The 142271-nt window shown below is 46.7% G+C and overlaps 3 protein-coding genes across 3 annotated transcripts in view; 1 reads left to right on the forward strand and 2 right to left on the reverse strand.

The window, feature by feature from the left end:
- Nucleotides 1–3403: 3403 nt before the first annotated feature.
- On the reverse strand, nt 3404–87594 carry SMARCC1 (SWI/SNF related BAF chromatin remodeling complex subunit C1). The gene is made up of 28 exons (XM_074156881.1): nt 87310–87594; nt 79767–79886; nt 73747–73832; nt 69972–70053; nt 68995–69087; nt 65281–65350; nt 63243–63312; nt 61468–61543; nt 59765–59890; nt 58962–59080; nt 57891–58015; nt 57056–57115; nt 56364–56401; nt 54613–54734; nt 51930–52001; nt 48434–48547; nt 47819–47972; nt 47408–47521; nt 45808–45867; nt 41871–42129; nt 40755–40916; nt 30693–30748; nt 30292–30406; nt 28707–28861; nt 23529–23663; nt 18621–18879; nt 6029–6205; nt 3404–4344 (listed from the first exon to the last, which is right to left on the reverse strand). Exons 1-28 carry the CDS (start codon nt 87592–87594, stop codon nt 4259–4261), a joined length of 3390 nt encoding a protein of 1129 aa, XP_074012982.1. The 3' UTR covers nt 3404–4258.
- A 25337-nt stretch (nt 87595–112931) lies between these two features.
- Nucleotides 112932–139505, forward strand: DHX30 (DExH-box helicase 30). Its single transcript, XM_074157296.1, has 19 exons — nt 112932–113142; nt 120665–120795; nt 123077–123187; nt 125236–125591; nt 126300–126426; nt 127057–127206; nt 128609–128761; nt 130001–130822; nt 131972–132050; nt 132848–132952; nt 134085–134260; nt 135173–135379; nt 135763–135844; nt 136295–136488; nt 136571–136730; nt 136997–137154; nt 137626–137729; nt 137844–137983; nt 139173–139505. Exons 1-19 carry the CDS (start codon nt 112932–112934, stop codon nt 139406–139408), a joined length of 3702 nt encoding a protein of 1233 aa, XP_074013397.1. The 3' UTR covers nt 139409–139505.
- Nucleotides 139506–139566: 61 nt separating this feature from the next.
- The window catches only part of MAP4 (microtubule associated protein 4), a 157172-nt gene continuing 154467 nt past the window's right edge, over nt 139567–142271 (reverse strand). Inside the window, exons 23-24 of the mRNA XM_074157655.1 lie at nt 140125–140204; nt 139567–139863 (exon numbers count right to left, since the gene is read on the reverse strand). Of these exons, the coding sequence (XP_074013756.1) occupies nt 139567–139863; nt 140125–140204 (377 nt within the window). The remainder of the gene's footprint in view (nt 139864–140124; nt 140205–142271) is intronic.

Below are 142271 nucleotides of genomic sequence, written 5' to 3' on the forward strand. Positions count from 1 at the left end.
CAAGGAGGAACCTGCACAGCCCAACTCCCACCTCTGGCAGCCCAAAATTCTTCAGATAAAGCTGAAACTCCCCCAGCAGCGGGCATTAGCAGGAGGGGCAGCAAATTTTTCGGGTGAGGAAGAAGAGTCCAGCACCGAGCGGGTAAAGTTCTGCTTCCCCTAATAGGGGCTGGGTGGAGAACGGATGGAGAGCAGCCCTGAGGAGTAGGACTTGGGGGTGCTGGGGGGGAGGAAAAAGCTGGCCATGAGCCGGCAACGTGCGCTGGCAGCAAAGAAAGCCCCCCCGCACCCCGGGCTGCATCCCCAGCAGAGCGAGGTGGGGGGGATTCTGCCCCTCTGCTCTGGGGAGACACCCCCCCCCAGTGCTGCCTCCAGCTCCGGGGCCACCAACAGCAGAAGGACATGGACCTGTTGGAGCAGGGCCAGAGGAGGCCACGGAGATGCTGGGAGGGCTGGAGCCCCTCTGCTGGGAGGACAGGCTGAGAGAGTTGGGGGGGTTCAGCCTGGAGAAGAGAAGGCTCCGGGGAGAGCTTGGAGCCCCTTCCAGTCCCTCAAGGGGCTCCAGGAAAGCTGGGGAGGGACTCTGGATCAGGGAGGGGAGCCAGAGGAGGAGGGGGAAGGGTTTGACACTGAAAGAGGGGAGATGGAGATGAGATGTGGGGAAGAACTTCTTTGCTGTGAGGGTGGTGAGAGCCTGGCCCAGGTTGCCCAGAGAATCCAACTACATCAGGTCAATCCAGATCATCTTCTGTGACTGCAAAGGCTTAAAGCCCCATAAATAAAATAAAATAAAATAAAATAAACCTGTTCAAGAATTGACACTATGATCTACCCCTTTCTTTGCCTTCCTTGGGCAAAGGGTCTTCAAGATGAGAGGAGGAAAAGTGACCATCGCTGATCGTGCCACAGGATGAGAAGGGCACAATCACACGGGACAAGCCTCGCTGAAGACATCTGGAGGGCAAAGGCACAAAGAGCTCCTCACCCTTCCCTCCTGGCCCTAAGCAGTAGGAACATTATGGAGCCCACCAAGGGAGCATCCACCAGAAGACCCCAGCCCGAGGGACCTCCCACCGCAGCGAAGGAGGAATCCCCAACTGGGAATGGGGCTTCAGTGGGGTGTCCTGGACCTGGGAGGCACATCTCCACTCCTGTGCTTCTCCACCTTCAGGGAACAAGGCTCTTACTTGGTGAAGTATCAGGAGTGTTTAGAATACAATCATAGAATCATCCAGGTTGGAAGAGACCCTTGGGATCATCGAGTCCAACCATCTACCCTACACTACAAAGTTCTCCCCTATACCATAACCCCCAACACCACATCTAAACGGCTCTTAAACACATCCAGGGATGGTGACTCAACCCCCTCCCTGGGCAGCCTGTTCCAATGCCCGACCACTCCTTCTGGGAAAAATTCTTTCCTAATGTTCAGTCTAAACCTACCCTGTTGGAGCTTGAAGCCGTTCCCTCTCGTTCTGTCATTAGTTACCTGTGCGAAGAGACCAGCACCAGCCTCTCTACAGTGTCCTTTCAAGTAGCTGTAGAGAGTGATGAGGTCTCCCCTCAGCCTCCTCTTCCTCATACTAAACAGTCCCAGCTCCTTCAACCGCTCTTCATCGGATTTGTTTTCCAGGCCCTTCACCAGCTTCGTTGCCCCCCTCCGCACTCGCTCCAGCACCTCGACATCTCTCTTGGATTGAGGTGCCAAAAACTGGACACCTAGAATCCAGATTGGATTCCCAGGTTCAGTTTAATCAAAAAGGCCAACTATCCCGGCAGCCTCTGGAGCCCCGCAGGAGAGGACAAAAGATGTGAAGAGTCATCTGCATGAAACAATTAACGGCGAAGCCGGTGCGGGGGTAAAGAGAGGAACGGTGGGACCCTGCCAGGTCAGCGCACCCTCAGTCCTCCTCCCTTCAAATCTGCCACTCCAGAGCACTTCTTTCAAGCGTGTGATCCACGGGGGAACACGAGCCCGAGCCAGGGGGGAAGCAGGAATCAAACAGAAATAATCCTATCAGGCCTCAAATGCTCCTTTTTTTTTTTTTTTACTTTGTTCACGTTCATTAAGCTTTTAAAAATCTGAAATAACCATTTTCCAAAGCGCTTACCTGCGTGGCTTCGGTGTCTCCCCCTTCGCCGGGCAACGAGGCTTTGGATTAACTCCGTTGTGGTTAAAGAGGCAGCCCCCAAAACCAGCCAATATGAACAGTTCTCAGCTCATCCACGACGCGCAGGGAGGGAAAAGGAGACTCCAGACAAAGCGGCACAAAGCTTTGTACAAAAAAACCCACTTTTTTGTTGTTTTATTTCACAAAATCGGGTGGCTGCGTCGCAGGAATAAAACCGGCCCTATACATAGGATCAGATGAAAAAGTCAGCACGTGGATTATTTTTATACAGAAACACAACAGTGTCAAGAATTCAGGTACTCCGTAGGATCGTCACTAAGTACAGTAAAAAATAGTCTCCATCTGGATCCTTTAATATTTGAAGTTGGATCCCGCTAAAAACAACCTGAGGTTATTATTCTAAACTGGACTACGGTCTGAACCAGAAAAATCCCACGCTCGCCCCAAAAAGACCCCGGAGGAGGGAAACAGGGAGCAGCGGGGGGATGAATTTCCTTTGTGGGAGGCGGAAGGCAGGCAGGCCCTGACCCTTCTCTGCGAGGCACCGTGGGGGTCTCGGGGCCGGGCGGTGGGAAAAGCATCGCTCCTACGCGCGGGGGGCGAGGAGGCTGCCGAGGCCGGGCAGCCCAGGAACGGTCACTCCTCGCGCGCTTCTCAGGAGCTGGGAAGTTCAACCGTTAACGTCGCTGAGTCAATCCCCTGAGTGCTCTTCAAAGCAAATCCTGGGGTATTTTTTTTTTTTTTTTTTTTTTTTTTATGATTCTGCGGGTTTTCAGAGTGTTTGGGAGATCTCTCTCCGGCCAAGCCTTAGGCCACCACCTTGCACTCGGTCACCGAAAGCCACCCTTTAGAAAGGGTGAACCGAGCAGTTTTCAGGCCTTTGGCAAGGAATCCTGCAAATCCCTCTTAGGCCTGGGAGAAGGCAGAGAACCCCAACCCCAACCAGCAAAGGTTTTGTTTTTTTTTTTTTTTACAGTCACTAACAACAAGCAAACCAGCAGTTTTGGAGGTCTGGAGGTCTCAACTCAAGGAGATTTGCCGGCTGAAGCCGTTTCCCTTCCCTGCCACCCCGCAAAGACCACAGAAGGTGACATGCGTGTTGTCCCCGAGAGGTGTCCCGCGGTCGCCGGCTCTGCCCACCTCGGCTCTCCGCAGGAGGTAGTTCTGGCATTCGCCCCCCCAGCCATCCCAACCCCATCCCGAACGCTAGCACTTCTTCCCTATCTACTCTTTTTTTTTGTTTTGTTTTGTTTTTTTGTTTTGTTCATTTTAAAAAGTAAAAAGTATAATGCTCCAAAAAGAGGGACTAAAAATCATGGTTTTATTCCTCAGTTGGCTACTGCACCAAACTACTCAGAGGGGAAGGTCCAACTACCACCTTCAAAGGCAAAAGAAAGGTAAAAAAACTGGAGCAAGAAAACTCCTACCATTGAGTGGTTTTATTCCAATTGATTCACTCCTGGCTTCGTTTGCACTGGATCAATATTTTCTTTAATAAGTTAGCGAGGCAGCCCCAGGACTCAGCTACTGTCCTTAACCATCAGCTACGGGTTGGCATCCCTGCACCTTCTGGGGTACAGCACGCCCTCAATTTTTCCGTCTCTGCTCAAAACACTGGTCTGACATCCCATCTTGCTGCTTCGATCTACCCGGGAGAACCCGAAACATTAAATCACAGGTGGAGAGGGCATGTGCTACATCCTAAAACCTCACTTAATGCCTCCACATTAAAAACTTGATTTTTTTTTTTTTTTTTTTTTTTTTTTTTTTTACCTTCCCCAGGAGAACCCAAAGCTCAAAACACCAAGATGAAAGAAACCAGAGCGGAGCACACTCCGAAAGGCAAGCAGACCAAAGAGCAAAGGACTTCCCAGCAGCAACACGGAGGCACTACCGGCATCTTTGATTTAAAGCTTTCCCAAAGGAATGCCGAGTACTGCCAGGTTCCGAGCGGTGAGGAGAGGGGGGGTGTGTGTGTGTAAAAAAGACGCTGTGTGTATGTGCTTGACCAGGGCAGGCCAAGGGGAGGTGAAAACCTCCCAAGGGAAGAGAAAAGTAACTGAGGAATTCGGGTTTTTTTTTGGTCACCACTACGTTGCTGTAGAAGTTCCTTCTTCCTTGGCTGCTTAAGGAGCGGCTGAGGCCGGGGGGGCTCCTGCCGGAGGTGGGGTCACCCCTTCTGCTGGCGGAGGCGGCTGCGCAGGAGGAGGATCTGCAAAAAAAAAAAAAAACCAGTAGAGAAATGGTGAGGAAGACACCAGGAGAGGCTGAAGGTGGAAAAGGAACCCAAGGCAAACGCCCAGATGTCTATATGCTACAGGAGACGGGGTTGTCCGAGGGAAAAGGACCGAGGACTGGCCCCAGGAACGGCCACGGCTGCGGCTTCTCCATCCCTGAAGCTTCACGTGAAGCTCCGCCGCACGTTTTATCGTGCTTTTCAACCACTAAGCACCGCGTGGACTCTGTGAAAGAGGGAAAAAAAAAAAAAAATCCCCTGTTTTTACAGCAAAGATGCCAGACGTGCAGCTCGGGAGCTGGCAAAGTTCAGGTGGAGCAACTTCCAGAGCCGGAATTAGCATTTCTCATCTCCCAGCTCTGCGCTCCAGCCTTTCGATGACGGCTCTTTTCTATTTAAAATAGATGGAACAATACACTTCTATATAAACAGAGCCTGCACTTAAGCTCGGAAGAGCATATGTAGGTTAAAGTAGAGGAATCCACAGATGCAGCAAGTAGGAGGGAAGAAAGGGAGGATACAAAAGGCCAGCTTTCGTGCACCGGGATGAGACATTAATGGAACATGACTGACTTGTTTAGTAGGGGAGAGAAAAAAAAGAAAAAAAGAAATGAAGATAAGGCAAGAGAGCAAGAAGGAATCCAACCTGACATAAGATATTCCCAGTGGCAGAGGCTCAGAAAAAAAGGGGAGGAAAATGAAGGAAAGCTGGAACACGAGAAGAATAAGGAGCGAGTGTCTGAGCAGAAATAGCATCAGAAGGGAGTATTTCACGCTCGTGACACCGATGAGTCAGGGCTCCTCAGCAACCCCCTCCAGCTCCAGCCAAAACGGGATGGCTTTTCCCAGTTATTTCCTGGGAGAGGTACTACAAGGGATGGGGATTCGCGCCCGTGTGAGGACAGTTACGCTGAATAACCTTTATGGGGATTAATATCTTTGGGCTGCGCCGAAGCAGACCAGCAGCTTGTCCCAGGCTGAACTAATATAGATAAATTCCAAATTTATTGAGGAATTCGTGACGGAGCACCCTGCACCAGCCACCCCAGCTTCTCTTTTTGCTTTCTGGGTTTGGCCACGTTCTCACTCTCATTCAAATAACACCCACTTGGTGGCTACTGACTTCAGCTGCTTTTTTGGGGGAGGCTGGCATAAATCAGCTCCATTTTCAGAGGTGTATTTATATCACGCAAGGAACATTCCCAATATACCTTTTGCTTCTTCCTAATTAGGACTTCCTCTTTTTAATTTCACGCCGCTAAATTTCCAGTAACGTTATTGTTGAGCTGAATTATACTCCGAGCTCCACCATTTAAAGATTTAGCTGTAAGGTGAATTCCTGAACCTCTGCTGTGCATTCTTCCAGACTGAAACCGAGAGAGGTTTTTGATGATGCCCACAGAGCCTTAGCGTCATTATAAATAAAATAAGGGAGGTTATAAATAAAATAAAGGACAATGGAGTATGCTTGGATGCCCGGAGGGGAGACAAGCACTTAAAGCTTCAAGCACACCTCTGGCACCAGTCTTTGGTGGTCACCGAGCACAGATCCTATTATTCCCACAGCAGATAAAGGGGTTTCGACTACAATGACTCTTCCAGCGACAGAAAAGCCACACGAGGTGTATTCAGAACCGTTTTCTGCTGGAGATGCACTTACACATGCCGTTTGGAGCTGCCAGAGGAACACGAGGTCCCATGAGGTTTCCTGACATGGGTGACATGCCAGGCGGAGGGGGACCGGCACCGGCTGGATGGATGTTGGCCGACACGCTTGGCATCATCCGGCCTGGCATAGGCTGTCCAGGTATCATGGATCCGGGTCCCGGCATCTGACCTGCAAGAACAGCGAAGGGACACCACGGTCAGACTCATGTGGAATACAAAAGCCATCAAAAGAGGCAAAAATAAGAGTTTAGCTGTTCTCCAAGCAATGAGAAAGGACTTGTGGATGAGATCCAGCTCCGTACACGCTCCAAAAACCAAAGGAAACCCTTTTCATCCCTCCCACATCAACATGCTCCCTCCAGGAGGGAGGGACACTTGTCATCCCTCAAAAACACCGGGAAGCAGAAGGCAACACTCGCAGTCAAACCCCAACGTTTTAAGTGAACCCGTAATAAAAAAGGCACTTGACAGCAATCTCAAGGAAGGCGCAGGAAACAACTTGCACTGGAATAACAAGGCATCAAAGGAAGAGCACCTGGTGGAACAGAGCAGCCACAAAGCTGCCTAATGGATTAATTTAATGGAAGAACTGAAATCCTACAGCTAAAAATTTGGACTGTAGAGAAATTTCCACTATAAACCCCCCCTGTTCTGGTGTGAGGGAGGGTTCCAATAAATCTTCCTCACGTGAGAACTTCAGGTTTCAGCCGCAGAAAGGAACCATTAGAATCGCCCAGCTTCAGACACCTACAGCTTGCTGACTGATGCTTTAAAACCTCATTCGAGGAGATTATTTTGCATAATCCACTTACATTTCCTTTAACACACTTACCTAAAGGTACAGTATTTCAGTTAGAAAAGCAGCTATTAGGCAGGGATTGTAAAGGCTTCCTTCAGAATAGCTCATTCCACCACAAAACCCAGGTAATTATATGAAATAAAGTGTGATGACAGAACCCTCCAACACCAAAAAAGGCTCTGAACGTACATTGGTTAAAGCCAAGCAAGTGGGAGCTCTGGATTTGGGACCAAGTCAATACTTCAGCACCAACACTATTAAACTCTTACTTAAGCTCAGCTTCGGAACAAGAGCTTTGTGTAATATTTTCTTGATATTTGTTGTTACTTCCATTTTCCAGGATGTCAGGAAATCGCACCGGCTCCCATGGGGGACCACTGAAGAGAGCTCCAAGCGTGAAGGAATAACTACTGAATAATAGTTAAAGAAAAAACACAACACAAATAGATGAACTCGCTCCACTTCCCTGATGTTTGGTGCCTTCACTTCAGCCACGTCCCCCCAGAAGATGCTCGTCTTCAGTATCTAAAGCACTTGGTGGCTTCTCCAGCCCTTGGTTGAGGGTCTCTGCCTGTAGTTCCATGATACTTTAAACCAATAATCTGCTTTCTGAGAAAAAGAGGCTATTCTCGCAAAAAGGCAAGGTGGGATGATGGTATAAGGGAGGATTTGCTTCTGAAACCAGAGCCATCACCAGTCCCAGTGCAAAGTCCTACACACCACAACCCACTGGCTTCATCCAGCCCTGGAGATCTGTGGGAAAGGTGCGGAACCACCTTAGATCCACAGGGATCTGAAGCATCAAACCATGAAAACAGAATATCGGAGCCAAGAGGTCGACGTCCCAACCTGACGCTGCTCAATGACGGGAGCAAGACCATCAAACCTGCAAGCGGCAGATAGGAAGCTCTACAGAAACCATCAGATTTCTCAAATATTTACAAAGGGAAAGACCTCTGAAAACACGTGCCTGGACACGCTCCATCGCCGATCTGGGGCCTGCAGCGCACATCATGGCAGTTCTGTCACTATATATTAAAGAACAGCAGCAGCAGCCAACCAGAAAAGCCGTGTACATTGAGCCTTTAATCCCCTCTTTCGGCCCCAGCATTAACAAACATTTTCTGCTTTGGCTGATGGGGTTTTGAAGAAGCCCTTTGGAATCCTCCACAGCCTAAAGGAGGGAGGAAACATAGGACATTTTCCTAAAGTTACGTGACATTCTTTTGTGGGTAACTCAAGGTGACCAAGTCCCATAAACAACAAGATCTCCAGTGCCTGGTTGCCCTTTTGAAGGCAAGTTGAGCTGGACGTTCCTCAGTGTGGTCCATTTGCCCTCCCCTCCTCGGGCTGCAAGAGGACTGAAGCGTTCCCTCCATCACAGAGTAACTCGGGTTGGAAGGGAACTCAGGAGGTCTCTGGTCCAAGCTCCTCTCAAAGCAGGGTCAGCTCTGGGGTCAGACCAGGTTGCTCAGGGCTTTGTCAAGACCTGACCAGTCTCTGAAATCAACAGAAATGGAGAGAGCATCACCTCTCCATACAACCTGCTTGACCTCCTTATACCCAGTCGAAACCTCTCCTGTTCCAGCTTGTGTCTCTCTTAATCCCATTGTGCATCACTGAAGAGCCTGGCTCTGTCTTCTTGATGACCTCATAGATGTCACAGGATCATGGAATGGTTTGGGTTGAGAGGGACCTTAAAGATCATCCATGGGCAGGGACACCTCCCACCAGAACAGGTTGCTCCAAGCCCCCTCCAACCTGGCCTTGAACCCCCTCCAGGGATGGGGCAGCCACAGCTTCTCTGGGCAACCCGGGCCAGGGTCTCACCACCCTCACAGCAAAGAATTTCTGCCCCAGATCTCAGCTCAATCTCCCCTCTTTCAGGTTAAAACCATCCCCCCTCGTCCTGTCCTATTGTAGGGCTGCTGGTAGGTGCCTCCAAAGCCTTCTCCTCTCCAGGCTGAACAAGCCCACTTCCTTCTGCCTCTCCATGGGGTAAGTGCTCAAGCCCTTGGACCATTTTTGGTGGCCTCCTGATGAACTCACTGCAGTTTATCCATGCCTTTCTTGTACTGGGGGACCCCAGTCCTCCAGACGTGGTCTAACAGCTGCTGAGCAGAGGAGGAGATAATCACATCCCTCAATCTGCTCTCTGGGATTCTGCTGGTCTCCACCATCTCACGCTCAACTTGCTGCCCACCAGGACCCAGAAGGTCTTTTCTGCAGAGCTGCTGCTCGGGGTTAGTCCTCCCAGGTACAAGACTTGGCATTTGTCCTTGTTGAAGGCTTCTGCCAGCCCGTTCCTCCAGCTTCAGCTCTGCCCTCGAGCATATCAACAGATAAAACGCAGAGAACCCAAGATTGAAGCGGACACGGCATGAATTCTACTGCTCCTGGGCATCTGGGCATCTCTTTTGGTCCAGCTCACTCCGAGATGAGGCGTGGGCAGAGACGGCACGGCAGACAACACGAGAACCCTACCACTGAAATATCCAGGCACGGGCTGAGACTTACAAGACGTGGTAATCTATGGGTATGAGAAGGGGCTCGAGAAACACCACACTTGGGTTTGTGAACAGCCCAAAACTGATTTGTAGACTCCCTGTAATCGATTCTGAGCTAATGCTGAGCTTTTAGGAAACAGTTTGGAACTTCAAACATGAGGACAGAAGGTAGACAAGAAGCAAGCAGTTCTTCTCCATCCTTCAGGGCAGGAACCAGCCCAGGGGTAGGTATGAAGTCGGCACGGACGGCTCAGCTCCGAAGCACGGGGGCAGCCAGGCAAGCTCCAGGAGTTGGGATTATCCCCAGTTTGCAAGAGAGAGACATGGGAACTTCTGACATGCCCCATGTTACCTGTGGGACAGTCACAGCTTGAATTTCAGTTGCTGGAAGTTTGAGGTGAAATATTGAGAAAAACCAAAGATTAAAAGAAATCCTGTATCACCAGCGATCTCAGTCTACACAGAAAAGGGATTTATCCGGCTTCTGGTGACCTCAAAATACTACTGAGTGGAGAGGTGGACTCAGTGTAGAGATGTAGGCTTACAACAAATGGCCATCAGGGAGAAAGTCTGGGAGAAAAAGTTTCTGGGAGAAAGTCTTGTCTGGTGGAAGGGATGAAAGCTTATTACATGTTTAAGATCGTAAGAGGTACAGGAAAGGCAAACAGGTAGCCTTTATTTTCTTGAATACAGAATTAAAGGTGGCCATCGAAATTCTTGGCGGAGAGGAACCTGATGAAATTCAACAAGGGCAAGTGTAGGGTCCTGCCCCTGGGGAGGAATAACCCCCTGCACCAGGACAGGTTGGGGCTGACCTGCTGGAGAGCAGCTCTGAGGAGAAAGACCTGGGAGTCCTGGGGGACAACAGGATGCCCATGAGACAGCAATGTGCCCTGGTGGCCAAGAAGGCCAAGGGCATCCTGGGGGGCATCAAGAAGAACATGGCCAGCAGGTGGAGGGAGGTCGTCCTCCCCCTCTGCTCTGCCCTGGGGAGGCCCCATCTGGAGCACTGGGACCAGTTCTGGGCTCCCCAGTTCCAGAAGGACAGGGAACTGCTGGAGAGGGTCCAGCAAAGGGCCACAAAGATGCTGAGGGGCCTGGAGCATCTCTCTGCTGAGGAAAGGCTGAGGGACTTGGGGCTGTTCAGCTGGAGAAGAGCAGACTGAGAGGGGATCTCATCGACGCTGAGCAGTATCTAAAGGGTGGGTGTCAGGAGGATGGGGCCAGACTCTTCTCAGTGGAGCCCAGTGACAGGACAAGAGGGAATGGGCACAAACTGGACCATAAGTTCCATCTCAACATGAGGAGGAACTTCTTTCCTGTGGGGGTGGCAGAGCCCTGGGAGAGGCTGCCCAGAGAGGTGGTAGAGTCTCCTTCTCTGGAGACATTCCAAACCTGCCTGGACACGTTTCTATGGGACCTGCTCTGGGTGGACCTGCTCTGGCAGGGGGTTGGAGGAGATGATCTCCAGAGGTCCCTTCCAACCCCCACCATTCTGGGATTCTTACGCTACCAGCTGAAAAACCTGCTTTGACAGAACTCTGTTACTCTGTTGAACTCACTAATAAATCTGCAGAGGGCAGGGCTACTGGTGGCTATGGACACACCAGTCCAAAGCAGCTGAGCATCAAAATGCTCGAGAAAACGACCATGGAAGGTTTGGATCTGCATTTAACCTGTTTCTTAAGAGTCTTCATGAAGCATTTGCTCAGATCAAAGACAGCGATGGGAACTCCGGGCTGACCCAGAACACACACACTCACAACCTGCTCCTGAAAAGTCAAATTTGCTGGAGAACAGAGCAAAAGATCTCCTAATATCTTCAACACACACAAAAAAAGGAAACAATTGGAGCTACAAGCGTGGAGAAGCAAAGTCAGACCAGCAGAAGCAATGGTGACTCAAACTGCTGGGGCAGATGGGTGGAAGGGCTGAACCTTCCCAAAACTGGAGATAAAACACGGCCCAAAGACCTAGAGAGCTTTGAAGCAGAAGAAAATATTCACAGCTACGAGGGATGCCATCCACTTGCAAAAATTAGGGGTGATCAAGGAATAAATATGTAAAAATTGGACCATCCCAGCTGTTTCAGGAGACCAGGAAAGCTGGGAACGGAGAATTCCCCAGCCTAGGAGCTTCCGCACAAAGGAGCCGCAACCTCTCCAGGCGTAATTTGGCCACTTTCCTTTTCACACCACGTGCCTACAACATTCTCTCAGCGCTAACGAAGTGATTAATATTAAAAAACCCACCCCTCTTCTGAAACACCTGAAGCTGGATGGGACTCGCTGCACGGCAAGTGGCTTCACGTGGGGTCTTAAGCTCCAAAACTGGGAGAAAAAGGCTGTTAAACCTGCAAAAAGGCAAAGATTCAAAGAGTGCGTTTTATATTCACATCAAGGGAGGCAAAAAAAAAAAAAAGGGCAGCCAACCCTGCACTTGGACACACTATGCAACAATTTTATCTTAAAATTAGCTTAGAGGAACAATCCTATCACATACCACGACTCCAAAATGCAGAAGTTGAGCGGTAATCAAGCGATACCCGACTAAATTGGGAGTAAGCAAGAGGAAATTGCTACTACGGCAAAAACGAAGTCCTATTTCTAGAGAGATCTTTTTTTTTTTATTATTATTTATTTTACAAGGGATAACGCTTCAAGACAGCGGCTCAAGCGTAAAACGTGGAAGTGTGACCTACATAAGGGGGAGAGCTGAAAACCAGCAGACGCAGGAAGAGATAAAGCCAAAAGGTTCAATAAAACGAAATTTAGCAGAGTGGAAAAAAAATAATAAAAATCCTTTACATGTTAGAGATTGTAGACGTTTCCTAATGCGTGCTCTGAAGCGTCCCCACTATTAGCAGATCCACATTACAGTGAAACGGATGAGGAACAACTTTTAAAGGATCTCCAAGGTATTTATCTCTATTAAATAAGCCTCCACCTCTATTAAATCAGCTGCTTGAGGGGCACTGGAGTGGGAAACAGGTTTAGTATATTTTGTTTCGCTGCAGCAGCCAACGGGGCACGATGCACAAAGCTTGGAGTCGATTCAAATCCTCCCTATTTACCATTCCAAAGGGAAAAAAAAAAAAATCTGCAAACGCAGCCCGTGCTACGGGAAGGGAGTCCCTCCTTCAGATTTCGGAGAGGGAAAAAGCAGAGTGTGGGAGGCGCAGCCCTCTGATCTCCGGAGGGGACGTGCCTCGCTGAAACCTCCCTTTCCTTCTACTGAATGAATTGTTTCCCAGTCCCAAAATGGGAAGCAGCAGAGAATTGCTCCGGGGAACGCCTGTCACAGCTTCACTGCAGCACCGAGATGTGCTCCTTCCCACCGGGAACGGTTTTCAGAAGATCGGGAAAATCTCTACTTCAACCTCCTGACCACGTCCCTTCCCTTGGGCACGTCCTCTCCCCAACAGGCACCGCAGCAGGACAATCCCACGGCCAAGAACTGTGAATAATTAACCACAATAACTCATTTAGCATCACCTCTCGGGGGAGAGGCGGAATTTCCACTTCACTTGCCTATTTGCATTTCTGTCACTCCCCTCCGGCACGATTCAGCTGGCGCTGACGATGGTGGCATCGGCGCGATGGGGTCAGACGCCTCCCAACGCCAAGGTAGCATCAGGCCGGGCTCATGGGACCCCAACACCCCCCAGCTGAGGGCTCACCATGATTTTTACCCTGGAAGATACTTTGCCAAGAAGCGGCTGAGCGTGTCCCACCGGCAAGGACAACCCTTCTGCAGAGCAGCACCTTCAAATATTAATGCATCTTCAATAATACATTCTTCTAAGGAGTGAGGAGCTGCTCCAACTTCCTGGAGAAGCTCTACAGATGTTCAGATGACTCTAAAATATCATCCAGCATCCTCAAAGGAATCCCTGGTCGACTTTTTTTACTATTCCAGCCCATAATGCCCCTTCCCCGGCCAGGTTTTCATACAGTCAAGAACATACCCTGAGAGCACCCAACGTGGCTTTAATGTTTCTCTATTATCAACCACCGAAATACCGTGAAAACCCACAATTTTGTGTGTGTTACTTATAAACCTCCTTATCTCTTCCTCTTCTCTCTTTGGGGGGCAGGGGGGAAGGGCCATCTGTCACCTGGATTGGCCAGTTTGGCCCAAACCACGACAACGGTACTGGATGGACGCTGCAAACCACCCCTATGGCGTTGCTCGTTCCGCACCACGGATACACGGAAAGCACTGACAGCTCTTCCGGAATTGCAATCAGTCCAATAGGAAAGTAAATATTATCCAGTAGCTCAGTTTAAAACCTCAAGTTTTAAATAATGAAATGCCCAACGCTTACTTGAAAACCCACAAGCCCCAAATTACTTACTCAGCTATTTTTTCTTTTGAATATTTCAACCATCAACAGAAAATTACGCAAAATACACTTGGAGGGGGAAAAGTCATTAAAGTTACTCATCCAGCTGTAGTGGGAAGTGTATCCCGACCCCCTTATCCCGTTTCTGCTTTGGGTCAGAAATTATTTACTGGCTGAAAATCCTCCTTGAAGGGAAGAGTCAATGACAGCCGTCAATACATCTCTCTCAAAGAATTTCAAGAAGTTTCTCGCATTACACACCGCAAGTATCGCTTGCAGAGGGCATTTAGCATTCCACAGATAACCAGAATAGTGCAGAGAGAAATCAATAACGGGCTTCAAATGATGCAACCAGCAGCCAGGCTGGTAACACGGGAAGAAACTGGGAATTTTATTTTCCGTTCTAAGTACGAGGTACAGCTTTTCACAATGAAATTGGAATGCGATTTGATTTTTCTCATTTTAAAAGTCTTCATTCCAAGGGAAAAGAGAACAAAGGAAGCTCAGCAAAAAATAAAGTTAAAATAAAAAAAATCTGGGAAAGGAACGAGTCGTGGGACTTCTCTGAAATCAGTGCCCGAGAACGTCGAGTTGAGCAGAATCTCATCACACCCAGGCACTGAAGGACCAACCGAAGGCAGCCAAACTCCAAACACCCGGGAGAAGCAGGCGTCAAAAGGCAAACCGTACGTCACAAGTTTTATTTCAAATTTCTAAACTCAAAGCTTTTTAACCATTGAGCCAAAAAGACAGTTAACCCCAGGGACAAAAGCCACGGGAGAAGCAGCAAAAGCCCCTCAGAAGCTCCTCCGGCTGCACATTCTACACTGTCCACCATATAATTTTTGCTTTATGTGGAATCCACCAACAGCTCTTCTCTCTGGAGGGGCTCTCCGGGCTCTGCTTGGTTTCTCTCTCACCCAACCTGCCTTTGGGTGCCGGTCTTGGACCGATTTCAGCTCTTCGACAGGTCCCAGTGAATTCCACGGTCCAGCAGAATCAGACGTGGTCCCAGTACAAAGAGTGACCCTCGACTGGAGATGTTCACCAGCCGTGTCCAGACCGGCCCTTGACTGGAGATGTGCACCAGTTGTGTCCAGAGACCAGCCCTCAACTGGAGACGTTCACCAGTTGTGTCCAGAGTCTAACATCTAAGCTAAAGACCGTTCTTCTGGAAAGAGCTTCACCATTAAGTTTTAGTTGTGAGATTTAGCTTAGCTGCTTCTGCCTCTGAATCCAGAGCAGCCATAAGCAGGAGAGTTTGGGGTTTTTTTCCTTCCATTTATGAATGCCTTTTCAGATCTTTTCATCACTTTGTTTCCTACCATCCCTTCAGCTTTCGTCAATCACTCTAAAAGACATGCGACTTCGCCTTTCATTCACGGTCTGCTGAACCAACAGTTACACTTTTACTCACTATTAAGGTCAGAAACCTGTTTGAAAACATCAGCAAGAACCAAGGTAAAGTCTGGAGTTAAATCCACGCAGCTGAACAGGAAATTGCGCCGGGTATTTCCACCTCCGGCTTCCCCTCGGGGCTCTTTTGGAAGGTCGCCCACTGGTGCTTCTCAGTCTCTCCTAAATCGTTTTGGAGATTTTTTTTCCCCTAAAGCAAACTGAATGGGTCTGTTCTTCCCGCAGAGCTGTTAGAGCAGCAGGTGGAGACTTCTCCAAGTCTCCAATAACATCTTTATACCTGAACGAAGAATTACGCCACGTCATTCATCACCGAGGTTTCCTGAAAGTGGCCACCTTGGGGACAACGGGTTGTTATTGGAAAGAAGCGGAGAACTCAGGAAAGTGCTCCTCCTCCTTGCAGAACCACATCAAGCCCTGCACTGGGAAGCTGGTTGGACTCGATGATCTGAAAGGTCCCTTCCAACCTAGAAAATTCTACGATTCTAAGTTGTACGTCCACAGCTCTGAAGCCAAAGCTTCATCTACAGGACTCAGAGCAGCAAAAAAGAAAAGAAATTTAGAACTTTTTTCTAAAAGTGTATCTCTGCCCTCTCTAACAGGGTGAAATTCATCTACTCAACACCCTCCAAATTGGGGCATCTCCACCACAACTGCCGGAGGCTCACGGGCAGCGAGGGAACTTACACATGGATGGTCATTAAGGTGAAGTTCACCCGTTTGTTTCAAAGGATCCCTAATTAGCAACCGAACAGTGAAAATTGCTACTGATCTACATGTGTACAGGTCTGCCATGAAAGTATTGGACTGTTAACGCTCCAAGATTTACAACTCCAATAAACACACCATAATTGCTCTAAAAATGTGAAAGCAAGGAAAATATACAGGGTACAATAGATAGAAGTTCTGTAGCATTTATCACAGATTCAACATGACCAACGTGATGCGAGAAGGGATTATTTTTTAATGTATATAATACATGGGGGGTGTGAACACAAACTGCAACTTCAGCACCTCAGAAAGGTTCCCGGGCTGCTGCACACAACGGAGAATTCCAGCAGAGATTCACCCTGGGATGGACTGATTTGTCAAGGAAAGTCAAACTCTGGGCATCTTAAACTACCTGAACAGAAAATTGTGTCAGTTTGTGAGTCGCTGGGGACCGAAGGATCCAGAAGTCACTGCTTGCACCCCCCCAGGACTGGCTCGGAGTTTAAGTGTTGAACTTACTCGAGGAAACACCGAACCTTTCCATTTTCTCTCCTTGCCCTCAAGCCGTACAAAACTCCGCTGTGAAGCCGAAGAGCTTGGGCGCTTGTGGATTTCCCAAGCACTTCTAACAAACTTCCACTGAAGAGCCTGAGGAAAAGTCACTATTGCCCTTTCCAAGCAAAACCAGTTGGGATATGGTAGAAGCAAAAGAGGACTTTGCCCTTAAATTCTCCAAGGGCCTCCGAATTCTCACCTTCACAAAAATATCAAACCAGCAAAGCGTCGGAGAAGGTAAAAGGCGAGATCCCGGTCCTGTACCTGGATGACACGAGACAGCACCAGATGTTTCACTGTCGCGGGAGCCAGAAGCGCTGTGCCTCATCCATCTCTGCCACCCGCTAACGGGAGGGGGTAGGGAGGTGGTGGAAAAGTCAATCTATCGACTAACTTTAATCAAATCTGAAAGGGAGACGTTACTGACTAATTAACACACCACCCCGCTCCCCACAACACACGCTGAAAGGGATCGCTGGGGACAGAGAGGGTCTGAATGACTACGACGGGGCTGAAGTAATAAGGTATTATGTGAACCGAGGACGTGAATATATTAGAAATCAAGTTTTATTAGTCCCCTGGTGAATACAACAATGCGTTTAATCTTGTTACGTTTTCAGTCTCAATCGCAGCGCGTAAGTAAGAGCCAGGCTAATGATATGCAACGATTCCCCCCTTTAATCCGTTCCCAATTTGCCATTTTTCCATTTCACAGAACGACCCTCCATTCTACCGCTCAGTGTTGTCAATACAGCACACAACAGATAAATTGAGCTATAATATTATTTAAATCTAAAAAAAACCAGACCATATTTTATCACGCTCCCGATTCCGTTTCAGCAAACCCCAAAACAGTGTTTTCTGTCCACGAGAGCCCAGCGAAGGCAGGAATTCCCTGACTCTCATCCCTTAAAAAGACAGCTCAAGCCTCTAGATCACAAGACAACTCTTCCCTTCCTCTCCAACGAGCATTACTCTGCCTCTGTTGATTAAATCAAGTTTTATTACCGCGGAGATTCACGCAGTTGGATTAGACGCCTCCCGTTTTCACGGTCACCTGCAAATCCTGCTGGGTCTCTACGTCCCTCCGCTCTTTTCCAAACCCCACACTTAACACAGGTCTTTTCCCCAAGATGAAAACTCCAAACTCTGTTGCCACGTCCTATTTTTGATCACGATACCCCAAACATTTCAGCTTCTTCAGCCTGTGCAAGATCTTCCGAAACACTTCCAGCTAATACCCAATCAGCTGTTCTTTTAGAATGGTTTTTGGTCAAGCCGTTGAAAATTGACAAAAACTATTCTCCTTCACTGTTGTCTAGTCAGAAAATCGGGTTTTATTCTATTCTATGAATTTATTCTACTTTAAATCGTGTCAACAACATTGAACAACTACAGTAATGCTGTCAATTCTACCTCCCATAAACGTCTTCACAGCAAAAGCACAATATTTGATAGTCCCAATCCTTTTTAACCGTAAAATCGCCACCTAGTTTCTCCATCCTTGGGTACTAGAAATACCTCCACCCTTGGGGATACCCAAACATTAAGAGGACAAGTCCCCTGCACTCCGATCCTGTTGGCTGTGCTCTGGGCTGGACTGGAGATGTTCAAGAGACCTTTCTGAGCAACATGGTTCTGCCACTCTCCTCCAGCATCGAGCACAACCGAAGGGCAGCGGCCAGAAAGCAAAGCCCTGAGTAGTTCCCCCTCCTCCTATGGCTCCCCTCCCTCATCAAGAGTCCCTCCCCAGCTTTCCTGGAGCCCCTTGAGGGACTGGAAGGGGCTCCAAGATCTCCCCGGAGCCTTCTCTTCTCCAGGCTGAACCCCCCCAACTCTCTCAGCCTGTCCTCACAGCAGAGGGGCTCCAGCCCTCCCAGCATCTCCGTGGCCTCCTCTGGCCCCGCTCCAACAGTTCCATGTCCTTCTGCTGTTGGTGGCCCCGGAGCTGGAGGCAGCACTGTGGGGGGGTGTCTCCTCAGAGCAGAGGGGCAGAATCCCCCCCACCTCGCCCTGCTGGCCACGCTGCCGGGGATGCAGCCCAGGGTGTGGGGGGCTTTCTGGGCTGCATCCCCAGCGCACATTGCTGGCCCATGTTGAGCTCCTCATCCACCAACACCCCCAAGTCCTTCTCCTCACTATAAACCACTCCGTAACAGACCATCCATTAAACCACCCGCAATTTTACCTCTTCCTCTGAATATTATGAATGGTGATTAACGTATGGGGATTTTCTCCTCCCGCCTCTTACCTGGCTGCGGGGGGTGAGGTGGTGGCATCTGGTGGTGCATCATGGGGTACGGCGGGGGCTGCTGGTGAGGCAATAAGCCTGGATGTGCCGGTGCCCCCAGGGGGTTCATGCCAGGCCCACTGGAGTGCTGGTGAGGCTGCTGGGGGTTCTGACTGTGCTGCTGCTCCATTTGCTGACGAGCCCTTAATTCGGCGTATTTCAGCTGCTCCATGTGGAAATTCTGCCGTTCCGTCAGCAACTGCTGTCTCTGCTGCTCTAACTACGTCAAAAATAGGGGGGGAGAAAAGGCAAAGTTAAGAACTAGACATTTAAAACATATTTCTGCAAATGAAATGCCTATTCCCACCGACACACCCGTCTGTCTGATTTGCAGGAGGCTTTGGAAAAGGGTCCAGGCCATTTTCCAGCTGGAAAAGATGAATTCACCTTGTTTTGTCCTCGAGAGTCTCTCAGTAACACAACTAACACATTACTCAATGATCACTGTGCAGAACATCCAGCCATAAATCAATTTTAGAAGAAACCAGACGTTTTTCTCTCAATTTTCTGCACGTTGGAACGAGGGGAACGGGAAACTAAAGGGATTTTCTAGGGAAAGCTCAAAGCAGAACGTGTGCGACGGCTCGAGCTCAGTGATTACAGCAGGATCCCACTCCATACCTTTATTTTAAGTGCAGGACTTGGACATCATGACGCCACACAGCAATGGTTCGTACTATTAAGAAGTGTATTATTTAAAAAACCTCGTTTTATTTAGGCCAATTAAAAAATAAAATAGGTGCTTTGTTTAATTATGAAGGCATATTGAGAGCAAGCAAGCCCAAAATGAAAAGAAAAGCCATGGAAAATATTTCTTCCTATTTATACGACTGATCGTTGTCACAGTTAAGGAAGTGTATGTTGTTTTGACTTATTTAAGAAAATCATAACCCGTTTCTACATCTATTAATCTGAGACGCGGATTTGTGTGACTAGTTTACAAATATTTAAAGAGTATTTTAAGATATCCTCCATTAATTTATCTGAAAAGCGGGTTGCCAAGGAGAGTTCCACCTGGCAGAAGTTCTCCCCCAAAAAGTCCCAAAGCTCCGTCGATGCTTCGCGTGAACGGTTCGACCGGTGACAAAAGCCCGGATGAAACCGGAATAACCACGGAGGGCGCATTCACCCCCAGAACCAGATGGAGAGGGAGCCTCATGAATAATCCATACTCCTTGTTGGGGGCTGGTTTTTTCCGCGTGCAGGGACGACAATGTGATTACTCACGCTGCCACGACTCCTTTTTCCTTGACCAATCTGATAGGGTAGCGGGAAGAACTTGAGAAAAAGAAGAGCCACGTTACACCGATGGTGTAATTGTGCGTGTGTGGAAACAGATTCCGGAGGTGGCAGGGAGTTCAGAGAGAATAATTACTGCAAATGACCCGAAACAAAGACTTAGGCAAGAAGTGCGGCTACACCGGACCTTTTATAGCCTTTTTATACTCTCTTGTATTCCTGCTTTGCTCTCTTTATGGTACCCCATCTTGATAAATTTAAAAAAAAAACCCAAAACAACCCAAAAGTCTTTACAAGCATCCCCAAAAGGAATCCGGTGTCTAAAAAACACACCTTGTACTTCAGAAAACCAGTGAAAAACTTCTCCCCATTCCCTCCCTCGCCTCAGGATGAGATAAGGCAGTTGGAGAGAGGAAAAAAAAAAGGCAAACAAACACAAGTTATTAACACCAAAACACCTGGTTCTTGCCTTTGTGGTAACCATTTCAGAAGCAGGTTTAAGGACACAACCCACCGTCGTAGCCCCAGATGATCAAGACAAGTGATGGTTACACATTTTCTGGTGGGCAATAGACCCGGAATTTGTATTTACTCTCCCAAAACTCCGTTTATACCCACAGCGGAGGTTGGGCACCTTAATGAAGATCAGCGTCCCTCAGTCTGCCAGACAGTCTCCCTACACAACCCGACACGTGACATCAGCCAGGGTTTTGGGTATGTAATCACAAATACAGTGCTGATGATACAGAACTGGGAGGGGTGGCTGTCACCCCAGAAGGCTGTGCCACCACACAGCGAGACCTGGACAGGCTGGAGAGTTGGGCAGAGGAACCTGATGAAATTCAACAAGGGCAAGTGCAGGGTGCTGCACCTGGGGAGGAATAACCCCCTGCACCAGGACAGGTTGGGGCTGACCTGCTGGAGAGCAGCTCTGAGGAGAAAGACCTGGGAGTCCTGGGGGACAACAGGATGCCCATGAGACAGCAACGTGCCCTGGTGGCCAAAAAGGCCAAGGGCATCCTGGGGGGCATCAAGAAGAGTGTGGCCAGCAGGTGGAGGGAGGTCATCCTGCCCCTCTGCTCTGCCCTGGGGAGGCCACAGCTGGAGCACTGGGACAAGTTCTGGGCTCCCCAGTTGCAGAAGGACAGGGAACTGCTGGAGAGGGTCCAGCAAAGGGCTACAAAGATGATGAGGGGCCTGGAGCATCTCTCTGATGAGGAAAGGCTGAGGGACTTGGGTCTCTTTAGTCTGGAGAAGAGAAGACTGAGGGGGGATCTGATCAACGCCTAGAAATACTCAAAGGGTGGGTGTCAGGAGGATGGGGCCAGTCTTTTTTCAGTGGTGCCCAGGGACAGGACAAGAGGGAACGGGCACAAACTGGAACATGGGACGTTCCATCTCAACATGAGGAGGAACTTCTTTCCTGTGAGGGTGGCAGAGCCCTGGAAGAGGCTGCCCAGAGAGGTGGTGGAGTCTCCTTCTCTGGAGACATTCCAAACCCACCTGGACACATTCCTGTGGGACCTGCTCTGGGTGGACCTGCTCTGGCAGGGGGTTGGAGGAGATGATCTCCAGAGGTCCCTTCCAACCCCATATCATTCTGGGACTCTGTGATTCAACACTCTCGACGATCTTCACATTTGCAAGGGCGTGTTTTGGCATTGTTGCGAAGCGATTCACAATTAGAAGGGACTATTACAAGCACTTAACATTTACTCGATAGAATAACCATCATTGTACTACGATTTCATCCTCAGCAAGTAACTCCTCCCTAAACAGAAAGGGGTGAAGAACCTATTCATCTGTTGTTATAAATTCCGGGTCATCAATGCTCCTACTGACAGGATCCCTGGTCAGACAGAGTTGGCAGCACTAAAATTACTTGAGCTTGAACACTGAAGTCAATGTGTTTTGTCTAAAAACCTCACACCCTCCAGTGTGAAACACAGATTTCTTTCAACACTCGGAATCCCCTTACCTTAAGAAAAAGCCAGTGCACAAAGAAGGACATGCAGAGTGTGAAATGGCACCGAAGGAATTTTTTTGGGCTTTAATTATTCCACTAAATATCCACAATGACAGGTGAAGAGACCGACTTTAAGCACCAGAAAGCCAAGGGAAAAAAAATAATAAAAAAATCTATATGCACATTTTTAAAAAGGAAAATGTCTTACGCCTCAAAACGGACACCCCCCACCCCCCCTCACTGTCACTAATCGAATATATCCCCCAAAGAAAGAAATCCACAGAGAACCTTTTCTAAATAGTTAGGTCCATTTCTGGAGCTGCCAATCAGTGTCAGAGGCAAACACCCCGCTGAAAGGGTTGCGGACGCTGAGCGATCTAGAAATTCTCCCTGACATCCTGCTTCCAACAAAAGCCCGCAGTTTGTCAAACTCTATCAGTGTGATTAATGCCAACGCGAGGAGGTAAATTCCATTCAATTCACAGCGTAGGGCAAACGTGAAAAGCCCTAGAATTACGAGTCAATGTTTTCAACACATGTAGAGCAATCGCCTGTTGATAAAAAATAAGCAAGCTACACAACAGAAAAATAAAACAAACTGATAAAAATGAAGTTTTGGGTGATCTTTACAGCAGCTGGAGAGAAATTGCTTCTCTGAAGGTCTGCTGTGCTATATATGTAAATACAGTCAGCAATTGATGTGTAATCCAGCCTCTGACAGCAGAGGCAGCATCTCTTCCACGTTACACCTGACTTTAGGGGTACACAAGGCTCCGGTAAGAGTGTCACTAATGGTGATATATAAATATAAACACAGCCCTGCTTGGGACGCATCGGATTTGCTCTCTTAGTGTCACCACCTTCTTCAGGTGCCCAGATCTCAACCGAGACGTCCCCTAATTGCCTCACCGAGGACAGAAACCAGCCACCTCTTGCTCGGCTTACCCAGCTCCTCCTCCTCCGTCGCACTTCACCCCTAGATCTGTCAGCTCAGCTTTGTTTTATTTTGTTACTCTTCTGGTGCCTGTGAAAACGGCCTTTTCCCATCTCCTGACATCTCTTCGGCACGGCGGTTTCCCCTCTCCAGCTCAGGCAAAGCCCTCACCATCACAAAACGAGAAGCTGTTACTCCCCAGCACGTTTCCTTCTGCTGCCGCGTCTCACTTGGAGGACCTTCCCAAGAGCTACTGGGAATGCCCTCCAAAAAAAAACCAAACCCTGAATGACACGCTTAAACCCAACTCTCCAGTCTAAACTGGGTCAGGAAGGAAAGGCAGACGGCGCTGGTTCCCTCCCCTCAGGGAATTAAGGTTTCCATCCATTTTCCTCTCTTCACACTGAAAAGCCGTTCGTACCTCAGGTATCATTCATGTGATAAGGCCTATGTAAAGCTCAGGAACAATTCCACATTCACGTTCAGGTGACAGGAGTAAGGATTGTAGGAAGCAAATCGAGGATGCTACCAGTTTGCTGCTTGTGGGAACAGGAAGATCTGGAGAGAGGAGAGAGCTCAAACTCTACTGCAGGGGGTAATTATGAATTGCAGCTGAGGCAAAAAGACCCACATAAAGGTGAGAAACTGCTGAAGTTGCCGGTTTTCCAGCTGTTAGCATAAATAGCGACTGATTTAACGCACAATTTCAGATTAGTGCCCTCCTACTTACTGCCTCTTTCTCTCTGTCCATGATGGTTTCCAGCTCCTCGAAATGGCGAAGTTTTATCTCCAGCTTCTTCATCTGCGTTTCCACCAGGAGGGCGACCAGGGACTTGATCTTTCTTTCTTCCACTGCTGCTAGGTGCTGAGGAGAAAACACAGGGTTTTTTATTTTACAGGCATTTCACAAAATAAAGTGCTCTAAGGGAAGAAATAAGCCAACTACGCCTGCATCTAGCTTCAGCCATCCTAGTCCACTTCTGGAATCAATCTAATGCCGGGAACCAGAAGCCCTTAGAAGATTATTAAGGTTTTAATCAAATAAATAAATGGCAATTTTTAATACAAGAGGTATTGTGGATGCTTGGTCCTCAGAGAAATCCAGCTTTGCCTCCAAGGCTGGGCAACGGGGAGCACTTTCACGGAGATGCAAATAAGGGAGCAAGGGGATGTTCTCAGGAGTCAGCCGTAGGTCATCCAAAAAGCTCCCACCAAAACAGACACAGGAGGCTTTCACCCGGAACGACCCACAAAACCAGTGAGATGACTCTTGCATTCTTTGCCATTAAAGAGTTTTTTGCTCCAGTAAATGAGAAGTTATGTATTTAGGCAAGCATATTCCCATCACGTGCAGCATCACACCACTCAACCATATGCCTTCTCAGTTCCACCTCGGGCTGGGGAGAGCTCGCAGAGACATCTCTACACAGATATTAGAAGAAACTGTTAGAAAAAAAAATAAATCTCCAGTTTCCTTTTATAACCAAGTTGCACAGTATTCCTATTGCAGAAGAAAGCTGAAGGCAAAGCTGTATTTAAACCGCAAAAGGGAACTGCAGAAAAAGGCAAATAAGATTCTTTACCAGGCTTCATTTACATATACACACATACATAAATGATACAGGAGATATATATGTCTATATATATGTGATATATGAGACAGCCTATAAAAGTTTCATGTTCTCCAAGTGTGAAAGGCACGTTAATGATGGTTTCTACCAGCTTTTGCTAAAAGCCTGCTGTTCAAACGAAAATAAACTCAAAATAAAACACCCGTCGCAGGCGCTGCTTGAAGTTTCTGTATGAATGGTGAAAGGATGTTTCCCAACCACAGCGTCCAAGCAAATCCAAGGGGAAAGGGGGAAGGAGGAGTGGCTTTGGGGAAGGGAAAGAAGGAAAAAAGGAAAAAGCTGGACCTCACCCAGCTCGAGCCACACACAGAGACTCGGATTTAGCAAGCTGTGCCCCAAACCTGGGCTCGGAAGCAGGAGAAATACCGAGGGGGAGAAAAGCAGCCTCCTGAAACTCCCTGGTAATCCTAATTATAAACAGGATTTCTCCAAAAGATGTGATACTGTTTCCATCGCTAATATGTTGTGTCATTTGACAGCATCCACCTCCAGCAGCCCACCAGGAATAAAGCAAGTCTTCAGTAAATCTAGACAATGAGAGTCCTGAATATTCGTTAAGTTTAATTTTAATTCAGGTACAGTTTGAGAACCAAAGTGATCCCCCAAGTTCATCTGTCAGCACCTCCCTGGGAAATTCAAGCGGGCCATTCAGTGAAATACTGACCAAACAGCGATGCAGATATCTGAAATAAAAGTGACCGAATGGCTGACAACTAGAAAATTTAACGTCAATTAATGCTGTTTAGTAAAACAGACTAATTTGTATGAAAAGCCAGAGTGAGAGAAGTACCTTTGTTGACACGTGCAGCCCCCTGACAGTCATTTCTCCTTGCCTGATGTGGGCAGTTTTAATAATGAAGCCAGATTAACATAAAATCAGCAAGGCACGCCGTTAGGTAAAAGGCAGGTCTCAAAATACACATTAGAAAGGAAACCATCATTGAAGTGTTTCCTGAAGAGACCACTCCTCAGCCTGGCATTGCCCAGGGCTGTCTCGTGGATAAAGAACAAGTCATTACTGACTCTGTGGTTAATAAAAAAAAAAAAATAGTAAGGCAAAATTAATAGTGATATAAATTGCCTGTAAAAACATTCCTGCATCCACCTTAAGTCATAAATAAGTGAAAAAGAAGATTGCGAGCAGAGAGCAGATGCTTCACCTGGCTTTTGTCTGCGAGGCCAAGAGAGGCTGAGACTGTCCTTCACGAATGAAACAGAAGCAATAACGGTGGCAGAAAACACAGAACCGTCTCGGTTCAGGCACACAATGGGAAAAACCAAGTCCCACCAGGCACACGGTCAAGCGCGAGATGAAAAAGGTCCTACAGTGAGTTTCTAGAGCAGCAGCAAGGAGAAACCAATTAAAGACACAGTTTGATTTCTCTGTGAAGAGAAGACGGGATGTAGCTGCCTGCAAAAAGAAGACACATCATTTTAGCAACAAGGGTCCCTTCTCTTCCGGAATTTTACATTTCTAAATACCCACACATGAAAAAAGAGGTTGATAATTGAAGGCTTTATCATTCAGTGGGCAGAGAAAAGTGCTGCTGCAGCACGACAGCTCGTGGTCGAAGCACATCAGACCAGGAATAAATCCTAACAGCAGAGTTTACCACCCAGGGGAAAAAATTAAGGACAATTATTGGAGGTTTGGCATCATTGGCAGTTTTGATATCAATGTCTTCTAGAAAAGACGTGTTCGGTCACAACTACCTCAAATGAGAAATTCAGAGAAGTCATGGGATCAGAGTGCCTTTAACCCCTGTTTCTCCTTCAAAGTCAACTGCAATATTCTTCTGATAGAAAAATTTTAAGAAAAACAACTTTGTAACAGCTCTTCTCACCACCAGGTCTTGAGTTTATCAAGAACTGATTTTCTCTCTCAGACAAGACACAGCTCACTGAAAGCCTTAATACTGTCTGGGTTTTTAAGTGCAAGTGGAAAAAGAAATCCCTGTTGAACTTGAATTCTACTCCGAAGTGTGAACATCCTAATTATAATATATTATTTCCTGTAATATAAAGCTAAAATTCTTCTAGAATATTGTTATTACCATAATGTAAACTGCCATTAGCCAAGTCCCTTCTCCCTCCAGCGCTCGTTATCGGCAAAGAAAGGAAAGTAGAGCATCTTTATTTGGATAAAGTAGCCTTCCGTAAAATAGAGATTAAATTTTGTGCCTCCTTTTATTTATTTTTATATATATATATATGCGCAGGGTTTTTTTTTCAACTTGGCTGAAAATATCTGTAATCACAGATACCGATGCAGAGAGAAGTGATGTATGAGGGAGCCCGTTAGGACTCTGCATGTCACCGAAATAATGAAGCTGAAGGTTGCCTGCGAAGTGGGATCCCTGCAAAGGGAGCCTGAATTCACACAACTTGTGATTTTAGAACCTGTCTTGAAAAGTAATAACTAAAAAGACATCCTGAAATCTCATGGGTTCCTAAAGGAGGCTGGAGAGTTGGGCAGAGGAACCTGATGAAATTCAACAAGGGCAAGTGCAGGGTGCTGCACCTGGGGAGAAATAACCCCCTGCACCAGGACAGGTTGGGGCTGACCTGCTGGAGAGCAGCTCTGAGGAGAAGGACCTGGGAGTCCTGGGGGACAACAGGATGCCCATGAGCCAGCAACGTGCCCTGGTGGCCAAGAAGGCCAAGGGCATCCTGGGAGGCATCAGGAAGAGTGTGGCCAGCAGGTGGAGGGAGGTCATCCTGCCCCTCTGCTCTGCCCTGGGGGGGCCCCATCTGGAGCACTGGGACCAGTGCTGGGCTCCCCAGTTGCAGAAGGACAGGGAACTGCTGGAGAGGGTCCAGCAAAGGGCTACAAAGATGATGAGGGGCCTGGAGCATCTCTCTTATGAGGAAAGGCTGAGGGACTTGGGTCTCCTTAGTCTGGAGAAGGGAAGACTGAGGGGGGATCTCATCAACGCCTATGAATACTCAAAGGGTGGGTGTCAGGAGGATGGGGCCAGTCTTTTTTCAGTGGTGCCCAGGGACAGGACAAGAGGGAACGGGCACAAACTGGGACATAAGAAGCTCCATCTCAACATGAGGAGGAACTTCTTTGCTGTGAGGGTGGCAGAGCCCTGGAAGAGGCTGCCCAGAGAGGTGGTGGAGTCTCCTTCTCTGGAGACATTCCAAACCCTCCTGGACACGTTCCTGTGGGACCTGATCTGGGTGGACCTGCTTTGGGAGGATGTTGGAGGAGATGATCTCCAGAGGTCCCTTCCAACCCTCACCATTCTGTGATTCTGTCATTCATTGTATCATTGTGACACCATACCACCCTCAACATATATGATGCATCTGGGGAAAAAAAAAGGAGTCTAAAGTTAAAGTTAAGCGTCAAAGGTCAGACTGGAAAAGTCAGCATGACACATGCAACACCTCGTGATGTCCACTGTTATGTCCTGGAAACCCACTGGGAGTTAAACACCATCCACGCTTTGCTTTTGGTATTTATATATTTATATATATGCAATTTAGGATTGAATCCAAGAGGAATTAAGGAAACCCAAAGTACAACTTGAATCCAAAGGACAAAAAAAAAATACATGAAGAGAAAAGGGATTTTGAGAAAGATGTGCTGAACGATGTGTGAAGAAGAAGGAAGCGCAGGAAGAAGCGCAGGCGATCTGGTCCCTGCAAAAAAGAAAATGACAGACAACGTGCAATTAGTAATTAGAGGGGAAAGAAAAGCTATTAGATAGGACAGTGATTCAAACCACAGCTCGTTAAGAGACTACGGACAAACACACACAAGTTTAACGATAGGAAAACAAAAACATGCTTTGAACAGACACATGGCACCTCTTAACAAAAAAAAAAAAAAAAAAATCATTAAGTTGTCTATAAAAACTGTAATTCTTGAATTGAACATTATGGTGTTTCTACAAAGAGTCCAAGCACCGAAGGCTTGTGTGAAGTCCACAGAACGGCACAGCCAAAAAGGCAGCCTGAGGCTTTTGCCACCCAAACCTATGCCCTCGGCATCACAGCCAGGCCTAGCCTGCAGATCAAAGTCCCAAAAATGACCAACACATTTTGGGGCTATTTCTTAGGGATGTTCATAAAAGTAGCGTGTAATTTTAATATAGGCAGCTATTTCACTTAGGAGCTCAAGTAGAAGAAACTGAAGATGGCACTTGTGCTCCTTCAAGGTATTAGGGATGAGAACACCAACACGCATGGACCTGGAACAAAGGACCATTTGAAGGCGAGTTGTGATGTGACCGGGAAGCCAAGCCAAGGGGCATTTGCATAAAACAAACCTTTGCTTTGGTGGCAGCTGAGGCCAGGGCAGCAGCTGCAGCTGTAGCTACATTTCCTTCCGAGATTTCATGTTCCACTTTCTTCTTCCCGGCCTCGTTCTCTTTGTCTTTGCCGGCATCAACGTTCTCCTTGTTCTCTTCTGCCTCCTTTTCCTCTGGAAGAGATTTACCGCCAAGCCCGTTACGTGCATTCTCCCCTCGTTAACGGTATCGTGTCGGGACAGGAATCGCCCTACGCACGCTGTCAGTCGTCAAACAAATTAATTCATCCACACACTGTGACATTTCTACGTTATAGCCCCGCTACTCGTCCAAAGGCTGACACGGGAGCAATTCTAATCTAAGAGGATCTGATCCAACAAAATAGGGCAAATTTAACTACTTTTAGTTCCCATCCTGTCAATTCACCTTCTGCAATGGGTTTACTCTCATCAGAACAATTTCAGCTGTGTTTCCAAATCAACTCCACTATTACAACAACTCCAAATGCTTCTTGTTCTTATTCTGGAGCACTGGGACCAGTTCTGGGCTCCCCAGTTCCAAGAAGGACAGGGAACTGCTGGAGAAGGTCCAGCAAAGGGCTACAAAGATGATGAGGGGCCTGGAGCATCTCTCTTATGAGGAAAGGCTGAGGGACTTGGGGCTTTTTAGTCTGGAGAAGAGAAGGCTGAGGGGGGATCTGATCAACGCCTAGAAATACTCAAAGGGTGGGTGTCAGGAGGATGGGGCCAGTCTTTTTTCAGAGGTGCCCGGTGACAGGACAAGAGGGAACGGGCACAAACTTGAACGTAAGGAGTTCCACCTAACATGAGGAGGAACTTCTTCACTTTGAGGGTGGCAGAGCCCTGGAAGAGGCTGCCCAGAGAGGTGGTGGAGTCTCCTTCGCTGGAGACATTCCAAACCCGCCTGGACACGTTCCTGTGGGACCTGCTCTGGGTGGACCTGCTCTGGCAGGGGGTTGGAGGAGATGATGATCTCCAGAGGTCCCTTCCAACCCCATATCATTCTGGGGTTCTGTGATTCATTCTGTGATACCAGGTGCTAAAATACTGAATGTAAGTTGCCAGGAAAAAACCCCAATATATCCAGGTGGTAACAAGGGGACCATGTTAAAAATAGATAAGAATAATGTTTTACGTAGGAAAACCAAGACAGTACTCCTCAGCCTGCTGAAATAAAGGCTCTGCATCACTTCACAGGGAAATGGAGCTACCAAATTAACTTCTAGGGGTAGAAGTGAGCAGTCCCATTTCTTTCCATCAAGAGTGATCAAATAATGTGCGATACAGGCAAAAGAAAATAATTTCTATGACCCACGCACATCTTGCTACCTCAATTTCTTCCCCCAGTCACTACACACAGTGACACTAAGCTCAGCCGAGGTCCGAAATGAGTTCAAGGAAGAATTTATAGTGCCTGAGCTTTGCAGTGAAATTAAACCAGAATATTTACTACTGAAGCATGAAGCAGGCTGATGTGCAAGAGGAAATATTTCTGCCGCAGCTGAGTTTATGGTCTGTTCCAACCACTTTAGGAGAAGGCTATTAAAGCCCCCACAGCTTGAGGAGCAGCTGGGAACCATTACCTGGCTTGGGCTCCGCCATCGCTTCGCTGTCTTGCTCTTTTTCTGGATTTCTCTCATTTTCTCCTTCTTGTACTTTATCGCCTTCCTCAATTTCACTCTCCGCTTTGTTTTCAGCCTAAATGGGATGAGAGATTGTTTGAAGAATGAGAGCTGTACAAGACATTCGCTGCTAACTTGGTTTATAGCTCTCAAATTAATTCACTATCATAAAGGAAGAGATCAAATTTTAAAGGTTCATTGCTACTACAGCCCGTTTTGACAATCGTAACTGAAATCTCAATAAATAAAGTGCTAGACTGGATGGAGGTCCATCAGAACCAGTAAGCCTGGATCCAGCTGAAGGTACGAGAAGCCCTGAGCTGAGAGGACAGGTAAGACCCAGGGCGCTGAGCCAAGCTCACCTTCTCAGATTGTTGCCCGTCTGGCTCCGTCTCCATCTTTTCTTCTTCAGCTCCATCTGAGAAAACAAATAAAAGTTTTTAGAATCGCCCTAACACCCATTTATCCTACTCAACATTTATTTCAGGGTTAACGAAGGTTTTCTGTTCTCTGCTGACAGTGATTTAAAGAAAGCCACAACTCTAAACTCCTGTAGACTAAAAGCTTATTACGCTGATTTTACTTTAAAAATCAAGTTTACTTGCAAATTTAAATTAAACTGGTTTTTCTTTTCAGTCCGACGAACAGGGCAAAGCATGAAGTTATCTAACCTCTGCTGAAACACCCAGTTCACCCTGTAGAGAGAAACTATCAAATCTATCAATTTTAGCCACAGAAAGGACAGTTCAAGGCAGAGTTCTGCACTATTCAAGTCATTCCCCTTGGCAAATCACCGTATTATGAAATGTTTTTCCCGATGCAGCCAATTTGATTCTGTAGATGGTTCTCAGTTACGTGATTAACCTCAATTACGGTGCTGCCAGACTTGTAATTCCTCCTTAGCACGAGATCCCCTGAGCTGCTTTCCATGAAAGGTCTACCCAGAGGCATCCTCACGTGTCGCAGGGCGACCGAAGACTTAAATTCCGTTTTGCAGGTGGTGGAAATACCAGAGTTCTCCAAAGCAGACTTCAAAATAATTGAAGTTCAAGATCCTCCGCACTGGTTTGATGTGAAACCTCCTGTTGTACCTGCTGCTCTGCATAAACACGACCAACTGGTTCTCCAGTCCCGTACGGCTCTTTGTGCTCTTCCTCCAAACACATCTGTCCCCAAACCACTCTGAAATCATTCCTGAGCCCTCAGAAACACATTCAAAGCACATGTTGGGAGTCTGAACTGAACAAAGAAGCTGAAATCAAAGAAATTGGCCCAAAAGGTGTAGTGTTATGGTAGATGTTCCTGGACAACGCTCTCACTAAGACCTTGGTGGGTCAATGTATTGCTTCTTGAGGAAGCTCAGCTGTAATGATACCAATACTCATGGGTTTGTACTGAAAAGTGGATCAATGAAATGATCCGAGTTAAACCCTAACACTTTCTTTGCCTTCTCAATGAAAAAAGCTGTTTTGCAGCTCCTCAAGAACCCAACTGCAGCCATGAATCATGTCTGAGCAGAAGAGCTGGTTGTCGGTTCGATATAAAGCAAGAAAAGACCATAAATTACAAGCTAAAAGCTCTGAGTTTCCTCTGTGTCCAAAATAAAGCCAATTAAACGACTAAAACGGAGCTGAGGCTGAATGAACACACCTCCTGACCATGTTGTCCCAGGACAGCCTGCTCATGTCCCAGCTTCCCAAGATGCTCTGAAAAACCAGAGCCGAGTTGCACCTTCAGTGCTAACACTGCAGAAGACAATAGTGTTGGGTGAGCTCTTCTCCCCCGTGGCTTCAGGTGTTTCTGACAGATGCTGTAAGATGTGCAGGGCTCTCCACAAAACCACCGGTTGGGTTCTCTGGCCAATAACAACTTCCTGGACTTCTCCAGGAGATGGAGCTTCAGCTTTACACCGTGCCCTGAATCCTCAGAGGATACACGCAACGGCCTCTGCCAAGACTGGGTCCAAGCCAAGGCTTCCATTCTGGAGTCATGAAGTACTTCCTTATGAAAAGAGAAGCCCATGCTCAGGAGAAGACTTCTACAGGGACTGGAGGCAGCTCCCCTGCATCACTGCAGCCTCTGGTTCTCAACTGGTCATCAAAAATCTCCATCTACTGTCTGACCAAAGAAGTCTTCCTTCTCCTCAGAGGTCAAAACAGAAGAGCAGAATCATAGAACGGTTTGGGTTGGAAGCGACCATAAAAATCATTTGGGAAATGTTCAGAAGAAACTACAGGTATGTAATACAAACTATTTTGATACGTGGAGGGTTCTCTCACTGCCATGGATGTGTGGGTCCGGAGAGCACCCGCTGCCTCTTACATCTTCACATCTGGAACCCAGAACAAGTCTGCCAGACACCCATAAAAACCTGACCTTGGCCACAAGTAACCTCAGTGTTCTACCACCAGCCCTGAAAAACCCTTCGCTTCAACAGTCAACAATGTGCTTCCTGCCATTGCTCAATTTTGTTTGGTTTTCTGGCTGACCAGACTGAGCCCTTCAAGCTCGTAACCTCTTATTTATTGTCTGCTTGGTATTCAAATAGCTGTTTCAGAGATATCTGAGGAGTTCTGCCAGAGCACAGCCAGGTTCCCTGGCCTTTACAGATGGCTTTCTGAGGAGCAGACGATCAGCTATGGTCCCATCTAACCTCGTGTCTACAGCAGAAGACTAGGTAACAGCCCAACTGGTACACAACTGAGACCAAAATGAGGAAGGAAAAACAAAATAAAAATCAGAACTCATGCATTACCATGTGCTGGATAACAGAATTGTGTGTTTTAACAGCAATTAGTATCTTCTTGGGCTTAGTACACACCTTGTGGTGCTAACCCTTGGCTCATTCATTAAGTTATTCCTTCACAGAACCCTTACGGTGCTGCTGTGCAAGAACAGAAAGTCTAGTTTAATGCACAATTTAATGTACAGGGGCATTAAAGAAGGAGCTTATTCAGATCGTGGAGTCCACCACATGCTGCCACAGTGATATAAAACTGCTGCTGAAAAGCCCTGATCCATCCTAAGCTTCCGAGGGCATTATCCAGTGTTGGGTTCTCATTTTCGGTAATCCTTATTTTACTGGTAATTCCCGTGCGCTACACCGGAGAAAAACAGGTGACCAAAGCGTTTCGCTTTAACAGCAACAGTTCTTTAGAGAAGTTTTTACAGAAGTCCCTTCCATATATAAGAAAATCATACTAAAGTGTCCCACTGAAAGATAATGGTTTTCCTCATGGCTTTTTTTAAGATGATAAACCTACTTATCTGAAGTATCTGCCACCATAATTCAATTTATGGAGACTGGGGATATACCTCCTCGCAAGTTCTCTCTCCAAGTTAAGATTTAGTGACCTAATAATGTCACAGGGAAAAAAAAAAATCTAGATGAGATTTTGTCAGACAGCTGTTTCAAGCCTAGAAGCAGAGCTCCAAACTGGGCTTAAAAGTGTCATCCCTCCTCCTGGTAAATGAAAGAGAAAGTTTTATTCTCTCCTTCAGCAAAAAACCAAACAAAGAGAGAGAGAGAAAAAGCGGAGAACACTCAAGTGCGGTTGGGTTGGTGGAAAGGAAGACCATGAGCTCAAACTAGGAAGATACTGCTCAGGAATACACAAATTTTCCTTCTGGTGTGACACAACCCAAACACCGAGACCTTCCAAGATTCCTCGTATTGGGATACAATGGAATTGCAAGAAAAAGGTCTATAATTTTGTATGAACAACGCAAAACTTAACCACAGGGAGAGGCGGAGCAATACTGAAGATCTGCTTCAAACCAAAACTCCGAGTCAGAGAAGCTCTAGTCTGTGGATGATTTTAAGTCAAAACAGGGAGGTTTCTGTCTCTTAAAAGCTAACGACTTGGTAATTCCACTCTTCTGGAAGGTGAGAGCCTGGAGCTCAGGTTCTCCAGCCTAGAACCAGGCTGAGCAGTGACTCAAGTCTCAGCATCTCATACCAGCAGTGAACACCTTGACCATGGGGCTGAAGGCACCTGCTCCAAAGGAGCTCCCACAGAAACCAGCAGCCTCACATATTTATACTCCGAGGAAGGGGGAAAAAAAAAATCCCTGGAAGGTTCTTGTCACTTAATTGCACGTGATTCGCTTGGGAACCCAAACTTCGAATATGACAATGCTCCTTGCCAGATTCTGAACCGCATTTGAGACAAAGCTGTAAGGCAATAATCGCATCAGCTGCTCCTAAAAATGCCACAAAATCAAGTTTTCTCAAAGAAAAAAGGTCATAGAGCATCTCACAAGAAGAAAAACTGTCCTTGGACTCTCCCCTCGCATCATAATCCATTTGATGGACACTTCCCAAAACAAGATGCTCTTTTATATTACACAGGGACACATTCAGCACCGAAGAGAGTCAGAGGTATGTATGTGTGACACTAAGATTACCGCGAAAAATCCTGACTTTACTCAGCTTTTCTAGTCCTGGCTGTAATAATAGATGTTATTTTAAAATTAGGATGACAACTTTAGGCAGGTTGTAGTCAATGGGTTTTGAAAACTGTTTTCTCGTGTCAGCTGCAAAGCCCTTATTTGCAGCGACAGCGCTCGGGCTCTGCCGTTCCCACCGGCACAAGCCTCTCCGCGCACGGAGGGACTGCGCCAAATACCACATGGACAAGGAAAAAGAAAACCAAAGCTATCCATTATTAATTTGGGGGTTAAGTAAGTTTACCTGGGTTGAAACGGGTTTTTGCTTCTGAATTACAGGCTACTTAAAGTACCTCAGACCCTCTAAAAATTAATTTCTAATTCAAATACAAAAGGATCAGGAAAATCCCCAAACGCTTCTGACTCTCTGCACGAGAACGACACAAATGACTCTTGCCTTTCAGCCGGATGCAAACACAACGGTTACTGATTTTCCTCTATGATCTAACGAGGTTAATGAATATACATCATGGCCAGCGCAAAGAGAAATCGATTAGTTGGAGACACACGACCCGGTTAGAAAAGGGGAAGGCTTTAATGAGAAAGAGCCTGTAAATCCCTCCTTCGTGGCACCGATGATGCTCTTTAACCCTCCCCAGCAGGTCTGGTATTTACCTTCCAGGCTGCAGGGAAGCAAATGTGGGTATTTATTAAATCAGCAGGAGGCAGATGGTTGTGAGACACCAAGGGACACCTTTCGAGAGGGAGGAACCACTTGCAGAAACGTCCCCTCTCCGCACCCCTCTTCAAACCCCAAGCGGGGAATACTTTCTGTCTCTATGGAAGCTGGTTGCATTTTGCAGCTCCGAGATCACGGAGCCTCATTGTCTGCCACATGAAGAATTTATAACTGACTTCTCACGAAGCCCAGCGACTTTACAGAGAAGTAAAACTGACTTTAGGTCAACAAGTAAACTGATAACAATAGATCCACAGAGAATTTACTGCGTTACCAGCAAACAGACACTTGCAGCGTAAGCAGATCCGGAACCTCTGTGTCATCGGAAGAACAATAAGCAAAACCCACCTCTAAACACACGGAATCACCAACGCGAGCTTCAGCTCGGCAAAGAGTTTAAAGATGCCCTCAAGACATCCCAGTCTCCTTTGTTTTTACTCAGGCAACACACCCAACCTGTCAAAAGTCAGGCTTGAATATTAGTATTTAATTGAGAGGAATTATACTACAGCTCCGGAAAAATCCTGGGTCTGAATATGATAATTCTGCTATTATCGAAACCAGAATTTACATTTTCCACAGCAAGTCGGGACTCCACAGCCTCCAGAGCTCCCTCTGCCTCTGCTTCCCGCAGCTCGTGGGCTCAGCACAATGACCCGGTGGCTTCCACGGAGAAGGTTTTGGAGAGTTGACAGGAGCTGCAGCTCTTGTGCGAGGAGGGATCAACGGACTCGACCCTCCAGCGGCACAGAACCAGCTGAGGGGCACCTGCACACACACAGAGCGCTCCGAGGCCGCTCATTTTACAACGGTTGTGATATTTCTGAGTTAAAGCACATCCTGGAGACCACGAGAGAAACCATCCTGCCAAAAACGAAGTCAAATAACTTCTCCTGCGTAGGTATCCTTGTGCGTGGTTTTCTAGTATGTGTATTTGAGAACGATATCAAATAATCCATAAAATGTTAATTTTAATCATCCACTTAAACGGCTTACAGTTGTAGGGGAGACAGTCAATCAGAGCCCTGTTCCCTCAGTGCTCGCTGTCACAGATGAGCTACAGCTTGACGCACCCATACTGGGGGTCCTGGGCTCCCCAGTTGCAGAAGGACAGGGAACTGCTGGAGAGGGTCCAGCAAAGGGCTACAAAGATGATGAGGGGCCTGGAGCATCTCTCTGATGAGGAAAGGCTGAGGGACTTGGGTCTCTTTAGTCTGGAGAAGAGAAGACTGAGGGGGGATCTATCAACACCTAGAAATACTCAAAGGGTGGGTGTCAGGAGGATGGGGCCAGTCTTTTCTCAGTGGTGCCCAGGGACAGGACAAGAGGGAACGGGCACAAACTGGAACATAAGAAGTTCCATGTAAACGTGAGGAGGAACTTCTTTGCTGTGAGGGTGGCAGAGCCCTGGAAGAGGCTGCCCAGAGAGGTGGTGGAGTCTCCTTCTCTGGAGACATTCCAAACCCGCCTGGACACGCTTCTGTGGGACCTGCTCTGGCAGGGGGTTGGAGGAGATGATCTCCAGAGGTCCCTTCCAACCCCATATCATTCTGGGATTCCATGATACATTGTGCCAAAGGAAACACTTGCAGTGAAATACTTGTTAGAATAAGTCCTAAAACGCACAAGTAACTGCCTCCAGAAGGGGCACTTCAGAGACTCCTTGTGCAGCACACACATATGCACTCACTGTAGTTAATCACCTTGGAAAGCCATTAAGAAAGCACACAGACTCAGTGAAGGCTTAATTGAAGCTACTAAGTACCCCAGGATCTCCCTTCTCTGCAGCTTAAGCACCAGCCAGAAGAGCTGGGATCCCTCAGTTCCTCTCCTCAATTCATTTTTAGTAAAACAGACACAGAGCATCTTCACCCATCCTCCTCTTCAACCTTCAGTCACTCTTTGGAAAGCCAAAGCCGATCTCTACCACGCTGACCACGCCATCTGAACCACCTGAGTCTCTGCTTAACTCTACTGAAGCCCTACATTGACTGCAACCTCAGCCAGTTTGCTGTCAACACCAAGCTTTGTGGCACGGTCAACACACTGGAGGGAAACGATGCCATGCAGAGGGACCTGGACAGGCTGGAGAGGTGGCCCTGTGGAAACCTCATGAAGTTCAACCAAGCCAAGTGCACAGTCCTGCACCTGGGTCACGGCAACCCCAGGCACAAATACAGGTTGGGTGGAGAATGGATGGAGAGCAGCCCTGAGGAGAAGGACTTGGCAGTTTTGGTGGATGAGAAGCTCGACATGAGTTGGCAACTGTTGGTGTAAATCTCCCCTTGGAAGAGAGGAGATTTAGACTAGATATTAGGAGGAAATTCTTTACTGTAAGGGTAGTGAAGCACTGGAACAGGTTGCCCAGGGAAGCTGTGGATGCCCCATCCCTGAAAGTGTTTAAGGCCAGGCTGGATGGGGCTTTGAGCAACCTGCTCTAGTGGAGGTGTCCCTGCCCATGGCAGGGGGTTGGAACTCGATGATCTTTAAGGTCCCTTCCAACTCTAACCATTCTATGATTCTAACAGGCACTGGCAGCCCAGAAAGCCAACCCCATCCTGGGCTGCATCCCCAGCAGCATGGGCAGCAGGGTGAGGGGGGGATTCAGCCCCTCTGCTCCGCTCTGGGGAGACCCCCCCACAGTGCAGCCTCCAGCTCCAGGACCACCAACAAAGACCTTAGAGCCCCTTCCAGTCCCTCAAGGGGCTCCAGGAAAGCTGGGGAGGGACTCTGCATCAGGAAAGGGAGCCAGAGGACGAGGGGGAAGGGTTTGACACTGAAAGAGGGGAGATTGAGCTGAGATCTGGGGAAGAACTTCTTTGCTGTGAGGGTGGTGAGAGCCTGGCCCAGGTTGCCCAGAGAAGCTGTGGCTGCCCCATCCCTGGAGGGGTTCAAGGCCAGGTTGGACAGGGCTTGGAGCAACCTGGTCTGGTGGGAGGTGTCCCTGCCCAGGGCAGGGGGTGGCACTGGATGGTTACTAAGGTCTCCTTCCAACCTGAACCATTCTATGATTCTATAGCAATTTAAAAGGAACCATCATCAGGTTTTAGAAAAAACTAACAACGAAGACTTAAAAGAGGAGATTCTTGGATATTAAGGTAAGATGGGACAGATTGCAGGAGCTTATTTCCCCATTTTGCGTTCCCTGTTGCTTATAATTCACCAGTATTAAGAGTTTTTAAATTATTGTGGAGTGAGGCTATAATTTTATTTCTGAAATATAACAACCGATGAACTTTAATTATTGTAAGGAACCTTAAGTAGATATTTTTTTAGTTCTCTGTAGCAACATTTAGATATAAAACTCCAGGTCCATGTGAAAGCACACCTCCTTTCAGCAGTAGCCCCCCCCCCGACGCTGTACTTCCCACGTACTGAGCACACCTCTGCCCGCGTGAGCTCCGGGTTCCCCCGTGCCCCCCAGCGCAAAGCCGTTTTGGAGGTGGAAGGCACCACAGATTGCGGAGTGACCCAGTTCACTCTTGCTGAGCGGCTCCCCCAGGGGGAACCATCTGCTGTTGTCCTAATTTACACCATTAGTCACAGCCCGATACAAATCGCATTAACTCTAACAGGACAGTATTACTTCCAGAACTTACCACGCAGCTCGTTGAGAAATAATCACATTACGGTCATCGGCTCTCCCCATATTGAGGGACGAGCACTTAAAAAAAATATCTGTTTGTAACTTGTGTGCAAATTCTCCCAGAGAAAGCGCTAACCTACGGACGAGCGATATCACCAAGGACATAGCGATGGGCGACTTCCACCGGTGTAGGACTGAAAACTAAGACTCAAAGCAGCAGATGTGTTAGAGGTCCTTCAAGTACTACAGCAGAGACTGCACTTGGAGAATGCAGAAAAAGGAAGCAAAGACCCAGAAAGTTCTGGAGCACTGTGTCCAGTTCTGGGCCCCCCGGTTGCAGAAGGACAGGGAACTGCTGGAGAGGGTCCAGCAAAGGGCTACAAAGATGATGAGGGGCCTGGAGCATCTCTCTGATGAGGAAAGGCTGAGGGACCTGGGTCTCTTTAGTCTGGAGAAGAGAAGACTGAGGGGGGATCTGGTCAACGCCTAGAAATACTCAAAGGGTGGGTGTCAGGAGGATGGGGCCAGTCTTTTTTCAGTGGTGCCCAGGGACAGGACAAGAGGGAATGGGCACAAACTGGGACATAAGAAGTTCCATCTAAACATGAGGAGGAACTTCTTTGCTGTGAGGGTGGCAGAGCCCTGGAAGAGGCTGCCCAGAGAGGTGGTGGAGTCTCCTTCTCTGGAGACATTCCAAACCCGCCTGGACACGTTCCTGTGGGACCTGCTCTGGGTGGACCTGCTTTGGGAGGATGTTGGAGGAGATGATCTCCAGAGGTCCCTTCCAACCCCATAGCATTCTGGGGTTCTGTAAAATGATTTGTGATAAGCTGACCAACACAGCAGCCAACACCACCACAGAGAAAAATAAAAGATTTACAGAAAAGCTGGTCGATCTGTGCCAGGCTCAAGAGGTGAAAGGGTAAGTCAGCGGGTACGTAGCAAAAGGTGTGTCTGCTCGTTTTACTGTCCAAGGAGAGCTAAATTAGTGTTAAAAACACAAAGGGGTTACAGAGTGATTTCTCTTTACAGGGAGTTATCACTCCCTGTAAGTTTTACTTTCCAGAGTAATTCATAAACATTTTGCAACTGCCATAGTTCCAGAAAACGGACTTTGCACAAGTATCTGCTGAATGTGCCTGGAAACAGCTCAGTTGAAACTACACTCTAAAACAAGGGCTTCGTAGTGTAACGTACAACAACCGGAGGCAGGAACTGTGGCGTTACTGTGTACCAGTTCACCATTCACTAAGTTCCTCGCTTGCCACCAAGACTTACAGGAAAACTGGTCACCAAAAGGCGTGATGTAACTTTATAAAACTCAACTGGAGCACCAAGAGCTGATAAAACACAGTGTGCTTTATCCTAACCCCAGCGCTAAAAGGCAGCATCCTTCAACTACTCTCATACCCACACAACTGGAGCGAAATGTTCCACCCTGGCATTTTTTGCCACCTCAACCCTACGGCTCCCGAGTAACAGCATTTCCCTTTAGTCCGAGAAAGAAAAATTGCTAAAACTAAAGCCAGTCCTAAGTTCGTTAACTCAGTACCAAGCATTAATGACCCTGCAGCAAGCAGAAACGGAATGCTCTGTCACGCTCTCCTTACCTGCGATTCCCGTCTCGAACTCATGGTTTATTATGAGGCAGAAGAAAAGGCCCAAGAAACCTCCTCTGCAGAAATTCCTGCCTTTTGATGGACAACCTACCGATTTTCTCCGGCTCGTCTGGGCCCGTCCCGGCAATGCAGCTGCTCTCCAGCCCATACGTAGGATCCACCTTCCCAGAGGCTCTCGCTGCTTCCTGTACTTTCTTTACGTGAGCTTCAACCAGCTCCAGCGGAACCTCTTCTCTGACGCGAGAAAACTCCTCTGTTAAAAAAAAGAAAAAAAATCACATGGAAAATGTTCTATTGTGAGGTTTTTTTATGGCAAATTAAAAGTGATTATTTTCTCTGATCAATGTGTAGGTACATCTCATGATAAAATGAATGCTCAAATATTTAAGTTCCTTCTTTTCACATTAGGTAGTGAATTTTCTCTCTCAGGAAAGAGAGAGGTAGGAAAGAGTCTCTTCCCAATTATATAAATTGTCTTTCATGTGCAAAAATAGGGAAAAAAGCAAAAGGAACTATTTCACCAAGTTTTTTACAGGACACATAATGTGGTAGAGAATTTCACACACAAGTAAAACAGGAAAAATACAAGTTTATCACTGTGCATCTACCCATGTAGTGACAGGGTGAGGGGTAATGGCTTTAAACTGAAAGAGGGGAGATTGAGCTGAGATGTGGGGAAGAACTTCTTTGCTGTGAGGGTGGTGAGAGCCTGGCCCAGGTTGCCCAGAGAAGCTGTGGCTGCCCCATCCCTGGAGGGGTTCAAGGCCAGGTTGGAGGGGGCCTGGAGCAACCTGCTCTGGTGGGAGGTGTCCCTGCCCAGGGCAGGGGGTGGCACTGGGGGGGCTTTAAGGTCCCTTCCAACCCGAACCACTCTACGATTCTATGATTTACTAATGTCAGTGGCCACAGTGACACCAACTACGAGGTGGTGCCCACAAACGCTATCACTAGTCGGTGAGCACAAGAGAGGAAGACAAGCCATTTTTAGACATTCAGTGGCCTTCAAGAACTATTCTAACCCGCTTGTAAATTGGTAGTTTCAGCAACAACAGAGCACCAAACTGGGTATCAGTAGATCTCCTTTCTATATACATGTAAAATTGTTATTACAACAACTCATCCTTAAGAAACTCTAGAAACGGTCAATTTTTAGAGCAGAATAAGTTGTGGAGACAAAGTGAAAGCCCTTGCTGGGGCCAACCCGTACCTAAGGCAGCCTTGGCCGCAGCGGATGCCACCCGGGGGTCCACCACGGAGGCCAGGAAGGCGACGGTGCTCATGACGGGGTTGCCGGACTGGCTGAAAGGGACGGGCTGATACGCCAACGGGCCCAGGGACGCGTCCGAGTTCTCCAGGTAGGGATCTTCGATGGGGAGCCTCAGGAAATGGAGAATGCACTCATCCTGTGTACGACTCCCGACATGCTCCGAGACCTTGTTCCAGTCATCTTTGTACATCTCCAGAGCCTACAAAAAACAGAAAGCATCGTATTCACATTGCCTGCTCTGGGGAAAAAACAAAACCACCTTACTTTAGGCAAAAAAAGGGTTTCAGTGCTAGTTATTTTTGGTGATGGAACAATAAATCGGGATCAGGCAACTATTTAACATCGTATTTTCTCTGGTAGCAAAATTACTCTGCAGAAGAAATATGAACATCTCACTGGGGCATCAGTTAAATTTAAACTGCGGGGATCGTCACGTGAGTTTTATGCTGTTACTGTATCAAAAAACTGTCAGAAGATTTGGGATTTACGAGTAATATTTGCATAGTTAGTGTTTCCCCATTTCGTTTTCCCATGAACAGCTTTACAGAGAAATAAGTTTGTTTATTCTACCAAGTCTCACCAATTCTTTGAATTCCCACAACTACTCCCCCTGAGGGCAACTCTCGTGTTCTCTCATTTATGTCTTAACACACTAAGCTCTTTGGGGCAGAAACAGTCTTTATTTCACACACTTTTATTTATACTACCCACGATAGTAGAAGTCCAGTCTGTAGATCCAACAGATGTTACGAAAACAAGGAGCAACAAAACAAGGGAAAAAAAAAAAAAAAAAGAAGGAAAATATTCTCTATCATGAAGCCAGAAGAGATCAGATCTCCAGCAGCCGTTAATCAGTCAGATTTTAATTAAGCATTCGGGTTAATTATCTACATTATGATGTAGATGAACCACCAGACAAACTAAGAACTTCCAGATTAAATCAAAGATTATTTAATTCTAAATTTCGGTCACTTTTAAAGTTACTTAGGAAAAGTCTGAACAAAATGATGGAATGACAATGAGCTACTGAAGCCACAGAAGAGAATCACAGAATCCTTTAGGTGGGAAAAGACCTTTAAGACCATTGAGTCCAACAGTCTCTGATCTAGTTGTTTTTTGTTTTTTATTTTTTATTTTTTTTTTTTTAAAAACTACCAAATTAGTAAAAGAATCAAAGTGGGAGCCTAATAGAATATCATCCCTTAACAAGCATGCATTTATTTTTTTTCTGGAAAGAAAATGCTTAGCTGGGAAAGCACCAGGCTACGGGAACGCCGAGCTCCAGCAGAGCTTCACTGGATGGGAAGAACATTCCAGGAACTGTTCAAGACCAGGAGCTGGACAACACAAAGGGCTTTGAAAGCTTGATAGAAAGAGCAAGTCAGTTTGGGAATGAATAAAGATGGGACTACACTGGCCAGCCTGGTCCATACCAAAGGAATCAACGGTCTCCAACTCCTTATGAACCCCTCTCCTGTCTCACCCGAGTGTCTACAGCAACGAGGAACCGCTCCGTTCACTAGGTCATACTCATGGGGAAGGATTTATTCAACATTCAACCTTCACTTCCCTTTCCCTAACGCCATCTCGGTGCTGTAATGTGTCACCCTACATCCATTTTTAATCACCCTATCACATTAGATCAGCTTTGCTTCTTCGTGGGCACAGAGAGGCATTTTTTTCTTTTATTTTTTTTGCTCATTCTCCTTCATTGCTCTTTATTTTTCTGCCAGACAAACTAGCTCTCACAATAGCCGTCCTTACTATAAATAGCTGAAAATGCACTTAACTATGCAAGAATAGTGCTCCGTGGAGACAGGGAGAAGCAGTGTGGCAGGGAAAGATGATTCTGGGAGGGAAACGCTATTTCCTCCCCCCAATTCATTCAGTCAACAAGCGGAAGGACAATAATTATTTTAGATAAGATTTATTCTTTGGAACTTCACTGCATATATATTTGCCCAAAGCTACCCTGAGGATTTAATTGGACTGAGCTGGCTCGTTATAGCTGAATTACTTATGCTTGAACTGATATACTCTTTACTGATTTATTCATAGCTTAAATCCATGAAGAATGAAGAACAAAAACATTATTAATTTAAACTCGCATTAAATAAAACTGCAATCTCAAGACTTAGGGGGGTTTGGGGTTTGTTTTTTAAAAACGAAGAAGAACGTGTCATCTGGATTATTTTGTTAGGCTACTACTTGCTGTGTGTGACCACAAGCTACAAACGTACAAAAGAATGAATTTTAAATATTAAAACTAGTAAGAAAAAAAGCCAGAGTATCAAGATATTAGTCTTGGTTTTCCATACAGGAATGGTGTGAAAGACATCTTTGCTGTTTTCACCCCATAAGCAAATTTTTCCATGTGCCAATATAAAAATAGAGGCTAAACAGCGTGTACCAACCTAATATTAAAAAAAATATATATATCTATTTTGGTTATTTGATGAACACCCTTCCATATCCGTGAAGGCTGAATCAAAGTGTGCTGCTGCTGAGGCGCTTTGGGCAGCTCAGAAGAGAAGCCACACACAGAAGCTGAGTGTTGATCAGCCCCATCAAGCCCCGCCAGGCCCCATTGTCCGCGCTTTTCCTTATGAAATTCACTTTTCAATGGGTTTACTGACACATGGAAAGACAAAAAAAGGCAGAACAATAATGGAATTGCAGCCTGGTTTAAGCTCTCCGCAAGTAAAAACAAACACACACCCTTCCAAGCTTGAATTCTTAGACCAGAACCTTGAATTATACAAAAGAAAAAAAATGCATATATGAAAAAAGCCAACCACCCAACCTCTACATCAAGAAAATGCTCCTGGAGAAGAAAACTAAGTAGATGATAATTTCTTTATAGGAAGTGGCAGCACATTAATTATTTCAGGCCACCAAGATTCTTCTTCCGAAAAACAACGCTGCCCCTATGCGAGCGTGGAAGACTGGAACATCCTTCTGCAGGGCACCTCCTGCCATGGTTTCCATCCCAGACCGGAACTCCGAGAGACCTGACAATCCCCTGTGCTTCAAGAGCATCAGACTGAGCAATCTGGGGACAAAGACTGGATTCTAGCATGCCAACAGTTCCCTGACCTCATTTTTTCACAGCACCGATGTGATTTGAGTCATCTTGTATATATTTCTCGTAGACTTCGGGACAAAGCTTAAGGAACACATCAAGTGCAGCTACGTGGCAACAGGAATGAGATGTATGGGATTAAAGAGCTATTAAATAAAGAGCTTCCCTTCTGGGTGGCAGGAGACAGGAAGCAGACCCCTCCGTTTCTTAACTAATTCAACTTCAAAAATTAGCTGTTTCCCTTAACGTGCTGTGGCAGAGCCAGGAACCTTTAAATTTATCAGAATTTCAAAATATTCATACTTGAAGGGCATTTATTTCATACTGTTATTATGAAAATATCTCTCTGTGCTGCAAGATCTGTTCTTGAGTTTATGGAAATGTTCTTAAAACGCTTAATTTCTGGTTTGCAGACACAAGTCAGAACTGAACCTTGAAGTAGATGAAGCCCCTCGAGTACCCAGATGTCACCACCATCTCTTTTTAGTACTAACGTTCTCGTAGCCATGATGGTCAAATAAAAAGATATGGTTTGGAGGGAGACCTGTGAATTTTAACCAGTTGAAAAGCTGTGGACACACCGATACTCAACCACTCCCTCCTCCAGCTTCACCAGTTGGCTCTCAAGGGATCGCTTCCCACCACAAACTCTGCTTTGCTCTCCCAGTTTCTGTAAAATCATGCACTTGTCAACTTGTCAACTCCACCTCGAAGTAATTATTAACCTATACATTTTTAAAGCAGGTGATATCCTACATATTTTAGTTTCCTGGCCCCCACCCTCCATGGACTTACTTCTAATAGCAGCAACGTCTCTTGTTCCGTCCATTCTCTTCCAGCACTTGCACCTTTACTCTGCAAAAGATGGGGGGGAAAATACTGAAATACAGGTCTTTTTGCACAGAACATCTTAGAAGAAAACATTAAGAAGGAAAATGTTACTTAATCCACTCAAACAAGGGAACAGGACTTATGTCAATGTAACTTTAGCCCCCATTAAAGCTCTGCTTCCGAGGCAGAAGGGCTGGACTGCGGAAGGTGCAGGCTGGGCCAAAAATCAGTTCCTCTGTCTAAAAGTTCATCAGTAACTTGGTAAAATAATAAATTTTTACGAGTGTGATGAGTTATCTGAAAAGACAGAGTAATTACAGCAAGATAATCTGCATATTTAGCCATCACTTGGCTCCAGGGGTTGCTGCTCCTAAATCTACAGCCGGTGGGTAACTCCTGAAATTTCCTAAAAGTTACAAAACTTTGGGTGAAAGCTTCCCCTTCTGTGACTGCAGACACCCATATCCATCACACGTCAAATAAAGCCAAAAGCCGCTTGTCACCTGCTCATGAAAGAACCTTCTCTCGATGGGATGTCTCTGTACAAGACCACACCAAAAGGAAAAGGGTGTTTAGGAGAAGGAAATCATCTCAAGATGCATTTCAAGCAGATCATTAACCCACAGAGAACGTTAACCAAAGTGAGTCATCCAGCAGCTGGTCAGTTCTCAAACAGCCAAAAGAGCTATTGCCACACATAAAACAAAAAGGGAAATCAACTCCTGCAAACAAATCTGCTCAAGTTCATCGCTACAGATGCTCGTGAACAGAAGCAGAGTCCAGAACCAGTAAAAGATTCACGAATTTGGTGAATATTTACACCTCCCTAAACTAAGTGGAAAAGTCACCCCATGATATGCGATAAGGAATCAGGCTTCAAATCCTGATCTCTTGTGGTTTGATTTTCTCGGGTTTTTTTTGAATAGTTACGATCTCTTGGGCCAATAAACACTGTAGTTCAGAAACCAGTTACACAGAACTAATAACATGATATTCCTGCAACAGCTCCCAGCACCATCAGGAACACACATAGGTATCAGGCAGCAGGAGTTAAAGGCAAGAAGTTATGAAATTATCAACATTATTACAATGATATCCTAAAATTTTAACCATCCAATACAATATATTGCAGTGAAAGGGCTAAAACATCCCCTGCAAAGGTTTGGTGAGACCTTTTGCAATCAAGCCCCTTTCTAGTTCTCTCAGTCTGGAAAACCCTGCTCAGACTTGGAAAACAGGACAGTTAAAGACCCTGCTGAAAGATCTCCGTTTCCCTGTTGAATTATCGGAGGGTGTGTTGATTTTGAACCGTTTGTGTGAAATACATATTTCCGTGTTTGAAGACTGAGAGTTATTGACTATTTTGGGACAAGTACATGCCTTTACTTCTACAAACTCAAAACATCCAACACAACCACGTATCTCAGTGTCCTACACCGCGACAGAAGGATCTAAACCAGGAATTTAAGAGTAACATAAATCGTCTCGATGTCACCTAGTGGAGGACACTTGAGGAATAAACCCTTAATACAAGGCCCAGGGGACAAAATGCCAACACACTTGCCTTTGCTAACGTCTTCTTTGAGTAAATGTCTGTGCGAAGCCCAAAGTTCTGCAGATCAGTTGGTTTCTCTTTGTTTTTCTCAGGAAAACTCAGCATCTGCTGAGCAGCTGGAACCTGTGAAGAAACATGACAAGAGAAAGGTGAGAGGGGCAGGAATTAAGAGTTATTTAAGGTTTTCAGACTAATTTTAAACAGAACACGGACTGGAAAAAAGTAACTTGAACATGAGTCTAGAGAGAAGACTTTACATAACATTAAAATACTAAAAGATTTGTTTTGGAGAGTCCAACTCCCTGGAATTCTCGACCCAGATGGACACAAAAGTGAACATTTCAGCAAATCACACACAAATTATTTGTACACTGGCTGGAGCGAAGGCAAAAACCCCTTGGAGCGACTCACGGGGCTCACCTGCGGAGTGCGGATGTGGAGAGGCATAAGTCCGGAGGGGGTGTCAGCCAACACATTGAAGTGGGGAGTAGGAGGAGGCCCCATGGCCATGGGGCGGCTTTCTGGGTCCACTTGGTAGTTAATGAGACCCCACTGCTCCAGGAAAGCATGTACTCTAGGAAACAAATTAAAAATCTTAAGAACTAAAGCCTTGCTGGTGCTTGCCATGGCAGAGAGGAGACAGCAAAGGAAGAAGTTTGTGTTTCTGGATCAAACCAAGATCCAGAATCTTCTATAATCCTTCAATAATCACAAATAGTGATACAAATCACACAGCACGAGCTTTGTGCAGCCTTTTATGCAACACGCCGAAGTGCAGTCAACAAAAACATGATATTTTTCCTTACAGATAACAGAAAATGACTTAATTAAGGACAACGGCAAAGCAAAGCTAGAGCTGCATCCGTGGAACCATCTGCAAGCAGTGTCCAGACCGTGAGGGCCGCACGATCATAAAACTGACGTAAATGAGTTGCAAAAACTGGAATTCCTGAAAAAACTCCACATACTTATGGAAAAAGCGGGGAAACTGTCTGCTAATCAACATCTTAAAAAAGAAAGATCCGCAGCTTTTACCTCATGACAGCGCAGACATCCCCGGTCAGATTCCTCCTGCAGGCGGTGCTGGTCAAGTACTCTTGAGGGTTTAAGCGATAGGTGTCAATCATGAAGTTGCGATAAGCCAGGTATCTGGAAGACAATTAATAAATAGTTCACATACACCGATGTCTAACAAAGTTTAGAACACGTATTTTAGTATTCCGCCTTCTCCAAACTCTTGTCTTAACTGACGAGCAAGCACCAACGGATATCTTTAGTTGATGAAGTTTAAGACTCAGTATCAAAAGCAATAGGTAAGCAGAATTTATTTTTATATACTGAATATGACCAATATTCAGTATATTCAGGATATTTTTATATACTGAATATGAGGGCAGGGGGATTGGAACTTGATGACCTTTAAGATCCTTCCAACTCTAACTGTTCTATGATTCCTTATACAAATTGTTTGAAATAAACTACTGTAAAATTCTTGCTAGGCCTGTTCTTTGGATGGACTAAAAACGTAACATCCTCCGCAAGGATGGCTTCACAATAACGTATTATAAGCAGATTTCTGCCTTTAGAAAATCGAAGATGCGGATGGAGTGTGCAAAACAGCAAGTAACCAAAAATATAAACCATACAGAGATGGAACACCACTGCCTTTCACAGGCAAGACATAAGCGCACACATTCCTGCCCAAAGCCCACATCTTCATTTTGACCAAATTATATATGAAACTTGCTGGAAAAAAAGGGTTTTTTTGAATGCTCCTGGAGAGAACTGGGTTATCGCCTGCTCAGGGATAGGAACTTTGAAGCAGTCTTGGCTGTAGAAACTGGTTTAATATTTCTTAGTTAAGGTCACGTCACTAGGTGAAGAGAGAGGCCCAAGACAGAAACATCCCTAAAGTTTATCCCAAAGGGAGTCTGTTTTCCAGGATGACATGACCCATCAGCTAAAACTTGTCAACACCGAGAAAGAGAAGTCAACTAGTATTTGGTTAAAATTCCCTTTAAGACAGAAACCGCCCCCCGGGCAGCACTGTCACGAGAATGAACCTGTGTGAGCTTCTGGAACACGGTATTTTGTTTGGCCCAAAAACTGAGCTGGAGGCGAGACATTTCCATTCAGAAGGATGTTTTTATTTTATTTAAAAAGAAAACACAGGGCCAACACCACACGCTATTCCTACAATCTCTAAATGGTAACAAAAACACACTTCTAGGATAACATCAGGACTGGGAGGAGTCTCTAATTTACTCCACTCATCAGCAATAACCAGCAGCGGCTCATGGATGAGTATCAGGAGACCTTCGAGCCCCTTCCAGTCCCCTCAAGGGGCTCCAGGAAAGCTGGGGAAGGACTCTGGATCAGGGACAGGAGCCATAGGAGGAGGGGGAAGGGTTTGACACTGAAAGAGGAGAGATTCAGATCAGATATTAGTAAGAAAATTTTCACTGTGAGGGTGGTGAGAGCCTGGCCCAGGTTGCCCAGAGAAGCTGTGGCTGCCCCATCCCTGGAGGGGTTCAAGGCCAGATTGGACGGGGCTTTGAGCAACCTGGTCTGGTGGGAGGTGTCCCTGCCCAGGGCAGGGGGTGGCACTGGGGGGGCTTTGAGGTCCCTTCCCCCCCAACCATTCTATGTTTCTATGATAGTCACCTCTGCAAGTCAGACTTGTAGAGAAGTTGTGTGTAAAGACTAGAGACTGAAGATCACTCAGGGTTCCAGAGACCTCAAGAAGTCTCTAAGTCCATCTCCTACTCAAAACCACTGAATTTTGACCAAGTTGCTTCGGGCTTTCTCCAGCAAGGCCTGAAAGACTCCAAGGAAGAACCTTCCCAGGGCTCAATCCCAGTGCTTTATCTTGTTCAGATTTCAAAATTTCTCTTCTATCAAGACAGAACTTGCTGTGCTTCAGTTTGACTGATTTCTGCTACCACAAACCTCCATGAGCCTGGCTCATCTTCTCAGTATTGGGCAACTGCTACGAGGTCTCCCGATCCTTCTCTTCTCCAGGCTGAAAACCCCTAGTTTCTAATTTCTACCTCAATATTACATCAGAAGCCTCAGAAAATATCAGTTGTGCCTGAGAAACTGAGGGGAAAAAAGTCAGTTTGAAGAAATGTTGTGTATGAAAAATGTGTGGCTTTGCTGATGTTAAGACAATGTAATGAGAAGACACCTCAAATGCTTCATTTAGTAGTTAATTAAAAAAAAAAAGTCTAAGATCCCCAGAAGCTCTGCAACTAGACCAAGAATTGACATCAAGATAAACGGAACACAACAGGCCTAGTTCCACCGTCGGAGTCGACAAGCAGATAATGGTGTTCAAATTTAGGGGTTTTTATGGTGAACTCTCAGGTTTTAGGGTTGTAACTTCATATAGAAACACGCACGTTGTTCAATAGCCTGATGTCGATCACTTTCCTCTGATCAACCACCTTTCAAGATTGCTCTAAATAACTAGATTTACTGTTATAACAAAAAATTCTCTTTTAGTAACGCACGTAAAAGCCTTGTGGTAGATTCTCAAGAAGAATTTGATGCAAAATCAGCAGCTTCTCCTGTTACGTTGCTAAGTCAGATCAGAAGTTAAATCATTTCATGTATGAAAAAACCTACAATACCTCAAGACTATAATCAGCTTTTTTTTTTCCCCCCATTTTAAACAGCTTGAGGGAAGCTGTTCAAGCTGTTTAAACAACTGAGTGTGTATAATTCTGAATTAAGAACAATTAAGTTCCGCAGCAGACACCAGACCCCACAAGGAGATGAGACTGGTACAAACTGGATCTGAAAACTCCTCCTAGATTTAATAGCCACGTCCAGAATTCAAATGTCATCAGAGGGTTTGGAACAACTATATTAGAAAAAAAATACTCTTCTTCCTGCAATACACAACTCCAGCTCTGCGATTTAAATCAGAGTATCTAGCATTTGAAGACACGGTTACATCTCAGGCCTGTGACGATTTGTTTTCCGACCCTCACCTGCACTTTCAAAATTACCCATCAGCTGCTCAGGGAGCCGTGAAATCACCACAGATAACTGCAAAATCCATTCCACGCTCTGACAAAGCATCCTACAAACAAACTCACTCATCAGGGCTTACACACGGAACTCCCCAGTCTCAAAAATACAGCGTGGCATGAGAGGAGAGAGAAAAATAAGGAGGATTATCAAGTTTCTACAGTATCATGAATATTTTTTCAGGTTTCTCGGGAAGATGATCACGTCTTGTACCACACTAGGAAAGTCAAGAATTTGTTCCAGTATTACTTGGGAGAAACCAGTTTTATTTTTCCAGGATAACCACTATTAACTATTACTTTGATATTTAAACTTTTAACTCTACTGCAATAATGCAGAGATATCATCAAACTACAGGAAGTGGTCGTACGAGCGCTCTTTGCTCCTTTCATGCCCCCAGAGACAACATCCATTTAACACGTGACCACAGGATTCAGGAAACCAGAACTTTATCCTGCCACGCTCTTATACGTCTGTATTCACACGTTTTACTTACATTTCTGGAGTCTTGGACTTGTTTTTTCCATTGAAGAATTCAGGAAGAGCACGACGTTCAATCACATGAATACTGTAATGAGAAAATACAATTCAGATGCCAAATATTAAATAATATTGGAGTATTCTGCACATCTTTTGAGGGAGAACATTTATAGCATGGAATATATTTTATTTTTATTCTTTTTTAGAAACCTGAGCATTCCAGCATGACCCTTTAAAATTTGCTTATTCCATCAAATAAGCAAAGCTGCATTAGAAAAGCATCACGAAACTCAGTCGTTGATCTCAGCACAACTTATGCACCCGACGCTGCCCTGATCAAACTCAGAGAAGCGCGGAGCAGCCGCCCATTTTCCACTCCACCTTCATGAGTTCTGACAGAAACACCTTTATTCTCCAACCTACTTAGTGTGAATATTCAGCAAAGTACCAATAGCTCAAAGAAACCAGCTTTATGGTGTATATAGATAGATATATACACACACACACACTTAGAAGACGCGTGTGCGAGTGCCTTGATTCCAACTCCAAAAGCTGGCTCTACAGAAATTCCAAGAGCTCACAAATCAGGCAGGAGACTGGCTTCAAGAACGTAGCTCGTACCTCCCTGGTCAATTGGGAAAATAAGTATCCAGAGTATGGATATTTGGAGCGACTTAAACACCGTCTGATAAAGAATTCTTCCCCTTTGCACTCCAAGGAAGAAATATGGAACAAAACCTGACCCCCTCTGGAAGAGCAGAACTAACGACCCGTGAGATGCTGTGCATTATATAAAATAAACTATGGTAAAGATCACAGAAAATTCAGCTTTAGTTATTTGACAGATACTCATTTTTTCCCCTTCCATAGCTGTTCCAGGTGAAGTACCCACGGCACATGATGTGATATATAAGAGGGTTTTGACTGCAAAGCAGAATTATAATGCAGGGAAACAGCCAGAGTTAATGGAACTTAGTCAACTTATTTCCTCTTTCCTAAGACCTTAATATGCAAATTGAGGGACCCAAGATTTAACCCACCTACTACTGAGCGATGAAATAGGTTCAAGATTAAAAACCCTTCCATTTTAGAAGAACGTGCCAGAAATGCAGGGTTCGTTAGAGTAACTTCAGACAGAAACTCATAGAACAGCACGTACTTTACGCAAGTTAAAATCTGGAGAACCACAACAGTCCTTTAAGAATTGTTATTTTTAGAGGAAACACAGAAAAATATATTCTTTACAAATCTTCCTTCCTCCTATACCTTCAGCTTTTAACCTAACGTCCAGTTGCCCTTTTACTCTTGTCATTCATGGGAAAACACTCTGACTCGAGGATGAAGATTAACCCATAAACTGTTTGGATTTTAGTAACAAACAAATGATCTATTTCTTGCCCTGAAGTTGCCCAAAGCATAAGAGATTCCACTGAAACTGAATTCAGTATTAAAGAAAATATATCTTTTTACTAGAAAATTAATTTTAGGGAGGACTATTCTAAAAAGGCAGTTTAAAAAACATTTTGAGAGAAGTAGATTAGAATGATTCTTCGGTTTACGTGAAATCAGTTGTGACAGGACAGGCTAAAGGAGTATTTGCAGTCTGGGAGGGCTGCAGACAGCGGTTTGTTTAAATATTGATACAGCCCAAGAAGGATTCGCTGGCACAGCAGCAGGAACACCCGCAGCCCGAGGTGGGACAGTGCGACCGACAGGCTCTCAGCTTCTCCAGAATCTTAAAAACCCACCTCAGAATGAAAAAAAAGTGCTCAGAGACAGAAAAAACCCATGTCCCTCTCGCAGCTGTGCTGTTATTTCAGCCCTAAATCCAAATCAGCTTAACGTGCTGTTTCTGGAACACCAGAATCCAAATAAAATAAAAAAAAAAATAAAATCAAAGCTTCTTTTCACATCACCCTGCTCCTCATGGACATCCGCTGGTCCCATCAGAGATGTTTCAAAGTTTGCCTTTTGCAAGGTCAGAACAAGGACCTTGTTCTTGCAAGTTTATTCTGTTTCTTCGAAAATACGGGATTAACTGCATTTCCCAGTGATTTACCTCCCGGGAACGCCGTTAGAACCGGCGCTGCTGCTGCAAATGCTCTGCTCAAGAGTTTTTAACCAACTGTTTAGCTACTACCTAAGAGGGGCTTTCACTCCCAATCACTCGCCTCTCTTCCCACACCACAAAAACCTGAGTATGCAGAGAACATCAGGGTCTCTATAGCGAGTTACGGGGTCATAGCGCACCACAAACCTCCGGCTCCCGGGAGGATTCTAAAACGAAATAAGTTTTCTCCCTGTATAATCAGTGACTTATCCTCAAGGTCAAGATCTGAAGCAAAACAAAAAGCCACCAGTGTTCAGAAGTAGATACAAACAGAGAAAGATCATACAAGGACTCGAGAAGGAGGGAAGAGAAAATGAATTGTTTTCCCATGGGAGGAAAAAAAAGTAATAAAATCAATGTAAAGCAAAAACTGCTGAGGAGGCAGATCTACACTGTTTGAAATTCTCTTCCTCATTCCCAGCCCCTGAAAACTGCCAGGTGTCAGCTCAGGAAGGTTTTGAAATGGAAAAGATGTACTTATATGTGGGAACCAGCCCAAAACAGAAATAATTTCTTCCAGCTCTCAGCTTGATTTATGAGAAAGAACCACTAAACTAAGTCCTCCCCCAGTTCCCAGTGACTCTCTTACCAGTTATAGTCAAACCAGGAGGCGTAGCTTGGAATGATGATGTGGTTGGTTTGTTCGGTGACGTTGTCTTCACCTGGATCAATCGACCGACTCTGATCGCCTTTGTTCGGATCCTCATCTTCCTGTATCACGGGGCGAACGCAATGGTTAACAGGTTGCGAGAGCCGTATCTAACAGCTCTCAGGTGCTGTTTGAAGAGCCCGCAGGCAACTCAACATTAAATGGTTGTCTTTACCTGAATTACTCATCCAGGCTTAAAAATAACAAAGTCCCTAAAGCAAGATCTTAAAGAGTCCTTGGCATCAATGATCTATCTTCTCCTGGAACTGAATTGCCCTCAAGACAACAAGGTATCGCTCTAAATATATTTAGTGAGGTGGCAATAGCTACTCGGAAGAGAAGTCCTTCCTCCCATCATCCCCTCAGCTTCCAACGCCCTTCTCCTCTCAAAAGGCATTTGCTACCCAGAGAAACAGACCACGGCCCCTCAAAAAACCATCGTTCAAAACAAGGCATAAAAAGCAAACCTCTTCCAGTTACACACGGAACAAATGCTACTGCACGAGTCCCGCAGTTCCAGGTCACTCTACACCCAGGGATGGAGAAGTTACACCAGCAAGAAAAAAGAGTATTTCCCACACTGGAAAAACCCGATGGCACGTTCCTTCTGAGCTGGTGTCCCTCACCGGGAAAACAGAACTTGCTAAGAATTTTGGCAATCTCTGTTCGCATGTTTGTATCTAGAAACTTAAATCCTCTGCTCCTTAGAGCGATACCTGCACCTAAAATCTAAAAAAAAGGTTGGTGGCAGCGGTTTGCATACCTAGAGTTGTCATCTTTCCCCTTTTAAAATATGATAAAGGATTTTTTGAGGACTTTTTTTTTCCTGAACACACATATGCAGATTGGATGTATCAACTGAGATACGGTAAAACCAGAAATACATCAGTATGGAAAATCAGATTTTCTTAATTACGTGTATAACTAAGGACACATCCAAACATCTGTGCGTGCAGACCTGCAGCTGCATGAACCTAACACAGACGTGAGCTCTCCTCACCTGCAGGATCAGGCAGCCTTCTTACTCTAGGCAAGCTGTTAAAAATAGCGCCTGCCATACCAACAAAGCAATTAAGTACAGAAACTACCCTGGCAACTCTATTACAACGATCAGGAAGCCTACCCTGGGTTTAGTTTTAGTCCTGAAACCTAAAGAAAAAGCATAACCTTTGAAAAATCTTGCATCTGAAAAATGCTTCTTTGAAAATACTTTGCATCTGGCTCCTCATTCTCATTTTTAATACACTAGATTTAAAAATACAAAATAAACTCAGTGTTTTTAGAATTTTGGTAATAGAAAAATACCATTCCTATCAGTAACTAATTTGATCTTATATATCATTTGAAAAACATGACAGGCTGTTACTGAAGATGAGACGAAGATATTGACAGGACAAGGGGCAATGGCTTTGAACCTGAAAGAGGGGAGACTGAGCTGAGATGTGGGGCAGAACTTCTTTGCTGTGAGGGTGGTGAGAGCCTGGCCCAGGTTGCCCAGAGAAGCTGTGGCTGCCCCATCCCTGGAGGGGTTCAAGGCCAGGTTGGAGGGGGCTTGGAGCAACCTGCTCTGGTGGGAGGTGTCCCTGCCCAGGGCAGGGGGTGGCACTGGATGGGCTTTAAGGTCCCTTCCCACCCAAACCATTCTATGGTCTCAGTTTCTACCAAACTTAGTAAGAAATGGTTGCAGTTACCTTTCCTCCGGTCGCCACCGTCTCCTCATCCTGTTCATCTGAAAGGAAAAAGTGTCGAGAATTACACTAATTAAAAGCATCTGATCGCTCCTAAGCCTTTCTAGCAACGCATTCGCTTAATGGGAAAGAATATTTCATTTGTTTTGGAAGGGAAGGGAGGAGGAAAACAAAGTGGACCAGACATCATTAAGGCAATCTCATCCTTACGCAGACACTCAACTATCCCAGACAAGGGAAAGGATAATAATACAGAGGAAGGATAATTAGAATTTTTCCACACTTAGGAATCCAGACCTAATTACCGCCTTTCCCAGTGCCCTAGATATAACCTCGTATAACAGAATAGGGGACACTAGTTTATCTCTCTCTCGTCAAAGGCTTAGCAGAGCTCAGGGAAGCTGTGATTCACCTTGATTCCCAGTAAGAAAAAACATCAGCCAGGAAAGAGCTTGTATCTCATTAAAAAATAAATAAATAATGCCTATAAGGGAACAGTCTTACAAGTGAATAAAAGTCAATATGTTTCAACTGGAATATATATGGAAATTGAATTAATTCAATAAAATAGAAGAATTAGAGATTCCTTTTAAAATGGAGGGATTTAAAACTATTTACTCCGTCAGCCTGCAAGCGAGACTTTATTATAAAATTTAGGGGATGGGGTGCTGGAGGGTGTTGTGTGTTTGTTTTACCGAGGTCTGCCACTGTTCCTCCTTTCACAGGCGTGTTTTCACTGTCTTTCTTTGGGTTCACTACAAAAGGAAGGAAAATTGAAACTCCGATGAGTGACCATCAGGCGAGACACAATTACCAAAGCCTAGATCCCTTGTACCATCTTATCAATAAACAGTTTTGTTGGTTGTGTCTCTGCAGTTCAAAAGAGTTCATCTGTGCAGTTTGAGGACAAGAGACCACTTGTTTGATTTCGCTGCGATTTCACATCTGAACACAAAGCAGCTTCTATTCACGCAGCGAACGGTCTGAACACGGTACTTTCTCCACCTGTACAACATGTAACAATTCTTACAGGCGAGTTCAAACCAGGTAAAAACCAAACGGAGTCAGACCCAAAAAGGTTCGGTGTCAAGGACTCGATAGAAAGAATTATTTTTCTGACTTCTCTTTACTGAACACTTTTCAGAAAAGGATTAAGAACCGGCTGCGTTTGGCATTCTGCTGGTTTCCACCCATTTGAGGTGCTTATCTTGGGTACTTGGCCAATTCTTTCCTTCCAGAAAACTCAATACCCCAAACCATGAACTCTATATAATGGGCGAGAACAAGACTAAAACAGGTGAAATTCAACTTTTAAGTGGATTTTCATAAACACACTTCAAAAAGCCAAAAGGTGGTGAATCTGCTGCCCCATTCAAATCCCTGACTAGATAAATCCAGATGGGCACAGATCACCTGGCCCCATGGCCACAAAGTATTTCAGAGATTTAACAAAATACATGTGTGCATTTTTTCAATGCAGTTTAAGCAATTGTTTTAACATTCAGAGAATCCAGCGTATGCATATTTTACCATTTTTGGGAAGCACCACTTCTTCTATATTAGGTACCGGCGTGGGATCTTCCATGTCCTTTGTAAGATCTTCTTGCTCATCCTCTTCTTTCTGCCCTCTCCTTTTCCCGTATAAGGCTGCTTGTCTAAAACAGATCACACACAGATTCTCTGCCAATTGCAACCCCCAGATGTTCTCATCTTGCCGTTATTCTTCAGATATCGGGATTAAAGGACTAGGTTAAAGCACTTATGAAAATATGAATGCCGTAGGAAGCGGTGCTGGTGGAGTTCATGAAAAAATATCCTCTAGATATTACTAAAATAAAGTAAGTTTGAATAAAAAAAAGTCTTTTCCACTGTTTCAAGACCAGAGACAACTACCGTAAAGAAATCTTGAATCCAACCCAAAACTGTTGGAAAGGAAAAGAGGAAGGAAAAGGCAAAAGGCTGGCTTGTACCATCGATTCTGTGTAGAGAGGAAGCCAAAGGCAGAATCACCCACCCCTCTGCTTACAGAGCCTAACCCAGACTGTACACCTGGGCCAAAATCAGATTATCAGCTAATTCCTTTTCATCTCACACGATGTATTTTCAGTTTTGTCTTATTAGAGCCCAAAAGGTCTACTAAACAAGAGCTGAATTTTTATTTCAAAAGTGCTCCCTTCCATATCCAAACTCCCACAAATAACCTTTTATTTGGATATAATTTCAAATATATAATATATATTTGGATATAATACTTCAAGAAGTGTAGATGCACACGACTGCACCAACAGAACTAGCTGGGAGTTATTTTAGAAGCAGCTGAGTAACTTCTCATTTATGAAGTTCTCTTGATGCAGCAGCAAACCCCATCAGTGACACGGATAACACGACAACTTGCACTAGATTCTCCCCCACCTGCGGGCAGTACATTTCTACAGAAAAGTAAAGAAATTCCATATATTGCACAAGAAAAACCACTCAGGTCTGTTGTAGAAATAATTACTTGCTGTAACCCAAGGTGAGACGAGCGCAAGGTGACAGACACCTCCCCAGAAGCATTTCTTCAAGAAAATTTGCCTCAAATTCCAGGACTGGGACACTCACCCTTTCTTCCCCGTCTTTTTCCTCGACTCCACGGGAGTGGGGGGTGGAGAAGGAGAATGCTTCCTCTTCCTTGTACTGGCTGCTGCTTTCCTGTCTCTCCTCTCCGGGCTCCGCACAGGCTGTTGGAGAAGTGAAGTAATTAACTCATCCCAAATACTACAGGTATTGAAATGCTGTGGGCTACGCTCTCCCTGAATACACCCTACAACAGAGAAGCTAAAAGCAATAATATCACAACACACGCCACATCCAGCTCCAGAAAACTTCCATTTGTCACTAGGAAAAGCCCTGAATTTTCTACAGGCATCCCCCAGATGCTCCATACTTAAGAACCGTGCTTTTAAAACACAATAGGATTCTAATGTGTGACTTGTTCAATATACTCTGTCCATCAGGAGATGTTTCCAGGCATGGCCTCAAGGTTGAATGAACGTGTTTTCAGAGTCCTCACTAACTTTTCGCATCGGGAGGCACACAAATATTAATTAACAAGTCTTTTGGTACAGAGAATTTGGACATCAAATATTAACTGATGCTCTATCCACGGCTTCAGTTACAAGAAAGCAGAGCGGGTCCTACCTCTTACCACCCTCTGGGAGAGGGAAAAAATCAAAATCAAAGGGCCCACTTACACTTCTGGATAAAGGACATACAAGAGGAAAAAAGTTAAACTAGACTTTGTTACCTCTAAATGTTTAACTGGCTTAATTTTAGTAAATCTAAGTGCGAAAAAATGTGACTTACGCAGAGATAGAGTGTATTAATGTATCAACAGGTCACTCGCTAAGCGGAGAACCACCTACCTCTTCGTTTTTCATGGAGATTCTCTGCCGAAAACTCACTGTTTTCCTGTTCTCATCCACCTCATAATCCTCCTCATTCATCCATTCATTGAATACGTCCGTGTCCAAAATCCACTTGGCGTGAACCTAGAGAACAGAAGAACATAGAGATGTGATGTTTTTTGAAAAAATACCTCATAGGATGAAAGAAGGAATTTGTTATCAGGGTCTGAACATCCAAGTATCTCTTAATGGTTCCATGAGGCAATACAATAGAGGATGAACATGCCCACAGGGCTACTGGACGCCACCTCTGTTCCTCAGCCATTTTTAAGCCTTCTGAAGCGTGAGGTCAGTTCTCAAAGCTGGGACAATGGCTCTGTATTAAAAAGGTACTTTGGATGCTGAAAATTACCATCAAAACCTTCTAAATATACAGATCACCTCAGCAGACGTGCCACAAAAGACCAAAAAAAAATTAAAAATTGGCCATACCTTGGAAAGAAAACATCGAGTATCTTGACTTACAATATCCATCTTCAAGTAAAGTCCTAGTTTACACAGCTGGAAATAAACTCTTGAGCTTTGGTATGATTTATACCAAAGTTAGTTACAGGTAACTGCTTGGAATAAGTAGTGTTTGAACAGACACCAAGCTATTTTCTGGCCTCAGCTGCTCTAACTCCGCTGTTCAGACCAACAGCATCCGCACAGAACACCACTGCGTGTTATGTATAAAAGAGTGAGTCCAATAAAAGGACAATAAAGTAGATTTATTACTGTCTGATTACAGCCGCTCTGTACTGTTCACTCCCAACGAGCTAAATCAGAAAGACAAATCGTTTCTGTAGAAAGAAAACTAATTAAGAACTTAAATAAGGCTGCTGCTGTTGGCCTGAATGCTCACCACGCTCAACAATTGAGAAGCACTGACTTTTTGCATCGTTAGGACATCAGGTAAGAGGCGAGTTCCCATTAAACAGACCCTTTCCATAAAAAAGGGTGAGGTAACGACCCTCAGGGACCTTTTAAACACCTACTGGTTTTCTCATTCACGGCCACAGCTCTATTTTGCTCCCAACACCTGAAACCGCCAGAAATCAAGTTGCCCTTACAATAACTCAAAGAGAAGGGACAAGATTTCGATGGTACCACAGACTTTGAAAATTCAGATTTGTTCTCCTAGAGAAGCTTCTTAATTTCTGTATTATCCAACTCCTACTATTTTTGGCCATTTCTATACCCTAGAAACTGAGGAACTTTCTGCACACACAAAAAAAAACCCCAAACTTTTTAAGCCCTGTAATACAGGTGTGGAAGCCTCAGGTTTTTAACCCGATGGTCCTTTTCTCTAATAATATTTTTCCAAAAACATAATGAAGATATGGTATTTTCCCCACTTTCTCTCCTTAAACGCTGCACAGTGCCATTACACCTTCAAAGAGTTGCCGAGTTTCATCCCAGAGACGGCTGCACTTCAGCAGCACTGGAAGCACTTACCTTTAACACAAAATAAAGTATTTTTTTCAAACAGCTTTCCCGTCCCAGACCAAAGAAATGTTTTTGCTATTTTCATTACGGCTCTAGAAATATCACTCTGCTTTTCCATAGATATGGAAATACAGCTATTGTTACTCAGCACCTCGTTAAAACATCTATTTAGTAGCACCCAAACAAACTCTACCAACACAGTAACTTTGGGAAACTGTTTGAGAGAGACTCACCTTCCACGGCTTTTCGGGAATGGGAGGATCCTCAATTTCAGCATCTATTTCGTTGGCGTGAACCCAAGTGTCGTAACTAAGGAGAGGAGTCAAGAGAAAACAGAATTGGTTCCCCCTGGGCTGTTCATCCCCCAAAGATCACCAGCAGGAATGTTTAATTCAGCAATTCCGACACGTGCAAATCGTATCACTGGGATAGAACAGCAAAATATTTTCCACACAATGCAAAATTAAAGGAATAATCACTGTTTTCTGCTACAGGAACAGGGCATGCTGAAAAGGGAGGGCTCCAAGGCATCTTCGTAGACATTTTTCACTTTCTGAATTTAAAAGCCATCTCGGGGAAGGCAGCTCCAGCTTAAAATTGCAAATCTGCTCTCTCGATTCAGGGGTATAAATGCAGTTTCTGAGTCACCTGTTCAAACCCTGGCATTAACTTAATTAACTTGTTTCTGTTCCTATGAGTTTAAAGCAAGAGATACCAGATTCCTAGAAGAAAAGAGTGCACATCCTCTCCTCCAATCCCTACTGCTGTAGAATCCAGCTGTTGCTCACATCCACTTTTCCACGTGCTATTCCCTCAAAAGCCTATTTATAAAAATACTAAGAAACTGCACTCAGAAACCGCAAAAGCCAAAATACTTTGTAATCGACACCAGGCACATACTGAGCAACTGGGATAAATCATATGCAAGAAAAGATGTGTCTATAGCATTCCTCAGCTTTATACTGATATTTATAAATACATTTACGCACACCCAGAGTCAACACGATATAAATATAAAAATATTTCAAGGTTCTTCATCTGTGTGAAGAAACAAACTCAGGTAGGATGTTGTTTGCTCTCTTCCACTGAAATACAAATACAATTCCTGAGAATTCTGTGGGTGCACAGCAGAGCAGATCTGAGTACCCTGAGAAAGTTACTTCTCAGAAGTCAACGCTGGGTCATCAATCTTTTGAGTTTTCCATAACCTGGACTCAGAAACCCGTTATTACAAATGCATTTCAGTTCCTAACAGTACGTACGCTGCCTTTTAACATCTAACAACCCAGGGCAGCTTTCTCAAAACGACGCTTTCAACAGTTGACTAAAGGCAGCCCACGGAGTGAAATCTCTCTTCGTGGAAGAAAGGCCAAGTAGGTGATGCGAAGTTCTCCCTTTTGGCTCCAACTAAAATATTCTGACTTTCTGGACAGGCTCACTCCGCTCTTTGAAAATCTGCTTCGATTCACAACCTTACTAGTGGCTCTGCAGAAAAATAGACTCTCCTTTTCTACCCTTGCCACTTGCCGCTATGACAAACGGGGACACATATTTCTGTTTTAAACCATTGATTAAATCTTTTCAGGCCTTGGACGCCGATGGAAACGGCAGCGACGCTAAATTACTGGGTGGTTATACTCCATAAGACAAGCACTGCTTGTCTCAGTATGAATAACGGTGTGGAATCATTCAGAACCACAACAACAGGGATGCAGGACTGTGCACTTGGGTTAAATTTTTACAACAGCCAGCGTGAGATAATCCTGAGCAGGTCCTACTCTGCAGAACAGGAGCAGAGCATGGTTGTAGCCCACACACTTGGGATGTTCCTCATGCAGGTTCCCTACTGATAACCACGGAGCAGTGGAGAGGGAAGACTCAGTGAGCTGAAGGAACAGCTTGTTTGAGGACACGGATTTTCCTGTTTGCAAGTTTTAATCGTCACTTTTCCTTCAATAAAGTTTCAATAAAGGTTTGGGCTGTGCTTTCTTCCCTCACCCTTTCTTACCTGTCTGGAAAATAGCCCCAGTGCACCAGCACCTGCTTGTCTTTTTTCATCACAGGTCTCAACCATTCATCTGCAAAGGTGAAAGAGTCATTTTAATGATAAGAATTATTACATTTCCTTCCCTGACATTCATACCCTCATACAAGATTAAGATCCAGTGAGGTTTGAAACAATCATCTGTGTCTTGAGAGAAGCAAGAGGCGTTTCTGCCTGATGGGTGGGAGCTCTTCCTCCACCAGCTCCTCTCATCCCATCTCATCTCCCAAACTCCGTGGCCAGTTGGGCCGGGAACTCAGAATGGGGTTGAGCAAACCCCCCGAGAGCACACTCAGTAAAGCCAGCAGAAATAACATGGAGACAGACACACTCCAATCTGTCATTTTTTAATCTCTCTGTAAATAAAAGACTAAACTTCTTCCAAAATGCTCTCTTGTCAAATGGTAAATATTTCCCTTCTGTCTTTTTGTATCCTTCTTAGGCATCTGAATCCTCTCATTAACTTCTATTGATTTATATTCCTTTCAAAAGACCTTATTTCCCAGTATTAGATTCTACTCTCAACAGGTATTTAAAAAAACAATAGAGTTTTGGAGGAAGAATGTCAGGGCAGGGGGTGAAATAGATTTTAATAAGAAACTTCCAAGAGTTGAAATGTTTTTTTAATTTCTTCTTTCACAACAGCGCTAATAAGGACTTCAAGTTAGTACAGACTTACTCAGCAACACTAATACTTTGCTGGGTTTGCAATATAAATTGGTTTTTCTTTTAAACTGCACATCTGACACAACATAATAACCTCCCCGCTGCAACCCAAATATTGAGGATATGGCGCAGAGCAGGATGAAAAGAGAAACCCTGAGGATGTGAGCCTGTATGAAGTTACAGTGCTTGAATCCGTGGCTGTTTCCCCCATCTCAGTACAACCAGGGGCCGAGAGAGCTCTGTCTGGCACATCTGCACCTTCACTGACCACAAGACAGATGGGACCTACAAAGCTCAACCCTTTCCTGAGAATCTGAAGGGGTTAAAAATAAATATTAACCCGTGGCCAGGCATGATATTACCAGAAGCACAGACACGGGCAAGGACCAGAGGCCAAATGAGCCAGAATTGTTGCTATGCAGGAGTGAACACTTCCATCTAGCGGCCAGCAGATGCCAGGGAGCATCAGAAAAACTTAACGTCAGTGAAGCTCAGACTCAACAACAATGATGCACGAGACAATTACATATATAATAAAATTAAAAGCTTGCTTTTTTTTTTTTTTTTTTTTTTTGTTCTTTGCTGAAGAATTGCTTTTGTGGAGCCTGTGTACTTCATATGGAGGCAGACCGCATTATAATAAAGCCAATAATCTCTATTTATCAGGTCTCTTTATTACTGTATTCACCTCACCAAACCACACACCCTGATATCTATCAGCATTCCCAACCTGTCACCTGGAAAGAGGAGAACACAGCAAAAAGCTTTTCGATCCTCATCTACTTCATCATCTCTGCTACCCTTCCTACATCTAGTTGATTCCTAGTAACGTTTCACTCGGCGTTTTGACCTACACTCACAAACTGGGGGTCACCAAGGAAGCAACAAAATAAAAAGAAACCTAATGGAAGCTTTAGTTTTAAGCCCCCTACTTTCGCTATCCTTCCTTTTAATTTTTAATCCAAGTTAATTTCTTATTTAAGTTCTTCCAGACCCCTACCTTTGCTCCCCTTCAGCCCTCACATTATTTGGAACCAAAAAAAATGTCTATCTGCATTCAGCAATAAATAATAGCTCGATTTCCAACGCAATCACTGCAGAGCAGTCAGTGTTACCCAACTTAAACTGAAAATGTATCAATTAAAAACGAGAATGTTACATCCCAATAATTAGAAGCAGTTCACAGTGATTTTAGGTGGAGTTGTTAATCCTAGGAAAGACTTTTCCAGCAGCTCTCAGGAGCAGGTTAGGAAGAGTTGGTGTGAAAGCTCCCATAAATGCTAATAAAATTTAGCGACAAGATTATTTCCACTTAAAAATGGGAAAACAACTTTACCATCATCCATTGAGGTAGGACTTGGATAAACATGGTGTGTAGCCTTTGATTTCTCTTCGGTTACTGTTCCCTGGGGGAAAGGTGGAAGAAAAGAAGAAACTGCATGAGAAACCTTCAACATGTCACCCCAAACTTCTCAGCTGCTTTTTACCCACACCCCACGCAACCTGGAAATATTCATGGCTGACTTCAACGGAACTATGAAGAACATCCCCTCTAAGAAATGCCAGAAAAAGGCAATTATTTTAAGAGATTGCTGCCAAACTACTTCGTCAACTCTTGCTTTTTCATCTCAAATCCTTCCCAGTTCCTTCTGCCCCAATTTTCATTGTAAATTGTTCAATTATCAGTTCATACAAACCTATTGGTGAATATTTTGTAAGAAATCAGCTGGAACATTTTTCCACTACATACAGTTTGGTCCAAACCAATTTCCAAATATGACAACTTACAGAAGACAAAGTCTATAAGCAATTTAACTAGAAACGGCTGCCTCGAATAGAGCATCCTTAGTGTTCAAGAAAGACTGTATGTCAAGAGACAGAATAAACACCCATCCTTTCAAAAAAGCCTCCTAAATCATAGAACAAAGGGAATTAATCAGAAATACGCTAACATGATACCATTATTTGTCAAAAATTCAAATATGAAAATACTTTTTCTTCTTGCTGGTTTAGGACGTCATTTTCTTGACATATGAGAAGCAACAGATACTTCTCACGCTTACGTAGATGCCACAAACAGTGGTACATGAAGCAATTTCTCTACATATGGGTCCAGGCCATAATTATATTCCTATTGGACCTACCTCATCATGCACAAAATTCTCCCACATAATCAGGTATCCGTTAAATCTCTTAAACTTGAAGCGTGTCACAAGCGGGGTCCGCCAGGGATCGATACTGGGCCCAACGCTCTTTCATACTGTTATAAGTGATCTGGATGAAGGGACCAAGTGTCCCCTGAAGACGTTTGTTGATGACACCAAACTGTGTGGGGACGTGGACACTTGGGAAGGGAGAAACACCCTGCAGGAAGGTCTGGAGGAGTGGGCTACCAAGAACCTTATGGAGTTCAACAAGGACAAGAGTAAGGTCCTGCACCTGGGAAAACATAATCCCAGCACAGACTGGGATCTACCTGACTGGGGAGCAGCTCCGTGGAACTGCTGGGGGTTCTGGTGGACAACAAGCTCAAGAGGAGCAAAGAGCGTGTTGCTGTGGCAAAGAAAGCCAAAGGGATGCTGGGCTGCATCAACAAGGGCATCACTGCCGAGATAAAGACTTTCTCCCACACACCTGGAATCCTGTGTTCGGTTTTGGTCCCCACTATGCAAAAAAGCTGTGGCCAGGCTGGAGAGGGTCCAGGGAAGGGCCACCAAGACGATCGGAGGACTGGGAAGGCTGAAAGGCTGAGAGAACTGGGTTTGTTCAGCCTTGAGAAAAGAGGGCTTAGGGGAGACCTTATCACCACGTTCCCATATTTCAAGAGTGGCTATGAAGAAGATGGAAGACTCCCATTTTACATGGAAAAGACGAGGGGTGATGGGTACAAGTTACTCCAGGGGAGATTCCGATTGGACACAAGAGGAAAGTTTTTCACCATGAGAACAATCAGCCATTGGAATAATCTCCCCAGAGAAGTGGTGGATTCCTCATTTTGGAGGAATTTTTAAGATGCAGCTGGACAGGGTGCTGGGCCATCTCGTCTAGACCACGCTTTTGCCAAGAAAAGTTGGACCAGATGATACTTGAGGACCCTTCCAACCTGGGATTCTCTGATAAATAAATACCCAACACTGCTTAGTGTGGTTGGTCAAGAAATCCCTGTCCTTCCCTCCCATGGGGAGCCATAAGGATTCTCCCACATGCTGCAGAGACACCTCCAGTCTCCATATACGAAGAGTCCTTTCCAAGGACAGCAGAAACTCACAGTCTGCAGACTCTGCTGCAGAGGAGTTGTGTTTTGGAACAGTTTGTATGAAAACGTTAGTCAAAATTTACATTCCATAAATACTCGACAGATTTATTTAAAGGATTTAAGAGCACATGGGATCGGTTACAGCCAACAATATGGGAACAACTTGTTTAGAAGACAGTATCAGAAGGAAGGAAATTTTAAAAGTATGAAGATGCACTGCATTATGGTAGCGATATTTGGAGGCTACTCTGATATCGGGGCTGAAGGCCAGGAGTTCCTACACCAACAAGAGTCCGTGGAACTGGGTAAAGGGAGAGAAGGCGGCCTGAACAACAGCAAAAACCAAAGCCGGAAAGTAAAAAGGATTTAAAAGTGTTCCAAGGGAAAGGAAAGAGCCCGTGCATTAATGAAGAAGCCATGAAGTGTTTAAGGAACATTAATGGAAATTCTCCCCTCATTCCCCATGAGCTAAAGGCACTGCTCTAGATATTTAATTTAAGCTTTGTGAGTCAGATCAGAACGTTACCCAATACACAAGAGATGACCAGGAATTCCCCCTTAGATGCCATCTCGACTAAAAACAAAGGGATGGATAACTTTACATTAAAACAGCTTTTCTGAAAGATGGAAGCAGATTGTAAGGCTTATTCCCTGCCTCTGCTAAACTGATGGTGACTGGAAGCTAAAGACATAAGGAGATGGAAGAGTTCTCTACCCACAAAACACTTCTCTTGAAGCAGGTAAATAAATGCTAAATCTCACTCATTACCTGCTTTCAAGTTCCTAAATTATTAGCATGGCTCCTCTCAGAAGAATCCTCAACATTTATAAAGAAAAGCAGGAAAAGCATGACTACCAGAAACAGCATCTTTCATCACTCACTCATGGACATAGCACACCGAGCGCACTACAGAATTCCTTTATGAAAGGAAAATTGAATAGTTAACTCTAATTTAAGCAATAGCAAGGATCCTGAATCAGCTGAATAGTTAAGAGTAACTTGTGAAAAATTGCACAACTGAAGTTGAGACGATGGTTCATAATCGCACCACGGGAAATATATTTAATCTGGAAAAGAAAGGATTTACTTTGGCTACAGCCATGAATTATCCCAGCACAAAAGGCCATCAGACCATCTAGAGTTCACATTCCAGAACATTTCTCTCAAGACAAGTGAAAAGATTGTTTACATTTTTAAGAGATGAAGCTATTAATCTTGTCCGATTCATCACTGAGTATATTAAATCACAACGGCAAGACACTGACTCCCTCAGAAACACGGTGGCTACCTCACAAGGCAGAGACTGTTGTTGCTTGTGTCCTGTTCAGCACAGGCAAGAAAAACAGCAAGTAAAATAAAGCAAAAAAGGTAGCGATTATTTCAAGATTAAAGTTTCCTTATGCTGTCCCCACATATCTAGAACGGTTTTATTACACACTACCTCCTTCGGTCTCTGATTTGAGAAACTATGAGCTTCTGCTTTATATAAGCAGGTATTTAACTCGAAATGCGTGAGTAGCCCGTGGGCCCGGGCTGAGACGCCACAACTGCTTTTCACTTCAACGGCAATTTCAGATTTACTTTTAGAAGAGAGTTATAATTCACTCTCCAGGTGAGGAAAACCACCAATGGCATTTCACAAACAACGACCTTCTGGTCTTAAGTGACTTTCTGCTGCCGCCCGGTGGTGTCAGACACAACCCAGATGTAACCGACAGGCTAAAGGCAGGCAAATACATTTTATCTTACAGTTGATGAAGCATTTGTTTTAAGATATGCTATTTAACAGTTACCTGGTGACGTTTGACAATATCCTTCAATTTATTAGCCAACTTCAACTCTATATCTGGAATGAGGTAGATGGTCGGTCTGCTCAGACAATTGTTCTGGTGGAGAGAATAAGAAGTTAAATAAGAAATTATTAGGCCAGGTGGGACATAAATCAAAAAAAATCCGATTCAAATTACCAATGCTTGAAAAAAATCTCCAACACGTATCAGCTCGTGGCACGGCACACTAACTCTAGCTCCAGAAACCCCTAAGACAGCAGTAGTGCCTTTGCCAACCTCCCCAAAAAATTCCTATCCTGGGTTTCTTCCTGCAGAGCTGCTGTTGCCTCCGTCGGAGACATAATCAGGGATAAAGGGACCACGTCGCTGTTCTCATGTTCCTGCTTTCACAACAGCATCTTTAATGGAAACCACGTCTGATTTTTTCAAAGAATTTCTGACAGGCTTTAGAAGACTTCACTTGAAAGGGAATTTCAGTCCCCTGTGTGTCATCTTGCAAATCTGAACCTGTCCTGTCGCACTACGGTGCGGATTCGTCTATGCTCTTTGAAGGTAAACATTTGTTTTATTTCGGATTTTAACGCGTGCTCTATTACATACTGAAACCACCATACAATGGCAATAGCTTTTTTTAATAATAAGAATATTTCTTTTTGCTGTGCCTCCAACTTCCATTTTTGATAAGCACCTGAAAGTTACACCTGGACTATGTTATACGCTGAGCTTGGGCTTAAGAGTTTGATTAAAAATAGTCTGTTATTATATCCACTGAATACCGGTGAAAACATCCTGACCTTTGCAAGTGGTAACATGGAATTGTGACTAAACCGGGTGGGAGAGGGAGGGGGGGAGTATAATATTCCTACAGAAGCCCAGGGTGAAACTCTTCGGTGGGTCACAAGGGGGTACACAAAGAGGTGGTGAATTCCCCCCCTGCCCCGAGCACGCGACCACATACGGGTCTCACGCAAGTCTCTTGCCTGCACTAGTGTTTTCTCAATGTTCATGAACATCTCCACGTTTCGATCCATTCGGGATGGATTCTGCAGGTCAAACCTCCGCCTGTTAAGGAAAATGATTCAAAAATATTAAATTCCACCCCCTGCCGTTCAGCAGTCAAGAATCTTTTCATGTTTTCCACGTAAAAAAACCAACAATCAGTATATTGTGGTAGCTACATCAGAACACTTAAAGCACAATCACAAATATTTTGACTTCACTCGGCAGCCCTCACAAACAAGAAAAATCACAATGAACCAAATCAACAAAATGCAGCTGATTAGCGAAACGTTTAGGAATAATGAAGGGTGACATTGTCCAACAACACCCCGTGGCAGGGTTGTGCATTCCACTACAGTCACAAAGGACAATTAAACAGAAAAAAGTTAAAAAAAAAAAAAAAGTCAAACGCTCATGATGGTTTTCAACAACTAGATGAGAAAAATCCATGAACAAACTCTCACGTTTCTCTTTACTTCTACTTGCACCACGCCCCAGTCCCAGATTCTAATCCAGGAAAAACACAGCAATTTGTTTGCCTGACATTTTCTATTTCTATTTTATCTATTTCTATCTATTATTTTTTATTCTCTACCTATTTCTATCTATTTATCTATTTGAGAACAAGCCACTCCCCCCCCAGCATATGGGTAGCTCATAATCCACATGAGCGTTCTACGATCACTTCTGCTGGACTCTGGTAAAATTTGCTACTTCATTAACAAAGTAATTAAAATTCCTGGAATAACAGTGCAGAATTAAGTGTCTATCAAAAATGGGAGGAGATAACACAAAATCTGAGAATTCCTATACGGAAAAACCAGGAGAGCCCCCAAAGACTTCCATTCTGCTGCATCCCCCCCCTGAACCACACACGTATTTCACAAGTTGGGGATGAATCAAGTGAAAGGAGGAATGTGAATGGTGACACCCCCAGAGCCAGAGAGGGGGGACAGTGTCAGCGCCAACGTCAGTCCCTCACCCGCAGGGGACCGCGCTGGCTCTGTCACCCGGGCTCCTCACCACCAGGAGCCTCTGGAACGGATTTGGGCCTGACTCTGAACAATTCAGCCTTTTCCAAAACACGACAATACATTTAGATCATCAGCTTGGTGACTCTCAGCTGTCAAACACCGCCTGGTGCCCTCGTGTACCTCCCGAGGTTTGAAAAAAGCTGTTGTTGGAGTCTGAAAACACTGTTAACTGGGGCATTGGGTGTTCAGGAGTGGCAATTTTGGGAGAAGGGATTTCAGTGTGTAAAATAAACAGGGTGGAAAAGCCATGGGCATCATTACCATGGGGTGACCCGTAGGCTTCGAGTTTAACGCCCCAACTCCAAATACAAGAATTTATTCCAGTGCCCATAACTAACGCCAGTTTCTTTTAAATACATGCTTGTTTCTGGTAACACGACAAATCCTTTTTTCAAGTTTATAAATATACAATGAAGGTAAACCAAAGCCAAGATCAATATTATTTTTTTTAGTCACAAAACCCACTACCGCACAATCACAGCACCACATCAATATTACGCTACGAAATTAAACAAAGACAATTAGTGTTTTTCTTCACTTGAGGCTCTTCGGTATTTTCAAACAGAAGGTGCCCCCGCAGAGGGTGCTGTGTAAATATGTGCTGAGCAGGACTAGATACATTCACTATTAAAGAATTACAGTTTCTACCCTAAAATGGTATTTATGGACTCTCTTCTTCACACTAAGGACCTGGCAAACAACTTAAGAGATAATATCCTGGCATATTTATTCCAATAGTCTTTCAATTTTGAATTATGACCTCTTCAAATAGCACAGTGCACGTTGAAAGTTTTACACTGACTTCTAGAAGTAGGGCCAGGCATCAGTAAGTCTCAGCTCACTGCACAACAATAAAGTATTTTGTACCTATAATACATAGGATTTTAAGAGCCAGGATCAAGCCACTTCTCCAGGATTCACCCACTGACAGCTTCACAGTCCGTATTCAAAACGTGCTTCTCCAACGTTTCGGGGAAAAGAAGGAAGACAAATGCTAAATAAACACTTTCCTAGACACCTAATAAAGTCCTCAGTGCCCACGAAACAAAGACACTGAAGGCGTTTGAGTCTGACCAAATTTTTTCCATTTGGTTGCCTAAAATCTAAACTAATTATTCATTTAATGCTATACGTGCCCCCCAATTTTTGCCTCCTTTTGAAACCCATACCCGAAGATAATGGATGGAGAATACATTGTCAACGGATTAAGAAACAGCACTTTCTTTAGTTGCCCGTTTAGATAAAATAGCAGTATTTGTTCTTCCTGTCCTTAGTTTAACTGACACCCTCTGAGAGGTTTTAGCGAACAACTACTCGGGTTGCAGGGATAGCCAAGGTATGTCCAGCTGCACTGGGTAAGTGCATTTTTCAGACATACCTATTATGACGAGGAAAGGTACTTCTCCTATAAGACAGATCATTCACAAACAGGTTAAGCAAGAGCGACAATGCATAGCATTAAAAAAAAAAAAATCAAATCAAAATTATCATATTTCAGGCAAAACACCACATATTATTTGGTTGAGTCAGTGAAGATACATTCCAAGCTCTAAGTCTGATCCTCGAGAGTTAAATCCAAGTATTACTTCCCTCTACATCCCACATGCACAAACACAAGGCACTACCCGCTAGTTTGGAGGCAGCAGCAAGAGAGGGAGAGGAGAGGAGGCAACCACGAGGCAAGCTGAGTTTTGCTGGCAAATTTCAATGACTGAAAACGAAATTTGTTTGGAAAATAATAAAGGAGGAGCTATTTAACTCCTTTATCTTAAGGCAAAGAGGTAGCAAGACACTCCTGAAAGATGCCCCACACAAAGACCTATCGTGTCCCAGGTGTTGGCAATATTGGAGTAGGAAAAAACTTGTCAGCGGCTCACTCATACCAGCTTTCTGCTATATCCACCCTAGATACCTATTTAGCTGATGTGAATATAAACAGCTCCTAAAACCAACCAACCATACACTAAAACAACTTAATTTTTGCCTTTTAATTTGCTCTCGTGGGTTAACAGAAAGATGGCCAATTCCTGAATGCTGTTAGGGGTCTGCACAGCATCAGATCAGAAACCAAATTAATGTACAAGAACAATCTCTGCTGACTTATCTGTTGACTTTTCATCCTCAGATTTTTTTTCCAGAGCTCCCAAATACAGTAATTCGTCCTACTGCTGTCTCGGAAAGAAGATTATAACTTAGGAACAGGTCAAAATGCCGCTGGGATTTAGTACTAGTGTCAGTAGCTTCATGGGCAGTGTTTCTAACTACTTACTCTCCCCATTTATGGTGGTTGATAAACAATGGAAAACTGAGCATTTCTTAGTATCTGTGCAATGCTTCGTGTCCTCCTAATTATAGCTAAACCCTATACTCAAGTCAGTAAAAAGATTTACATCTTAGAGACAGGAGACAACAATTCTAAGACATTGGTTACTTTGTTCAGTCACACAGCAAATAAATGGCCAAAAAACCCCAAAAAGTCTCAAGCTTGGAATTAACTCCCAAGACCTTAAACTTGGACAACTTACGGTTACATTTAGAAGTGGGGGGTGTGTGTCTTTAAAAAGCTACCATCAGCAAAACAGGAAAAAATATTTCCTCTTCCCATCTCCAACTCCTTTGCCTACCCAATTCTCCAGAAAGTATTAAACTTTAAGTAGTTTGCATAGGCATTTCATGTGCTTAATTTCATGCAAAAGGTGTGGAAATCAAAATAAAAACTTACCAGCCCTGTTCATTCTTATATTTGTAAGCAGCACCAAGAATGTGACATAATGTACCTCCAGCTTTGAAATCCATGAAGCACTTTGCCTAGAACCAGAAAGAAAAGCAAAAACACCATGACACTGATCTTTATGTCATTATTTTAAATGAATACATACGCGTTAGTTGATTTTTAGGCATCTAACTTATCAAATGCATCGTTTAATTCTCAGATTAGTCACTTTTGGAAGTCTACGTTCTCCTTTAAGGATTTTTCAAGAAGATTAAATGCATCTGGTGTAAGAAAAACTCTTCAAGTTTGTGAGCAGAACCTGATCTATCTGAAAGCTCTGAGTCCTCCCTTATATGAGTAGCTTGCAAAAAATTCCTTGCACGGCTGTAAAACAGAAATCAGAACGGCTCTTTGAACATCCATTTCACAGTAAATTAAACCTAAAAATCATAGCTGCCAGTTAAGAAGCTCTTCATCTGTATTAAGCAGACTAAAACAAATCAGTAAAACCAAACATCTAAAACCCAGGCTCCCAAAGCTCTTCATTCTCGTTCCTCCTCCATCACAGCAACAGGCTGGTCGTCAGGATTTGAAAAGGTCACTTTGCAGATCCTCCCCAAAATATACTAAATCCAACCCGTTTCTTCACTATCCGTTTTTAGCAGAGTACAGCGGAGTCACGTATTTGTAACCAGGGACTCTGAATCCAAGAACTGAAACACCAACAGGAGCACGAGGAGACCAAAAAGCTCTACTGAGTCCCACCAAGTCCTTCCTCTAAGGAGTTATTAACAAAACAGAACTGTTTTTTACACAGAGAGGTACAGATTTCTGATAGAATTTTAGTTTGAAATTATCTTTGCTCTTTTACTAATATCTCTGGCCAGGATGTTTGTATGCGCTCGGGAAAAGTAAGCCACTGTCAAAGTCATCTCAGAAATGGAAGCCAAGAGGATGGCTCTTTACAAATCAATTCATTTGACTAAATTACCAAAAAAAGTTTGGGTTGTTGTTTTTTTTTTAAATTCCTCCCAACGCCATCAGAGGGGCACAGCAGCCCAGGGGAGCTCTGGGGGTGAGCCCTACTGAGGTTGCTCCAGCCAGTATAAGGTGCCCAACTATTTACCGAAATCAGAAACAGAACCTATCTTTCCATACACACGCTAAACATATAGACCAGGATGGGTCTATTTTGTGTTTCTCAATAAAAAGAAGAACAAAACCCATTCAAAAACCAGAATTTGGGCAGGTGTTTAATGGCTGAGCTCTGGTTACCAGCACCTTTCTGCAATCCACCTTCTGCTGGGACGAGAGAAAGCACGAAGCTGGAGACACCGCTGTAGTTTTTCTACATCAGGAATGTTTCTGATCTAGCTTCTGTCTTACTTCTTACAACAGGTCATTTTCTTTAAATTCCCTTATAGTCCACCTCAGGAGTATTTGCTACCACAGAATGAACACCAATTTACAGTCTTAGCGTTACCGACAAGCGTTTTAAAACCCTTCTGCAGCCGGGCAGCTAAAATGGTAGCACGGGATCTAAATGAAACATCGCCTTCCTTGGCTCTAGAGTGGAAAGCAAAGCAGTTCTGGGAGACATCAAACACACCAGCATCCAAGAACAACATAAAAAAAAGATCCTTCATAAGCATTCAACGAGAACAGAACCGCTCCTGCTCGACCATCTGTTTAGAGCCCTACTGTGCAGGGAGGAATAAAGAGAGCTCAAAGCCACCGTGCGGGTACTCGCCACTTTATGAGCCACATTTCGGGACTATTCTTAGCAAGTCCTGCGTGGATGGAACAGGCTCTGATCCGAAGCTTGAATTAAAACAAAGTGTTTTAACACGCTGAATGATTTTATTGCCCTAAGAGTTGGCTGCGAGAATAAAAGCCTTGGTTTACAAACACACAAGCAAACACCGAGCTGCTCTAAAAAAGAAAAATCAATCTCAAGATGAAGCCAGAAGAGTGACTGCAAGGAAGATTTCTGCAGTACCAGGATGGAAGTTGCTGTTACTTATCTTCAGTTGTCCTACGTACAGATGGGGCATCCAGAACCAACTTTTACCTTTTTGTGGACGTATCACACAACCAAACGAAATCTCCGCAGCAAAACCAGCCTCACCCGCGCTTTGGGAAACTACTGATCCCCGCCTGCATTGTCCCCAACGGTCCCTACTCCAAGTTCAGGGCCTGCTGCTGCAGCTTCACCTTCATCAAGCTGCCCGTCATTAAATCTTTCAATGACAAGGTGACACCTTCCTGCATTACCAGGGCAATGGTGGGAGGCAATTCTGCAGCCTGGCACGGGGCTCTGCGATCCAGGAGCCCCCGGCAGCACAAGGAACCACAGAGACTTCAGATGAGACCTCAAGAAGAACTTCTTTGCTGTGAGGGTGGTGAGAGCCTGGCCCAGGTTGCCCAGAGAAGCTGTGGCTGCCCCATCCCTGGAGGGGTTCAGGGCCAGGTTGGAGGGGGCTTGGAGCAACCTGCTCTGGTGGGAGGTGTCCCTGCCCAGGGCAGGGGGTGGCACTGGGTGGCCCTTAAGGTCCCTTCCAACCCAAACCATTCTATGAATCTCTGATGATTTTATGACCCCAGCAAGTTGGGATTTTATGACCACCCATAAGAAGTTCAGCCAATGCTTAACCATGAAAAACAGTCTACAAATCTCTTTCATAGAAATAAATCACATTTTTAAAGTGCCAGCAGACTCTAACAAGACCCTCTTATTAAACTGTGGTCGTTGCTACCAAAACAAAAGGAAATTGCTTTTCAGAGTCAGACAAAGCTGTTCCCCAGAAGAGATGCTGCTGTCAGGAAACCAGATTGCCCTCAACATTTTTACCCAACAAAATCCATCACAACAAGGCAATTAAGATCCACCAGCCTCACAAGCAGCCGTCTTTAGAGTTAATATCTTAATACAGCCTTTATTTGAAACATGCAAAACTGCCTTTGAGGGACTTAATCAGCTTTTTCTTTTTCTGAGCCTCAGTAGGGTTAGACGATATGCATTTAAAAGTGATAATCAGAAGACATGCCCAGAAACTAAGCTTTAACAGTCCTTCATTCACTCTAGATCTATTCACAGACCCTCTACTGTACGGCATCCTTGCCAAGAACAGGAGCTTAAACACAAAATTAACAACCCTCTCTCAAACACAAGGTCTATTTCATCCACTCAAAGCACTAAATAAAGTGTTTGAACTTTATTTCAGCAGATGTAGCCTGCAGTGATTTAGACGCAGGCCAGCTCAGAGAGGTTCACCTCCAATACTGATGGCAGAGACCAAATTCCCTTTGTCACGGGACTGTGCCAGCGCTGAAGGGCAGGCGCTCCAGAGGATGAGTGTGAGGTAGACCTAGGTCTGGGAAAATAAATCTAAAGGCTCTAAGGTGAACTGGAAGGACAACCCTGGTTTGACACGTTCTCATCAGCAGGTGCTCCTGGTGAGCCACATCCTTGGGTTTTGCAACAACTGCACTTCTCAAGACCAACACTTAATCTCCAATAAACCGTGTGGATTAATGGAGAACAGCATCGCGCAGGGAATGGACTATCAAAGCAGCCTTTAGCGATGGCAGTTATGAGCAGAGGTCACAAACTGAGGACTCTGGTGTCATCTGCAGGCCCACAGCGCTCTGTTTTGATGGCTTGGAGGTTGTTTCACTCAAGCATGACCTCCTCCTCTTCAGCTTCAGACCCATCCTCGCCAGAAACATGGTGAACAGTCACTAAGACAACCACAAACTTTTAACCTCTTTTAGCTTCATCCAGTTCCTTTCCAGTGGAAACCTGGAATACCTTTTCAACGCATTTCTGGAGACTAACAACGTCACTAGAGACATCCATTCACACAACCTCTCCTTCCCAAGTCAGACATAGTCCTGTAAAACCAAACCCTTCCGCATGTCTTCAAAGTGCTACAGTAGAATAATAAACCCTCCTTAAGATACTAACCCCGTATCTTAAATTGCACATCCAAAAAAGCGACAACTAACCTCCTCCCAGGAGTAATACTGCTATTTTCTCATAAAAACAAAAGAAAGATGCACTGATGAGCTGTCTTCTGTGGAACGGAACTGAGAGCAGAGAGACCCAACTGCTGTAAACTTAAGCTGAGCAAATTTGATGGGATTAGCTTTTCAAAACAGCAAGAAGAGTTAAACGCAGGAACGACATACTTACAACGCCACTGAAATCTTTATTACCTATTTTTAAGATAAGACAAATCGATTTAAGGCTTCAGACCACTCAAAAGGTTTATCCACTTGTTGAATGTGGGTACAGTTTTATGATCTGCACTGCAAAATAAAGCACCGCGATGTTCACCTCTGTGTCCAAAGCTTCCAATGGCCACTGGGGCGATCAGAAGGGAAGAGATGGTGAGATACATCCTAACGGCACCTCGTGGTGCATCTCTGCGCGTTCCTAAGCCCCAAGAAATTCACCCAATAAGTTCGAAAAACCCTTTTCTGGAGCAAATGTGCACAAATCCACACTCCTCATGAAAAAATGTACATAAACAAAACCTCTGGGGGGGAAAAAATCACCATAAAACAATAAAATTTGCCATTCTGTAAATGGGAGACCAAAGACGACAGGAGAACTTTCAGGATTTTTCAGAACTTCAGTTTATGATACTGTGACCAGTTACAGATATCTCCAACTCAGTGTGGATATCTAAACAGACCCTACATTGCAAGCCTTAAAACATTGATATTTTTTCTCTATACCAATATCCCCAGTGACTGGAAAACTACCCCAGACTAATTAGCAAACTAAAGAACAGGGTAAAGCCATTTTTCAGCACTGACAGAATCACCAGTTTGATGTTTAATCAACTAAAATGCCCAACAGAAACAAAGTGCACATTATTCACTCAGTTTAGGATGTAAAAACCCAAACAGATTTGACTTAAAGTTTACCAGTTTACATAGAATTTTACTAGAAATCAAAACCTTTCCGCAGTATTCAGGAAACCATTCCCAAATGGGCTGACCTGCTGGAGAGCAGCTCTGAGGAAAAAGACCTGGGAGTCCTGGGGGACAACAGGATGCCCATGAGACAGCAATGTGCCCTGGTGGCCAAGAAAGCCAATGGCATCCTGGGGGGCATCAAGAAGAACATGGCCAGCAGGTGGAGGGAGGTCATCCTGCCCCTCTGCTCTGCCCTGGGGAGGCCACAGCTGGAGCACTGGGACCAGTTCTGGGCTCCCCAGTTGCAGAAGGACAGGGAACTGCTGGAGAGGGTCCAGCAAAGGGCTACAAAGATGATGAGGAGCCTGGAGCATCTCTCTGATGAGGAAAGGCTGAGGGACTTGGGGCTTTTTAGTCTGGAGAAGGGAAGACTGAGGAGGGATCTCATCAACGCCTAGAAATACTCAAAGGGTGGGTGTCAGGAGGATGGGGCCAGTCTTTTTTCAGCGGTGCCCAGGGACAGGACAAGAGGGAATGGGCACAAACTGGGACATAAGAAGTTCCATCTCAACATGAGGAGGAACTTCTTTCCTGTGAGGGTGGCAGAGCCCTGGAAGAGGCTGCCCAGAGAGGTGGTGGAGTCTCCTTCTCTGGAGACATTCCAAACCTGCCTGGACACACTCCTGTGGGACCTGCTCTGGCAGGGGGTTGGAGGAGATGATCTCCAGAGGTCCCTGCCAGCCCCATATCATTCTGGGATTCTGTGAAATGTATACTAAAATCCCTGGCAATATTTAAAAGGCGGGTAGACATAGTGCTTAGAGATATGGTTTTGTGATGGCTTTTGTCAGCATTGGGTTGATGGTTGGACTTGATGATCTGAAAGGCCCCTTCCAACCCGGACAATTCTATGTCTAGAAAAGAAGGTGAATTACATTGAAAAATCTGCTTTTAAGGAGGAGAGCGCTATTTCACCCTTTCCAGAGGATGTCTCCAAGGAAGCACAGCTCTCCCAACCCCCTGGAAACCCGCCAGCAGCACCCATACTGGAGGAAGAACAAACCAGGCTGCTGGAATCACAGGGGGTTAACCCCGATACTCACAGGAAGCTTTGTGAAGGCAGGATTGGTGACGTGTTTTCCAAAGGCATCTTCCTGGAATTGCAGCAGCTGCACCACCAGCCCAGCCAGTGTTTTATTGGTAGGAGCATCTGCTTGGACATACTGAAAGACAAAAAACACACGCTTAGTGGGGATATGGGATAATAAACCATGAAGACTGGTTTACGAATTCCCCAGACCACTTTATCAGTTGTAGAACACACGGTTTAAGATTTAAGGATCACTTTGTGGCAGGAGGAGCACCGAGCACGAACATTTTTCAAGCTTTACTCTTAAAACACAGCAGGAATCTGTGAATCCTCATCAGTTCATCACGGCCACCGGTGTTTTACAGACAGAGATTAACTACTTCAATCTGATTTGTAGTTCCTAATAAAGGAACAGACTAATTCTGGCCCACACATACACAAAGCTTCTATAGCAACTTTACAAGCTCCTTCTGTAATCAACTACTACACGTTAATCCTAAAAGCATCCATTTGGTATAGAGTGTCACGCACAGACAGGAAAAACTGATCCAGACAATTATATTTTCAATGCTTTGTGACAATTTAAGCCTTTCCCAAAGTTATAGTTCTAATAAAATGCATAAATATAAAAAAAGAAATCACAGCACAGAGCATAAAAACAAGTCCCACAGCTGCTGAGTTTTCAGTACTCCTAATATTGCAATATTCACTTACTGGGTGTAATCTCCTCACCATGACAGAAGACTTCCAAGAGTAGAACAAAGATTACTTCTTCACGTAGAATACGGAGTAATATCAGCTACCCTGGAGTCATTTACCTGGGTACCACTATGAACCACGAGGCTTTTGCTCTTCCCTCAAATCAGATTCTTCCGAAGCCCCTTAAAAATAAATACTCAAGAGCCAAAACCTTCAAAAGTTTAAAGCGGCTGTGTTAAACAGCAGCGAAATCTAAGCTTTCCAAAGCACCATCTATATAGCAAAAGCCTACAGAGACACTGACTCTTCCATGACAATTTTACAGTATCTGACTACCCCGAATGCAAGTTCCTTCAGCGCTCGTTAAGAGGCAGATAAACATATCCCAGATATTATATCTTAGCAACTCAAAGGACGCAAATACCTGTGAGACTGCCCAGGTCTCCTGCCCTGGGTACAAAAGCTAATCCCGAAACATGAGCCTATAAAGAACAGGCGGCTCAATTTCCAAAGCTGTGTTTTTCTTAGCCCTCCCCCCGTGAAAGGCAGGCAATTGTGATAATTTTATCCAATTAACAACTCCTATTAATTCACATTGGCTACCGCAGCGATATGAACAGTCAGTGGCTCTTAGAAACCAGTTGAAGCTAAAGAATTTTGCTCTTGGGCTTTTTAAAAACTTTTAGATCCTCATGCTCCGGCAACTGCTTTATCGTTTTTAGACCATCAGCTGTGGGTGCTGAATTCACCGGAGCAATTAAAGCAATCTTTTGTCAGAATTACTGATTTTAGAGAGGGCAGTAAATTGGAGCACGGGACTCACTCCGACACCTCAGTTAATTCCAGCATCTTCACCAAAAACCCCATCCCAGGTTCTGCGTTTGCTGACCGGGTGCCGCAGCTCAGTGCGGTCTCTCGCCTTTGCTACAACCGGTAACAACCTCCAGCAGAGATTTTTACAGAATAATTTTTACAGAATACTACTCAAACCCCTATTGCTAAATTTCCCAGAGCTCTTTTTATCAGCGTCCTACGGGCTTGCTAAACCGAGAAGGACGATCACCAAAATGCATATAGCGCTGTGCATTTTTATAGTTGTTAGTAAAAGATTTATCTTTTGTTATATTTGTATAGTTTAAAAATAAGCGAGACTCACACCCAGGCTGTTGTGAGAACCCGACAGAGGTAGAGTGGATCACAGCCAATGGCCCTAAAGCTCCCATCGTTTCGGACGTTCAACCTTCCTGAATAAAGCTCTGAGCTTTCAGTTCAGCTACAGCAATTATAATGCAGGTGAACAAACGTTAATTAAAAGGTGGGGACAAAACAGGTATTTGCTGAACTAAAAATTTAGGATTTGCGCATTTTCCCAGTAAAATAGAATAAATACACTGTGGTAATACACCTTTAGTTTTGCATGGGAGGCATACTCCGGGAAGATTAAAAAAAAAAATATGCAAAAGCAGCTTTTGCATATCTTCTCTGAAGCTACAAAGTCTTTGCTCTGGCAACACTGGATAGAGAAAAACCCTCATGACCATTATAACTCATTTAATGGGAAAAAAACCCCTCTGTACTGCCTACATTTGCTTTTCTGTACAGTTTAAAGTCTTAAAGCTTTTTTGCACCAAGTTTAACACAATATTTTAAATTAATAAAGCAGCAAAAAAGTGTATAAAATGCAACAAGACAGCAAGCATCGACGGCTCATACTAGGAGCGAAACAGAAGTATAAAACAGTTACGTACTTAAAGCCATCAGTTAAAACAAAACAAAAAAACCAATCATCAATCAAAAAACTTGGAATTTCCCTAATCCACCTCTCAACTCATATAGTCTCCTTAAACTCACAGCTTCTTTCGGGCACCTACAACAAAACTGCCTTCAGCATCCCCCTCGAGCTGAGGTTCTCCCAACTTCCAGTTTGAGGATCAAATAAACCATGGGAGGATAATTCATGAAAAAGATAATGAGAGAAAAAAATTATTCATCACAGAAACAAGCCAACAGAAAATGAAAATCAATAAGGAAATAGTTAAAGTTTAGGGTTTTTTAGTAGGGTTTCACTCGTAAACAGGAGTCCCCAAGATCACCCCACCTGCTGTAAATAGACAACAGGGAGCACCCAGCACCGCAACCTCGCTGCAAAACTGAATGCAGAAGAGGTTGTGTTGACTTACTCTATTTCTTTTTTTTTCAATGTTTTCCTTCAGAAAAAAAAGTCATATTTACATGAGAATATACCTTGTAAAGCATATTCTTAGACACGTGACATTTTTCAGGCACTTACTCCTTTATTTGCAGATCCCATTTTTACCTCTTGCAGGAGGCACTGAAGCTGGAAGCTATGAGAAAGGAAAATAACGTTAAGAACCCCTCATGCTATTCTACACTGCCAATTTTTTTTATACAGGAAAGTCATCTTTGCCTGCGGTACCCCCTAAACAACAAGGGCAAAAAAAAAACCCAACCCTTCGAAAGGAAACACAAAAGACTCCTCTCATATGTTCACGCACAGTAACCAGCAATACAAACGGATCATTAAATCAGCAAAACCAGTAAGACGATTCCCTGATGGATATCCATGTGGTGGGTTTGAGGGGACCCCAGAGGACCGGAGTCACGGTACACCTGCAAGTTTTCCACCAGTCTCCACAGCAGACAGAAGCAGAAAGTGATTCCACAGCAAATAAAAGTTTATTAAACAGCGAATTCCAGGAGACAGAAACAATGCCCTGTTCCCAGACACACAGCTCTGGCGTAAGAGGATTTTCTTCTTCAAGTGCTGAAATCCCAGCACCCTGTTGACACGGCAAAGGTTGTTCTACATTTCAACCTCAATTAGAGACACAAACCCACCCACGTATCCTTTAGCAGAAAACACGTATGGTCGGAAGGCTTTCAGCATAACTCAAATAATTCAAGAACAAGAGAGTAACCACGTGCAGAGGAAACCTCTCCACCAGCAAGATTTGCCGTCGCAGCTGCACTGGGAAGCCTTTGTCACAGGCGTAAGGGACAGAGTCGTATTCCCGGTTCTGATGTGGTTACTGACCTCAAATAACCACGTTACGGCTCTGCCTTGTAGCCCTGATGCACAAAACCCTTTCTTTCCCCCGAAACAAAGAACTTTTCAGCTCAGAACACTAAATAACAGGGAAAGGAAACCCAATATTTAAATGCTTTGGTTTAGGTTATAACGCTCCTTCCTTTTTTAAAGGTGAGAACACAGAAGAGCTGCAAACGCAGAGAAAAACCCTCCCTCGGATGAAATCAAAGTCAGTCACTGAAGAAATGCTTGATAAGGTCAGCACCGACAGGAGAAGTCAGAGCCAGCCGAAAGGTAACGACAAATCCTCTAAATTCAGCTCCTGGCTGGGGGGGAACGAGCAGGTGGTCCCCGAACAGACGTCTTCAGGGACAACAACTGCTGTTTCCCAACGGCTGCCAAGAAGCAGTTCGTCCCTCCTGGCTCTCGGGCTTATTAATAGCAGGGCATAACGGGAACCCACGCTGCTGCCCGTCCTTACCCTCCCGCGGTGCGACAGGCGTCCTCCCGTCCAACACCACGCAACGGCGTCGCACTCCGTCCAGACGGAAAGAAAACTTATTATTCTAAGTTTTTTACCAGTGCAAACGGGTGCCAGATACCCCAGAAACCACCCAGACGTCCAAGTGGTGATACCCCTCGTACTCCACGTGGTTTCGTGTCTATGTGGACAGCCCACACTGTCTTCTCCTCTAACTCACCCTTTAACGCAACACTCCACTTGTTAAAACACCAGAACAAAACACCCTCCTCCCTGCCCCAAAAAACCCCTTCAGTTTTCCAACTTTCCATCCCACAGCTTTCAGAGCCACAAAGTAGCTCAAGCTCCTAAAGGTCGATATATTGAACGGGACACGATGAACACGCTGGGAACGGTCCTTAGGGAGCAAGAGCTGCAAAGTCAGGGTTAGTTTCCGCATTCTTCCTAACACAGGAGAAAACTCACTCCAAACTATCTCAGGAAGAGATTTTAAATACAAGAAATGACTCTACTTTATGACAAGCCACTTTAATATGAGCAATTTGATGCTTAATGTCACAGGAACTACCTAAATAACACAATATTAGAGATCACTGAACGTTAATATAGTAAAAAATGAGTTGCTCAGTTTACTTTTCAACTCTAAATTTCTACTTACAGTGGACAACTTGACATCACTGGAGCTAGTCCACCCAAATGCTACGAAAGCCTGTCAGATCCTCCAGGCCTTGAAAACTGCAGAACGAACCCGTTTCCAGCTCATGGGGGAAGAAAAGGGGAAGACCCGTACTGCGGTCCAAAGCCTGGGACCTCCTGCAACTCTCGGCGCAGGGAAAGAGCAAGATGACTTCCAAACATCACACACACAAAAACAGGGAGTGGAAAGAAGGTTGGAATAAAGAATTTTGTTTTCTATCATTATGGTTTTTGTCACTAACAGCCCCCCCCCAGGGTTCCTTCCATCTTTATAGGCATCCTCTGCCCAACCACCGGAGCCTCCCCGACATCACGGGAAGGATCTTCCTCACGGCCAGCACTTCAGCCAAGAAGAAACGGGATGAGAAGGTTTGTGTCAGGAAAATAGTACATCACAGTAATGCAGGGTTACAAAACCAACAGATTTTATCCCCAAAAGATCCAACAGAGACTGACCACACTGCCTAGGGCAGCCCACTCCTCCCCGTTAACAAGTTTTCCAACAGCCAGTGTGAGTTTTTCAAGCATTATTTAAACCTCTTACTTTTTCACTTATACTCTAGAGACACGGGGAACTCTCCGGCATTTGAAGACTTCTCTACTCTAGAGAGAAGAAAAAGAAGATTTATAATTGCAATTCTCTAACTCTCTCTTTGCCCATCGTGACTCCAGGTCCTTGACCTGCTCGTTCCTGCTCTTGGGATTCTCTCCGGTTGCTCCCCAGCGTCCCCAGGGCTCCCAGAGCTGGACACAACTTGGTGTCACCGCTGTCAAGGTGCACATATACCCATTTTTAAGAGTATAAACTGGACAAAAGTCAGGTATAATCAGCATGTACTTTTCCGAAAGGAGTCATGAACTTACAGCAAAGCTGCCACCTGAATTAAAAGAAAATTGAGAATGGAGTATCCACTGTATAAAGAAAAATAACTCAATACGAACCAGAGTCCATTTACTGCGCATCAAAACAGAATTAACACTTCAATTTAGAGTATTAAGGACACATCTTTAAACGCTAGTTGGAAGTATCAGTTTCCTTGTTTCCCAAAACAAAACTAACTTTCAATTTTTAAAAAAAGTATTTTGCACAGCAGTATTTTGAAATTGGCTTGACCAGTAAAGATTTCTTCTTAGCCCAATTCTAATTACCTTCCAGACTTTAAGTGGCGAATACAAGCATCTAATCTTTATAACCAGTAAGACTGATAAGTGTAAACCAATTATAATAAAGGAGTTTTTGCTTTGGCATACAAAATGAAAGCTCCCACCCTGAACTATAGATAAGAAGCCCTGCCAGGCTCGTAAGGTGAGAACCAGCTTGTCTAGACAGTTGTGATTCACAGCAGCGAAGGGACCGCTAATTAACAACCGTTAATGCTGTTAATAACACGCCTTGCTCTTCTGCAAAATGGCAGCTGCCAGTTCAAAGTTATTTCAAAAGTTTCTTGTCTTCTGGTGGGTATTTGGTTATGAAAATGAAATGAAACGAAAGAGCGCTCCTACCCAGAAGCGTAAAAGCAGCAGAGGAGCACAATCAAAACAAAGAAAGAAATACAGATATACTCTGACGCTACAATTTCCTTATCGACACAGATAGCTGAAGCTGCTCAAGCCGCCGCCTCCCCCTCACTGCGTGGATTCGACTGGTGGTGGCTGCGCTGGAACAAGCGATGTGGAAGGACCGGTAAAACATCCCTCTGAACGCGCTGGGGCTTTTTAACCCCGGTGCCATTTCACGGCATTTCCACCCAAATAATCCCATCGACGGCACCCGCAGAGCCACGGGCAAACCCCCTCTGTGGGATACGGACACCAGACGTACGGAAAAGCAGAGGGACGGACTGGAAATCGCAGGTCAATGGAGAGATTAAGGCACCTTGAGGCTGTCCAGGCACCTCTCCTTGACACGGCTCATCCTTAGGATGGCTACAAAGCCGTCCGGACAGATGGAACCGTCTTCTGGAAAGTTCAGCCCCAGGTGGTTTTGTCAAGGCTCAGGTGTTGAAGGAAAGTTACAAAATCATCGTTACAGGAAAAACGCTTGAAAAGCAAGCAAAAGAAGAGAGAACACGCTACCTGAAAGAGGGCGAGGACGACAGGGGTAACGAAGAGCGAGCAATGGCACTGCCACAAAGTGAACCTGGAGTCCAAGCAACACGCAGAGAGTCCAAAACACACCAGATTCGGTGAAACGCGGTTCCCAACAGCACCAACGCCTTTTTTTTTTTTTTTTTTTTTTTTGTTTTAAACACCCCGACACCTCCGGGGCGCGGTTTAACTAAAAACCTGTAGAAACCAACCCGCCAAGCGGAGCCCGGGACTTGCCCGCACAGGAAAACTTCCCTCTGCGGCTCGGCCTGGCTGCGAACACGGGACGCGGGCACCGGCCGGCCCTCTGAGGGGAGCGGGCACCGGCCGGCCCTCTGAGGGGAGCGGGCACCGGCCGGCCGGTCCCCCCCCCCATCCCGGTTCCCTCAGGAGGGGCCGGGCGCGGCGGCCAGGCCGCGGCTGACAAAGGCCGGCGGGGCCGGGCCGCCCCCGCGGGAAGGGGCCGTGAGGGGCCGTTAAACACCCCCCGCCCGCCCACCCACCCCTCCCCGCCCGGTCCCCGCGCCCCCGCCGGGCCCGCACCTTCTTGTAGTGCTTCCCCAGCCAGACGCGGACCGAGTCGAGCTGGGACACCGTCTCCGGGCTCTCCCAGAACTTCCCCGTCGGGCCGCCGTCCTTCCGCCGCGACACCGACAGGGCCGCGCAGCCTGCGCCTCCGCTCACCGCCACAGCCCCCGCTGCTGCCGCTGCGGCGCCCCCGGGCCCGGCCCCGGTCCCGCCGCCCGCCGCCACCGCCGCCGCCATTGTTACCCTCGCCGAGCGCCGCCACCGCGGCCCTGCGCCTCCCACCCGCCTCACGCCGCGCATGCGTCGAGCGGCGCCGGCTCCGCCCCCCCGGGCATGCTCGGGAGCTCCCGCCCCGCTTCCCGCCCCGCCGCCGCCGCGCGCGCGCCGGCCCGGTGCGCTCGCGCACCCGCCCCCCTCCCCCGGTGCTCCCCCCGCTTCCCCGCCGCCGCCCCTCAGCGCCTGCGCCCCGCCGGCCCCCCCCCACGGCGCCCCGCCGCCATCTTGGCGCATGCGCCCGAGCGGCCCCCCCCAACGGTCCTCAGCCCCGCCTCGGCGCACGCGCGCCGCCTCAGCCCGCCTCGCGGCGTCGCCTCAGGCGCGGGCTGAGGGAAGCGGCATGAGCCGGGGGCCCGGTGAGCTCCGGGCTCGAAAAAACACCGTAAGTGCCCTTTATACCGGCTGAGGTGGGCTCACGGTGTGCTCTGGGCCCGAAAAACCACCATAAATGCCCCTGGTACCGGCTGAGGCAGGTGCGTGGTGAGCTCTGAGCCCCAAAAAACCACTACGTATGTTCATAATACCAGCAGAGGTGGGCTCACGGTGTGCTCCAGGCCCGAAAAAACACCATGGAAGCCTTCGATACCGGCTGAGGTAGGCACAGGTGTGCTCTGGACCCAAAAAGCTACCACAAGTGTACTTTAGTGCCAGCTGAGGTGGGTGCACAGTGCACTTCAGCGCCCCCCCAAAAACACTATAAGTACCACTAATAGCAGCTGACGCAGATGCACAGTGTGCTCTGGGCCCGTAAAAACATGGTGAGTGCCCTTGATACTGGCTGAGGCGGGCTCCAGGCAAGAAAAATTGCTATGGGTGGCTCTGATACCCACTGAGGTGGGATGCTCAGGTGTCCTGAGAGATCTCACCTTCTCCTCACACCTTGGCCGGTCACAGCAGCCCCATCCACCCATGGCAAGTTCACCCTAGGCTGACTTTTCAAATTGCTTTATTGCTGTAGGAGCAGTGCATTGATGATTTGGGGTGCTTTTTCAACTTTAAATGACACTTTCTTGTGCTAGTTTGGTTTGTTCCTCCCTGGTTCAGCCTCCACGCAGGCTCAGGCGGGCAAGGCAGTCCTGGGAGCACCATGCTGTGGAAGCTGCTGGTCTGATCTCATCCAGAGCTGCTTTTTAATCAGACACATCATTGATGGAGAGGAGTGGGGTATGAAGGGTAGAAAACCCCATTTTTCTGTTCAATTTAACCTTTTTATATTTGCTCCTCCATCTGAAGGATGGCAGTGAAGCATCAGACATCCACAAAGGAGGACAGGACAGCTCATCCTCGGGTGCGGCTGCAAGGATGCGTCACCACACTTGGGATTTTTTCCCCCTTTTGTATTTCTGAAGGCAGTTGTCCCTTTCCTACTGGACAATCCTTTCATTCTGCTAAACAGAAATTAAACGAGCAAACACCTCACAGGCTTCAGGCACCAGCCCAGGCTGCCTGTTCTCCTAGTCCAGTGGAAATGAGTTACTATGAAGCAATTCTCCCCAAATTTCCTCTTTTAAAAACATTTAGTTTTGACCGAGTCTCTACTGATGTTTTATTTGCAAATCCGACCACTGAAAATACAAAAATTCATGAAGCGACAGGCAAAAATAAAATCTGTATATAATAATAATACACAACAAATTGAGTACATTTCCATGATTCGCTCCTATCTATATTCAACTCCAGAAAAGTGAGAATGATGGAGCTGGGGGCTTCTCCAATTTTCCCGTTTTTCAAACCAAACTGAAGCAGCAGCAGAGTCCTTGGTCCACACAACCAGTAACAAACCTGCACCCAGGAGTGGCAGTGCTCAACTCAACTCTGCAGCTTTGCTGTTTCTTGTGAGATTCTTCATCGTTTCGTTCCACCTATACAGATCTTGATACAGATTAGATTAATTACCTCCAGCCACCAGGATGCTGTTACCTGTTTGTAGGCTGCAGGAAGTGCACTTCACAGAATGTGACACTTGGGCATTTTACTGCCATTTTTATTAAACATTATCAAATATAGAGCCAAAAAGCTCTTCATCCAAAATCGCAACCCCGATATAAAAACATCCCTGCCCTTCGGGTAGGCTGCAAGTGGCCCCTGTGCCTGAACACACCAACCCAGAAAGAAATACTTGCAAGAAAAGACAGTTCTGGAGACAGAGAGAATAATAAAAACCAACTACACATCCAGAAATATAAACTTCAGAGACCATTTTGAAGGCAAAGTGAGTATATTCCATAATGAAATGGTAGTAACTTTTTCCTCTAGAAAGTAAAAAAAAAAAAAAAAAATCATCTTTTGCTAAAGATAATTATTTTAAGTGAGAAGTTTTAGAAGTTTTAGTCAAGCTGGAACATGGTTCCTGGTCACCTTAATAGAGATTCAAGTTGTTAATGGCAAAATTAGTTTTGCTACATTCCGGTGGGACATTTACCAGATTGATCAAGTTTTAAGCTCATGTATGAGATCAGCTCCCCGCCCTGATCCCCTTGAAATGGCCAGAAACTGGGAGGGCCCTGTCACAGAATGCACTTTTTTTTTTTTCCTCAGTTGTATGACTTTTCGGTGGCTCATTGCCAAAACCCCTGAGACAATGTCTTCACTCTGAGGAGAGAAGGCAATTCAGGAAAAGATACAAAAACTCGGGAGAGTTGTAACGTATCAATTTTGTTACGGAAAGACAGCCCTGTGTTGAAGTTGACCTGCACTTTCTGTGAAGGAAGCTGATAAAATTATGCAGGGCAAGTGGAACCTGATTTTCATCTAATTTTTGCATCTAATTTTTCAAAGCTGCATTTTAAAGTACATACCATGCAGCTTTCTCCTTCCCTCTTCCTCACCAGGCCTTTGGTTCATACCAAAGTCATAACAAGTCTTCCTCAGATGTCAGCATTTGGATACTGATCCTGAGCAAGCACCACCTGGAAACCTACCTTTCGGAGTACAAATGGAGAGGGTTGCCTGAAAGCAGAAAAACCAAGTTATTTTGGTAAACACAAAGTTTCCTCTTCTCATATACACAGCGCTGCCCACACATCCTCTGCGATTTATGTCTGTTTTTCTACCCAAGCATGGACAAAGTGACACAGCTCACTATAGGAAGCGTGGTCGGCCTCAGGCTCTCTCGCCCCACACGTGCTGTGACTGAGGGAACAGGATGGTGACCTACTCACCAGGAGATAGAGAAAGAGGTGAGAGCCAGAGCCCAGGAGGACCCTGAGGACATGCTCTCGGGGTGTCCCATCTGCACAGAGGCTCTGCAGTGACACAGGGTGCAAGAGTTGGGGCACCCACAGCTGCGCTTCATGGTGAAGGGTTTCAGCGGCTGGCAGAAGAGAGGAGGTCAAACATTTAAACAGGGAAATGTTCTTCAGATTTAAGTAAAAATCAAAGTTCAGACCCAGTATCTCCAGTCTACTCTCTACCGGTACACTACTCCCCAATTGCTAAAAAAGCAAAGCCAGGCAAGGTTTGAAAAACCTGAAAAGCATCTCCAGTATAATCTTTTCCCAGCACAACCAGGGGGAAAAAAAAAAACCCAAACAAAAACCCCAACCCAAGCCCATAACCAAGCAGCAGATTTGCAGGGTGAAAAATAAAAGTCAAGAGCCAGGGTCCGTGTTCAAACAGCGTGCAAGGGTGCTCCCACAAGCTCTTTCTCCTCCCGACCACGGATGAGTGGCCTTATCAAAGTAATTCAGTGCGTTAAGGGATGCATTTTGTGTGATTCTTTACTAGCATTTCCAAGCCAGCAGAGCTGCTCCTCCAGGACTCCAGTGAAGCCGTAATACTTCATCACTGTCTTTGTAAAACATCAAACACCTCTGTGCCTTTTCCCATGCTGTTCTTCCTCATCTTCCTTAAAGGCTTTTTGAGGTCTGATGCTTCCCAAAAACTGGATAAAAACCAGTTAGGCGAGCAATCCACCACCAGCAGCAGCGTCCATTATCTGACCAATATTGTCTTATTTTCCACTTTTCCCCACTTGCCTGTTCAGAGGATAAGCTGCAGCAACAGCAGCCCCCATCTCTTTGTTCCACCGTTTTTTCCCCACCCTGTCGCTACCACACGATGATGCCCCTTCCCCATCGATACATCAGGTTCTGTAGTAACACTCAAACCAGAAGAGGGAGCATTAATAATGCTTTTACCTATAGCCTAAGCAGACTGAATTAAAATCATGCTGCCTTTGCGCTCTGGCGAAACAAAAGATCAGAGAGGGAAGAGTAACACAGCTTTTAATTTTGTCTTAAATCTGCAGCTTGTGAAACACCCGTTACTTGGAAATCAACATTTGAGGAAAGTGCTACAAACAAGCAAATAAGAAACGAGCAGCGGAACAAACTACTGCTTGTCAGCTGGTGGATGTGAGCACACATGTTCTTTGTCAGAATTAATATATTAAACAGCTTTTTAATCATCAGGTAACTCACAGCTGGGTGTCCAAGGAGCACTTACTTCATCAGGCTTGGCAGCTCAACCAAGCTCACCACAACCCAGTTTCACTCGCTCACACACCCGCTTGCCAAGCCTTAACTACAGTTATGTATTTCTAGGGGGTTATTTTTGGGTGGCTTGTGTTGTGCTTTGGGGTTTTTTTTTTTCGGGGGTGGGGTGGTTTATTTTTCCCTGGACAATTCCAAGGGAATCAACTCCAAAAGGTAACTGGCAGAAGGTCACTGCCCACGCTAAAGTCTGAGGTACACTCCGGTCATCGGTACTCAGAAAGCAGCTGCCTGATTCTTAAGAACGGAAATTGAGAATCAGTTTCTAAACCACAGTTAAATAGAAAACTCGTGAAAAGAGAAGTGCCCAGAAAACACTGTATTAAGACTAGTGGCCAGTGTTACTATAGTTTTTGCTAAAAATAAATAAGACCACATAATTAAAACACAATGTAGTTTAGTAACCATACGGCAAAACTTTCACTTACCACCCTGCTCCAGTGACAGTGAGGTAGCCCGGACGAGGCTGCGCTGCTGGTACTCACAGGCTGGGCAGGCTCCGGCAGCGACGCAGGTACCATCCGACACGGCAACGGGGCTGGGAAATGGAATTTGTTGGCCAAGTCTCTCCTCAACATTCCCACTGATGGGAAACCTGCTGCAGGAACTTGGCACAGCTTGTGAAAATCCACGCTTTCAAGTCTACACATGATACGGTTTTCCTTCCAAGAGAGGCAGAAACTTCAAAAGCCATTACTAAATTAACAGAAACAAGACAAGCGAGCTACTTCAGATAGTGCTTCCAACACAGAGGATAATTAAAAAAAAAAATTCTGAAGAGACAAAATATTTAAATTTGGGGGTCTTGTTACATATCTCTACTCCTTTAGGAGTGACCAAAGGCAGACCGTACTACTCTGCACAGGAACTATCCACCAGGACTTATTTTTATGAGTTCCAGAACGGAAATCCTGATTCTGAGTATAAGCTCAAAGACCTTTAGCCTCTTCCCTGACAAGGTCCTAATGAATTCCTGTATGTGACACAAATTCCAGTTTGGGTACCCAGAGTTTCACACTTGATCCTGGGATGCGAACTGGACACAACCAAAGTTCTCAAGCACCCAGCCAATTCTACAAGAGTTAAAGACCTTAAAGACCAAACCCAAAGACTGAAATTTGTCATTAAATCTGACTGCTGGCCCTGGCCTCCGCTTTTACAGCGCGGTGGAGACTGTTTCAAACAGAGCAAGCAGTTGTTCAACTTCTCTGGTTTTTCATGGGCAGAAACACGCACTGCCAATTCAGTTTGTTTTATTAAAATTGGTAACTTCTGTGGAATAAAATATACAATGCCTTCCTTGCAATTAAGAAGATTAATTGCAAAGGCAGCAAGCATAAAATTTCATGGACTACAGAAGCACAAATTAGTATTTCAGCTGGGTTTAAGGTCACAATATGCTTCTTAACTCTTCAAGTATGAAAGAGACCCGATACACCAGACTGCAAGATTAAAGTAGCCATTTCAACAGATTTAGACTTTTATAATCTGGTCTGATACTTCCAGAATCCTCTGGATTTCTACAATGTAAATCAAGAGAACGTGAAGTTTATTATCTGCAGAATTAGCCCAAAATAAAAGCACAACTACTAAAGTATCTACCTTCAGAAGATTAGCAACATTACTGCTGGAAGCTCAGGACTAATCTGCTAAGAATTTATTAGCCTCTCAATCTCTGTAGCAGGAACACAGAACTAGGTGTCTGCTTGGAATAATCTATACTCTCTAGTCCCTCGTTCTACTGCAGTTCAATCCATTCTAGGCTCAAACTACCACTGTTAAAACACAAGCAAGTTTTACTGATTGAATACAGCAGGAACAATCTTTACTGGAGCCATCTACAAAAGAAAACAAACTCTTCCCCAAGAAAAAACACAAGACGGTTTATTTCTTGGCAGCACATCAGCCTGAAGCCTCTGCAGGTTGTGATTAGTCCAACTTCAACTCCCCAAGACTAAAGCTCAACGGATTGATTATAAGAGCATCGGGTACCTCAGGAAAAAGGAGCTGATGATTTGCAAAAACCATTACACTGGATCAGACCAAAGCTCCATCTTGCTCAGTATCTTTGGAGGAGTTCGTACAGTACGTCCCCTACTGCTCTCAAGACTCTCTCAGTAGCCCCAGCGGATTTAGCAGCCTTCAATGAATCTTTTTACCACACAGCAAAACGCAGACTGCATCCTGCTTTTCCAGTAGCTTCACAGGAAACGGAATGGTGAATGGTGACAACCACCTCACAGAAAACATAAGGAAAACCCCACAAGAAATAAAAGCGTCAAGTGCATCAAATTTTACTCAATTTAATTAGCAACTTGCCACAAACCTGATGACATATTTGTTTGAAGTGATGCCAACTGCAACCCAGTTGGTACTATTCCTAGGCTGATGCGGCTTGACAGAAAATGGAAGCACAGCGTATCAAGGAGCACTCAACGGAATGTGTCTTCTCAATCAGGGGGTTTCAAATTCTTCCTCACTTTCAACATTTTTCTACTGAAATGCCAACCTGTCTTCTTGGGCATTTACACCTCCTTAAAATGAACTTGCTCATCTGTCTTTGCAGGTCCCTGCATCCAGGACCGGAGACTGAAAGCCTTTACGCTAGACACAGGCAAAGTTGACAGTGGAAGGGGAAATTCATTTGAGCCTGTTCTTTGCAAGAGCTGAAGGCTGGAATGGCAGCCGAGTTGAGCTATCTGCTTCAGAGAAAGCAGCAACATCTGGTGAGGGAAAGGAAGATTTTCTCCGTAAAACTTCAGTGCAAGTTTCACCGCGGTGTTGTCTGTATTGGGTTTACAGCCCTCCCTCTCCATCTCTTTATATTTGTTCATGATCAGATACAGTGTGAAGAAGTGAGGTTTTTGGCTTGTTTCGAAGCAGCATTAATTCTTCCCTCATTCCCCTCCCAAGAATAAGGTGGAAACAGGTGGAGAAATCTTTAGAGAAGCAAAATAGAAGGGAAGGAAATGAGATGATAAAATCTGATATGATAAAACCAAAATACTTTTTATTTCCACACCATTAAACCCCGATACCTGCAATTCACTGCGTGCGTATATCTGTTAGTGTTAGTTAAACAACAACCCCCTGTCTTCCTTGGGAGAGAAGATGAAAGCAAGAGCCACTTACTGCTTTGGAGGCCACCAGTGACACAGAACCTGATCTGCCCTGCTTCTTCGTTAGGTCACCAGGCTGACGGCCACCACCAAGGACTACTGGGCCCTGGGGATGAAAGGTGACACTGAATTCCACTCATAGAAGCCACAGCACAACAAATACTCTGAAGGGGAAAGAAACGACTTTGGAATTACATTTCTATGACAGCTTCATTAATTCCAATTCTAACCCAGGGGAAGCAGTTTAAGGAGGAGACACCACTAGGCCAACACCAACGCTGTTTGTTTTTCCCAGAGGAGCCATCCACAACCATGGCTCACAATTAACGTGCTGCTTTCCAGGCCCTCCAGCTCTGCTCACAGCTAGACGGAGGGATAACCGAGGAAGGAAAATCAAAGTATGACAGCACCCACAGGACATTACTTGCTTGGTGTCATTGGTCATGGACCAGCAACCACTAGTGGCTGCTACTGTAGAATAGACTATTCCAAGAACGTAGACTATTTAGAATAACATGGCAGTAATTAATGAGTACTGCTCAAAAGATGATGATTGCCAGGATTAAGACCGCCGTCCTCCTTTCACACCATTTCATTTCCATTTTTACAACGGGCAAGGAGAGCTGGCTGCTTTCCTGGAAGGTCCCCAGCCTGAGAGAAGAGCCCTGCACCCGTTGGTGACACAGAGCCGTGGGAAGGCAAACCGAAGGCTTCCTCAGAACTGCTACTTTAGCCAAAGAATTCATAGGGGACCAGTGTATGCTGCGACATAAAAACCTATAATAATCAATTGCAACAGTCTATGTTCATGTAAATTGTGATTATTTAGGGCTGGGTAAAGCATCTCACCTTTGCCACATCAGCTGGCTACACGTTAGAGGAATAACAAGGGACACAAACGTGTGGCTCACACCAGGTTGACTGTTTGACTTAGTCTTAATTTTTCTTCCTAGAGACCATGGGACACTACCTTTACTCGCATTTTCCACTCATATTTTTAAGGTACGGACTAACCTTTCCCAGTTGCTCTAGAAGAATTAACTGCAACAAATTCAGCACACAAATGAATTCTTCAGATGCACCTTCCTGAATCTCCTAAATCCAGTCAAGCCCCCAGAACACCCAAATAAAAATAGTACGATGCAATTAGAGTTTTGAGATTCTAGTGGAACAGAAAATTAAGAAAATGCCTGTAATATGAAAAGGAGTCTTGCTGTAACAATAGCAAATTGCTCTCAGGGAAAAATCATAAAACAAATTAGATGAGATACCAAGCATTCTGAAAACATGTGAGACAATCTGTGGGAGCATTCATATGGATAATTAGCTAAATTTATAGTAGATTTACAACTACCATTATGCAATTGTCACAAACAAGCACATTAGTATCTTTGACATATCACAGCCTCCCACAGCCTTGATAATAATTACTATACTTTAGTACCAAATCAATTAAAGCTTGGATAACTGTCAAACAGATTTTTTTCTTTATTTCCCTAGAGAAAGAGTAGCAAACAGACAGGTATTGAAATAAGTCTCATGGAAATTTTAGCCTTCCAGTCCCTAAAGGGGCTCCAGGAGAGATGGGGAGGGACTCTTGATGAGGGAGGGGAGCCAGAGGAGGAGGAGGAAGGGTTTGACGCTGAAAGAGGGGAGATTGAGCTGAGATGTGGGGCAGAAATTCTTTGCTGTGAGGGTGGTGAGAGCCTGGCCCAGGTTGCCCAGAGAAGCTGTGGCTGCCCCATCCCTGGAGGGGTTCAAGGCCAGTCGGGATTTACACTGCTACAATGATAAAAAGAAACCCACAGCCAACACCCACATGCTGGGAAAGGCATAATTTTATGAAGTTGCTGTCTTAAATTTATGCACAAGATTTTTTTTTTTGATCCATTTTTGACTGCCAAGTAATCCGTTATGAGGTTTTTACAGAGGGAACCAGGAAAACATCTATACAAAGACTTAACTCACTGGCTGGTTCCCTCTGTCCTGCCACCTTCTTGGCCTCCTGGCAGATAAAAAGCTTCCAACAAACTGCCTTGCAGTTTTTTTGGGGTCCTCTATCCTCATATGAATTACTCTCTAAAGGGCTGCCACTTTGTGACATTTGCCAGTGTTGCTCTCAACGCCGAGGGAGGCGGAACCAGGTCACTCCCAGTTTGCCAATGCTCAGGAAAGCTCCAAGGGTCAGGAACGCAAGGATTTACTGGGAAGAGAGATTTCCATCTGAACAACCTGCAGGTTCTGAAGTGGGATGAGGACAATTAATGTATAAAACTTTCATTAATCGTGGACGGATAAAGAATAAGTTACAGAGAGAAATGGCAGAATATGTAAGTCTGAGAGACAGCTTTCTTTACTCCCCTTCCCCAAGTCAGTCATTCCCACTCTCGGTTTCCACTGAACAGGTTGTCTCAGAGCAGAGAGAACAGTTACTTCAACAAAACAGCGAGAAAAAGACTAACCCAGGATCCCTGTAACAGCCAAATGTTAATAGGTGTCTAAAGGTCTCTCCCCTCTAATTTAGTTAATCAAACTAGGGCCAAACTTTATCCTTTCCCTCTCCCAGTTCCATCAGGCTGTCTAACAAATCCCTTTACCCCATAAATCTGACCTCGTTCACGTCCTTGAACTGAGGCGGATACAACAGCCTGAGGCTGTGAAGCGGCATGGACTGCAACGGTTGTTTCTCTCACCTCACAGATATTTGTGAGAGGTTCGCAGTTTATCTCTGACCTAATATAGGCAAAGCCAACGCAGAAGAGAAAGCACCATAAAAGCACATACAGTAAAGAACACTTGGTGTCCAAGTCTGCAAAGAAGAGAAACCCATAAAAGCTCACAAGGAAGATGAGGAGGTGGATATAAGATGAAAGCGCCCATCCTTTGTTGCCTCCGGACCAACACCATCGCTCTCCCCGGCGCCCCAGCCCCTTCCCCACCCCGTCGCCTTCACCCCTTCCCGGCCACACGGGGTTCGCTCTCGGGTTTAAGGAACGAAGCTCAGAGGAAACTGCCGGATGATAAGGGGAGGCGGTAGAAAAAGGTTTCCCAGCTCTTTCACCACAGAAAAAGCCGATATCCTGAAGAAGCACTACTAAAACGATGCTTCAGACTTCAAGAACCCCAAAATACACACTTGCGTGGCCACACTCCTCAAGCAACTCTACAAGTCTCCAAGAGGCGCCTCGCCAGCGAAGAGCCGCGGCAGCCCCCCGTACTCACCCTGGGGAGGAGGCGGCGGGGAGCCGCTGCCCATCGCCCTCCGCCTCATCAGAGCCGCCTACAGGTACCGGGCACACCCGGACAGCTAGTGCCAGGCCCGCAGGCGGCGGTGGAGGCTCCGCGCCCGGCTCCACAACCGGTCCCGGGGGCGATGAGGCGACGCCGCGCCTCAGGAAGAGCGCGAGCGCCTCCCGGGCAGAGCCCGCGCCTCAGCACTGCGCATGCGCAGACCGGGAGCGGCATCCCGCCCTCCTCCCCCGCGCCGACCGCTCATTGGCTGCTGGAGCACGCGCTCGCTACGGCACCAACCAGAGTGGGTAAATAGTGCCAGCACGTGCTGGAGGGGGAGGAGCCGTGAGGAGGGCGTGCTGGTGAGCCAATCATAATTGTCGGCCCACCCCCGAGGCTATATAAGGCCGCGGAGGGGGTAGAGCGGAGCGCTGGCGGCCATCTTGTCCCGTCGCGGTGCGGGAGCTGCGGTACCGGGCGCTGAACGGGCCGGGCCTGACCCGGTGCTCTGCCGCCACCAGCCATCCCCGCGGGCACCCGCCCGGCGGGCCCTGGCGGAGCGAGATAAAGAACACCTCCGGTACGCGGCCCGTTTCCACCGTGGAGCCCATCCTCCACCCTCGACCCATTTTATACGCTAATCCAATTATAGAAGCGTCTCAGCCAGTGGTTAATCCAGCCCAAGTAATGAAAAGTCAACGTTCAGGCGGCGCCCTGGGGGCTTTCCGTCTTGTCTGGGCATGAGGGAAGGAGATTCTCCGTGCTCGCAGCTCGCCCACGGCTCTGAGGGCGGCGGTAGGGAGGAACCCGGTCTCCACAGCAGGTAGAGAGCAAACGATCAGCTCTCCAGAGCAAAATTCTCTGTATGGGGAATTCAGAGTAGCGGGCGCAAGAGGAAAACTCAGCTCACTTAAGCAAAAAAAAAAAAAAGCTAAGACTTCTTTTTTTACAACCCTTTACATCAGGAGATCTTGGATGCAGTCAGGGAGAGCCTGAGGCTGTGTGGGAAATAAAGACAGCAGCCACCACCAAAGTCAACGTCTCGGGAATACATCGCGGTCTGCTCTGTCTAGTCTCTTCCAGCCAACATCTCCCTGAATTATCCTTTCATGGTTTCCTGTAGAATAACACCGTGAGGCAGAAAACCAATTAAGCGTGACAACACTGGGAGAGGAATCTGCTCTGTAGAGAATTAACACCTGAAAACCACACAGAGAAGTTGCGGAGAGCTCCCAAAGTACACCAGAAGAAACATTAAGAGCGAAGAAGCAATGCTTCTACACGTGCTCATCGGAAGGTGGGATGGTTTGTTATTTAAAGAAGGGACAGTAATATATTTATTTGAAGTTTTATTGAAAAAGGTCACAGAATTGCCTATTGTACCCTATCGTGTTTTTTTAGGGGGTTGTGGCAGCTTGATTTATTGATGTAGCAGATAGAGAACATGGTTTCTAAAAATGTTATTTAATACCTGCTTAAATATTTTTGCTCAGCAAAAAGCCAAAAGCAACATTTAAGAATTCAATGTTCACAATTGTCTCATTTGCCCACGCAAAACCTTTTCCTAAAGGTTTACTTCACGGTACAGCTGCAGCTGGAGGGATGGTGTCATTGCTGGTTGTATTTTCAGGCCAATGTAATTCAGAAGAAAACTGTATCCATTTTAACAAATATTACACCACAAAAAGGTGCCTGAGACAAGGCAAAAAAATGTAAAAAGAAGAAGAAAAAGAGCATTTAAGAAGGTAAAGAGGAGATGTTTTTTTTCTAAGATTCTTAATGAGCCAGTCCACTTCCAAGGAATTAAGATTTTTCTGTTTCTGATACTGATGTTTAATTTGGAACAGATTATAAAGTTACAGTGAGATACCACTGGGTGTTCTATAACTATTTCGTACTGGGGGTTGGGGGGTAAATCCATACATTTTTTTTCTTCACCAGTGCATAACTTACCCCATGTCACTTTTTTACTGTCCCACAATTGCCCACACCCTGTCATGTCTCATTGTGAGAGCCATAAAGAGATACCAGAAACGAAAGCGTGGAGTTTCATATAAAAAAGTTAAGACGTGATGTATTATCCGCTGACAATCCAGTCTAACAACTTCCATTAGAGGCACTTTCTATATGGTTTTTAGCAGTTGACTGCACAATTTTCTTTCACAATCCTTGGACTTAATTTAAAAAGCGATTCATCACTTTGCTCCAGTATCTACTTTTCTGACATTTAATACGTTATCCAGATAACCAGCAGCTTCAAAAGGTACAGCAGGGAATTTTAACATCCTCCTTCACAACGGAGGGCATCAGGAAATGATCTTTCTTAGTTGTTCCATTGATTACAATTAGTGTACGAGGCCAGACACATTTTCCTTTTTTGAGTTTGTGATTTTTATTATTTTTTTTAAAACCAGCTTCCTGCTTCCAGTGTCTTTAAAATACATTTTTCTTGCTTTTATCACCTTTAGTGGTTCGTTCATCAAATTCCATCTCAGAAGTTGAATTTGTCTTATACATTGTTTGTTAGCCTGCGTTCACTGCCTGCAGTAGAATCTTGCCTTTCCAATTCTGAAATAAATCCGTTTGATTCAGAAGAGCTCTTGAGGCACACTATTTAACTAGATTGGTTTACTTGCTTCTCTGCCTCTTCTTTGGGTAGTTATGTTCACTTTCTCAACCATTCAGTTCCCATAAGTCATTCCTAAGCCAAATTCAGTGATTTTGTGTTTGATTTTTCTGGGCTTCGGCAGTTTGCCTTTAAGATTCCACATCACTGCAGCAGCTGCAGGTAGGATCCCATGGAGGAAAAAAAAAAAGAAAGATTCCTGACATTCTAGTAACAATGATGAGCTCAACAATCGCATTAATGACAACTGAGCTTTAATGACGACTGACCTTCTAAGCAAATACACACAGTAACTTTTCAAGTTAATCCTCACAGCTTTTCCAAAACCTGCATTAACCTTTTAATATACAAAAAGCCCTAAAAAGCTTGAACTAAAATGGAAATATTTTCCTCTATGCTACTATATTTTTCAGTATCCTCCAGGTATTGTGACAGAAAGCAGCAATCGCTCTTCTGACAATGAACTTCTATAAAATTACATTAATTTAGAATTAGGTCCTTTGTCTTTAGGACTGCAACGAGAAAATCAAAAAAGCCACGTATGACCACATGCAGAACGCTATGAGCAAGCCTGCAAGACAGTCTAACATAACTGGATTGTAAAGGTGTTAGGTCTTAGAAGGTCTAAAAAGAATATCAGCTACTCAATTCATTGAATGAGAGCTACAATGTCTGGGGTGGAATAAGAGAGAGTAAACGAAAATCAAATTAAAAACCATGTTCTACCAGAATTACAAGAAGAAAAAATTGTTTGAAATTGAAAACTGAACAGTTTTCAGTCTCAAAAAACAGAATCTTTTGTGTGTGTGTGGTTTTTTTAATACAGTATTTTCATAATTTGATATCAACTGAAAACGTCTCGGTTCTCATTTAAGGATGGGCGATGGGGATGTCTTTTCTCCTAAAGCAACACTTTCCCTCAGACGGTGCTGACCCTTTGGTACCTTTTCTGATGACTTTTAAACTTGCTAACTAGTTTCAATTAACCTCAACAGAGGCATTTAAAAACTGCAAAGCCATAGGACGAAGGGGAAGGGTTTGACACCGAAAGAGGGGAGATTGAGCTGAGATCTGGGTAAGAACTTCTTTGCTGTGAGGGTGGTGAGAGCCTGGCCCAGGTTGCCCGGAGAAGCTGTGGCTGCCCCATCCCTGGAGGGGTTCAAGGCCAGGTTGGAGGGGGCTTGGAGCAACCTGGTCTGGTGGGAGGTGTGGCACTGGGTGGCCTTTAAGGTCCCTTCCCACCCAAACCATTCTATTCTGTGATTTTACAGTTAGAAGGAGCGACAAACTGTATTTAGTTCTTGTCTAAAACCAGCCTTTGCGGCATCTCTTAGGTTACTTGGAAAAGAGGCTACAAAGTAATACTAGTAAAATATTGTAATCAGTAGGAAGCAAGTAGAGAACTATAATTAAATGATCGTGCTTTAGATGGCTTGACATGTTCTCTACAAAGTCATTGTATTAAAGCAATTTTCCATTCTAAGCCCCCAGAAAGGAATTGATTTACTTGTTACTTGACTTTTGAATGATTGTGCAGGCTTTTGAAGCTAAGCCGGTAATAACAGCATGAATTACTCCCCTTATCTTAGCACTTTCTTTTATTGTCCTTGTTCTTATCTCTAAACGCTACCGGGGGATGAAGATTACCCATTAACCTTTCGGCCTCCAGAAATAACTGGACTTCGTGCTCCATCTTCTGAAGAAAGGTGCGGTCGCAGGAGCCCCCGAAGCATCTGCTACAGATGCAAATATTCTATATTCTTTGCCTCTTCCTCCCATCCCACACGCGTCCTTCGGTCTGTCTTACCCTTCTTATGCTGCTGCGAGCAGAGAAATTTTAGGAAAATTCCAGTTTTACATACTCTTGCCCTTAGATGATTTCCTTTCCATCATGTTTTGCCTCGTGTCCTTCGTACAAACGAGACGGGGATTGTTGTGCCCTGCAGATGACGTCAAGAAATGGAGACAGAAAGCTTAAATCATCCCAGGCATCTCAACGCTTCACGGTGAAGAATGCTCTTAAGTAGTAAGAATGTTTTCAAATGGCATTTCAGTCTCACCGAAACAAAGCTTTTCTTGGGATTAATACTCTGAAAGGTTTGTTTTAGAAACAGGTGGATGATACGAAAAATCACAGTGCATCGAAAAGGCCAGAAAAGTGAAGAGCTCTGCATGCAAATAAGCCATTAAGTAATAATTGCTAAAACCTGCCTCAAACCCACATTGAGTTTAGTGTTAAATGACCACACAGAGCTCAAGACATTAAAATTTTCCATGATTTTCAGCCTGCCTTTCCCACCTTTGCCGTGCTGCACGAGGTCATGTGGCCGGAGAATCAGGAATACGATGGCAAATCGGCGTGCCCCGACAACAACTATTTTTCCCTCATAAATTAAACTCCATTTGGTGCTGACCGTTAACGAGGCTCACCATTGCACCCACACAACTTCGGTGTTCCGTGGAGAGCAAAGATAGATTTTGGCTGATGGCTGTTGCGACCCAGGCGTACTAAATAAACCCTTGCACACTCCTGTTCGGGCTTCTCCTGGCAGTGAAAAGCAAGGAAACACTAAGAATTCTGCTCTATTTTAAAGGTGTATCTTTGGGCAGGGTCTGGAACTGCACGCAAGTGTTTAATGAGGTGATTTTCACAGATCAGGGCCTCGGTAACGCTGCTTCTCTTTGCTCACGTTAGGATTACTCCAGCGAGGAGCCCTGTCCTGCACCGGAGGAGGAACTAACCCGCTCCCGTGTCCGTCCAGGACAGCACCGTGGATACTCAGCGCATCTAACTGACCAGTAAGGGAATGTGTAAGATCAGGAGTTAAGTTTCTACCTATAGATAAATAGAGTCATAGAATCATTGAGGTTGGAGAAGACCCTTAAGATCATCGAGTCCAGCCATCAACCCAACGCTGCCAAACCCACCACGGACCCATGTCCCTCAGCACCACGTCTGCCCGGCTTTTCAATCCCTCCAGGGATGGTGACTCCACCACTGCCCTGGGCAGCCTCTTCCAACGCTTCACAACCCGTTCCGGGAAGGAATTTTTCCCAATCTCCATCCTAAACCTCCCCTGGCAAAACTTGAGGCCGTTTCCCCTCATCCCATCGCCTGTTCCTTAGGAAAAGAGACCAGTCCCCCCGCTACCCCCTCCTTTCAGGGAGTTGTAGAGAGCGAGAAGGTCTCCCCTCAGCCTCCTTTTCTTCAGGCTGAACACCCCCAGCTCCCTCAGCTGCTCCTCACAAGACTTAGTCTCCAGACCCCTCACAGAGCAAATTGGCCGAGTATTAACAGGGTTGAGGCTGGTGGCTGCTTGATGTATTGATAATTAAGATATTAATGATGCGTATGGCTCCTCCGGACGTTACACGCCGCCGGTCTCTCGCTGAGGAGGCCCCACAGACACCCGTGAGGCCCGGCCAAGCCTCCAGCTCCGGGGAGCCGAGTGAGGACCGTCCCCCGGCCCGCAGCCAGGCCCCAGCCGCTCCCCTCGGCGCCGAGCACCGCGCTGAGGCGGCGGCGGCACAAAGGCCGGTGGGGGATCGTAGAGGGGAGGGCAGCGGCCGGGGCCCACCGAGAGACCGGGGCCGCCCCGCAGGCCGCGCCGCCCGTTGCCATGGGGACCGGGCCCACCTTGCGCCCGCGGGCAGGTTTCACATCCGGGGGAAGGGGAGGAAGAGCCGCCAGCGGCGGGCGTTGCCCCGGAAGCGGATCGCGCGGGGGCTCTCGGGAGTTGTAGTCCTGAGCGGCGGCGGACCGGCGCCAGAGAGTTGGTTGTGAGGAGGTGGGTGTCGGGGAGCGGGGCTGGCGCCGCTCACCCCCGGAGCGGGGGCCGGGCCGTGCGGTGCGTGGCGGCACCGCGGCTCGGAACCTGCGGCCGGAGGAAGGGGAAGAAAGGGGAGGATGGCTCCGAGCCGGGTGGCGGCGGCGGGGGGACCGGCGGGGCTGAGGCGATGGGCCGGGGGGCGGCGGCGGGGCCGAGCGGCGCGGAGCGGCGGGGCCGGCGGCCAAGGCCGGGCGCGGTGCCCGCCCAGGGGGGCGGGAGCCTGGGCCTGAGGGGAGCCCCGGCCCGCGGGAAGGGGCCGGGCGGGGGCCTGGGCCTGTGCGGCCGGGCGGGGCGGGCGGGGATGCCCCGGGGATGGGGCACCGGCCGTGTGCGGGGCGGGGGAGCGGGCTGCCGCCCGGGCAGCGCCGCGGGGAGCCGGGGAGCGCGGCCACCGGGGGCGCGGGTCGGCCGGCCGAGCTCCCGGGCGCTTCTCCCCTCGGGTTCTGGGCGAACGGCCGGCGGGGAGAGCCCCGGTTGGAGGGGGAGCTGAGCCCCGCGTCGGGAAACGGCGCAGGGTGGCCCGGAGAGGGCCTGGGGAGCTGGGCTCTGCCCGGGCTTTCTCATCTGTGCCGCGGGGAAGCCTTCGCTCCTGTTCCAGAGCTGTTCTCCAGCATCGCTCACAGCCCTTTTCTTAGTTTTGTCTCTCCCTTACCTTCCTGTAACTTACTCTGTTGTCGCTAATGGCACCATTTTTTCCCCCGTGGTCATTGGAACCGTGACTCTGGGTTGCCCATTTAGTCCACAACGCTTGGTCTCATGAGCGCCGGGTACCCAAGAGCATCCAACGCCTGGTCCTACCTCTAGCACTTCATTGTCCCCCTGCTTCTGACTCATCAGAGTTCAGCAACAGGAATCCTACAAAATTAGGATTAGGATTGGTAAAGGAGGGTTTTCCCTCACAGATCCACTGCTCCTTCTACCCAAAGAGCTGAAAGTCAGATAGTTCCGCTTTGCATGGCCCCCAGCGTAGGTGATGCTTGAGGCTGAATGATATGGAAGACAACACAATTTCTCTTTTGTTCTCTTGACAAAGCAGATGGGGCTGCACCTCTTCATACACTGCTGGAGTATCACAGTAGGCAATAATCAGAAATTCTGTGATATTCACTACATCCTCATGTATTTTCTTCTTGGGAGTGCGGTGTCTCTTCATACGTGCATGTAGCTATTTTCAAGTGGATCAAGGAAACCCAACAAAGACCCAGTTCCCAGGCCTTTGAGGTTTTATCTAACCGTTTCCAGTACCACATTCACTGGTTTCACCCTTTGCAATAGGGCCATTAAGTCTATTTCTAACAAACTTTTAGTGTCTCTTTTGCCATCTGGGATTCTAGTACTTTGCCAAGTGTGAGACATCAGGCGCTCTGATGGCATCGTTGTGATGGTTGATTCTCATTCCAAATGTACCGTTGCCTTGTCTGAAGGAGTTCTGTGTCATTGTATTCCACTTCTTTGTAAATCCAGTGTCCTGTGAGGCCCCACATTTCTCTCCTGTTACCAGAGCCTGACGAATGATATTTGGGATCTTCCAGTGTGTCCTCCTTTCATTGATGTTCATACGTCCCCTTCATTTTCATGAACGTTGAAGTGGCTACCAGAGTTGGACACCTTTTTTGTTTCCTTTTTTGGTGTCAGGATCTTCAGCAACAAAACCCTGGGATTTCCCCCAGGCTGCTGGTTGTGCTAAAACCAGCTCCCAGTTCAGGATCCTCTCTGTTCAGATCCACCAGATCTGGTCGGGGGCAGTGATGCTGCTGCAGGGGCTGATCTCTTAATGAGCTGTACCTTGAACCTAAGCTTATCTATCCAAGCTCTTCTCTCTCTGCTTTGACCATGTTCCTACTGGATGCTCCAGCTTGAAGTCCTCGAATTCCTCCGTGTCATTTAAAAGGGATCCCTCATCAGTGGGACAGCAAGAGCTGGATTCTGTTTATGGTCCTCACCTGGATTGTTTCATCTCTCTGTGCCTTTATCCTTTTCCCTGTCCTGTCCCCTCTCCCACCCAGTCTGACTCTTTTAGCCTTGAGGCTGTTACTGGTGGCACAGCCAGGGTCCCAGTCTCAACTGGGGATCTACTGCTGCGATTATAAATAACAGCTTTATTCAAGTCTTGCTTGTCAGTGGGGCTTACAGTTAATCTTGTAAGTTCATCCATGAAGGGTTTTCAATTTCTTTTTTTTTTCTTTTTTTTTTTTTTCCCATTGGTCTTGAGCATAAAAGACCATTTTATTCAACTTTATCTTGTGTTTATTTTCTGAAGTGCCCTTCTGCCCATCCCAGCGTAGGTGAGATGTTCTTTGTTCTCTTTTCCACTAATTTGCGCTCCGTAAGTAAAGCCCTGCACTTTGTCTGCCTGAATGGTACATTGCCCCGGAACGCTGTTGTAGACTGACTTCCCCGTGCTCTCTGGAACACACTCAGTCTGTCTGCAAGCAAACAGCTTCCCCGTTTTTGTCATGCTTAAAAATTCGGGAAGATGTGGCTGATATGTCTGTGACTTAGATTTAAGAATCTTGCTTAGTCTTGCTCGACTACCACAAAAGAGTCTCCTAACTCTGTTCAGTCCAGCGAGCTTGTTATATCAGGGACGTTTTCCTCTGCCAGTCTTGCTAATTACTACAGCATGCGTCGTTCTTCCTTCTCAAACAAGTCGAATAACTGTGTTTTTATTTATTTAGCCATTGAAAAAGACAAAGTGTAGGCTTTTCAGCAGCAGCGGGTTTGGTTTTCTGTGCCTGTAGGGAGATGACTTGCTGAGCAAGGTGTCGTGTCCACAGAGTTCTGTTCTGAAAGCGGTGTTACTTTAGGCCTTGCTCTTGCCAAAGTAAACAGTAATTTTGTCCTTAGTTTCCCTGAAAGCAAAAATGCATCATTTGAAAGCATAATAATTGTGGGATATTAATTGTGTGCGTGGGAATAGTCGTTAATATGGATAGTTAATGTTAGCTTTGTGTCCGTGAGGACCCTCACCCATCTGATCCTAGTTTGTTAGGAAATCCTTATTATGCTATTATGAAGAATGCCTAAAATGTATTTAATATTTGGCATGACAGATAAACCACCCCAAAACAAAGTGTTTTTTTTTTTAAATTTGAGTAAAAGCTATTTTAATAAGAAATAAAAATAGAAAGTTTAATGTAATTTCAGCAAAGAACATTATCAAAAGTACATGTTTCTTTCTTCTCTCTATAAAGAGGGAATAATGGCAGTGGTCTACCTAGTTCTGGCATTCTGACTTAAAAAGGTTTTAAGAAATGTCCCCAAATCCGTATTGTCACAGAGACAAAGCGCTTCCAAGAGCCACAAAGCTCTGAGAAGACGCTTCCTCCCTTTGGGTGTAGAGTGGGACAATAGCAAATGGTACATGCGTGATTCACATGAAATTCTGGAATTTGTGACAGAAAAGTGGAATTTCTTTGTCTGGTGCTAAAGACAGGTAGTTTCAGAGATATCTTGAGTGAAATATCTCAAAGGAAATACTAATTCTAATTTCCTGTTTCTTCTTGCCACCTCTTGCCTTCCCAGGAATCAACCCTTTTCACTGTGATGGAGATGTTCTCGCTGAATTCCCTTAAAGGTAAGGACCCGAGACAATCTTCCATTCATTTTTTTTTTTTCTTCATTCAGCGATTTAATACTATAGCAGATTGATCAAGAAAATTAATTGGGAAGGAACGGTACCGTCCTTCTCTGTGCTGGATAAATGCGAGGTTTGTCCTATAAATGTCTGTTGTCAGACTTCCTTCTCGGTGTGTTAGGTTCAAAAAAGGAAGTTGAGATGGCTGTACCTGAACTAGTGAGATCTACATAACATACAGAATCCCAGAATGCTATGGGGTTGGAACGGACCTCTGGACATCATCTCCTCCAACCCCCTGCCAGAGCAGGTCCACCCAGAGCAGGTCCCACAGGAGCGTGTCCAGGAGGGTTTGGAATGTCTCCAGAGAAGGAGACTCCACCACCTCTCTGGGCAGCCTCTCCCAGGGCTCTGCCACCCTCACAGCAAAGAAGTTCCTCCTCATGTTGAGATGGAACTTCTTATGTCCTAGTTTGTGCCCGTTCCCTCTTGTCCTGTCCCTGGGCACCACTGAAAAAAGACTGGCCCCATCCTCCTGACAACCACCCTTTGAGTATTTCTAGGCGTTGATCAGGTCCCCCCTCAGTCTTCTCTTCTCCAGACTAAAAAGACCCAAGTCCCTCAGCCTTTCCTCATCAGAGAGATGCTCCAGGCCCCTCATCATCTTTGTAGCCCTTTGCTGGACCCTCTCCAGCAGTTCCCTGTCCTTCTGCAACTGGGGAGCCCAGAAGAACTGGTCCCAGTGCTCCAGATGGGGCCTCCCCAGGGCAGAGCAGAGGGGGAGGATGACCTCCCTCCACCTGCTGGCCACGCTCTTCTTGATGCCCCCCAGGATGCCCTTGGCCTTCTTGGCCACCAGGGCATGTTGCTGTCTCATGGGCATCCTGTTGTCCCCCAGGACTCCCAGGTCTTTCTCCTCAGAGCTGCTCTCCAGCAGGTCAGCCCCAACCTGTCCTGGTGCAGGGGGTTATTCCTCCCCAGGTGCAGCACCCTACACTTGCCCTTGTTGAATTTCATCAGGTTCCTCTGCCCAACTCTCCAGCCTGTCCAGGTCTCGCTGTGTGGTGGCACAGCCTTCTGGGGTGACAGCCACCCCTCCCAGTTCTGTATCATCAGCCAACTTGCTGAGGGTACATTCCATCCCTTCATCCAGGTCATTGATGAATGTATTGAAGAGGACTGGACCTCTCGGAGGGGAGCCCAGCGTGTAGAACTTGGGCTGTAAGCGTGAAGGGAGGGTGGTTGTCGCCGTTGTAACGCAGTCATGTCGTGGTTAGCGTAGCGCAGGAGTCAGCGTGGTCACAGTGAGCACAAGAGAGAATTTCAGGGAAACAACAGAATTTGGAAGGAGAGAAGACCTGTTGTGGTATCTAAGAGGTGACAATCTAGGCTTGTTTGCTATTAGGCTTAAAGTAAAGGCTTTTTTTTTCCCCCCCTTTTAATTTTACCCTCCTAAATGTACCTGCGTCCTTCTGTGCCAATTCAGCAAGTGCTTTCTCCTCGGTGTTTGCATACCTTAAATATCTGCCTCCTGTTGTCATGTCCTTTTTTTCCTGTCATTGCTTTACCAATCCCTTTCTTTAGGTCATATTTATGAAATCCCTCCAGTCACTGGCCGCTTTTTTTTGTTCTTTTCTGAACTCTGTTACTTGGTCTTAAAATAAGGTAGAACCGAATGCGATATTCCGGGGAGGGATGGCTGCCTCCTGTCTCAGGGAAGTTGTGCTTCTGCTTTTAACAGGAGGATGTACCAGCCATTCCTCTCACGCTGCCGTGCCAGTGAGTCACCCGTATTGTGGGTTCCGTATTTAAAACAAAAATTCCCAGTATTCTTTACACGTCCAGGGCGTTAATTATGTAGGAAGTCATTTTAGTTGGGAATGAAAACCCCTCTCGTCTGTCAACAACGTGACCTGGTTTGGAGAAAGAGAGAGAAGGACCTTTTCCAGTGAGGGCTAGTGGTTTGTCATGGCCAGACTGGGATTGGGACTCTAGGTGCTGTGACATGCGCTCTGGGGGGAAGGGGGAAAGGAAGTCTTTAATATAACGTGGCTCGTTAACGAGCTTCTGTGTGGCACTGCTGCCTCCGCACGGGCTTGGCTAGAGGAGAGGAATTAGCCACGGCCCATCCAAGCGAGCCCGAGCTGGCACAGCCTGGGAAGAAGGCTCCAAGCCATTATTTATACGCTGTCTAACGCTCCATCTCTGCAAAATAAAGATATTTGCATTGAGTACGCGGCATCTGCGACTTTTGGAATTTTTTTTAATAAATGGAGTCTTGACTATTTTTTTTTTTTTCCTGTGCTGATAAGATAATTTTTACATCATTCGCAGTGACAAACCACTAGCCCCACCCGTGCCCACCTCCCCGGGCTCTGGCATCTTCTCCCCGATTCCTCCTTCCCACTGACTCCGTGTCTCCAACCTTCTCTCCGGACACGTGCTTTATTCACCTCTTTTCTTTGTTGTACTTTTAATCACCGTGGTCTCCAGCCATGGTTTTCATCCCTTTCGTGCTTCTTCTCTGATGTTCACAACTTGAAACACCTTCGTAGCTGTGATTATTTTTTTTTTTTAATTCACTGCTGGACACTTTATTGCCTCATTTAGATCTTGGGAAAATGCTAAATAAACCAGCAACTCCATCAAATTAAGTAGTTTCACAGTAGATTCCTCTTCCCAGAAAGCTCTGTTAATGTTTACATGCTATTTCCAGCCACCCTTTCTTTCCAGTCCTCCTTGAAGCTTTTGTTTCCAAACCAACTCAAATTTATTTCCAAAAGTAAGAGTTTGTGCAACTTGATATCAAGAGATTTATGTAGAATTAATTTCCTTAAATTTGAGTGACTTCTCTAGCAAGATTGTTTTCCTTTTGAGCGGACCGACGCTCTTAAGATTTGTAATCTAAACCTTTATAATTCGAGTGCCAGAATAACTTTCATGTCTTTCAAGGGAGGAAAAAGGAAAAAAACACCACTTTTTTGGTGTCTTCTGGTGCTGCTTCAAGATCTGGAGGTTTTCATTTCCTTTTGGGTTTTTTTAGTAAAGAAAAAAAAAATCTCAAGCCAATTCACAGAGGTTCTAAAAGGTGTGCCTATTGGAAAAGGCAAATTTGGTGTAGTAAGATTTATTCGATTCTCTTCCGAAGTTGTTTTTTATACAGGTTTTTATAACTTTTTCCACTTCTTGAACCTCTCATGGAACCACAGGATTTGGGCAATGACGGTAGTTAATCCTTTGTGGCTTATCCAAGATTTCTCTTTCTGATTTAAAACCCACCAACCAACCAACAACGACCACCACTCCCAAAACAACCCCAAATCCCCTTTTTTTCATCAGAATGGAAATTTTTTAATTTACACCCCAAATATTTCCTAAGTTATTTGACATAAAAATGATACCTCCCCCTTTAAAGAAAGGCCCAACTTCATGGTCGTCCCAGGTAGATGTTGCGGCCAAAGATAATAAAATTTATATATATTAATTGCTTAGAAAAATAACTTAGGCTTTTAAAAATTAATTAAAAAATCCTGTAAGGTTTGAATTTCAACCACGGAGAATTTTATGCCTCGAACGCAAAATGATTGGAATAGAACTAATTAATAGGGAATGGAGTGGGAGTGGTGTGTAAGGAGGGAAACTGCAAGTTTTTTAGTGTTTTATCTCAAAAATGAGTAAGGAGCGGGCGCAGGCAGCTTTCATTCCAGTGCCACCCACCTGAATGGGAATTCCGGGGTCTGAGGGGTGGGTTTTGGGTGCGGGAGCGAAACCGGGGGCGGCCAAACGCCGCGGAAAGCGGAGTAAAAATCACGTTTCTGCTTTTTTCCCCTCTAATTTAAAGGAGGTTTATAACGATTCTAAACTAAACCCCGTGTTTGGAGGACCGGCCCGCGGGCTGCGTTTGCGGCATGATCATCGGGTTGCTCAGATCTTGGAGCAAATGACTCATCCCTTTGTGGGAACGTTGCTCCGACGACTAAAAACACCCTGTGTTTTTTTGGGGAGGTTTTGTGACACCCACAAACTATTCCCCAAACCCTCTGTACCCGCGTCCCCCGACGCACGAGCACACGCTTTGACTCGCTGCTGTGGTTTCTGTGTCAGGAGGACAGGCAACTCCGGGCAGGGCTGGTAGAGCTTGATTATGCAAGTCGATTATTTATTTTTATTTTAAAAAGAGGTAGAAAACGTCTTTCTGCCGGTTTATCGCTCCAGCGAACTTCTCCCCCTCCCCGCCTCCACGTGTTCCGCCAGGGAGACGAAAGCACCTTCTTTTTCTTTTTCCCTTTTCCCTCCTTTGGCTGTGTCGGGGTGGTCCCCGGGTGGCGTGGGGTGACGCAAATCACCCCCCACCACCACCACCACCCCCAAAATCACCTCCGCGCCCCCCGGTGACAACGGCGACTGGCCCGCCGCCGGGTCCTCCCCCCCGCTAGGGGGCGCTGCGCCCGCCGCCGGGCCCTTCTGGCCGGGGCCAACCTCAAGATGGCGGCGCTGGGCTTGCTGCTGCAGGCGGCGGCGGCCTGCGGCTCGGCCGGGCCCCTGCGCCTCTGCCGCTGTTACCGGGCGGCGCCGGGGAGGCGCGGGCTCTGCACCCGCCTGCCGGCGCCCGACAGCCCCGAGGAGGCGAGGCAGGAGGAGGAGGCGGCGGCGGCGGGCGCCGAGGAGGAGGACACCGCCGCCGCCATGGTGAAGGGTGAGCCGGGGGCGAGGCGGGGCAGCGCGGGGGGGGGGGGGCGGAGGGGGGGTGGGGGTAAGGGAGGAGGAGGAGGAGGAGGAACAACCGGCGGCGCCCCCGGTGTGCGCGGCCCGGCGGCCGGGGAAGCCGCGCCGTGCTGTGCCGTCCCCGCACGCAGCGGAAGGGAGGAGCGAGCCCCGCTGCCCGGTGCTGGGAGGAGGGAGCGTGAGCACGTCCCTCCCCCTGCAGCCGGGCCGCGCCGCCCGCCGCTCTCCTCTCGCTCCGGGCGGCCGGGCTAGGCCGCATCGGGCCCCCCGCCGCCGGCCGGCAGCGGCCACCGGCATCGCGGCATCGCGGCGCGGCCTTTGAGCCGCCCTATCCCGGGGAAAAAAAAAAAAAAAGGGGCTCCTCGGCGGGATGCGCGGCAAGGGAGAGGAGCCGGCCGGTTGCGGCGGGGTCTGCGCGCACGGCTGCGCCGCCGCCGCCGCAGGTAACGGGCCGGGGGCGGCCGGTGCGACCCGGTGGGGGGGGTGTGTGTGTGTGTGTCCGGTGCGGGCAGCAGGGAGGGGGGCTCCGGCGGGCAGCGAGGGCCGAGGCCTTTGTGGCAGCCCCCGCCGCGCTGGGCGGGTGTGCGGCGCTCTTTGTTGGCGGGGAGAGTTGGGTTTCGCCAGAAAACGGGGGGGGGGAAAGGGGGTGCGGAGCCCTTCGGCTCAAGGTCGCCGGTTTGAAGCCGAGCCGGCCCCGGCCAAAAGTCCTCGCTGCTTCTCATCACCCGTCGTGGCCTGACGCGCGCGAGGGGGGGAAAAAAAAAAATCATAAATGGATCTTTCACTAGAAATTCTGATGGATTGAGCACGCCCATCGAGCATCCGCCAGGAAAACTGCTCTGCCGTCGCCGTGCAGCAAGTTCCGTTAGGTCAGAGCTGGAGCACGCTGCGGGAGCGGGCTGCGGGCGGTGCGGAGCATCGCTTTTATCCGCGTTTCGGGTACAAAGGGCTTCGGTCTGGCCTTCCACCAGGTAGTCTGGCTGCCTGAGCCGAATGAAACGCTAATTGAGATACCCAGGGTTCTTGTTAACAGAAATCCTGCTATTTGCAGTGTCTGTAAATCTGGCCGGGGTGATGTCTCTGGCTAAAACTTGGAAGATTTCTCTTTGGACGTCAGTCCTTCAGCCCACAACGGAGTTGTGTGTGAGAGGGCACGGGGTTCGGGTGCTTGAAGGATAAATGCTTCCCTGCTGTGCAGAAGGAATCGTTACCTTTTTAGAAAGAATATTTAAAAGTGTGTTTTGATGTTGTGTTTTGACAATTGCTTTTCTTTAGATGATGAAGTGTGAAGAACACTTCTAGTTTAGAAAGATACGAGTAGTTCTGTGCTGGAGTTTACTGTTTACGGGCTGTGACTCGAACTACTACGTTTTCCTTTTTAAAAATCACTGGTTTGGTTTGAGTTTCGTTTCTTAGGCTGTAATCTTCCACTTTGGAAATCTGGTTTATTATTACATAAAAACTTCTCCCCCCCGCCCCCCTTTCTTCCTTCTGTGCTTCTTTCCCACCCTCCAGCACCTTTTTTTAAACATTATTTTCTCTCTGTAGTTTCTGAATTCTTTAGGTCTCGGTTCCATTCTCCTTCCAGAAGCCTTGCTGAGCTTTATCTTGCAGCTCGGAGTCGGATAGTCTTTAATTGTTGCATTCAAGCTGTTCAACAGAGCAAATTAAACTTACTTCTGAAGTAAATGCTAAACCACCCCAAATTATTGTTTAATGAGCTGCTTCAGGTGTTGCCTGAGAAAAGTAGTAAACTTTTTTTTTTTTTTCCTTCTTTTGTACTTCATTCTTCAGTGTTTGTTTTTTTTTTTTTTTTTAACGTGCACTTTCAGAGGGTGCTCGAGTATTTTATCTTTGGGCTCCGGTGCGCTTTCCTGGAGCACCTGTTGCCATCGTTGGCTTGGTTCCACGTGGTGGCTGTCTCTGTGAGGTTCCCCAGACCTCGGGGGTGTCGGTGGGGGTCCCCAGCAGCCACGCGAGGGGAGACCTGCTGGTATTGGCCTCGTCCTTCCAGTTGGTGTGACCATGGATGGCTCTTCTGGTGAGAGTTGGGTGATATTGGAAGGCTCATTTCAGATGAGCAAATAGCAAGTCCTCAAGGTCTCGTCGTACACGTACCTGTACAGCTGCTCCTTGAACACGTCGAGATCGTAGAAGTTACTCTAAAAATCTATTTATATGGGCGAGTTCTAAACCTTCAACTTACAAACGGATGTCTTGTTAGCTCTCTTCATTTGGCTGCTCTTATTATTAGCCTGGGATACAAATATGGAAAAATCAACTCTGATTTGAGGCCAGCTTGAAAAACGGCAGCGTTACATTGGTATTAATGTCTAAGGCTTTGCTTCGTTGGCCTGGATGGTGGGACTTTGGAGAAGAATGTGACGAAGAGAGCTCCTCTACCTGCTCACTCAGGTCTGTGGCGCTTCTTGCTGAGACTTACATGATCTTGACCTCTGTTTTGCTCGAAGAAAGAGTCTTTCTCCAAGACTAATTAAATTTGCCGTCTCATAGTGTCCCGGAAGAATTGAGGTTGGGCTGAAGCTCTGGATGTCGTGTGGCCTCATCCCCTTCTCGGAGCGAGTTGATCAGGGCTGTCTCCAGCCGAGTTCTGAACCTCTCTGAGGATGGAGGTTGGCCTTTGGTCACTCTCATTCTCTGGTGATCTCACTTGCTTTTGAAGAACCCTTTTCAGTTTTACTAATTTTTGGATTTTTAGGCAAGAACTGCATGTGGTTCTTATTACTGCGTGTGCTTGAAAGGAGCCTTGGTCAGGGTCACTAGATGGTGGTTTAAATAAAAAACAACCCAAATAAGTAATGCTGTTGTGGTGCACTCCAACCCAAGCTACCAGGTGGAACCTTCTCTGTCTCCCTCCATCTCTCCCCAGTAAAACATGTCTAGGCTAATTCCTTATGAAATGGATATTATGGAGCCACGGGGCTTTCTTCTTCCCTGTGAATTTTTGACGTGTTCAGAGCATTCTTCGCTGACTTGAATTTATTATTGCGGGGGCTTCTATCCTGATGGGCGTTGTGTTTTAATACTTTGTCCTTGCTGCTCATTTGTTGCTTCTCCAGGGATGCTCGTTTGATGCTTCACCGGGGAAGAGACTTTGAGGGAAAAGAGAAACTGTTGAAATCGATCTCGTGCTCCTCTTGTCTTCCTTGAACAAGACTCTGGGCCGTTTTCGTTGTGCTCTCGTTGTACCTGACGGTGTCTCTGCTTGTCAGATTTGTTGAGGTTAATAGAAGGTTTAGCCACTACAGCTGGGAGCTTTTTTTTTTTTTTTTCCCTCCTTTTTCTTTCAGTGTTGCTTGGAATTGTCATTGACTTTCACAATCAAGTTAAGCTGAAGCACTCACTGACTTTGAGGAACTTAAATTAGTTAATTGGCTGCTTTGATAACCCCATCCTGAAATGTGTGTGGCTATCCAAGACAGGCTTTTGATATTCTTTCAGGATCTTAGAGCTGCGGTATGGACATCGTATTTGTCTCTGACTTGATACGAATTGAGGTCGAAAATCAACTTTGTTTTGGGAGCATTGGGTTATACTCCCTGCCTCTGCGGGGCTGTGACTACCACTAATAGGATTCCTCCCCAAATACCCCTTCTCAGCAGTGAGAGAAGGAAGATGCTCTTTGGAGGAAGATGCCAAGAAATCCAATCTGGCAGGGAAGGAGACATTCTGCAAATCCAGTTCTGCAGTTTGGGATTGTTCCCTTAAAAAAAAAAACAAACAACCAAACAAAAAAACCTACGAGTGGAAGATAAGATCCTTTCAGCTCTTGAATTTGGGATAAGAATGGGCTGAGGGTAATCCATCAAGCCTTAGAGTCGCTGCTGATACGTCAGATGGTGCTGCTGAATATGGCATTGTCAGCTGTGAAGAATACATTGTGTCTCGGTTGGGAATTCAGGGTCTGATCTGCGAGGCAGAACTGGGCTTTGTTAGTTAGAGATCTTATTCTCCTTTGCTCTAGAATGGATTCAATATTTAGTTCTGACTGAGGAGTCGCCTCGGGACGTAAGAAATTGGCTCTGTCGTTAGGTAATGGCGTTTTTGGGGTGGGCATTTAAAAAGAGTGTACTTGTTGCCTCCATCTGTTACTTATCACAATATTTCTCAGGGTATTGTTTTTGAAAGGGGAAGTGACCAGAGGCCAAATAACACAGGCTGGTGCTAGGGGGTTCTGTTGGGGGTTTTTTGTTGTTGTTTTTTTGTTGGATTTTTTTTTTTTAAAAAAAATTTCTCATTTATGAAGTGAATTTAATAGCGCAGTTAGGAATTGTGTTCCTCCCTCCACGCGTCCCGGCGGCGTGGAATGGAATAGAACTGCAGAGTGCCAAAGTCTTAGTCACTTTTCCAGTTTTCTTGAACAGGTCAAAGTCTGAATGTTGTGGTTCTTGCTCTGTGAGTGTGTAGAAATGTCACATTTGCTGTATAATTACAGAAAATTGGCTTGTAGTTCTTCATTAGGCTGAGACCGTTTTCATACTCCCTTGGCCAACACATAGAAGGTAAATCATGGACAAACAGTGTTCATAAATCAGAGTGCTTCCCTAATATTCCTCTGTTGTTGTTAGAGTTTTGCCCAAGTATGCGTGAGAAACAGCAGCTTTTTGAATTCTTCTTTATGGTGAAAGATACTGTGGGTGAGCATCAGGCGCAGGAGAGCAGCAGAAAGCTTGTTGTGCGTTGCATGGTCTTTTCCTCATCAGAGTAGCCGAAGGAAATTGAGCAGGCGATGGTTCTCACAGAATCCCAGAACGATATGGGGTTGGAAGGGACCTCTGGAGATCATCTCCTCCAACACCCTCCCAAAGCAGGTCCACCCAGAGCAGGTCCCACAGGAACGTGTCCAGGAGGGTTTGGAATGTCTCCAGAGAAGGAGACTCCACCACCTCTCTGGGCAGCCTCTTCCAGGGCTCTGCCACCCTCACAGCAAAGAAGTTCCTCCTCACGTTTACATGGAACTTCTTATGTCCCAGTTTGTGCCCGTTCCCTCTTGTCCTGTCCCTGGGCACCACTGAAAAAAGACTGGCCCCATCCTCCTGACAACCACCCTTTGAGTATTTCTAGGCGTTGATGAGATCCCCCCTCAGTCTTCCCTTCTCCAGACTAAAAAGACCCAAGTCCCTCAGCCTTTCCTCAGCAGAGAGATGCTCCAGGCCCCTCATCATCCTCGTAGCCCTTTGCTGGACCCTCTCCAGCAGTTCCCTGTCCTTCTGCAACTGGGGAGCCCAGAAGAACTGGTCCCACTGCTCCAGATGGGGCCTCCCCAGGGCAGAGCAGAGAGGGAGGATGACCTCCCTCCACCTGCTGGCCACACTCTTCCTGACACCCCCCAGGATGCCATTGGCCTTCTTGGTTCTGATCTGCTTGTTTTGGCACTGCCCTCCAAATACCAGCTTGTCCTTTCCGTACCAGGTTGAAAAGTAACACCAACCTGAGCCCGTTCCAGCTGCCGGTCAGAATTAGACAATGTTGAATTACAATGCGACCGGTCTTCAAATGATACCCAGCTCTTGACATCCTTATCGCGGGCCACAGAGGCTCTATTTCAGTGCCTCCCTGTATATGTTAAGGAACCCAGATTCCTGCTGTGGCCGGTCCGTTTGGCTTCTGAAGGAGGTTTCTCTGAGTTTCAGCTGGTTCTTCTACGGAAGACCTTTCAAAATTAAGTGTCACCAAACTCATCAGATCTTGGTGATGCTCTAAGGAATGTGACTTTTGGGTCATTTCTTGGGTTTGGTCGATCAATCTGAAATTCCAGATTCTGGCAGTACCTGTGATCGTGTGTTGCTGACTTCTCGCTCCTTGCTGAAACTTCCTCGGAATTAGAAGCCTTCCAAAAAATGGTGCTCAAACCCGTTGATGATCTTCAAGAAGAAGAATGAAGTTCTGACCGCCCGGGGAGCGTGTGTTTGTGATGTTGAGTGAACACAGGATCGGGATGGCCAGAATGGGAGATCCGTTCCTCTCCCATGTTCCCTTCCGCTGGTTTTGGGTACCTGCAGGACCATGGAGATGGCCAATTTTCTTCTGGAACAATTTTTTTCTGGCTTAGCTTCCTGTGGGATTAGGCTGCAAACCATCTCCAGGCGTTTGGGTTTGTGCCGGAGCTGGAAGAGCGGTGGTGCTAGACCCTGGGAGAAGTGGCACCTACCCCTCACCCCAACAGCGAGCTGTTAGATCTGCCCGTTTGGGGGAACCGTTATCACATTAAACTTAATCTGATCTTCATTGGGCAGCTCAAAATAAAGGCTGTCCCCTGCAGTGACATAGCGGTGATGCCTGCGAGAGGTGAGTTAGAGCAGCTTCCTCGCTGGAACCGCTGGCGTTGGCACCGGTGAGGAGGCTGGAATAGGAGGTGGGTGTGATGTTGCTCTGTCTCGGGGCAGTGGGATTTTTATTCTTGTCATTTTTTTTTTTAAATGAGTGATTTGAACTCATCATATTTAATACTCCCTTCCTGCAAGTGCCGTGGCCCGAGCGGCGTTTCTCACCTGCTGGGGCAGGGGAGCCGTGCTCAGCGAAGCCGGTCCTACCTGCCGCCTCGGGCACCGCTTCTCCGCTTCCTGCTTGGAAGGTTTATCTCCTGGTTTATCTCCAAAGGCTGCGTTGGCAAACTTCTTCCCAGGGGGTTCTTGGAGCAATTTAGTACCAAACCGCATTCCCAACCTCTAATCGAGCCATCGGGATAAATTCAAGGAGAAGGGACTAGAGATGAAGTAGAAGGTCCCCAGGGGTTACTTCACGTTACTACCGATGGCCGGATCTATTGTGCAACTCCTGTGTTGTGGAGACCCACAATGATGGGATGAAAATACCAAAATGGGGGTGTGTGTGAAAATACTGAAGTCTGTTCAAAATAGTTACTGCTCGGTTTGGTTTTGATGTCAAAGAATGATGAACAAAGACGCTTTTGCCTCCTTAGTGAGCAAACAGCGGCAGCTCCATGTGTTAATCTGGGCTTTGGATTCTGTGCTGGATATTTGTTTTCAGATTCATCAGGTGTATGTAGTTAATTGTTTTTTGTTTTTTTTCTGTTGTTACTGTATTCTTTGGGGGGAAAAAAAGTCTTTCCAAACTGTTAGGTGATTGTTAGTGTCACTGAATCATGGAGTTAAAGTGTCAGTGCTGCAGCCTTAACTACAGGATATTTATACTTTTAAGAGGGGAGAAAATCGAATAATCTGTGCATTTCAGAAGTATGGGACGTACAGTATTGTTGCCTGTTTGGGAATTGCAGTGTCATCTTGCATTTGGAGCTCGGGAGACTTTGCTGATGCCCAGAGACATTGTAGGTGAACCACTTAAAACCTCTGCTTGCTTTTTTATCTGTAACCTTAGAGACATTAATGCTCACGGAGCTGCAGCGAAGCAGGTGTTAGAACATGTCTTTGAACAGGACTGCACAAGAATTATAAGACATTTAGTTCCTCTATTGAGTTTTTTTTTTGGGTTGTGTTTTTTTTTTTTTCCAGATTCCAGAGACTTATTAAAGGAATTTCCACAGCCTAAAAACTTGCTCAACAGCGTGATTGGACGAGCCCTGGGCATTTCTCATGCAAGGGACAAGCTGGTGTACATCCATACTAATGGGCCGAGGAAAAAGGTAAGAATCCTGTTGGGATGGGGCTGGAGGGGGGCGCGAGTAGGGAAGTTACACACAGAGTGGGAAGCGAGCCAAGAATACTGCTAATCCTGCAAGTAACTCTTTAATAGAGAAAAATAGAGAAGCATTTTAATTCCATGCAAAAGTTTCGTGATAATCTTTAAAACAAGTAGTATTCTCACTTCTTCCTGTTTTCTCTTTATTTTTGTGTACTTCAATGGGTGTATTTAGATGTAGGTCCCATCCCTCTCCTTTTGCGTGGGGAAGGATGGATTTATTCTTTTACTTTTAAGTAGCTTGCTGTAACCGGCTTTTCTCAGCAGAAAGACACATAGTCTGAACTCAGATGTTGGGCTATGTACCCCACTACCTTAGAAAAGTAAAATTTAAATGCTATATTTTAGACCTTATTAGGGCTAAACTTTATTGTAGGTTCTAATAGAAGAAGTGGCTAAAAAGAAAATGTTCAATTGCAACCAGAAAAGACTAATTTGCTGTGGAGGGAGGCTTCTAACTCTACTTAAGGGCAAAATGAAATACAGGCTCTTTTTTTTGTTAAATGAAGCAGAGGAATTCCAAGCAAATGGTTTGCCAAGTGGTCTGAGCTCTTCCTGGGATGCGAGAGGCCTCCATCCAAATCTTGCCATAAAGCCAGCAGAAGCTCGTAGCTGATGGGTGCTCTGCGTTCAAGGCTTTGCCTCCTTTTGTCATCCTGCTCTCACTCTTGAGCAAAAAGCCCTTTTCCAGCTGAAGTTCAACTGTAACGTCCATTCCAGGAAAAGATTCAGTTCTGATGGATTAACATTTTCCAATAACGTTCTGTCTAAAATTTCCCAGACAGTTTTTATTACCACATCCTTTTTAAGCATCCCTGCATTTTAGGCAATACATTAGTAATGGTTACTACAGAGTTCCTTTATTATTTCTGTGTTTGTTTTTCTTTTCCTCGAGCAGTGGTGCAGTCTCCTAACTTAAATTTTGGAATACCATTACCAATGCCTCATCATTTTAGTTTCGTAATCAGTTCACGTTCTTGCTAGGGCTTAAATAGATTAATGTTGAAGATAACTTCAGATTAAAAATGAAACAAAAAAACCTAAACTAATAAAGGAGAAAATCGGGGTTGGATGGCAAAAAAAAAAACAACCCAAACCACCAAAAACCCAACAACCCAGAAGAAGTGGGTGGGGACAGAAGGGCAGGTGAGATGACCGGGAGATGCTTCGGTTGGAAGCAAGCAAGGGTTTTTTTTGTGAGCACCGAGTAACTTGGCCTTCATGAGACAACTTTTTTTCCTCAGCAGGTCTGTGCCTTTTCATGCAGAGCCCCTGGGCAAAAGAGGCAAGCAATTTCCTCCAGTAAGATGAGATTCAGATGGCAGGCAGGCAGCCAGATCAGGCTGCTGAAAACTCGGGAGCCTTCTCTCTAGCCCTTATAAGTGGGATTTTCCCAGCGGACCTAAATGCCACCTTTCATCTCTGCTGTAGAAACAGGAGAGAATTCCTTGGGCATTTCCCTCCTTTGAGCCGTTCAGGAACTCGGCTGCAGCATCTGCAGGGCTGGGAGTAGAACGAGTTCTTGATTTGGAGGAGTTTTTTTCAAAAAAGGGCAGGGTTCAGCTCTCGGCATTCTCTGCCTCTGCAGGTTTTTCAGCTGCTCTCATCCAGCTCTGCTGGGATAAGAGGAGCTCTGGTGGGACTGTTAGTTCTCTTAATAGCTCGCGTTGGGCAGCACAAACCCAGGGCTGGGTTCTGATGTGCCCGGTGAGTTCCGTACCTCCTGGGTAACCGTGATGAAACGTGCTGCTAATTAAAATTACAGCAAGGAGGCAGTTGGGAAGATCTGTTTGTAATGGCAAACGTGTCAGAGAGTGCATGTGGCTTCTCGGGCATGGTCTGGTGTGCTGCAGCGTATGTAGGAGGGGTTACTCTGAAACGGAATTGTTCTGGTAACGAGCTCTTGGCATTTGGTTCCTCCAAACTGACACACCGCAGCCGGTGGAGCTGTGGCCCAGAGTACGTGGCACTGTGCTGGAAGTCAGCCTGGCTCAGCCGTGCAGCTTCTGTGTCACTCCAGGCACCTCCTATCCCTTCTTCAGGCTTTTCTTTCTAAATTACTGGAATGAACCTTCCCATAAAGGCACCGAACAAGCAGTTTGTTTGGGATTTTCATTTGTAGTTCTCTGCCTGGAGTTTGGAGGTGTTTGAAGTAGCTGTGCTCCGGGGGGAGAAGAGAAATTGTTCTGTACTGTCTCACTTTACTGGTTATCTTTGCTTTTCAGAAAGTCACCCTGCATATAAAGTGGCCTAAGAATGTGGAGGTGGAAGGCTATGGGACCAAGAAGATTGATGCCGAGAGGCAGGCAGCAGCTGCAGCCTGTCAGCTCTTCAAGGTGAGCTTATGCTCCTCTGGAGCTTGAAGAAAGAAGCCTTTGAGTGTGCAGATGTGTCTGTTTCCGTGATGTGATTTCTGACTGTTATCCCTCTCTTTGCCTGTTCGCTTTCTTAGTTGGCCTACCTGTTAATCAAGGGTAGATGGTGAAACCTCGGGCTGCCTGAATCCATGTGAGCTTAAAACCCTCTTACTCCAGCCAGGCGTGAACTCAGTAAATTCTTTGAGTTTTGGTCCTTGTTCTTTACGTCCTACACCTTAATGGGCTTCTACCTTAGTCCCAGCATCTATGGCGAGAAGTAGAGCCTTCTCTCCAGTATATTTGCTGCTCCTGTTCACTAACTCCCACTTCTGTCGCCCTACCTGTGTGTGTTTGCAAGTGTAGTACCTTCAGAGGCGCTTGTTTCCTCTTCATGTAAGTCATAGTGTGTCTCCACTGTGTTCTGTTTTACGATGACTCTTTTAAAGTTACTCCAGTCTGCCACTTATTTATGGCTGGAAACGGTCGATACGTGTGCACAGCCAGCATCAAACAGGTACAGTGAAGTTCTAAAGGTGCGATAAATGGTGTTACGTAGCAGGTACCTGACAATAAGATGCGGTTTTGTCCTCAGTTCTGCCACTGACTGAGCAAGTGAGTTTGCTTTTGGAGTTTCCCTTTCCCCTGCAGAGTAGGAACAACGATACCTTCCTACTGCGGAGCCTAGAAAAGACAATGCAGGTGTCCTAACAATGAGAGCTTTTTGATTTGCTTGGAGATCAAGAATAAGAAATAACTATTTGGTTTTTAAGTTAAGCCTTGAGAAGCTAAGAATCGCAGCATTAGAACTAGCAGTTTCTTCAGCTGCTCTGTGTGCTCAGGCTGGGTTCTTTAATCCTCTGATTACCAAAACCTGTTTCACTGCTGACTTGTTTCACCCAAAGCGTGGTTGATGCTCGCTCAGTTAACGTTTACTGGGAGTGTATTATTCTTTTATTCTCACTGGTCAATATGCAACAAAAGGATTGATTCCTGCTTTCTTTGAGAGCCTGGAAGCTTTCAAAGGAGGAAAAAAAAAAATCCTATCTACATTTATATTTTTCTCCAAATTTGGGGAAATGACTAAACTGTATTTTTAATACAGAACTAAAAAAACCCAAACAAACAAACAAACCCTTGAATCCATAGATTCAGAGTTTAGAACTCTGATGCTGTGCCAGATAAACCCGTCACCCAACAGAAGACCCTCATGATGGGAGGCCTTGTGTAATCAGAGCCCCAGAAACAGCTACAGATGCTGATTTAAATAAATAGTCATCAAGTCGAGAAAATAATAGTGCCTAATTGGTGTGGAGACTGTCTAAATGTAGTGACTTTGAGTAGAGCAGCTAGAAAAGGGAGTTCTCACTGTCTTAGCTACTCCTACAGCATAAAATAATACAATTTGTCTAATATTGAGAGGCCTAAAGATGTAAATTTTAATTCATTGTGGTGATCTGGTAAGACATGGGGTGTGTTGTGCTCTAAATACGTCTGGAGCTTCATGTAAGGTTCAGTCCTAAATGCAGGTGGTAGTGCAGCTATAATTAGGAATTCTTCTAATTCTGGACTGGGGAGATGTTACTGCTGCTCGTACAAGTAACTGTTCCTGTGAAAAGGAAGGAGATGAACCGTTCCCTGAATTCTCATCTTGCGTTATCCCAGATTCTACTTGTTTGAACTAGCATTTCCAAAAAGATGCATTTCAGGCTCTGAGGTGGGTTTCAACACTTCAGAATGCTAAATATAGTTAATAGTTTGTAAAATACCAATAAACCTCGGCCCAGCCTTTCCAACCAGCCATATGATGCCAAGCAATTGTGCTCTGGGAAATGAGGTTAGTGAACAGATTCTCTTTCTAAAGAAAATAACGGCAGGAAGAAAGCTTTGTTTCTGAAAGTCACTTTTTCTATGGGATATGAGGAAATTCCTCCTGCACTTCTCTCCTTGGCCAGATGTATTTTGGTTTCTTGCAGAGTTACCCCTATCTGTGTGTCTACTGCAGCTGCCAATGCGTTTTTCTCTTGCAGGGCTGGGGTTTGCTGGGGCCCAGAAATGAGCTTTTTGATGCCGCCAAGTACCGGCTCCTGGCTGACCAGCTCGGCTGTCCCGACGAGAGGTGGTGCTCGGAGGGAAAGTGGCGTTCCAAGTCCGGACCTTCTCTCGCCGACTTGTCCACCTGCTGGCGACGGATGGAGCCAGACGATTCCATCCAGCCCATGGAACAGGGGAGGATGCCTAAAGCGATGAGGAGAGAAGAGCTGGAGGAAGGGGAGTTAGAGGAAGGGGAACTGGAGGAGGGAGAGCTGGAAGAAGAAGCGATCGATGTTTCCGATTACCTACCTATGGCACATCAGGATGCTCGAACTCCAGGCAGGGATGCGAGGTACGTCTGCCCTGAGGGCTGCTAATCCAGGGTGGTAGAGAAGAAAGATTTTTCTTTGTCCTCACAGTTGAGCTGCAGCTTCCCACGCTGCTGGTGTGGCCTGTAGATGGGCCGAACCCTGGCTACCGCACCATTCTCTCTGGGGCAGCTTGGTTTTGTACCTGGCTGTCATCACAGGGGAACGCACAGGTGTCTTCTCTGGAGCCTTGCCCTTTGGGGAGGCCTCTGCCTACTTGTTACCTGCCTTTCTTATTCTTCTGTGCCTAAAGAGGCTTCCAATCCCCTGGTTTTGAGGGCAATATTAAATCTGCTCCTCTTCATCACCGTAGTTGCTTGACTTTATTTTATATGAGCACAAATCTTTGATTTTTTTAATAGTCAACGGGAGTAAGATTAGTAGGGAAGTGGTGGTGGTTGTTTTTAGGGATGTTCTTTGGATTAACGGATCTAATAAATAATTCTGAATATCTGGTTTGTAGTGCTAGTGTAAAGGCTTGGTTGCTTTTTAGTAGGTGGCTTTACTGAGCTGAGTGATTGTTCCGTGACTGACAGATTTTAGTATCAAGATACGGCTTGACTTTTCAGATGATGAAAATTATCCGTGCCTTTAACTACCCGGTTTCAGGCCTCAGTAATGGACCTGAAGCGAGGTGGGTCTGAGCACAGAGTGGATATTTGCGTGTTAAACTGTTCTTATCTTCCATTTAGCCGAGGAGGGAGTTCCATTGAGATGACGGACGACAACACTGCCATCCGTGCCCTGACGCAGTTCCCGCTCCCCAAAAACCTCCTGGCCCAAGTGATTCAGATCGCAACCTCCTCCTCCACGGTCAAGGTAAGGAGCTGGTTTACCCCTGCCAGGGACGAAGCTCAAAGACTCCCACTGGCCTCACTTTGGATGCTTTTTTTGGCGCAGCTGAGAGCTGCGGAGAGAAGGGAAGTTAAAACTAGGCCTAGAAAAATCAGCCTGAAGAGCAGGGAAGAGCCTTTGTGGTGAGAATTGAGGAAGTATCATGAACAATGTTGTTACTTGAGGCCAGGGCAATAGAGGAGCTGCTGCCTGAATGGAGGAGAATATTCTGTAAGGTGATAGGTTTGGGTTTCCCCATGTATCTGCCACAAACATGAATTTGTGTTACTCGGAGCGATGTGTAATTTCTGTGCTGACGGAATCTTTCCACAACTCAATTCCTGCCAGTATCCGATGATCCTCCTCCTTGGTATGTGTCACCCACCTCCTTTCCAGCCCTCCTCTGCTTAGCAAACAGTAGCTGTTCTCCACCCTCTGAGCTCTCAGTGATGTTCTCCACACAGATGTCTGCTTTCATGTCTGCTTAACCAGTACCTTGTGAAGCAAAAAACCTCAAATTTAAGCTCTCTTAGAAATATTGGGGTGTATTTGTGCCTGCCTAGTTATGTAGGCTCTTAAAACCTCCCCAGATCTGATGTTGTTTGTGTCTTTTAGGAATACATGCAGTTCCGTACAGTAGGCACCAAGACCAAGATCTGCAAGCTCACGCTGCGCTGGCCCTGCCCCATGACATTCGCTGCCAAGGGCCGTCGCAAAGTGGAGGCAGAAAACAAAGCAGCAGCCCTGGCCTGCCAGAAGCTTAAGGTAAGTGCGTGTTGCTCCTACATCCCGTGTCTAATGTGTCTGGGAATAGAGGCTCCTTGCACCTGACTCACTATATTTGAGCCTAATGGGGTGACACCCAAAACTTTCTGATCTTCGTGCTTAATAAACATGTATTTCTGAACCTTAAGGTTCAGTCCAAGCCGCTGTTGTACCCCTCCGGTGTCTAATCTGTTCTCAACCCTTTATCATAGAGTCATAAAATGGTTCAGGTTGGAAGTGACCTTAAAGATCATCTAGTGCCACCCCCTGCCCTGGGCAGGGACACCTCCCACCAGACCAGGTTGCTCCAAGCCCCCTCCAACCTGGCCTTGAACCCCTCCAGGGATGGGGCAGCCACAGCTTCTCTGGGCAACCTGGGCCAGGCTCTCACCACCCTCACAGCAAAGAAGTTCTTCCCCAGATCTCAGCTCAATCTCCCCTCTTTCAGTGTCAAACCCTTCCCCCTCGTCCTGTCGCTTCACTCCCTGATCAAGAGTCCCTCCCCATCTCTCCTGTAGCCCCCTTTAGGTATTGGAAGGCCACAATAAGGTCTTCCCGGAGCCTTCTCTTCTCCAGGCTGAACCCCCCCAACTCTCTCGGCCTGTCCTCACAGCAGAGGGGCTCCAGCCCTCTGATCATCTTCATGGCCCTTTGCTGGACTCGTTCCAACAGGTCCGTGTCCTTTAAGGCTGGCTGTTGTGCTTGTTTTGAGCCCTTGACAAAACAACGTTTAAGGATCACCCTGGAAGTGTTTCCCTGGTCTCTTGGCCACTTCGCCGCTGTCCGCTGGGACAGATTTACCTTCTCATTCTTGCAGATGGACTAATCAGACATGTTGCTGCAATAGTTTCCTGCAGACTCTAGAGTGGAAGTACAAGAAAATAGCGCAGGACTTACTGAATTGGCACAAAATACCAGAATTACAGGGAGAGGCTTAACGGTACTTGCCAGGGGATTTTGTCAGCTGCAAAATCTGGCCTAGTTTGTCCAGAGAAGCTGTGGCTGCCCCATCCCTGGAGGGGTTCAAGGCCAGGTTGGAGGGGGCTTGGAGCAACCTGGTCTGGTGGGAAGTGTCCCTGCCCAGGGCAGGGGGTGGCACTGGGTGGTCTTTAAGTTCCCTTCCCACCCCCAAACCATTCTGTGATTCTATGAATCGTGGCTGCTGTTTCTCTGATGGGTCCATTTAAGACCTTCTTGTGAGCGTTGTGTTGGGGGCAGATGGCAGTTGACTCCAGAGTGTCTGTTTCACTGGGGTTGAGGTGGGATCACGTCTTGTTTCTTGCTGTGGCAAAGTCGGGAAGTGATGGATTTGGGATACAGGGTATCCAAAGATGTAAGACCCCTGTGCTTTATACACCAGCGTTCCTGTGCCTGATGGTGGTGTTTTCCTCTTCCTTTGCAGAGCCTTGGCTTGGTGGACAAGAACAACAACCCCCTCAGCCATGCTATGTACAACATGACTTCACTCCGGGAGCTCGGGGAGAACCAGAGGAAACCCTGCCACATCAAAGTCCCCGAAGCAACCCTGCGCAAGATCGAGAACTATCTGAATCATGTAAGGCTTGCTCAGCTCCCTGAGAGACACCTTTGGCTGATCTCATCGAACTCCAGGAATCGCACGTGGGCTGAGAGCTTCATGTCAAAATGTTGAGGGAATTCATAACTTGATAGTCCACCAGAAAAGTAAATGTAGAGTAAATGAAGCAGTAGGGAATGTCCTAAGAAGCCAAGACTGTGCTGAAGACTGTTTCTGAATGCCCTGCTCTAAGTGGCTGAACTAAGGGCTAGAAAAGTTAGAAAAATAGCAGCATCTTTAAGGAGCTTCAGTTCTCACATCTACTTTCTCACGCCGTGACCACGAGCTGTCACGCCGTGCGTGAAAAGCTTGAGTTTGTGGCTTTAATGAGGCCAAATCTAAAAGTACCAATCTGTAGCTGAACTTACAATCTTGTGAACATCTGGGCTGACACTTTCATTTGTGTCCTAGACAACTCCTGACCCCTTGTTGCTCCTTTTTAGTTCTTCCTGTGGGATGCGGGACTCCTGTTTTTTCTTTAGCCAAGGTAGAATATTTCTGGCTGAGCTGAAGGCTTATGTTTTGTGCGAGTTAAGTGTCTGGGCTTCCTGAGGGAGCGGAGGGTGGTGGTGTAACTTGATAGTTCCCAAAAGTTGTCTTTGAGGGGCTGTTGCATCACTTGTGCATGACGTAGCCAGTGACTCGGAGAGCTTAAGTTAGTGGTTTGTGCCTGTCAGTTCAGGCATCAGCGCTAATACCCCCCCTAAAATAGGGGACGCAATGAGGGAAATGCAGGGAGCTGCCTGAGTTAGTGCTCACTTTTATACTCTGAATTGAGGTTATTTAGTGGCCGAGTTACCTCAAATCTGAAGAGACTTCAGCAGAGCTTCATGGGCACAACAAAGCCAGTCTGGCTGAGTCTGTTCCAGGCACTTAGAGTCATAGAATTGTCTCAGTTGGAAGGGACCGTCAAGATCATTGAGTCCAACCATCTACCTAACGCTGACAAAACCCATCTCTAAACCCTATCGCTAAGCACTACATCTGTCCATCTTTTAAATCCCTCCAGGGATGGTGACTCCACTGTTTCCCTGGGCAGCCTGTTTTAATGCTTGACAACCCTTTCAGTGTAAAAAATTTTTCCTATTATTGATCCTAAACTTCCCCTGGTGCAACTTGAGTTTCTTGAGTCCAAGGAACTTGAGCTTGTTTCTTTCTGTCCTTTTCGGGACTGGTACTAACCTTTCTGTCCCTGCCAACTTTCTTCATCTCTCCCAGTATCCGGTGGACATCAGGGAATCCAGGCCCCGGATCGCCGATGACATGATGAACCTGAGCAAGGAATCTGGTGCGATAAGTGATGCAATCACGGGGAAGACGTATATACCCATGTTGGAAGCAGAGGAAGTGCGCCTTAGCCAGAATCTCCTGGCCCTCTGGAAAAGGAGAGGATCCTCGTGGCAGGAGAGCCACCCGCTGCCGGTAGATCCTCACAAGGACACCATCCTGTCAGCCATTGAGCAGAACCCTGTAGTGGTAATAGCAGGAGACACAGGCTGTGGGAAAACCACGAGGATCCCTCAGCTCCTGCTGGAACACTACATCCTGGAGGGACGTGGCGCCCGCTGCAACGTTGTCATCACCCAGCCAAGGAGGATCAGCGCCATCTCAGTGGCCCAGCGCGTGGCGCAAGAGTTGGGTCCCAATATGAGGAAGAACGTTGGCTACCAGGTGCGACTGGAGAGCAAGCCACCCGCCAGGGGAGGAGCCCTGCTCTTCTGCACCGTGGGCATCCTCCTGCGCAAGCTGCAGGGCAACCCCAGCCTGGAGGGTGTCAGCCACGTCGTGGTGGATGAGGTCCACGAGCGAGACGTCAACACCGATTTCCTGCTCATCCTGCTGAAAGGCATCCAGAAGCTCAACCCTGACCTGCGCCTGGTCTTAATGAGCGCCACAGGAGACAATCAGCGTTTCTCACATTACTTTGGGGATTGCCCTGTGGTCAAGGTGCCAGGTTTCATGTACCCGGTGAAGGAGTACTACCTGGAAGAGATCTTGGCCAAGCTGGGCCGGCACCGACACCGGCACTACGAGATCAAGGTGGGTTGTGCCCTGTGGTGGTTTAGCTGTTTCTGGGCGAGAGTTTGGGCCTGGAACCGGTCCCTCTTTCCTGTGGTTGTTGGATGGTGTTGGTTTAGCTTTAATTCTACGTCAACCCTTGTGAGGTAAAGTCAGCTTAGTAGAATCCCAGAGTATTTTGATTAAATTATGGATAAAGATTACTTCAGATTTGGGTCTAAGTTATTTTTGTCCCTCTTTAAGGTGAAGTTTGTTTGTGTTTGAGTAAGCCAACAGCTCGTTGCACTTGTGTATGTGTATACAGAGATGCAGACTGGAAAGGTTTGCCTCCTCCATTCAGACCTGGGCCAGCACCAGGGTGGGTATGGCTCACAGCAGTCTCTTACCTAAGAGCTCACCGTCCTGCATGACTGAATTCCCCGACTGCTGCTTTTTCCAACTGGTCTTACTGTTCCCCTGGAAAATGCCCTCCAGGCATGTACTCTGCCGTGGATAATCTTACCCCAGTTGGTCGTGGAGTCACAGAATCATTGGGGTTGGAGGGGACCTCTAGCTATTTTCTAGTCCAGCCTGTTGGACCAGAAGCTGACAGCCCATTTCTCCAGCCTGGAGAGGTCCCTCCCTGGGGCTGAGTCACCATCTGGTCTATCAGCCACTTCTCCCAGTTGTGAATCGTCAGCAAACTCGCTGAGAGTGCCCCATTGCCTTCGGGGCAATCTTTCTGTTGCGGCTGGGATTTTTACCTGCACTTTTTAAGCTGCCCTGAGAGGTGTGTTCCAAATTGCTGATAGAAAAGCTACTGCTCTCTACCTGGTGGATTTGAAGTCCCAGATGCATATAGCATGGTTTTGCCCCCAAAAATTTCATGTTAATCTTCGTTAGGTGCTGTGCAGCAGAGGTACACAAATCTCAGCTTCCAAGTCTGGAGAAGGGGAAAGGGACTCTGTATTCTCACTGCACAGCAGAGGAAACTGGCAGCACTTGTGACCAGAGCAGGTTCCAGATGGAACCCAAACCAGGCTCCCGAGGTTCCTGGCTCCCGGTCCTGGGCAGGCCATCCAAGTACAGGCATTTGCGCTCTCCAGAAGATGCTCTGGGAGGCCCCGTGCCTTTTTGCTGCCTGCTAGATTGCCGCTCGTTTATCTGTGTGTGGCCTCCTGTTTTTTCCAGCAATCAGATGATGAATGTGTCCTTGATCTTGATCTGATCACCGACCTTGTGCTCCAGATCGATGCCCACGGAGAACCAGGTAGGTTCTGCCTTGCCCCCTTGCTCTTCCCTTTTCCTGGGGGGGGGGGGCAAAGAGTGAACCCCGCAGAGCCCAGACCCTTTGCAGAGAAAAGACGATGCTGAGCTGTCTTCTGCGAGGCGACCTTGAATTCCTGTTGAGCTGAGTGGTCTCGGGCAGTGGGGCAGGAGCTAATTCTGAGTCTCTGGGTGAGACGACATCTGAGTTCTCAGTGTCCCGAGATACAGCTGCTCCTGAGCTGGAGGGCAAGACTTGCCTGTGCCCCAGCATTTCCAGCTTTTTGCTGCACAACTAAGTTATTTTTCTATATCGGAATCCCATCCCTGTTAAATACCTTTGCCTGGGAGGTGCTGGTTTTGTGAAGAAGGCAGGACTCTCAAATGACTTCTAAGAGTTCTAAGTGTTTCAAAGCCTGGTAGAAGGTATTCGCTCTCAAAATACAGGTAACCTGGTTTCTTTCTGGCTTTAAAACCTTGCCCTAATGAGCTCACAGAAAGTAGATACAGCACAGCAGATAAAAAGTCTAGACGAACGTTCCCCTGGGTCTGACTTCCCACGATGGCTGGACCTGTCATTTATTCACAATAAATGTGACGCAGGTTTCCTTGGAGATCAGCTGGCGGGGGGCATCGCAGACCTGTGGGGCCCTGCTTTCCTGTGGGTTTCTTGGGCTAAAGGTTGCTTTGGACTTGGGGAAATAATCCCTTTTGTGCAGCAGAAGCAGTTTCCGTGTCTCCAGCTGGGGAAAAATGCTTGGATTTCTAGGTCACTTGTTCTTAACTCTTGCTCTATTCCAGGTGGGATCCTCTGCTTCCTCCCTGGATGGCAGGAAATCAAAGGAGTGCAGCAGCGCCTGCTAGAGATGCTGGGATCCCAGAACAGCCGGTACCTCGTCTTACCAGGTGAGATGGCAACACCAGACCTTTCCCCCCCCCGAATTCAGGAGAATGGATGGGCCAACTGACTCGATGAGCCCCTTCAGCTCTCGCACTCGGATACAGAGCAAGTTTGTATGCTCTGATGGACGTACCTGTTGTGTAATTGTGCATGTTAAGCACAAATAACTCCTCCTAGCAGCGGCCATCCAAACCTGTACGTGATCAAAGAAGCTGCCTTCCTGTTTGCCTCCAGCAATTCAGAATTAGGCGAGGAGGAAACTGCTAAATTCCGCGTAGCTGTGGCTGCGTGCTGAGCCTACACGGAAAAGATCTTCAGGACCTGTTTTGTGGGATGCAGACGTACTCTGCAGCTCAGCTTTGATTAGTGAATTTAAATTCTTTACCCCAGGAGGGAAATTTATAACAAAAGCCAGTATTGCTCTGCAAGGCTGGAAGATTTTTGGGTTTGGTTTGTTTGGGGTTTTTTTTTGTTTGTATTTTTTTTTAACGCTCTTCCCTATTCAATGTCAAATAAGGCCAGGCAGGAGCACAGTTTTGAGCAGCTCATTTGCTAATAAATGCAGGTGTTCTTTTGTGCAAACTGCATGTCCTTGTGCTCCCCCGCCGTTCTGTGCGGCTGCTGGGAGTTTCTCCACATTGCTGATCTGTAATAGGGCAAATACGTGATATAAAAGAGTTCCAGGCCCTCGCTGATAACCATTTTTGCCCAAGTGAGACCAAATGACAATAAGGATACCCCATTCCCCTGCTCCAGAGGCCTTTTGAAAAGGGGGAGCTGCAGAACTGGACTGTGGGAGGGACTGGGACTTTTACTGGGGTCCAGGGATGTTCTGGTGATGCCATTATCCTCGCTGGGACGGGAGGCGACCAGAGCTCCTGCTGATGTTGAGCCATATGTTGAAGCAACTGAAATAAGGTCTTCCCTAATGATGTGGGGAAGCTTTTTCCTGAGGTCTGGCTGGCAGGAAACTGCAGACAATGAGCATGGGTATTACAAGTGATGTCCCCATCCCTGTCCCCTGTTTCTGGAAGCGGGAGGTGGTGGTACCAAGAGGTTTGAGAATCTCTGCCCACCTTGGCCTTGTGCCGCAAAGCAGCTCAGCAGGGCAGGACTGACCGGTTTTTTATCTCCCAGTGCACTCCAACATCCCCATGATGGACCAGCAAAACATCTTCCAGCGGCCTCCACCTGGCGTCAGGAAGATTGTCCTGGCCACCAACATCGCTGAGACATCCATCACCATCAATGACATTGTCCACGTGGTGGACAGTGGCACGCACAAGGAGGAACGCTACGATCTAAAGACCAAGGTAGAGACGCTTTTTCGCCTCTAAGTGCGTTTGGGACATACTAGAGCAGATGGATGTTTTCAGAGCAGCCATTAATTGGATGATAGAGCTGCTTCCCTTGTGGCCCTTGGGGCATTGGCACCGTGTCCCCATTTGGGGACAGTGTTTGATTCATCATTCAGAGAGTGTTTGCCTTTACCAAGCTCCCTGCCAGGGTCCCCATCAACTTCTGAACGAGCAAAACTCTGGTGTCTTCAAAGAACTGGAGGGCAGATCCTGCTCCCTTCCCGTATCTCTGTTACGCCGTTTGACTTCTGTAGATTTTTCACTTCTTTCTGCCTTTTTCTGTGATTTCATCCCAAACTGCTCATGTTTGAAGCCATCCCACCCCAATGCCTGAGCTTGTTAGTCAGCTTTAAGTGTTTACACTGCTCTCAGGCCGTGTTTCTGGTGGTGTTGGGTCCTGTGAAGGCTCTTGTGCATACACTTTCATAAGGACATGAAAAGTGGAATGTTCTTCCAACGTGCCACTGTTGGAAAAAGGGATTCTGACCACACGCTGCTGCCCCTTCCGCTCCCTCTGCTAGAACAGCACCGCGATTCGCACCTTGGCACAGTTCTAGTTTAAAAACAACCCAGTTTTAACCCAGTTCATCTGGGTTAAAGGGGGAGGCAGGGCCCATGTTCTGCAGAGCAGCCTGGTGAGTGCCGTGGTGTGGAGCCAAGGCAGGTGTCCAGCAGATGGCATCAGGGTCCCATCCATGCACTGAGCAGGTCAGACCAGGATTGCAAGATGGAGAGTGGGAGAGGCTTCCCTTGGCCTTTAGGAGGATGGTTGATGAGTCTGAGGGCTGTGGACCGGATGAAGGGCTGCATTTAAACAGGACAGAGAGCCACCACAGCATTTGTGATGTCTAATCCTTCTTCTCCAAGGTGTCCTGCCTGGAAACGGTGTGGGTCTCCAAGTCAAACGTGGTGCAGAGGCGAGGGCGCGCTGGCCGCTGTCAGTCGGGATTTGCCTATCACCTCTTCCCTCGCAGCCGCCTGGACAAGATGCCGACTTACCAGGTTCCGGAGATCCTACGCACCCCACTGGAGAACCTGGTGGTCCAGGCCAAGATCCACATGCCGGAGAAAACGGTAAGTAGGACTGCAGCCACCTGAACCGGCAGGACACGGCCTGCCTGATGCCAGTCCCAGAGCCACGATTTGACCGCAAACACAAGTAGGAAAAACCCCAAGATGCTGATGACTTTAGTTCTTGCTTTCCCAAAGGTAGTGCTGCCTAGTGAAGTTAAGAGCAGGAAATGTAAATAATCTATACATTACGGAGTGTGTCTAAAAGACTCATCGAGAACAGAGAGGGCTGAGCTCATCTCCCTGTAGGCAAAGAGGGAACCGTGTTGCAGCCTGGGGCCCTGGGGCAGGGCAGGGCAGGGGGTTCCCCAGGGCTCTCCCACCTGCCCCTATGGGAAACATGCCCTTTTTTTTTTGACTTTTCCCTTCCCCCTGCTGTGTTGCAGGCAGTGGAATTTCTCTCCAAGGCTCTGGACAGCCCGGACATCAAAGCTGTGGATGAAGCGGTGATCTTGCTGCAGGAGATCGGTGAGCTGTGTCCCGGTGTGGGTGTGATGGAAACGCGTTTGCTGTCTGAACACGGGGAAGTGGGAGTTGGCACAGAATCCTGTGGGACAGGCTGGGCACGATTGTTCCTAGACAGGGATGGCAGCTGATGGGGACTTCTCAAACCATACACGTTGTGGTGCTATTTTATTTCTCACGCTGCTTTGTTCAAGAAGTGGGAGGAGCTTGACTGGGGGAGACGAATGACAGAGCAAGAAGGGAAGTTGTGATGTGGAGTTCACAGCTGGGGTCTTGGGGACATCATCTGGCTGTTACAGCCTTTTCTTTGGCCTGTGTGCTTCTTCTGGAGGACACACCAACTCTTCCACGCCTGGTAGATGGGTTCTCCTGGCAGCTCCCTGAAGCCATTGGCCACTGCTTTGGCCACACTCGGTGCTCATGGATGTGCCCTTGTGGGCTGCTCCGTTGCAGGTGTCCTGGACCAGCGAGAAGCCCTCACCACCTTGGGCAAACGCCTTGCCCAGATCTCCACAGATCCTCGGCTGGCCAAGGCCATCGTCTTAGCCTCCATCTACCGTTGCCTCCACCCTCTGCTCGTCATCGTTTCCTGCCTCACCCGGGACCCCTTCAGCAGCAGCCTCCAAAACCGCGCGGAGGTGGACAAGGTGAGGAGCCCATCATGGAGGAAGGTGGAGAGCAGGTAAGGAACTGGCTACCTCTCGACTGACGCACGTTTCTGTGTCCCAGGCCAAGGCTGTTTTGAGCCGAGAGAGTGGGAGCGACCACCTCGCGTTCGTCAGGGCCGTGGCAGGCTGGGAGGAGGTGCTGAGACGCAGAGACAGCCGTGCCAGGGATAACTACCTGCAGGACTACTACCTGTATGGCCCCAGCCTTCGCTTCATCAATGGTGAGTCCCAGGGGCCCGATTCTCCCCTCTGTCCCACGAAAAGGCTGAAGAACGTGGTATGGAAATGGGGTGGACTGGGCAGGTGACTGCTGGAATTGGGTGTGAGTTCCAGTTGTGAGGGCAGAGGTGGCACTGGGTGCCAAGGGGGCCACAGGCAGGACGTATCTCCTGTCCTAGTGCCAAAGCCAGGGCTGGTGAGGTTATTTCACCAATGGGGTGAAGGAGAAGGTGACTCTCACTCCCCTGGGGCTGTCTCCTCCCTGTAGGCCTTGTCAAGCAGTTCTCTGAGAACCTCTACGAAGCCTTCCTGGTGTCGTCCCCGTCTGATTGTACCATGCCCTCCTCTGTATGTAACCAGTACAGCGAAGAGGAAGAACTGGTCAAAGGAGTCCTCATGGCTGGGCTCTACCCCAACCTCATCCAGGTACTGTCTCCTGCTCCGCCATCGCTCTCCCGGGTTTGCTGGTCACTGTGGGTGGCACAGGGAAGCGTCGAGGTGCCAGAGACACTTGTCCTTTCCTGGGAGCCTGTGTCCTAGGCAGGCTGCCTGCTCGTGCTTCTGCTTGCTGCTCCCATACTGTCCCTGAATCCCCCCTTGTGGGATCCCTCAAGGGATCCTGGATACCTCCCCAGCCTGCGCTGGTCCGTCCTTGGGTTCTTATAGCTTGGTCTGGGAGCCATCAAGGTGGCGTCTTCCTCCTCCTGTTGGCTGCCCATTGCATGGCATTTGGTGCCTGCCAGGTCTGGTCACCTCCACGTATCTACTCCGCTTGCTCAGCAGAGCTTCTGGAAGTGGAGGAACAGCCGGAGGAGGGAGGGTTGTGGGACAAACTGGCTGTTCGTGGGCAGTGCCAGCTGGTTGGGCAGGTGTTGGGAGACGCTCCTCTCCTTTCAGGTGAGACAAGGCAAAGTGACCCGCCAAGGGAAGTTCAAACCCAACAGCTACGCGTATCGGACAAAGGCCGGCACCGTTCTGCTCCATAAGTCAACAATCAACAGGTGGGTGACGACGTGTGATCGTGGGAGGGTGGGGACCCCACACCACACTCTGCTGAGGACCCCGGACCGTGCCCCGTCTCTGCCGGTGGTTGACGAAGCTGTTTCCCTCTGCAGGGAGGCCTCCAAGCTCTACAGCCGCTGGCTCACATACTTCATGGCGGTGAAGTCCAACGGTGGAGTGTTCGTGCGGGACTCCTCCCAGGTCCACCCACTGGCCGTGCTGCTCATGACCGACACCGATATCCACGTCCGAGGTGAGCGGGGCTGATGCGTGTCCACCTGTGTCACCCCTCGGGCCACACTCTCCTCTCCCACCACAGTTGAGGGGCTGCAGGGTGGCTACCCCCATTGCAGAGTGGCTGCCCCCATCTCCGCTCCTTTTTGTTGCCAAAATCCATCCCAAAACTATCGCTCTCCAAACTGGGTTTGTAGTTTCGGAAGCCGATGTTGGTTTATTCACAGCGCCGGGTGCGTGGGGGGATTTCTCCTGCCACCAGAGCTCTCTCTGTGATTTTTATACACGTTTTACAACATCATTGTAATATTAGTAGCTCCTTCCTCTATGGGATTGGTCAGTAATTTACATACGATGACACCATCAAGGGATGACACGCTCAAGGGAAGGGTCTTCACCTGGACAAGGGTCTTCTTGACCCATGGGCGTGATTTTTAGTGTTAGAATGAAAGTAATTCAGCTCAGGACACTCAGAATTTTCACTTTCCTGCCGAGTTGGCGTAAACTTCTCCGAACGTGTAGATTTTACCATCCTCAAGGTCCTTACCCTCAGTGTGCCTCCTCGAGAAGGGTACGAAACCTGCCTCCCTCGATTAGGAGTTCTTTTCATTAGCTCAGGCTTGATAAACTGGAGGAGAGACTCCTCGTTATTCGTGAGAATGCACGTTAAGGCCTTTCAGCACTTAATTACTAATAACATCTCAAGGATGAGCTTTGGTAACACCTTGGCCAACTCTCCCCTGCTTTCTGACCCTCTTTGGACTGGGTGTTGGTGTCATGAGACCACAAATGCGATGATTTATGAGCTGTTCTCAGCCGTAGCTCTCCAGGGAGACACGGGCCGGCTGAGCCCAGCGGGCTTGTGCCAGGATGCTCATCCCTGGGGAACGAGGAGTTGGGTCTTCAGCCGTGGGGAGGAGCGAGCCCTTCTCCCCGGGGATGTTCTGCTTCAGCCCATGGGGTTCTGGCAGTTGGGCTCTACCCCTGGAGCTCAGACGGGCTGTGCCATCAGCCACCTCCTGTGGGAAACGGGGAGGATCCCAGTGAGATGGGTCAGGGCGCTGCCTGGCTTTGGCGGGAACCATTTGGCCCGGTTGAGTCCCGATTCTGGGCCATTTTTAGAGCACGGGGAGGAGCAAGTGGCCAGCACAGGCCACAACTGCTCAGCACCATTCCTGCTTCTCACCTCCTCTCTTCTTCCCACCAAGACGATGGCTGGCGAGCGACGGTCTCCCTGACAGACAGTGACCTCCTGGTGCTGGAGGGAGACTCCTACACCATCCGCCTCCTGCGGGATTTCCGCGTGTCCCTCTCCAAGATGGTGGAGACCTGCCTGTGCTACGAGATGGCGGCCATCCCCGGGGACCTGCACCACCAGCACAGCCAGCTCCTCGACATCCTGGTGGATCTCCTCAAAGGCCCTCCCGGCAGCTTTGGGGCTTAGGCCGAGCTGGAGGATTGTGTGGGGACTTGTAATTTGTATAAAGATGTTCACAAAATGTTTATTTAAATAAAAGTTCTATTTATCCCTTGTGAAGTCATCTCTCTCCATCCTAGAAGATTAATGTTGTCTGAATCTCCTGCTGTCGGCTCCCCGCATGGTCACCGCGGAGGAAGAACCAGCGCCGAGAAACGCCTGGAATGGACTGGGAGCCCCCCCGTGGACACCCCCTCCCCGACGCCAGCTTTTGTGGCCACCCATCTCCTCCTCTGCTCTCCACGGCCTCCTCGCGCCCACAGCTGGAAGACGAGGACGTGGCTGCTGCGGACCCTCCTCTGCCCCATCCCCACGGGGCAGCTCTGGGGCCAAAGCTCCTCCCGGCCCCTCCAGAGGACGGATGCCTCGGCTCGTGGTGGTCGGTGACCGTCATCATCGTCATCATCGCTCCGAAGGAAGCCCTGATGGCGCCGGAGGGAGGTGACATTCCATGCGGGATGGACGGGATCTCCGAGCCTCACAGCAGGGGGGGGGACCCTGCCACCCCACGGCGCCAGCGCAGTCGTGGCCCCTTGAGTGTGAGACGTGACTTTTCCTTCCTAACCTGCCCGTACTTCTCCTTTTTTTTTTTTTTTTTTTGTCCTCTTGCGTTGTTATTAATTTTTAATTTTTTTAAAATTTTTTTTTTTTAAATTTTTTTAATTATTTCTTGTTCTCCCTACGTCAAGGAAGCCGGATCCCGGTAAACTGGTGCCACACGGGAGGCCGTTGTAGACGCCCGTCTGCCTGGGAGCGCTGTCTCCTGCGGGAAGCCAGGAGCGGAGAGGCACAAAGATTTTGCTTTTGTTTTCTATGACCCAGGGACCATATTTCCGCGGGAGGAGGAGGAGGAGGATCCGGGACGGGCACCGCGTTAAACCGGGAAACCTGGAGTTTAATCCCGGCTTTGCCTTGGATTCCCTGTCGGCTGAAGACAGTGACCTACCTCCCAGGGCTGTTGTGAGGCTTCGTTACCGTCGGCCCTCGTTACCGTCAGCCCTCGGCCCGGACAGTGCCGGGGCTGGGGTGGGGGGGCCGTTGGGCCCCTCCCGGGGGTGGGGGGGTGGAAGCGTCGCGGGGCCTTTGGGGTCATTTGTTTTTATTGACCATTTCTTAATGCTCTTTGTATCCGAAATTGATGCTGGGGCCGAAATCCCTCGGCTGAGCGCGTTTCTGCGGGGAGGGGGGGGGGGGTGATGGCAAAGGGAGTTGCCTTCCTTGGGGGGGCAGGGGGGGGGCCACCCTTTGGGGTCTCCCCGCTTGTTCTCTACTAAAATTTAATTTACTCCTCATGGGCTTTAATTAAGGAGCTGCGGCCTCCCCCCCCCCCGGAGCCAGGGGGTGGGGGGTGTGCGGGACCCCCACGGCTGCGGGCCAAAAGCACAAGGGCCAGTGTTTGGGGGGGGGGGGGGGTGGTGGCCAGTGGCCAACTCCAGCCGCAGGCCAAGGGCTGGGGTTTTTTTTTTCTGGCCGGCGGGGGGGTGTTTGGGGCGGGGGGGGGGGTCCTGCAGCCTGTGTTGACTCCAAACTTTTCATCTTCATTTCACTTGCTTGAGGTTCGTCACTCTGATTGGAGCGGTGTTTTGTTTCTTTTGGGCCCGTGTAAGGGGCTCTTCTGGGTTTTCCCCTTCAGCAGGTTTAAAAAAAAAAAATAAAAATAAAAATAAAATAAACAAAACCCCAAAAAAACCCGAAAAAAAGGCAAAAAAAAGAAAAAAAAAAAAAAGACTAAGCTATTGTCTAAATGGTTCCGAACTAGTGTGATATTGGGATACTTCCGTGGCTGTTACGTGATACTGGATCTTTTTACAACCTAGATTAAAGACAATAAAAAGGGATAGAGTAGTAACCGCCGCTCCTCCTCCTTCTTTCCACTCGCTTTATGTTCTTTTTTCCAGCAGCCCCCTAAAACCCCAAGCTTCTCCTTCTGGCCCCGAGGGGAGACCGGGTGTCACCCCAAATCTGGGGGTTCTGAGCGGGGGAGGGCAGCGAGTTGGGGGTCTGGAACTAAGGGGGGGGGGACAAACACAAATGTGGTGACAGCAGAGCCTTCAGGAGCCGGAGGGGAGCTGGGGGGGGGAGGATCATGGCCACCCCCCCCAGGGAGTCCCTCCAGCACATCCCGCTGCCCAGGGACCCACAGATTTCCCCATTGGGGCTGTGCCCGCTGCGGGCACTGGGACTTGGGGATGGGGGGGGGCAGTAGCCCTGGGCCAGCAGCCTGTCAGGGGCAGGGCTGGGAGGGGGGGGGACACACACCTTGGGCCAAGGTAGAAAACCAAGGGGGGGGGGCAACCTGCTCCCAGGTCTTGGTGGCCCCTTGGGGTCCCCCCTTTAGTCACTGCTGGAAGAGGAGCCGGGAGGGAGGGGTAGAAGGATGAACCCCCCCCCAACAATTATCGATGCGAAGGGGGGGCGTTCCTGTGGCCACCGAGGGCTGAGGTTGGCCAGGGAGAGGTGGGGGCCAGTAGCCAACAGCCCCCCCCACCCCCCCCCCCCCCGCCAGAGTCCAGGCTGGAGGAGCAAAGCCTGGATGGGGGAATGTCCCAAATGGCCTCACACCCCCCCCCCACCCCCCCCCCCCTTCTCTGTGCTTCCTCTGCCACCAGCGGGACATGAGGTGTCCCCAACGCTGTCACCCCCCCCACTGTGTGTCCCCCCCCCCCCCCAATAAACTCAGGCCGAGCCGCGGGGGAACATCTAGAAGCTTTATTCGAACCCTTTTACAACAGAATCACAACATCGAGAGGGGAAATGCTGCTGGAAGGAGACGCCGGCCCCTCGCGGGGGGGGGACAGGGAAGGCAGAGGCAAATGGGGCTGAATTCACC

The sequence above is a fragment of the Numenius arquata genome, chromosome 12, assembly GCF_964106895.1.
Source record: "Numenius arquata chromosome 12, bNumArq3.hap1.1, whole genome shotgun sequence".
In the NCBI taxonomy this organism is placed as follows: Eukaryota; Metazoa; Chordata; class Aves; order Charadriiformes; family Scolopacidae; genus Numenius; species Numenius arquata.

Coding starts and splice junctions, on each gene's coding strand:
- DHX30 (XM_074157296.1), top strand. CDS start 112,932: ATGGCGGCGCTGGGCTTGCTGCTGCAGGCGGCGGCGGCCTGCGGCTCG. Junction 132,953..134,084: donor CCGGTACCTCGTCTTACCAG/GTGAGATGGCAA, acceptor TTTATCTCCCAG/TGCACTCCAACATCCCCATG. Junction 135,380..135,762: donor TCCACATGCCGGAGAAAACG/GTAAGTAGGACT, acceptor GCTGTGTTGCAG/GCAGTGGAATTTCTCTCCAA.
- SMARCC1 (XM_074156881.1), bottom strand. CDS start 87,594: ATGCGCGGCGTGAGGCGGGTGGGAGGCGCAGGGCCGCGGTGGCGGCGC. Junction 59,891..61,467: donor TTCCCGAAAAGCCGTGGAAG/GTGAGTCTCTCT, acceptor TCTGTTCTCTAG/GTTCACGCCAAGTGGATTTT. Junction 56,402..57,055: donor AGGAACAGTGGCAGACCTCG/GTAAAACAAACA, acceptor TTTTCCTTTCAG/ATGAACAGGATGAGGAGACG.